Source organism: Zalophus californianus, chromosome 9 (assembly GCF_009762305.2).
Source record: "Zalophus californianus isolate mZalCal1 chromosome 9, mZalCal1.pri.v2, whole genome shotgun sequence".
NCBI lineage: Eukaryota > Metazoa > Chordata > Mammalia > Carnivora > Otariidae > Zalophus > Zalophus californianus.
The window spans coordinates 96,372,148-96,516,326 of record NC_045603.1 but is presented as its reverse complement, the minus strand read 5'-3'; the positions used below and the strand labels follow the sequence as shown (position 1 = coordinate 96,516,326).

At 39.8% G+C, this 144,179-nt stretch overlaps 2 protein-coding genes across 6 annotated transcripts; one reads left to right on the top strand and one right to left on the bottom strand.

The window, feature by feature from the left end:
- Positions 1–381: 381 nt before the first annotated feature.
- MFAP5 (microfibril associated protein 5) lies at positions 382–23,226 on the bottom strand. Of its 5 annotated transcripts, XM_027593084.1 has the most exons (11): positions 23,137–23,226; positions 11,221–11,361; positions 10,609–10,675; positions 9,613–9,648; positions 6,546–6,590; positions 6,192–6,224; positions 5,550–5,585; positions 3,631–3,660; positions 2,851–2,938; positions 2,211–2,284; positions 382–807 (listed from the first exon to the last, which is right to left on the bottom strand). In XM_027593084.1, exons 3-11 carry the CDS (start codon positions 10,664–10,666, stop codon positions 695–697), a joined length of 513 nt encoding a protein of 170 aa, XP_027448885.1. In that variant the 5' UTR covers positions 10,667–10,675; positions 11,221–11,361; positions 23,137–23,226; the 3' UTR covers positions 382–694. The 5 variants fall into 5 exon arrangements, with proteins under 5 accessions (XP_027448885.1, XP_027448887.1, XP_027448888.1 ...); XM_027593086.1 differs by lacking the exons at positions 5,550–5,585; positions 23,137–23,226 and having other exon boundaries at positions 11,221–11,416; XM_027593087.1 differs by lacking the exons at positions 9,613–9,648; positions 23,137–23,226 and having other exon boundaries at positions 11,221–11,416.
- An 18,069-nt stretch (positions 23,227–41,295) lies between these two features.
- RIMKLB (ribosomal modification protein rimK like family member B) lies at positions 41,296–116,193 on the top strand. The gene is made up of 8 exons (XM_027593100.1): positions 41,296–41,608; positions 59,279–59,510; positions 91,486–91,716; positions 94,714–94,800; positions 96,488–96,691; positions 104,680–109,255; positions 111,942–112,102; positions 115,417–116,193. The coding sequence occupies exons 2-6, from the start codon at positions 59,336–59,338 to the stop codon at positions 105,141–105,143; spliced, it is 1,161 nt and encodes a 386-aa protein (XP_027448901.1). The 5' UTR covers positions 41,296–41,608; positions 59,279–59,335; the 3' UTR covers positions 105,144–109,255; positions 111,942–112,102; positions 115,417–116,193.
- The last annotated feature ends 27,986 nt before the right edge of the window (positions 116,194–144,179 follow it).

Genomic DNA, 144,179 nt, shown 5'->3' with positions numbered 1-144,179 from the left:
CTACTTGCCAATTGGACAACTGCATGAAAAAGTGAATAGGGAACCAGTGAGCCCCAGTTCCATACGTAGCCTACTCCTCTCTCTTTATCCTCAGCCTCTGAACTTAACAGACCTCGTCTTGGGTCTTTGTATGTTGCCAGTAGGATTGTGTAACTCTTGGTTCTGGAGAATTGTCTAGGACTACAAAAATTACCATGACTCTTCTCAAGGAAGATCTGAGCAGGCAAATCCAGCAAAATAGTTAAAATAAGAGTAAAGAGTGCTATGTAAATGAATGAGGCATTAATCTAGGAAACCCCTGAAAATCAAAAAAAATCGCTAGCCAAAATGGACAGCAACAACTTCTTCCACCCTAAGATTTATTTCAGACAGATTTGATGGTAAATATTAACCTAAGGTTTATTTTCCTTTGAAATTGTATGTAGAGTGCTTATATATAAGCCACATGGTTATCATTAATCTATGTCTATGATATTGAGAAGCAGCAAAACCATGCAATAATACAGACTTTATGTTATCAGTCTGGGTGAAAAATCAGGGAGTGGAAGCAAAAGCTAGACACTGCAAAGGGACTGTTTTAAGAAATACTACTGTCTGTGGGTTAGCGGACATTGGTTGCACAAGAAGGAGTTCCCTCTTGTTAGAGCATTCTCTTCCACCCACCCACACATTCTTCTTTCCTCTTCCTTGATGATCACAGACCACTGGGTCTCTGCAAATTCACATTTTCACATGGAGGAAGTCGGAAGTAGTTGGAGCGACGGAGTCGCCTTGGGGGTAAACCAGCCATCTGACGGCAAAGTTCATCTAGAAGAGAAGCAGAGCATAATGGGATGGGATTGCAAAAAAATAACAAGGGCTCCTGTTTAAAGAGAAAGAGAAGACCCCAGGGTGCTGTAGTGAAAGACTGAAGAGAAATAGATCTAGGCTAGAACCCCAGATGTGCAGCTTGCTGGTTATTTCTTACTTACTAGAAAGTTTCTTAACTTTGCTGAGCCTCACTGTCCCTTCCAGTATAATCATGAAATACCTGCCTCAACAGTGTAGTTGTGAGTATTAAAATGAAATAATGTATGCAAAGTACCTAGCACAGGTGGCCAGTAAATTTTAGGTTCCTCTGTATACCTAGCTCCCAATTCTTATAATCATGGATTTATTAATAGCAAAAAAAAAAAAATGAGATTCAATAATTCACGATATATTTAAGTGTTTACTGTGTGCAAATGGCTAATTTTAGTAAGTCCCCTGAGACATTTGAAAGTGCCTAGAGTCCCAAATACTCATCCTCAGTCTCAAGGTGCTTCCCTTGCAGGTGGCTTGCACAAGGCCAATGGGGGGCAAGTAGCAAGTTTCCTTCTGCGAAGTTAACTACAGCTCTTACTCAGGAGCTCAGTGCAAGATGGGCTGCTGAGTCAGAAGGCGCCGTGTCTGTGGTGCCTTCGCCAACCACACTTATCGTTTGGGGCTGGCCATAGGGAAGGTGAGAAGTATCTTTGTTCCCACAATGCACAGTTTATAACCACACACTTTGGACCCTTGTAATCATTTTTATAAAGTTTTTCTACCCTTGTTTACTTCTAAATTTTCACAATAAGTAATTTAAATGGTTCCTGGCATTGGTAGACTGTTTAAAATGTTGCCAACTGCTAAATATCCAGTCTGCTTTTTTTTATTTACTTATAGGCTCTATACAAACATCAGTGTCTCTAAATTAGTGGATTTTTTTTTTTTTTAACAAAGTTTTTCCTTTATGAACATGGCTTCCAACTATGGCTGTCTTGGCTTTTTTTTAAGTTTTCATTTTTTTTCAGTAATCTCTATAACCAACGAGTGGCTCAAACTCATGACCCCAAGATCAAGAGTTGCTTGCTCCCCAGACGGAGCCAGCCAGGTGCCCCTGACTTGCCCTTTTCACATAGAACCCCAGTGAACTTCAAAGCAGCCAGAGCTTCAGAAAGTTCTATGTATAGGAGAGGTTGGGGGTTACAACCTAGCTGGAAAGAGACCCAAGCATACTTTTCTTACGTATTAAGCATGCTTCTTTCCTTGGATTGCTTATTTAGCAGAACTTGGTAGAGCAGGGATTGATGAGGTTTAAGGAGGTGGCCTAAAGCCCTCCTCAGAAGCCAGACCTCGGACCCATTGGGACCATGTCTGTACTCACTGCTCTCATAACTGCTTCCCCCACGAAAACCCAGACATCATCTTACCTTTCATAACTTCGTGTTCTTTACAGACAAGACGAGAGCAGATCTCATTGTTGATGATGTACATACGTCGTAAACTGCCATAGTCCCAGTGACATGGTTAAGGAAGGAGATAGAACAAAGCATTGTGGGGGAGAACTAGCCTAGGCTAAGGGTGCCTGCTCAACTGCTGTATCCCCCACTCTCCCTATCTGTTCTCCTCCTCTCTGGATTTCCTCAATTATTTTGGACCGCTTTTTTCCCTCCCAGAGGAGTGCAGAAAATGGAATGGTGAGCACTCCACCTAGAGTCAAGTTTAATACTCCTCCCCACTATTTTCTACCTTTAGAGTTGGGTCTTTTGCTTCAGCCTTTTTCTATGAGGTAATAGGTTCACTGTGCCAGTATTTCTCTCATGACTGTCCCTTCCCCAGCCCTGATCTCACTTGCCTTCTGGCATCTAGTCTTATTGGCCAGTCTGTTCTCCATATACCTCAATTCAGACTCCAGGTTCTATCTGGCACCAGCAGGAATAGCTAGGAGGATCATGTTAAGAACTTCTGTGCCACAAAAACTGAAATCCCCTGGTGGGTGCTCATTAAACAGTTACTGGCATGAAAATACGACCATGGATGATGCTTTCTGCATATCCTGGGATCCCTTACCTTGTGAAACATAACTGATGAATGCATTGCTTGACTGGTCGATGCACAGAGTAGAGTCTCGTGCAAGCGAATTTTTCATCCCGGCAATCTGAAGAAGTCCAACACAGAAAACAGGGATAAACAAAGGATTCAAGAGGTGGAAGAAGGTAGATAAAATGGGGAAAAAAATACAAAGTAGTCTCTACACAGGATCATTGCAGTTTGGGGAATGCCCCTCCCTGTTTACCAAAAGAGAACGGTAGGAAATTGGCTGAAATAAAATTTTGGTGCTTTCCTACCTGGAAGCAGAAGTAGATAAAATAATCTTTGAGGGTTCTTCTAGGAAAGTCTTTCTAGGGTTCTCCAGGTGGCCGTATGAAATATAAAATTGAGATGCTTTTAACCCCATTCTAAAGAATCAGAATTCTTAAGTGGGTCACAGTTTCTATTTTAGTAGTTTCCAGTCCTAGATCATCAGTACAATAGAGAGAGCAGCGCTGGCCATGACAACTCAAGTAATACTGGGTCCTTCCAGTTACTTCCCAACTCACTAACCACCACAGAAAGTCCAAATCTAGTTTAGGAAGAGGATTCTTTCAGGATCATCCAACAGTGGTCCCATCTTTTCCCCCATGAGATTGAAGATAGGAGCTCATAAAAAAAGAGTAGGAATGAAGAGCACTAAAAATATTCTTTGAGAAAGAACTGGAAGCAAACTCGAAGGTCTACCAAGTATCCTTCAAAAATAAGGAAGTGTGAATCCCCAAGAAGAAGGCTGAGGAAAAAGACGTGCAATCATACCTGTTGTGGTATTTTTATCAGTAGGAGAAGCTGGAAGGCAGAAATTTTATTCAGTTATTACCAGTTCCAGTAGTCACTAGCTCCACAACCCATGTCGCCTCACTTATAAATAAAAAACAAATGAGTTGCTAAGCTTTAGCAACTTCTAACAGAAAACCCACGATGGGCTGTTTTGTTCCACAAAATTGGAGAGGTTTAGAAGTTAGGATAGGAAATCTGATTTTGCCTTTCTCCTCTTCTAAAATTGAAAAATTGATTTTCATTTTGTCTTTGTTTTGTTGACAAGAAGCAAATTTAGTAGGGACACAAAGCAAGGAGCCATATGCCCAGAAGAGCTTCATCCTACAGCTAAGGGAGAAAAGATTGTAGAAGCTCTTACTCATAAAAGAAAATTTCTTCTCCGTAAATCAAATAAGTCATCATGAGTTCTTGGATAAAAGTTAACTCAGCAAAGAGTAGCAAAGGTCACAGCCATAGCCAAACTTAATCTGAGGTCAAGTTAAATATGGGCCTAACTGGTAGAATGAGTAAGTCAGGGAGTAAGATGAGTCTTGGGAAGACACTAACCGTGGGAGTTATGTGTCAAAATGCCATTGGAAGAGTTGGCGATAGATAGAATACTATGGGAAGTATGCTAGGTGATCTCATCTATCCCCTGGTTTCAACTGCAGGCTTAAATCCTGAGAATTTTCAAACTTCTACTTCCAACCCAGATCTCTGCTAAGCTCCAGACTTAACGAAAAGCCCCCTGACATTTTATGGAAGAGTTTGTAGATTTTTCCAAGATCCTTCAAATCTAACATCTTAAACTGGCCTATCTTTCCCTTCACCGATTCAAACTGTTCTTCAGTGAATGGTCCCACCATCTACCCAACAGGACACTGGACCTCATCTCAACAGCTCAACAGTTCTCTCTCACAGCTCACACTTAATTCTCCCTACCTCCACCTCAGTGAGTGCAGGCCATCATCTTTTAATGGGACTAGTGCAATAGCATCCTGGCTGGATTTCCAATTCACAAATCTGATGGGAACCTTTCTTTGTCTAAGCTATTCTGATGGGTTTTTATTTCCGTCCTAAGCCTTCTCGCATAGTGTTTTCTTTACCCACAATCTCTTCTCCGTCATTACTCGATTCACTTCTACTTGTTGTTCAAGAAGCAACTTAGTATGTATGCCCTCCACAGAAGCCTTTCCTAAGCCCCAGCACTGAATATACTCCAGGACTCTTTGTAGTCGTCTGTCGCTTCTTTTACTTATCCTGATTATGGCATTTTGTAAAACTGAGTAAAGTTACCCATTTGTTTATCTTGTGGATTAGACAAAAAATATCGAGTAAAAGGAAGTCAGTTTTGTTCGTCTTTATATTCCTGGTACTCAGTAGTAGGTTTTCAGTAACTATTTCTTCAAAATCTAGTTTATGTCTCATTTTCTCACATCCTACCACTCGTTTCTTGTAGATTTTGCCCTATTCATTAGAAAAAAAAAAAAGTTTCCTCAGTGTGCCAAGCTCCGTTTTGTGTTCAAATCTTTGAACATACTGTTCCCTCCTTGACTGCCTGACTGGGTCCAATTCTTTTTTCAAGAATTGGTTCAACCATTACTTCTAGGAAGTTTCCCTTTAGCTTTTCAAATGTTGATCTGTTTATATATTTGTCTTGCCTTTACCCACCCAGGCTTGGAAACTTTGAGGAAAAGATCACACGTTGGTATTTTGTACGTCAGACACCCAGCACAGCCCCTGCTTATTAGGGGATCAAAAATGTCATTAATTTAAATTGAACTGTTGGAAGAATGTGCTACATAAACTGTAGTCCTGTCTATGTCGGATCCTTCATCAGCTGTACTGCCTTCCATAATGGGCTCTGGGGAAAGCCCAGAATGGCCCCAGTGGCCCTGGGATCGCAGATTTGAACTCACCCAGGTCATCTGTGGAAGGCTCGATATCAGCCAGAACTGAAAAGGCACAAAACATCAGGTATGAGGAGGGCTTTGAACTGGCAAGGGGGAAGGCGCAGGAGAAAAAGGAAGACTGGAGGGGCGCCTGGGCGGCTCAGTCGGTTAAGTGGTTAGGCATCTGACTCTTGGTTTTGGCTCAGGTCGTGATCGCAGGGTCTTGAGATCAAACCCTGGGTCGGGCTCTGCACTGGGCCTGGAGCCTGCTTCGGATTCTCTCTCTGCTCCTCCCCCACTATAAAAAATAAAGACTGAAAAAAAGGGAGAATGGCGGTATGGGGCAAAGTCAAGGCTATGGCTGGGTTTGTGTATTATATCCAAGGGAATAGAGTTAATTGTTAAGTAATGGTGAAATTTCCTTTTGAAGAATATTTGGCCTACTGACATTATACTTTATTATACATGCCTTATTTTAGCTATTCATCCACTTTGTTTCATCTTTTTAGAGGAATGGGGACTCTCTTTTTGTCCCACTGTCACTGGACAAAACACCCCCAATCCCTCTATCCCTTTCTTAGATAAAAATACAGGATTAACTCAAAAGCTGGGAAAAATAATTGTGGATATTAACAATCATGCCATTTTAAAGGCGGTAGTAAAACTTACCTGTTTCATCTGTAGAGGGCTCGTTCACCAGATCTGCAAAGATACAACACAAAGAATAATAAAAAAAAAAAAAACCACAGGAAAAGTGGGAAAGGGAAGCAGGATAAAGGGATGATCTAAAAGGAAGCAAGAAAGATTGAAGTGAAAGGATATGGCCTCTTGGTCCCATGTCAGGGGCTCTCAGGAAGGAAGTGGGAGAGAAAACATGTTCACAGCATCAGTGGTATCTGAGACGCTAGGGTCTGCCTGAGCTCAGGGGGTCCACTAACGTCTTTCTACTCCACATTTATCTTTGTACAGACATCTCAATCTTATTCCCAGTATGAAAACGAAGAAATAAAAAGGGTAGCTTACTAGGATCTTCTGTGAATGGTTCTGGAGTCACTGGAGTCACATCATCTGAATAAAAAAAAGCAGAAAACATTTTAAATAATTTTTAAAAGATTTTCTTTATTCATTTATGAGAGAGAAAACGAGAGGAGGGGGAGGGGCAGAGGGCGATGGAGAAGCAGACTCCTCGCCAAGCAGGGACCTTTTTACCTGGGGCTCGATCCCAGGATCCCCGGACCATGCCCTGAGCTGAAGGCAGATAGATGCTTAACCAACTGAGCTGCCCAGGCGCCCCAGGAAACATATTTTTTGAGCATTCTCTGTCCCCCTCCCATTCTTGTACTCCCAGTGAGTGAAACCTGTCTATCACAGTTGCCAACACGCAGCAAGGATCCCACAATTGGTTTTCATCGTTTGCTTCCCAACCCGAGTCCTTTCCCCCGCAGCCCAAACAAATGTCAGTTTCCCACCTCCACGAAGATACCCGTACTGTCCTGGCCTAGAATATCTTTTTCCCTTCGTCTCCTTTACCTACGTGCCCATCAGATAATCCTCCACAGGCATCCCCTTCCTCAGTTTAGGAATAGAAGAATAACATATTTCATTGTCCTACCAGATAAGACTATAATAGCTAATTTGGGTTTACTATATGCCAGGCACTATTTTAAAAATCTGTTTTTTACGAATGATACAATTGAGCACCGGACAAGTAAATAATTTACCCAAGGTCGTACAGCTTGTTGGAAGTACAATGGATTGATGACCTCTTTGCAATACTTACTTTAAGTGAAAACTGTCTTTACCGAAGACACTGATTTCGATAATGCCAGGTTTGAAATAATTGGATATCAGTTTGCTGATAGGCTTACATAAAAGTATGTTCACCAAAGGTGATGTTGATGATTTTCTGATGCTCAGAAGTGAGGTGAGGAGAGGGGAGGGGATGTTTGTAGAGAATACCTTGCAGTTGATCATTGGAAAGTAAAGGCAGGAGGAGAAATAAAAATAAGTGGTCCAGCTCTTAAGGTGGAATCTATTAAGATACACCAAGAAAACTGTATCTGAAACTATAAATAACAGCACTACCTGAAACAAATTGTCTCAGCTTTAAAAAGTGAAATAACAATGCAGTGTTCACATCTAAATATTTAATAAATATCCCATCTATAATTATCCTTTGTTGTAGATGACTTATCGTCATAATCTGGTTTGCCCACCAGGGGTCAGCAAATTCAGTTTGCTTTGAATTTTTCCTTAAACTTCAGCGTCTAAATGCCATGTTTAGTCTGGAGAAAATAGCATTTTGATACAGCATGCCAGAGCTATTGATCATTGTGGCAGAAGGCAAAACGCAAATAATATATTCTGAAGCAATTTCCCCTGCTAACTGCTTACATCATCCTCTTTTAAAAAAAAATTCCAGGTAGAAAGTCATCAGATTTAGCTTTCACGTTTCAGAAGAAATTTTGGTAAAAGAAATCCAAGTCTGTTCCCATCCCCCAGGACGTTTGAAAAACCACTAGCCCGAGTCGTTCCAAAAACCGTTAAGAGGGGCGTGGAACCTCTCCAGGGTGTAGCCCAATGCCGCCAGTTCCCTTCCTCTCTAGCTGCATTCCAGTCCAGCCACTCAAAGAAATGCAAGTGAACCAGTGGCAGAGCAGAGGGGTTGAGAGTGAGTCCTTGCTGTCACCTCAGAATTTCTGGGTAGAGTACTGGTTTTTGGTGTATTCCTCAGATTATCCACCTTTTCCATGAGCTAACACTGTATAAATGCTTATCTAGGATTCATCTTCTCCGAAAAGAAATCTTAAGTAGGCAATTTCTTTTTAAGATATTTACTAGAGAGAGGGCACGCCAGAGCGTGTGCACAAGTGGGGGTGGGGGGTAGAGGGAGAAGCAGGCTTCCCTGCTGAGCAGAGAGCCCCATGTGGGGCTCTATCCCAGGACCCCAAGATCATGACCTGAGTCAAAGGCGGACGCTGAACCGACTGAGCCACCCAGACAACCCTTAAGTAGGCATTTTCATATCCTATCTCTGCTAGGAAAGCCTCCCAAACTTGTAGACAAGGACTAGACTTTAACCATCCTAGAGAAACGAATGCAAAAATTTTTTTTGCTAATGCTGAACTCTGATGTAGATTCAGAAAGTTTGGGATTCAGACCACTTTGCCCACAGCAGATTAAAAAAAAAAAAAATTTTGTTTCTGTTTTTTTGTCTTCTGTACCAGGATGCACAGGAAGAAATTATATTGTGCCCCAATGCACACATACAAAACTGAAACAAGTTTGAAAGATAATGCTTTACTCTTGCAATGTATTTGCAGTGTACTCCATTTTTATTTTAGTCTGTACTAATTCATTAAAAATTAACCATTGTGATCTGCTAATTTGATTTTATGGTCCATTAATGGGTTACATACTGCTGTGCTCTCAAGGGTTGGGAAAAGTAAGAGATAAATGTAATAATGTTGAATGTCTGGAGGCAGAGTGGAGATGTTTGATTGGAGTTTCCATCATTGAGCTGGAGGAAGTGGCTGCTTGGAAGCCAAAACTTTTGGGTTCTGTCCATTTAGTGCCAGAATTTCGCTGCAGTACTGAGATGACTTTTTATTCTGTCTGCATGTTAGCTTCTCCATTGTTACATGGATAGGAAAAAGCTGTTAGGATTAGTGGCATTTTCTGAGTGAGATAAGAGCTGTATACAGGAGAGTGGAAATTAGAGATGGCCGTAGAGGAGGTTTGGGGCAAGGTATTTCAGTTGTTGAAAAGTAAGAAGATTTTATGAACAGGATAATAGGATTGTGGAAACTGGTGAGTTAGAGCCTATTTTCCACACTTTGGCAATGTGTCTCTCTGTTATATTACAGATTCTTTAACTCTGACCATTCATCAATATTCTTTAACTCTGACCATTCATCTACATTATCCTGATAACCCCAGCAGATAGGGTGCCTGGTTGTCTCAGTTGGAAGAGCATATGACTCTTGAATCATGGGGTCTTGAGTTTGAGCCCCACATTGGGGGTAGAGATTACTTAAGTATATATTTTTTAAAAAACCACAGAAGTGCCCAGCTCCAAAGGTTTACCTACCTCCTCGTTGACCACCAACTCCTAGTGGTGTCCAGTCTGTACCAAAGGACAGAAAAGAGGGATAAATGACTCCAGCTCTACACCCCATAAAGCTTTTATAAGATGAGCCAGAACATGATGGGAAAATGGTTGTACTTTATTTATTTTTCTGCATTTTATTTCTATATAGTCCAATACAAAATTACTCAGACCATTAGTGGTGACATGGAGACACTCAAGAAAAATAAGTTCCTAAGAATAAAGCCCTGCTTTGCCAAGTCCTGACTCGGGATGCCCTTTCCCCCTCATTCCCTAGCAGAAGGAGTGGGGTCTTGTTCGGCAGTAGGGCCCAGCAACCTTCTAATGTGTCCCGTCCCAGCCCCACAGCCATCGTACTAGCTACACTCCGAACAAGGCACAACATGATTTTCTCACAGTGTATATCTGGCAGAATGAGAAAATAGAGCAGGATTTCTTCGATGTCCCGAGATTCACTTTCTGTGGCCAAGCTTTCAGCTCCGTTCTGTCATCTGTGATGCCTTTTCTTTAGCGTATAGCTTGGCACAGGTTTGTGTGCGTGTGAATACATTTGTGTGTATGCTGGAGCTAGTGTGGGGTAGGCGTGAGTGTAGAGTCCCACTCTTCCCCGTCATGCATTGCATTTGGTCCAGTTTCCTACTAGCTGTCTCCATATGGTTGTGAATGCATTTGTGTATCAGCTTCTCTTTCCTGTTTGCGCATACATTTATGTGTGTGTGACCCTCGTTTTGGGTTAATAGGCATTTATTTGCGTGGATCTTATATGCATAACTCTACGGTTACTTCCCGAGTCTGATGGTCTCATCCCAGCCCTTGCTTTTCAGACACAAATCTGTCCTTTAATAGCGATTCTAGAACTCAGTAGCAAGCACCTCTGCTCCCGGTCCCCTTCCGCATCCCGCCCTCCAGTAACGTCCACCTCCATGCGCACCCAGGAGCAGGCACTGTAGGGAGAAAAGATTAAAGGTCGGGACTCACCGGAGGGGATGATGAGTGCGGTCAGGAACAGCAGCACCCTGGGTCCCAAGAGCAGCATATCTAACGGCTGTTGGGAGAGTAGAGGCTGTAATGCTCGGGACACATCAGCATTGAAGTCCAGGCAAGCGTACCTGTAGGGCTCCTGTCTCTTCGTCTGCCCAGGGCTTTTCCTGGTCCCCTGTGTGACGGCAGCCCTTTTCTCTTTTCACCCAACATTTATTTCTCCTTCAGATTCACTTCTTTGATCCCTTACCGTTATTCTCATTCGCATTCCTATTTTCTGCCAAGTCAGAGGAAACTATATAGTTTAAATTGGAGGTGTTTGCCCCTATTCTGTGGCCACTTTCACCCCCAGTGTCTGATCTTCCGTTTTGATATATGGCCTTTTAATTTCCTCTGCTTATCTTGGTGGTGTCTTGTCTGTCTAATTTCATGGATAAATGGGATATTCGCTCAATTCCAAGTCAGTGACATTCCCCATTGCCCCCCGCTGGCTTTCAGTTTCAACACACACACACACACACACACACACACACACACACACACACACACACACACACACACACACACCCCCTCTGTCTGTTCGGGGTTTTGTACAATCAGAGAACTCACTGTGTATTTTTCCTCTGCTCGTTCCACCGAGTCCTTTGGCTGCCGAATGTGCCTCTTTCCTTCTCACGCTGTTTCTACTTTGGCTGGAGAATAGGATGAACAGGGCCACTCCCTGGGAAGGACTTCAAATTTGGCCGTACTCTGAAACAACGAGATGAGGGAGAGCGAGGGAGAGTGAGAGAGAGCGAGAGAGAAAGCCAGGCTAGAGGCGGGAATGAGAAAGGGCTGGGGATTTGCAGTCACTCACACCCTCATTCCAAAGGTTATGACCACACCAGTGAGTGATACTGCTTTCCCTAGGAGGCCTGGCTCCTGCTCACAAATGTCTTTCTTCCATGAGCTTCTTTTCCCTCTTGGAACATGGTCCCAGCCCCCAGCCCACCTCTGCCTTGGGTTCCTTCTTACCTAAAGAGCTCCATCTCGTCTTTGGACAGTCTGCCCCTTCTGTGGCCATCTTCCAAGTTTGAATCATTCTTCCATCTTCTCTCACGTTTTTGACATTTGTCTCTTCGACACCAACAAATTCCTTTATATCCCTGTATTTGTCTCTCTTTTTTCCTCTTTCTTGACCCACACATTTAAGAATGTGGTCCCCCTCCCCCCGAATCCTATTTATTCCATATTCAGAGACACACAGACACCACATGAGTTTTGTCCAAGAGGAGGCTTGGCTGTTAGAAAAAGTTGAAAAATATAGTACCCTCTGAATCCTTTTGAAATGTGGAGGAGCTCTGTGAGAAGACATGTCAGCCTTCTTCTGTCTTTTGGTTTTGTTTAGGTTTATGCTCAGTATCTTGGTTTCTGGAATGTTCAGGACAAAATGCCATTAGAAGTCTAAAGAAAATTGAGAGCCAAACTCACCTTGCTTGCCTTATTTTCCAGCAGTACTTTCCCCCACATCATGTAATATGTAGATAACACTTTCTCTGATCCAGGAGTTTTAAAGTCTTTGTATTTGCTCTTACTCACTGAAACCTAGGGGTTAGATTGGTAAAAATATTTCTACTTTGGGAATAAATTTAAGTTACAGAAACGCAAATCTGAGGAATCATTGACCTGGTGTGCATTTACTAGTGTGTAAGTTTCACATTCTCTATTAGCTCCTTGAGTCTACATTGTATATCTCCCTGAGGAGCTAAATCAGAGGAGAATACAGGTAACAGAGCAGATCATGTTTAATAGAGTACAGACTAGAAAAGGAAAAAGTAAGAAAAAGAAGGGAGGGAGGGAAAGAGAGGAAGGAAGGAAGCTAGTTAGCTGGGAGGAAGGGAGAGCAATGGACATAATCAGAAATAAGGAAACAGCACCTTTGGCTCTGCCCAAGGAGCGATCGATACATGTTCCATCTCTAAGATACATGGGTTCTGGTCAGTCTCCAGAACAAAGCTGAGTACCAGACCCAGCTCTTTCTTATCTGCCTGGCCAAGAACTTGCTCTTTGCCCATCTGCTCTGCAGCTAGAGTGCAGAGGTGGAAAACAGATGTGATTCTAGTCTGGTGAGAGTCAGGGAAAGGAAAGGCAGGGAGGTGGGGGTGGGGAGAGAAACAAAAGCCAGATGCAAAGCAGAGCTAAGGCAGGACATAGAATAGAGAGCTTAGAACAACAGTCATGTTTTCCATGAAGCTCAGACAGATGGACAAACTGAAGTCAGGCCAATCATTTGGCAGGGAGAGCAATGACCTCAACGTGCTGGCCCAGCTCGAGACCATAGCGCAGGAAAGTCTCCCCAGGCGGTAGGAGGGGGTGCTCTCCTGGGGTCCTAGGAGGGAGTCTGAAGCTGGGGCAGTGAAAATGGAACAGAATGTTCAGAGTAAGGCAGAGGGAGAAGGCAGGCAGGCAGCAGCAGCTTAGAAGGAAAGGAGAGGAAATCCAGCAAGCACTGGTGAGAGCAGAAACCGTCATCCGTTCATGCTGTGCTTATAGGCATTCAAGAATGCAGTTGGTTTTAAAGTAGTCTGAATTTTTTTTCTTCCTTGCAGCGACGGTGCCCCTTTATTCTAGCATTGTTCCCCACTTGTTTTCAGAGCCTAGGTTTGGAACCTCAGGTTCGGAGAATCTCAGATTTCCTTTTCTCAAGGTGATTTGGTCAGCCTCTGTTCTATTCCGACATGAGTTTATCATTGAAGTACATGGCGTCACGATCAGCACCAATGGTCAGATATGAGCAATGGCCATCCAGAGAGCCCTGAGACTGTAATTTTCTGAGGTTCTCACTGACAGTGGGGAAGGTACTCTCGGGGCAGCAGTGCGTGCCCCCATCCAACACAGGCTGATCTCCTGTGGGTAGGTCGAGAGCAGGTTCTCCGGGAACAGGAAGATCCTCCATGAAACCGACTGGCAAGTGCAGAAGCCACTTAATGCAAGCAAGGAAATGTTTGAGTTACCTAGGAAAATTTTTAGTTTTCCAAAAGGTCTCCAGTCAATGGAAGATGGGTATAAAGTGCAAGGAAACAGAAGGGAGGCAGACATGCAAGACAGCACTGGCTCACAGGCTCTATTCGTCTGTTTATTGGCCTGTAAAGAATACACCCATTAGCTGAAGGCCTCTGGGCAAATGTACAGAAACGTTATTACTCCAGTCCAATCTAACTAAATTAAATCCAGGGTCTAAACACGAAAAAAAAAAATCCCATAAAAGGAAAGCGAGAAGGGAGGAGGATTATACGAGGTGGGGAAGGAGAAAAGGCAGAGAGCTGTGTGTGTAGAGGAATGAAGCAATAAACTAGTAACAGCCCAAGTTAAAAGATGGACTCAGTGTAGGAGTTAGAAGCTAGCAAACATATGTCGTCGGACAACTTCCCACTTCTTAGTAGCCCAGACTTGCTGTAACTCCCTTCATGCCTCTGTAGTTTGTACTTTGTGTTCCTTCCTTTCTGACACATCGTTTCCCAATTCCAGTAAATAAATGCTCATAGGTACATCAAAACCCAGGTGAGATGCTGTCTCTTCCCACAAATCTTTCCTAGTCTCCTCTGCTTCTAAGAGTTTTTTTCTTTTTCTTTCTTTTTTTTTTTATTTCAGAGAGAGAGGGAGAGCACGAGCGGGGGCGTTGGTGGGGGGAGCCACAGAAGGAGAGGGGGAAGCAGGCTCCCCACTGAGCAGGGAGCCCAAAGCGGGACTCAATCCCAGGACCCTGGGATCACAACCTGAGCCCAAGGCATATGCTTAACCAACTGAGTCATTCAGGTGCCCCCGTTTTTGTTTTGTTTTAAAGTATGCTCTGCACCCAAAGTGGGGCTTGAACTCACCACCCCGAGATCAAGCCACATGCTCTACTGATTGAGCCAGCCAGGTGCCCCCTGCTTCTAAAGAGCTTATCATTCTCTCCACTGAGCTACCTTTTTATTTTCATAAACATGTCATCAACTCTATTGTACTCATTTGCATGAGTAGGGTGTGGGTGTACACATCTCTATTCCTGATTAGACCGAGTTCCTTGATTGCAGAGGTGAGGTCTTACTCATCTCTGGCTAATACTATGATTAGCACTAAAAAGTTGAAATTTGGTCATTTGAATTGAGTTGAGATAACGACTTAAAATTGTGACTTGCAATTTCCACGTAGAAACTTTCAAAAACTGGGGGGCCTGGGTGGCTCAGTCGGTTAGTCATCTGCCTTTGGCTCAGGTCAAGATCCCAGGGTCCTGGGATCAAGCCCTGCATCGAGCCCGCATTGGGCTCCCTGCTCCCCCAAGAGTCTGCTTCTCGCTCTCCTTCTGCCCCTCCCCCTGTTCGTGTGCACATGCTCTCTCTCAAATAAAATCTTTTAAAAAAGTTTCAAAAACTGAGTCAGGTATAAAGAAGTAGAGGCTAGAATTCTAGAGAAGAAAGTAGTTTGAGCATATACAAGGAGTGTAGTAAGTGGAACAGAAAGCCAATGTATTGAAGTGATCTGAGGGGAATTAGAGCAAAAGGAAAAAGGCCCAGAAATTGGGCAACAGTTATTCTAGAAACAAAGGAATCTTGGCAGGAAGGCTGTAAAGTCAGTGCATGTAATACATGTAATTGATACCTTCAGTAATTAGTGCTTCTGTCCCATTATTTTGGTTTGGGTAAATCTGATTGCATTGGTGGTCTTGCATTGTACACCCACACCCTACTGACCACGCAAATGTAAAATGATGAAAAATGCTTCATCCCAGTTCAGGATTCTGTTAAGTTTCCTGAAACCCACAACAACAACGAAATTTAACAAACTGATGATACTGGGTATAAACAAACAAAATAGGATAAATACTAGATATTCGTTAATGGGCAGGAAATCTCCATCTCCCTGTTCTACCCAGCAGAAAATAAACAAAACAGAAAGTCTGTACTTTGCAGATACAGGGGGGAAAAACGGGAAAGTATAATAACAATAGCTAGTAAGTTCAGTAGATTTATATGATACATATTTATATTTTTATAGATTGTATGTGCTAGGCAGCCTGCAGGATCCCCTCCCTCCCCGTATCCCCACTTCCTATTCTTTACACCCTTGAGTGTGGGCTGGATTTAGGGACCACTAACAAATAGAATGCAGCAAAGGCATGGCATGTATCTTCCCAGATGAGATTACAAAGACTGGCTTCTAGCATTAGTGCGCTCTTTTGATCTCTTGCTTGCTGTTTGCTCTGAACAAAGCCAGCTGCCATGCTCTGAGCTACTCTGTAGTAATGCTCATGCAAAAGAAGGCATGTCCTAGCCAACAGTCAGCAACCCCAGGACTGCAAAAAGCCATGTGAATGAACTTGGAAGTAGATCTTCCCTCAATTGGGCCTTGAGAAGCCTGCAGCTCCAGCCAACATCTTGACAATAGCCTCGTGAGACCCTGAGCCAGAGGTACGCGGCTAAGCTGTACTTGTATTCCTAATCAACATAAACGTGGAAAATAAATTTTTGCTGCTTTAAGCTGCTAAATAGATAAGTAATATGTGCTATCCTATAATACATAACTATTTCATTTATTATATAAATAAAATAACATTTTTATATATGTATTTTTAAAGATTTTATGTATTTATTTGACAGAGAGAGAGAGAGAGAGACAGAATGAGAGGGAACACAAGCAGGGGGAGTGGGAGAGGGAGAAGCAGGCTGCAGGCTTCTGGCCGAGCAGGGAGCCAGATGCGGGGCTCAATCCCAGGACCCTGGGATCATGACCTGAGCCGAAGGCAGTCGCTTAACCGACTGAGCCACCCAGGTGCCCCAACATTTATATATTTCTAACTGTATATAGTATATAATAATGTCTTATAATATTGCTACAATTATATGAAAGACTAGGTTAGCTATTATTATGCGTTAGCTATTAATATTTACTAGTTAATAGTAATGACTAATGTTTATGGAACATTGACCATATGCTAGACACTGTGTTAAGAAGTATGATTATGGGGCAGGGTCCTGGGATTGAGCCCCGCATCGGGCTCTCCGCTCAGTGGGAAGCCTGCTTCTCCCTCTCCCACTCCTCCTGCTTGTGTTCCCTCTCTCGCTGTGTCTCTCTGTCAAATAAATAAATAAAATCTTTAAAAATAAAGTATGATTATGCTCCCTTAGAAATTAGCGCATTCGTAGGAAAGCGTAGAGAAAAGAGAGAAGAAAGGAAACAGATACAGAGAGGGGACAGAAGAGAAGAAAGACACAGATAGTAAGAAGGGAAAAAAGGAGAGAGAAACAGAGGATGCGAGAGAGAGAACTCATGTGGAAATCACAGAATTATCCTTTAATATTCACTATGAATTTATATAATTTAGCAGTACAATTTACTTGAAATGGAGACCATAAAAAAAATCAAACAATTTGAGGCACCTGCCTGGCTCAGTCTGATGCTTGATCTCAGGGGTGTGAGTTGGAGCCCTACGCTGAGTGTGGAGATTATTTTAAAATGTTAGGGGCGCCTGGGTGGCTCAGTCATTAAGCATCTGCCTTCGGCTCAGGTCATGATCCCAGGGTCCTGGGATCGAGCCCCGCATCCCCGCTTCTCCCTCTCCCACTCCCCCTGCTTGTGTTCCCTCTCTCGCTGTGTCTCTCTCTGTCAAATAAATAAATAAATAAAATCTTTAAAAATAAAATAAAATAAAATGTTCGGGGCACCTGGGTGGCTCAGTCAGTTAAGCCTCTGCATTTGGATCAGGTCATGATCCTGTGATCATGGGATAGAGCCCTGTGTCAGGCTCCCTGATCAGTGGGGAGTCTGCCTCTCCCTCTTGTCTTTGAAATAAATAAAATCTTAAGAAAAAACTGAACAATTAGAAAATCTAATCTGACTTGCAAGAAAGAACTAAAGGAATTTAAGTAATTTTGCCTGAAAAGAAACGTAAAAATTTTTAAATGTGCTATTAAAGATTTTGGTAAATTTATATGTACCACCTCCACAAATACTAGGACACGGTAAAAATGAATTTATTTTGGCATTTAGCTTATATATTGGAGTGACTTCCTGCATAAACGACCACGAGTAATTACAATGAACTTATTCACTTTGCCTGGGTGGTTCAGTTGGTGGGTTTGTATGACTTTTTTTTAAAGATTCATTTATTTACTTGAGAGAGAGGGCTCGAGCCCGAGCAGGTGTGGGTGGGGGGAGGAGCAGAGGGAGAGAGAATCCCAAGCGGACTCTGCCTTGAGCCCCACATGGGGCTCCATCTCACTGCCCTGAGATCATGACCTGAGCCCAACCAAGAGTTGGTGGCATAACCAACTGAGCCACCCAGGTGCCCCAAGTGTGAGACTCTTGATGTTGGGGTTTCAAGTTCAAGCCCCACTTTAGGTGTAGAGATTACTCTAAAACATCTTCAATAAATAAATAAATTATTTATTCAACAAACATGGAGAAATTCCTACACTCCTGCCTTTCTTTTATAGACATTTGAAATACAGTAGAAATAATGGGCAATATTTTGCCATTAGTTTCCTTTCTTAAGGAAAGCTACGGAAATTTTTTCTTTGCAGACAGACTTCTTTAGTGACTGAACGTTGATATATTTCTGGAAACAATGATGGATTGGATGGTCATTAAAGTTGGAACTCCTCATAAGTAGGCTCCACACCCAATGTGGGGCTTAAACTCACAACCCTGAGATCTAGAGCTGCATGCAGGCTCTATGACTGAGCCAGCCAGGTGGCCTGTAAATTTTCTGGTAGAAGAGTGAAGGGGGCTCTTAGAGCTTTCTGGAAGATGGTGATGGGTGGGAGTGCAATGCCACGCATTCCAACACCGCATACCAGTTGATTATCATGAACCATTGATATCTTTCCACTTGAAGATCTTCTCCCCAGGTCCCTTAGTAGTGCTGTTTAACAAACCATGCCAAAATTTAGTGATTGAAAACAATTTATTATTTTCCCTGATGTGGTGTGTCGATCAGGCAGTAATTCTGCTTTACGTGGTGTTGGCCACAAGATCCAGAATGGCCTCACTCCAACAGCTAGCTGGTACTAGCTGCCCACAGGAATCTGTGATGCGGTTGCCGGCAACAGTTCTCCACGTAGTGTTGACTCATTTGGGTTTCGACAGCATAGCCATGGTTTGAGATGGAGCATTCCAAGAAAAAAAGGAGGAAGCAGATCTCTCTCAAGGCTCAGCCTCAGGTTACCAGCATCCCTCCCCCACATTCTATTGGTCAAAACAAGTCTCCAGCATCAGTTCCAGTTTGGGGGGAGGAGCAGTAGACTCCCTCTTCATGGGAGGAGTGGCAGAAAATGCGTAGCCATCTTTAATCTACCACGGTGCCTCTGAGGTTACAGTGAATCTTTTCAACAGCCTAGGTAAGTGACTTCTGGGCGACATTTGTATTTTGCTCTTTCCTGGAAACCTCATTCCCTTCTCTTCACAGTGCTAAAGACAGCTGTCCCGCAAGGCCCTCTTTCGAAGCTCGGTATTATAGAGAAAATCACTCTCATTTTCTTGTTTTCTGCAGCATTAGGCACTGTTGACCAGTCCTCCTTGTTGAAATATTCTCTTCCCTTGGCGTCTCTGACATCTCATCCCTTTGTCCCTCTTTGCCTCATTCAGTGTCCTTTCACATTTCTTTTTCTTCTGTTCATGCTTGAACGCTGGTAGTTGTCAAGGTACTTGCCCCGGTCCTCTCTCTTTATTACACTCTATCCCTCAGTAGTCACATTTCACGCCTGTGTCTGTATTTTCCATCTATAGACTTATGCTCCCAGATCCACTCCTCACTCTCATCTATTTCTCTCTCCTGAGCTCTACAGCGGAATGTCCAGCAGCATATCTCTATTTGGATGACATCCCACAGGCACCCTGAGTCAGTCAGACTTACCTGAGCAAGAGATAAAGCTGAAGAGCAGACTCTGGCTAAGCTTTCAGGAGGGACCACCAAGAGACTCTACTGCTGCTCCCACCATCACAAGGATACCTTCTAAACTGCGATGTCACCACTCAGGGTCTAGAACCACCCTGGCTCTGCCTCACTTAGTTTGGTTTTGACTCAAGTTTTCTACTAGGGCACGTGGTTGCTGGAACCTAAGTAACATCCCAGCATCAGCTGTAGGAGAGTCTAGGGTATGTAGTTTTTAGTTGTCCACGCCGGAATGCAGGAAGGTTGGAATAAATGTTGAGCAAGCTACATTATGATGTGTTAGTGTCTGAAGTGGAGTCACCTTCTTCCCTGCACAGTCTTAACTCTATCCCACCCTAGGACTGTGCTGCCAGTATCTGCCCAGCTACTAAATTGAAATATGGCCAGTCATGCTCAGGCTCCCTTGCTCTTTTCCCTCAACCCTGAGTCCTCCCCACACACCCTTGGTCATCAAAATTCTACGGATCTTATTCCTTCATCTTTCAAATCCTTCCATTCTGTCCATTATTTCCATCACCACTTGAGTCCAGCCCAGACATTGCTCCCAGTTTCAGTGTTTCTCCACCCTTGTTCCTAACATGAAGTCCCAAGAGTCCTGTTTCTAGCACTGTTCAGATGAAGTCACTTTCTGGCTTAAAGACCTTAAAGGTTCCTCATCCTTAGGGTATGGATGGAATTCTTAGTATGCATACATATGGCTATTTATATTTTTATCACTCAGGGCGCCTGGGTGGCTCAGTCTGTTAAGCATCTGCTTTCGGCTCAGGTCCTGATCTCCCGGTCCTGGAACTGAGCCCCGGGTTGGGCTCCTTGCTCAGCGAGGACTCTGATACTCCCTCTGCCTCTGCCCCTCTGCCCCCCCCACCCCCGCTTGTGCGCTCTCTCTCTCTCTCTCTCTCTCCCTCTGCTCTCTCAAATAAATAAATAAATAATATTTTTATCTCTCATCACCAGTGCTCCAACCAACCCACTGTATCTAGGACATTTGCACCTTCCTTACCACCTATACTGAATTACTTGCACTTCTGAAAAACTGCAAGCGCTCTCTTGCATCTAAGTCATTGTACGTGCTACATTCTATTTGCCATACCTCCAACCATAATCCTTAGTTTCCCACAATCTTTATGTTCAGCTGGCTCATTGCTACTCATCCTTTTTAACTCAGGTTGTGTAATACCTCCTATGGATTGCTTTCCAGAGTGTCTCCACGACAACGAGTGGCTCAATGTGGACAGATTGTTTACTGTTGTATGCCCAAAACCGGCCTAGAGACTCAACATTCTGTGCCAGAAGGAAGTGTTGAGTGCGAAGGGGAGAGGCTATACTTCCTAAAACTGATCACAAGAGGGCAGCAAATAACTTCTTTAGGCCAGCTAGGCAGTTGGTTTTTCTTGCGTCCCATTTTACTACTCCCAACCGTCTGTTGATATTCGTGTAGGATGACTCTAGAGGTATGCCTAATGAGATGGAAGATTTTTTTTTAAGATTTTATTTATTTATTCATAAGAGACACAGAGAGGCAGAGGGAGAAGCAGGCTCCCCAGAGAGAGAGGCAGAGGGAGAAGCAGCCTCCCCGCTGAGCAGGGAGCCAGATGTGGGACTCGATCCCAGGACCCTGAGATCATGACCTGAGCCAAAGGCAGACGCTTAACCATCTGAGCCACCCAGGCGCCCCGAGATGGAAGATTCCTAATGACTCGGAAGTGTACTTCACTGATAACTCTGATTGGTTTCTCAATGCCAGCCACTTCACTAAGTACTGGTAATCACAAAAAGATGAATCAGGGACACCTGGCTGGCTCAGTCAGTAGAGTGTGTGACTCTTGATCTTGGGGTCATGAGTTGGAGCCCCACGTTGGGTGTAGAAATTACTTAAAAAAAAAAAAAGATGGATCAGTCACAGTTCCTGTATTCAAGGAATCAATTTAGTGGGAAAGAGAAGTGATCCTGAACTTTATTCCTTGATGTGGGAAGAAACAAGTGATTGGACCCATTTTTATCAGTAGCAATGACTGCTTTAGACGGTGGAGCAGTGAGGGCACTTGGCCAGCTCAGTCGGTAGAGCATGGGACGCCTAATCTCTAGGGTCGTGGGTTCAAGTCCCGTAGGGCCTAGAGCTCACTTAAAAAAAAGGGCTGGTGGAATGGTCAGTTATTGGGTGCAAATAAGGTCGAATCTCTTAAATGACTGACATGTTTGAAGAGCAAGATCACCATGAACCCAGCTACTTCTCCCCCAAGTAATTATCAAATGCCTGGAGAAGCATGATTCATCTTAAGCCCACTGCTTTTCTTTTTTTCTCTAACAGACTTAAGCATTATGTTCACAAAAATGAAGTGAAAAGTACAGAAAATTCCTATATACCCTTTGCTCCCCACACTCACATCCTCATCCACTATCAGAGCAGCGCATTTGTTACAACTGGTGAAGGGTGTACAGGGCTAGCTGAAGACAAAGCATAAGCTGACACCCTGCAAACCCCCCCAACACAGATACACACACGCAGTCCTGGGTAGGATTCTGTGTGACGTTCTTCCAGGACTCTCTCAGCTATTTTAATGTAAATACCTTGCTAGAGGAGAAAACAACCTGTCCTCTCTAGCGTTATCTTGTAGGTCCTCTTTAGCATATAAAAGTTGTTTTGGAACCACCTTTTTCCTTACCTCCCTCAACTCCCAAGTATATAATCTGTCCCCCCACTCCCTTACAGCCCTGGTGCAGTAGCTCTTTCTGCCCAGGTGTCCTTTCCCCGTGCTTTAATAAAACCACCATTTTTTAAAAAAGATTTTATTTATTTATTTGAGAGAGAGAATGAGAGACAGAGAGCACAAGAGGGAAGAGGGTCAGAGGGAGAAGCAGACTCCCCGCTGAACAGGGAGCCCGATATGTGACTCGATCCCGGAACTCCGGGATCATGACCCGAGCCGAAGGCAGTAGCTCAACCAACTGAGCCACCCAGGCGCCCAAAACCACCATTTTTCAGTAAAGATGTCTCAAGAATCCTTTCTTGGTCATCAGCTCCAGACCTCACCCCACCGAACCTCACCTATATTCTAAAACCGTATCACTGACTCTACATCGACCCATCGTTATCACCCAAAGCCCAGAGTTTACCTTAGGGTTCACTTTGGCTGTTTTAAGTTCTGTGGGTTATGACAAGTGTATCATGACATGTATCCACCATTAGAATATCATACCGGTTCACTGCCCTAAAAATGCTCTGCTTATTTTTTTAAATAAGCTTTATGCCCAACATGAGTACTTGAACTCATGACCCTGAGATCATGAGAAGGCTGTGAGTTCTTTATCTAGATTCCTAGAACTTTTTTTTTTTTTTTTGGCATGTGGAGGTCCAGTAGTTCAGCATGATTTGTTGAAGACTGTCTTTGATCCATTGTATTGCCTTTGATCCTTTGCCAAAGATCAGCTGACTATATGTGGGTCTATTTCTGAGCTCTCAATTCTGTTCCTTTGATGTATTTGTCTATTCTTTTGCCAGTGCTACACTGTCTTGATTCCTGTAGCTTTATAGTAAGTTTTCTCAGATTTATATATATAAGTATTTCATTTTGTTGGGTGCTGTGACATCGTAAGTAATATATATTTGGTCTTACCTCCTCACAGTTCCTAAGTGATTCATGTCTTTTTGTATGCTAATGAGATGACTTGGTGGTTGGGGGCTCCAGGATAGATGCCCTCAGGATGGGTGCTGGTTGCCAGGGAACAAGTCATGTGATCAGAGGGCTGGAACTTTGAGTCCTGCCTCCAGGGAAGCAGTAACTGCTAATGGCCAGTGATTTAATCAGCTACCCCCATGTAATGAAACCGCCATAAAAAGCCCTAACCAACTGGATTTGGAGAGCTGCTGTGTTGAACAAATTCAAGTGCTGAGAAGGCGTTGTAGCCTGGGATGACGTGGAAGCTCTTGATGTGGTTTTGGAATATAGGTGAGGTTCAGTGGGGTGAGGTCCGGAGTGGACGACCAAGAAAGAATTCTTCTTTTTTTTTTTTTAGATTTTATTTATTTATTTATCAGAGAGAGAGCACAAACAGGGGGAGCGGCAGGCTCCCCACTGAGTTGGGAACCCGATGCGGGACTCGATCCCAGGACTCTGGGATCATGACCTGAGCCAAAGGCAGACGCTTAACTGACTGAGCCACCCAGGTGTCCCACCAAGAAAGAATTCTTGAGACGTCTTTGGTGCAGAATGGTGGTTTATTAAAGCATGGGGAAAGGACCAGTGGGCAGAAAGAGTTGCTGCCGGGATCTTGAGTGGAGTTGGGAGAAGTAAGGAAAAGGGAGGTTTCAAAAGAACTTTCAGATGCTAAAGAGGACCCACCTATAAGATACCTACAAGATACTGGAGGCCTTGCCATCGTCAAATTAAGGATGTTTCCCCTCTAGCAAGAGGGGAAGATCGTTGGGAGGAGATTCCTGGAAAAAAGTCTCACATCCCACCCAGGAGTGGGTCGGGTGTCACCTTGTGCTTTGTCTTCAGCCAGCCTTCTGCTCCCTCATCACTCTGCACTCGTTCCTCATACCTTGCCTTACACATTCTCACCATTTAGCTGCTCCTGAGTTGTAGCCTTTATTAAGTGGGCAGTGATAAGGAAAGCACTTTCTTGAGTTCTGTGAGCCATTCTAGCAAATTATTGAACTCGAGGACGGACTCCTGATTTATAGTTGTTAGAAGTGCAGGAGAGGCAGGATGGCAGTTGATAGATAGGAGTTGTCCGTGGGATTGGTCCCCTAACTTGTGGGATCTGACCTTAACTCCAGGTAGATAGTGTCGAATTAAACTGTAGGATGCCCAGCTGGAGTTTCAGAATTGAGCTCAATAACCCTACACATTTGTCAGAAGTGTTGTGAATAGAGAAGAAACAGGAGCTTTTCCTTTCAGGCTATAATTAAATTTTTTTAGATTTGTTTATTTGAGAGCTTGTGAGCAGGGTGAGGGGCAGGGGGGGGAGAGAATCTCAAGCAGTCTCCACACTGAGTGCAGAGCCCAACCCAAGGCTCCATCTCACCACCCTGAGTTCATCACCTGCGCAAAACCACAAGTTGGATTCCCAACCTACTGGGCCATCCAGGCACCCTATAAATGGTATTTTTTAAATTTCAAATTCCAGTTGTTCATTGCTGGTATATGGAAAAATGAATTTTTCATAATTTTTATTCTGCAACCTTGCTATGATCCCTTTATTAGTTCCAGGAGGGTTTTTTTGTTCAATTGTTTAACATTTTCTACATAGATGATCAAGTCATCTGCAAAGAAAGAAAATTTTATTTCTTCATTCTCAATGCATACATGTCATGTTTGCTATTCTTATCTTATTGCAATAGCTAGACTTCCAGCATGTTGAAAAGCAGTGACGAGTTGAGATATCCTTGCCTTGTTATGATTATAGTGGGAAATAGTATCCCTTAGCTACAGGTTCTACAGATCTGGTTTGTAGTAGGACAATGAGATCCCTGTAGAGACTGAGTAGTTCCCCTTTATCTAGGGATGCAAAGTAACTTACTCATCCCATTGGGATGTCCCACTGCTAATTCCAGTAGATAATTCCTTTCTCAGGCATGATGAGACATGGTGTTCTCAGCAGCATAGCACATTAATCCATGGTGAGAGTCAGGACGATGGCTGTTTCTTGTACCTTCCATACCTTTACAGTATTGGGTGCCTTGACAGGGGTCCCCAGTCTGGCATTGAGTCAACAGGCCTTACAGGTTGTCATTCAAGCATATTAAAGTTTAGGACAGGGGTGCCTGGCTGGTTCAGTTGGTAAAGCATGATTTTGGGATTGGAGATCAAGCCCCATGTTGGGTGTAAGAGATTACTGTAAAAAATAAAAATTACATGGTTGTAAAAACCCTAGTTTTTCTAGGAGAGAAGACAACATTTTTTTAAGTAATCAAAGACCTGCTAAAGACAAAATTAGTTTTATGTATTAAAATAAAGAAAAACTTTTGTTCACAGTTTATTAAGAGCAGACCAAAAATCTAAGAAAATGTATTTTTAACAGAAAGGAAACAATTCTAATTTTGCAGCAGTGTACTTTTGATATTAAAACTGTCCTTTTCGGGGTGTCTGGGTGGCTCAGTCATTAAGAGTCTGCCTTCAGCGCAAGTCATGATTCTAGGGTCCTGGGATCAAGCCCCATATCGGGCTCCCTGCTCCCAGGGGAGCCTGCTTCTCCCTCTTCCACTCCCCCTGCTTGTGTTCCTGCTCTCGCTATCTCTGTCAAATAAATACAATCTTTAAAAAAAAAAAACCTGTCCTTTTCTTTTTTAACTTAAATAAATCCATTCTGATCTTGGCTTGACCACAGGTAAAAGTCCTTTCTTAATGTTCTTTTCCCACAGACTGTGCAATTTTCTGTATCCATTCAGCTTTATCCCATCTTATTTTTTTCATCTTGGAACAGTAATTTTATTTTAGGACAAAATTACTTTCCCCCTTTACCAAAACAGAACCAAACCCCCCATGTCCTTCACATCTTTCCTTACCCTCCCCCCACAAAACTCTATCACATTCTACTTTCCTTACCTTCTTTTCATGCAGTCATTTCCTTCCACCCTTATTTAGAGTAGTTTTGTAAAACAAAACAAAACAAAACAAAACAAAAAAACCTTGCCTGTTTTATAAATCAATTTTGGCAATACCCTGGAGGTTAAAAAGAAAATCATATACGGAACATACATCAATACAGATAGCTTTTATTTCACTCCCATGGCTAAAACTTTTTATTGATATTCGTGATCTTTTGGAGGCTACAGAGTAGATTTGGGGCAAGAGAACTTAAAAAGCACTGTATTTGAAAAATTCTCTTTCCACTTGTTTTTTTATCTTCAGTCTCTGTGTGCAAAGTTTTGGATAACTCCTAGGTATTTACATTTCAAAGACATGATAAGATTTACAATTTCAAGGCAACAGCAAAAGAATGTTAGGTTTTTGCCCTAGGCATTTTGGGATAATTGCTACTTAAAAATTGCTTTTGTTTTTGGGGTGGACAACATGGGGCATTTCATCCCTTTCCGCTTCAATCATCACAACACCATCTTCATGCCCATCCTTTTTCTAGGGAATTCCACCACTTAGTATCCCAATCAGGCTTTGTCAGGAGCAAGTCAGACCTTACTAATCTGTGCCCTCCTAGCTTTTGAAAATGACACACTAAGGTTTCCAGATTATTCTGCTTTCCTACCTTGTCAGCCCGCCCCAAAGCTAGCAGAATAGTGGAAACCTTCATGCTCTTCTCTTACCTTAGCTCTTCCACCAACTTTCTAACTCAAGATTCAGTGTCTCGTTGGGCACTGATGGCCAGCTAAACTGCCCCCAGGAAGAGCCAGCCCATTACAGCAGTCATGTGTCCCCATCTTTCTGCAGTACACTATGCAGTTCATCAGATAAGCACATCAAAGCAGCCAACGTTTTCAGGGTGTCCTCATTCTCATGTGGTGATCTACAAACATCTAATATAGAAGCCACCTCTCCCATTGACTTAGAAGTCAATGCCAATTTGCCAATGTGGGATCTCCCCCTGAGACACCTCTTTCCCAAGTCCCATTTCTTTGGTCTCCTGGGTGGCTCAGCAATTGTTGGCTTGCAATTTGGTCCTGTATTTAGTGGGCAAGGAGAAACTGAAAGGCAGACCTTCCTAGATTGGTAAATTGCAGGTTTCAGAAGCAAAAGAACTTACAAGGCTTGTCTTGGGTGGCCTCAGGATGAGTAGATCTGTGCACGTAACTGCCAAATCTTAAAAGTTTATATTAGAGGCCCTACCTCTAGGGTTTAGTCATATCTGTTGTTCAGATAGTCTCAACACCACATTTCTATCTGAAGGCTGAGTCCTTGGGGCAGCTTCTGGGAATAGGGAAGGCAAGCAAAATGCATATACCAAAGACAGGGTGAGGGAGAGGGGCCCTCCAATAGTCCAGGTACACCTTGCAGTCAGCTGGGGGGTCATGTTCTCTTGATGACCTCTGCCAACACTTCAGTTGGACCCACTTCAATTCTGGCTTATTCCTGAACCCAGTCTGGGAAAAGAAATGCTCAAATAAAGCTCATAACACAGGCTGCAGAGCTAGGATCGGAGAGGCACTAACCTATAACCTCCAGCACAGGGAAAAAGCAGTGAACTCATTGGGCTCACTGGGTATTTACCTGGCTCACTGGGTTGCTCAATGCCCCTGGGGGTTATCAGGTGTCTCCCCTGGTTCCCTCTGCTAACACCAAAACTATTAAAAAGATAAACTGAGGCATATTAAAATTTTTAAAGAGTTTATTTGAACAAAAATTGAATTGGGCAGTACCAAACTGGATGTGGTTAGGAGTGCTCTACCCACAGGAACTCTGAGAGACTTTTATATTTTTTTACTTTTTATAATTTTTATTTTTTAAAGATTTTATTTATTTGAGAGAGAGAGAGCACAAGCACAAGCTGGGGGAAGAGCAGAGGGAGAGGGAGAAGCAGACTCGCGGCTGAACCAGGAGCCCAACGCGGTACTCGATCCCAGGACCTTGAGACCATGACCACAGCCAAAGTCAGCTGCTCAACCAACTGAGCCACCCTGGTCCCCCTGGGAGAGACTTTTATAGAAAAAAGGCAAAAGCGAGGAGATTAATAGCTTAATCACTTAGTTGATTTGGCTGTTTGTGATTGGCTGTGCTTAGCTTTAAATTTTGTAATCTTGAGATAATTATAGGCTGATTTTGTTTTCTTACATAGAGACTCAGTTTAATGGTCCTCTTGTTTAGTTATTTTAACACATTTCATGTAGATTTAGGAAGGTATCCAGGGAAGAATTGAGAAAATCGGGGGTTATCCAACTTTAGTGTATCAAAATTATCCAATGCAGGGGCGCCTGGATGGCTCAGTTGGTTAAGCGACTGCCTTCGGCTCAGGTCATGATCCTGGAGTGTCGGGATCGAGTCCCGCATCGGGCTCCCTGCTCAGCGAGGAACCTGCTTCTCCCTCTGGCCCTCCCCCCTCTCATGTGCTCTCTCTCTCTCTCATTCTCACTCTCTCAAAATAAATAAATAAATCTTTAAAAAAAATTATCCAATGCATGTCAAATTCTTGAGCTCCTTTTTTGGCGATCTCAATTTGGTATGTTTGTGTTAGGGTTCGAATCTATACTTTGCAACCACTTCCTGGTGGTCTTACTAAATGCCTGCTTTCTTAACTTTGTCCCAGTATTTCTCAGACTTGAGCATGTGTCAGAATCCCCTGAGGATATGATTGGTAGATAAGATACAGGATGGCCAAATAAATTTGAATTTCAGATAAACAGCAGATAAAATTTTTCTATATCTCAAATACTGCAATATTTGTAACAAATACCTGTTTTAACTGAAATTTAAATGTACCTTCTCCCCAACCATCGCTAAATACTTGGTTGGGGAGAAGGTACATTTAAACCAAAAAATTGGTTGCTTGAATCTTCCTTTTGTCAGATGTATGTGATGGGTGTCTATTCTGTCCTTTTAGGAAATTTCAAAATACATAATCTCATCTATAGATTTTCTTTATCACTGATTCTTTTTTTAAAGAGTGGGAGAGCAGGGGAGGGTCAAGGGGAGAGGGTGAGAATCTTACACACGCCCTGTGCCCAGCGCAGAGTCTGACATAGGGTTCGATCAGAGGACCGTGAGATCGTGACCTGAGCCGAAATCAAGAGTCAGATGCTTAACTGACTGAGCCACCCAGGTGCCCCTCACTGATTCTCTTTTTAACTTTCTAATCTCTTCTACTTCTAGGGTTACCTCAGTAACTTTACTGGGTAACAAAAAGCTTGAGAAACTGTTATAACTAATCTGTCATAATTCCATCTCAGTTTTTTGTTTCTCCTTTTACTTTAACACCCGCTCCATTTTCTCTCTCCTCCTCTGGTCTTCCCTCTTTCCTTCTTGGAAGTCTGTTTCTTGGCTTTTGTTCCAGTTGTCTTTCTTGAAATTTCTACCAGGGCTTTCTCTTTTCCACTTCCTTCCCTCTTTTCTTTCTGTTTTCCTTCTTTTTCTTTCCTCCCTGCCTTCTCCCCGTGCCTTCCATGTCAAAATGAGGCTCCGCAGAAACAAGTGAGGGCACTAGGATCCAGCCTACAGCGCTGTGTTCCAGAAGGAGATTCTGTTCCGACAGCCCCTTCGGTGGAGCAAGTTCTCCGTCAGGAGAAAAGCGAGCTTCAAGAAACAATTCCTTGGCCTGAGGATCTGTTCGGAGGGTGATGGATGGCACCGCAGTTACGACTTTGAGAACTGCAGGAAAAGGAGGGGAGCCACTGCCAGGTGGGGGTGGGGAGAGCCAGTCAGGAAGAGCTTATGAAAGGGGAGGAGAATGTACTGGCGGAGTATGCTGCCTGCAAAAGACGTTTCTGCAGATACTGTGTCTTTGTGAGCTGACTGCAGAGGCCATGTGCATGCAGAATGCATGTGAATGCATGTGTTGCTGATTTCAGATCATGGGTCTGTGTGAACTGCTGAGTGCAGGAAATGGGAATGTATTGTTGAAAGGATTTTGCAGTCAGAGTGCTTGTTTGCGGTTGTGTGGTATGTGTGACTGACTTTTTGCCAAATGCACTGTTCTGATTCCAGCTCTGAAAGTTTAGTGGAAGTCTGGCTGACTAAGCCAAGACACAACAAAGTCCAAAGGAAATGTGGGGGCAACATGAGCTGGAAATAGAGAGAGCTGTTGCAACAAGAGAAAAAAAAAAGATTTGAAGAAAGAGGAATGAGAAAACAGAAGATTACACAATAGACATTCTCTCCATAGAAAGAAATTTGAGAGGAGGAGGGAGAGAAAAGTAACATTCTTCCTGATACAGGCATTATATTTCCCTAGTTCTTCCTGAACCCTGGTGAGATCGTTCCTAGTTTTCCTCTTTTTCCTTTTAGACAGGTCTATGTAAACGTGAATGTTAACAGGTATGTTTTGGTTACACCGGAGGATGTTTTAAAACTTAACAGTTACCCAAACAGGAGCATTAATGGTTTCTAAAGAGAAAAAAGCGGGTTCATTTTGTTGTTGCTGTTAAATAGGAAAGCAAATGGACGTAATGGAAGGACATTCAGTTTTGATCAGAGATAAATTGAACAGGATTAGAGAATGACCTTTGTGGTGATTAAAATAATAATGTGAGGTGGTATTGTTATTGTTATTACCACAATTATTAACAAAATTTAACAGGGACTACTTACGCCTGGAATGAAATATTTAATTTAGGCATAAGAACTAGTAGATCTAGACAGATAAACACAGGGGCATCCTAACTTTGAACTTGCATGCAGGCTGGGGAGGGAAGTTTTCATTTGGGAGAGTCCCAGTTTTGCTTTATTGCCAAAACACTAACTACATATTTTTGATTTCAAATCATAACCATTACAGTGTCTTTCTCAGCTCTTTACTCAAGTCGTTTTTTAAGCTAAGAGGTTACATTTTATTATAATTACATTTCCAATGCTACTTTTGCCCCATTCATTAATAGGTCTTTTGTTTCATTCAGCCATCTTTTCCTCCTTTCCTTCCTACTATTTTTTTTTAATCTGCCTCTGTCCTTTGTTATCTCCTCTCGATCATGGTTCCCTGGATTTGATTAAAATTCTCTTTCCCTTCTTTCCTCACCTGTCTCTCCTTTATCAAACTAATTACTTTTCAGGCTTGTCTTTCTCCTCATTCCTTTCTCGGCTGTCTTTGTCTCCAGCAAAGGGGGTGTCTCCAGCAGAGGGGGTCTGATGGTGATCAGAGGTAGGGGTGAGGCCTGGGCGAAGGCAGGCTGGGAGGCGGAGGAGGAGTGGTGCTTCAGCTGTTTCTGCCATCAGCCTAGGAAAGGCTGATTTCAGCTCGGCTCTAAATTCCTCGCCTCCCGCCTCCCGCTTCTCCCCTTCATAGAGTCTCTCTGCTTTAAATTCTACCTCCCCTTCTCCCCACCACATTTCTCAGATGACATCCCTTTCTCCCAGCTGTGACTGCCAGGGACACTGACCTACTTTTGCCCTCTATTAGGCACCAAACCCTGGTTTCTCTGTGAACCTCTGAATTTCTGGTAACTACTTTTTGCCCCAGTGTGTCAGTTGGTCCCTTTTAAACCTCAAAACATTTCCTGGTCTCCCATAAGGCAGTGGTTTTTTAGTCTTGGAGCATTGAAAAAAAAGCATAATGATAAGAAGCTTTCATGACTTCGGCAAATTCATTTATGACTTAAATGGATTAGTACTATGTTAATCAAAATGGAATCTCTGTCGTTAGACAATACAGGTATTAGTAATTTTTGTTCAGTCTTTTTTTTTTTTAAAGTCTTTTTTTTTTTTTTAAGATTTTATTTATTTATTCATGAGAGACGAGAGAGAGAGGGAGAGAGAGACAGAGAAGCAGAGGGAGAAGCAGGCTCCCAAGGAGCAGGGAGCCCGATGTGGGACTCGATCCCAGGACCCCGGGATCATGACCTGAGCCGAAGGCAGATGCTTAACCATCTGAGCCACCCAGGCGCCCTTTGTTCAGTCTTTATAGGTCTGTTTGGCTGATGGACTTTAGATCCTTTGTGACAAATTCTAATATGTATTTGCAAATATTCTCTATATGATATTGGAGACATAAGCCAAAACCGCAGGCATTGATACCTGAATAAAACTTCATATACAGTTGTCCCCCCTTATCCACCGGGGATATGTTCTAAGACCCGCAGTGGATGCCTGAAACCGCACATAGTAGAGTCTTAGTTTTTTCCTATACTTACACACCTATGATAAATTTAATATATAAATTATGCATAGTATGAGATTACTGATAAAATAATAAAAGAACAGTTATAATTTACTATAATAAAAGTTATATGAATGTGGTCTCTCCAATATCTCGTGCCATACTCCCCCTTCTTGTGATGATGAGAGAGGACACAATGCCTGTGTGATGAGATGAAGTGAGGTGAATGACATTGTGACATTGCATTAAGCTGCTATAGATGAGGATCATCTGCTTCCTGACCTTGGTTGACTGTGGGTAACTGAAACCACAGAACGCAAAACCATGGATAAGGGGGGCTACTATACTAAGAAGTGGGGGGAAAACTGCAGAGAAAACCAATTTTATAGCCTTTGGAGGGATTAGAAGAAATGGTTAAGTGTATGTAGTTTGATGCTTGAACTCTAGTTACTGTCATGCCACTTGCTAGCTGTGTAAGTTTGGAAAAGTTACTCAGCCTGTCTTGCCTCAGTTTGCTCATTTGTAAAAGAAGATACTGAAATCTAGTAGGGTTAGTACAAGGATTAAACTGATCTACCTAAAATCTCTGAGAATGTTCCATAATCTAAGACATTGTAGGTTTATGAGCCTGAGGACAGATAATTATACGTTTCAAGTATTTTTTCTGATAATTTTCTCATGCCTCTGTTTTCATTCATCATTTCTTTACTAAGCAAGCCGCTATTATAGATCCTCTTTCTTGGTCTAGGTTGTCTATTCTGGTTGTCCAGAAAAGTTCTGGGAAACAAGTAGGATTGGAACCTGTATATTAGAGATTTGTCTAGTAATTCCACTGTGTCACCCAACATGGACTTCTTTTTCCTTTTCTTTCTCTTTATTGTCTCTTCTAACTTTATATTGTGCTGTTAGGATAAAATTCCAGTTGCAAAGCACTGAGAGAGAGAAGAAAAATCAAGGAGTTTGGGAATTCAGGTGGAGTTGATGAAAGAAAGGCTATATAAAAGCAAGGAAGAGTTGAAAAAAAAAAAACAAAAACGAACTCAGGGCGCCTGGGTGGCTCAGTTGGTTAAGTGGCTGCCTTCAGCTCTGGTCATGATCTCAGGGTTCTGGGATCAAGTCCCGCATCGGGCTCCCTGCTGAGCAGGGAGCCTGCTTCTCCCTCTTCTCCCCATGTTTGTGCATGCTCTCTCTCTCTCTCTCTCTCTCTCTCTCTCTGTCAAATAAATAAATAAATAAATAAACCAATTCAACGATTACTATAGGGTTTGAAAGCCAAGAAAACAAAAGTGATTTAAAAACAAAATAAAAGGGGCGCCTGGGGTGACTCAGTTGGTTAGGTGTCTGTTCTGCTCAGGTTCTGATCTTAGGGTTGTGGGATCGAACCCTGCATAGGGGCTTCATGCTCAGCAGGGGGAGGGGGGAGTGTCTGCTTGGGATTCTCTCTGTCCCACTCCCTCTGCCCCTCCCCCCCAAATAAAATGAATAGGGCAGATAAGATTTTGGACAGAATAGATGTAAATTGCTGTTTCTTTTTATTTAAATTCAATTAACATACTGTATTATTGGTTTCAGAGGTAGAGGTCAGGGATTCATCTGTCTTATATAATACCCAGTGCTCATTACATCACTTGTCCTCCTTAATGTCCATCACTCAGTTACCCCATCCCTCCACCTCCTAACTTTTTCTGTTTCTTTGCACTGAGGAGAACTACATGAATTTATACTCATGAACAGGGCTTCATATTCTAACTTTTTCAATGTGCAAAAGAAGCAAAGTAGACCAGGACAGTTATGGTGGTGCTAGGTCATTAGAATGCTTCTAGAATTTTTATTCAATAGGTAAATATTTGTTAATAATTTGGGGCACTGATAGTAAGATAAATTGTGACAGGTCCATACAGCCCTTGTGTGGTTTAAATAACAGCATTTCTGGGGCACCTGCATGGCTCCGTTGGTTAGGTCTCTGACTCTTGATTTTGGCTCAGGTCCTGATCTCAGGGTTGTGAGATCGAGACCCACATCGGGCTCTGTGCTCAGCACTGAGTTGCCTTGAGGCTCTCTTCCTCTGCCCCTCTCTCTGCTCATACTCTCTAAAATTAATAAATTAAGTCTTTATGTTATTTATTTGAGAGAGAGTGCACAAGCAGGGGAGGGGCAGAGGAAGCCCCAGTTCCGGATTCCCTGCCGGACAGAGAGCTGGACCTGGGGCTTGATCCAAGGACTCTGGGATGATGACATGAGCTGAAGGCAGATACTTAACTGAATGAGCCACCCAGATGCCCCAAATGAAATCTTAAAAAAAAAAAAAAAAGCATTTCTGTGGTTGAAGGGTCTACTAATTCATTCATGTTTCTGTTATTCTTCCCAGATTGATAAAATTTTTTTAATTAAAAAAATTTATTTAAATTCAATGTAGTTAACATATACTGTGTTAGTTTCAGAGGTAGAATTTAGTGATTCATCAGTTGCACATAACACCCAGTGCTCATTACATCAAGTGCCCTCCTTAATGCCCATCACCCAGTTACCACATCCCCCCACATGCTGAATTAAAAAAAAAATTTTTAAGTAATGTCTACTCCCAACATGTGACTTAAGCTCAATCCTGAGATCAAGAGTTGCATGCTCTACGGAATGAGCCAGCCAGGTGCTCCCAGACTGATACACTTTTTAAGATACTCCAGGGAAGAGGGAACAGGAGACTGGGAAATTACCACCAATGATTTAATCTCCATGCCTCAGTTTCCTCTGTCAGAGGGGACTCACAATATTTGCTAAATCATACCAAGTTGCCTGAGGCTAAATGAGTTCTTAAATGTTGAAGGTTTTAAATAAAGAACATTTTACAAATGGTTATTTTTCTCTCTCTCTTTTTTTTTAAAGATTTTATTTATTTGACAGAGAGAGACACAGCGAGAGAGGGAACACAAGCAGGGGGAGTGGGAGAGGGAGAAGCAGGCTTTCTGCTGAGCAGGGAGCCAGATGCAGGGCTTGATCCCAGGACCCTGGGATCATGACCTGAGCTGAAGGCAGACGTTTAACGACTGAGCCACCCAGGCACCCTGGAATCTGCATTTTAAACAAGCATTCCAGGTTATTCCTATGTAGTAGAGAAAAAGGAAATATTCCTAACAACCAGTACAATTAAAGGACAGCGAAACCTACATTTAACTCCTCTTTTTAAGTCTTATTTTTCTTTACACCCTTTCCTTCTGATTCAGCAAATGTACAATCTTCACTGCCTCCCTCCCCCCCCCATCCTCCTTTGTGTCTGGCATCGACATTTTCTTAGCATAGTTAGAGAGACGCTCAGTTTAATGTGCAGAAATGGAGTGGCGGAAAAGGAGGAGGGATGTGGGTGGGGAAAGGCTAGATCAGTATTTAGCTATTCTAACTGTGAAGACTGTTGTTGTCGGGCTGGTTCTAGCCGGCTGGTTCAGGGAGAGGAAGCAGTGGGGAGAGCTAGATCTACTGCAGCTGCTGCCACCATTCCTTATTTTTGAATGTAGGTTCTAATGCGACACCCACTACCTTTTCTCCACCAACATGAATTTTACAGTAATCAGATATGCCATCAAGAAGACTATTTTATGTCCTGATAACAATCCTGGGTTCGTTCCTGTTTTCTATTCTCCTCTTTACTACTTTGAGGACTTTAATTTTGATCAAATCCCAGCTTCTTTTCTTGTCTAAACCCGGGAGGAAAAAATTTGCATCAGATGGTGTCTATGGGGTAAAGATTTTTGTTTGATGTGCATTCTAGATAACAATATATGAATTACGTTTTTCTGCCTGATGTACAGATTCACCAATGCAACACAAGTTAGATAAGAGACATGGAGTGAGTTGGACCCAGACAACTTTGTTAGGGGAGATTTTATTTTCCATCAACTCATTGCATTTTCTGTGCCTTCCACCTAGCATCTCAAGAACTGTCTACCAAGAACTTTTAAAAGTGTTTCTTGGGGCACCTGGGTGGCTTAGTCAGTTAAGCATCTACCTTCTGTTGAGGTCATGATCATGATCTCAGGGTCCTGGGATCAAGCCCTGAGGAGGGCTTCTTGCTCAGCGGGGAGTCTGCCTCTCCTTCTCCTGCTCCTCCCCCTACTTATGCGCTCTCTTTCAAATAGTCTTTATTTTATCTATTTTATTTTTAAAGGTTTTATTTATTTGAGACAGAGCGTGCATGCACGCATGAGAGAGAGAGAGAGAGTGTCAGGGAGAGGGGCATGAGGGGCAGAGGGAGAGGGAGAACCAGACCCCCTGATGAGCAGGGAGCCTGATGCGGGACTTGATCCTAGGACCCTGAAATCATACCTGAGCCAAGGCAGCCACTTAACCGACTGAGCCACCCGGGTGCCCCTGATAAAATCTTCAAAAATAAATAAATAAAAGTTCTTTTTGCTGCAAATCTAGCCATCATATTCTGAATCAGCTAATCTGGTTGATTAAATGAAATGTATCTAGATAATGTGCACATTTCAATATAGTCATATGTATAGTTAATTTAACGTGTGTTGTCCAAACCTTGCTTCAGCTTGGCTGCATATTAAAATTCCCTGGAGAACATTAAAAAATATTTGTGCCTGGATCGAAATCCCAGGAATTCTGATTAAATCAGTTTCAAAAGCTCTCCATTGATTCTAATGTGTCTAGGAAGGAGAGCACAAATATAGAAATGTTTTGGCTTAGGTAAAAGATGCTTTTCAGTTCAGTCTTATATTACTCATGCATCGGGCGTGCAGTAAATATGTAACTATTTGTACTATTACACATATTTAAACATTGTTTAACTTCTCTTTGATATTTGACTTTTGTTATTGGTCTTGTATAATAGCCTATATTTATATCTATATATTTACATATCTATCTAGATAGATATTCATTTTTTAAAAAATTTTATTATGTTAGTCACCATAGAATACATCATTAGTTTTTGATGTGGTGATCCACGATCCATTGTTTTCATATAACACCCTATATTCATTTTTTTAAAAGATTCATTTATTCGAGAGAGAGAGAGAGAGCAAGAGATAGCATGAGGACTCTGGGATCAGGACATGAGCCAAAGGTAGACGTTTAACCAACTGAGCCACCTAGGTGCCCCTAATCAGTTTTTTTAAAGTAGGCTCCAGGCCCAGCATGGAGCCCAACACAGGGCTTGAACTCAGAACTCAACCGACTGCTCTCGCAGGTACCCGCAATATATATATATATATATATATATATATATGGCCTGTTTCTCCCTCTCCTCCCCATGCCTGCTCTCTCAGTATCTCTCTATCTTTCAAATAGATAAAATCTTAAAAAAAAAAAGATTTTATCTATTTGAGAGAGAGCACCAATGGGGGGAGGGGCAGAGGGAGAGGAAGAAGTGGCCTCCCAGCTGAGTAAGGAGCCTGACGTGGGGCTGGACGACGTGGGGCTTGATCCCAGGACCTTGAGATCATGACCTGAGCAGAATGCAGAGGCTTAACCAACTGAGCCACCCAGGTGCCCCTAAGATTTTATTTTTAAATCTCTACACCCAATGTGGGGCTCAAACTTACAACCCCAAGTCGAGTCATCTGTTGTACCTGCTGAGCCAGCGAGCTGCTCCAATAGCTAATATTTTGGGGGCACTTACTATGTAGTACATTATGTTTGAGTTACCTCATCTTTATTTTGTTGATAACTGAGGCTTATAGAACTTAAGCAACAATCACATGCCACTAATAAAGCTGGGATTTCAAGTCAAATTTATCTGACTCCAAAGGTGCTAGGCTAGTTATGTCTTCTCAAGGGATTCAACTGGCTGAAGAATATTAACTTAGTGGTTAAAAATGAGTGATGCACAATTAAACCAAGACAAGCTATTTAAAATACTTCTTTTGTTTTAAAAGGAAACTCTACCGCCAACATGGGGCTCGAACTCAGAACCCCAAGATCAAGAGTTTCATGCTCTACCCACTGAGCTAGCCAGGTGCCCCAAAATACTTTGGAGCATACATTGCTACCCAAAGGAGATGTGAGTCCATACCTGTCTAAACATATCAGCCATGAAAGTACAAAGGTTATGACTGAGTCTAGGAAACCAAGCCTTCTGGACCTTGCTTTCCATTATGGAAATGCCAAAAATAATTGCTTCTCTCTCATTACTTCATACAAAAATATAAGGTAGGAATTTGATCATCATTGATGTAAATATTATATAATAGTTGGTTTAAAATGAGCCATATCCTTGGCTTTGTTTTTTTTTTTAAGATGTTATTTTAGAAAGAGAGAGCACATACCCACAAGTGCGGGAGGGGCAGAGGGCGAGGGGGAGAGAGAATCTCAAGCCGACTCCATGGTGAGCAGGAACCTGATGAAGTCAGATCCTTGACCTCAAGATCATGACCTGAGCCAAAATGAAGTCAGATGCTCAACTGACTGAGCCACCCAGGCGCTCCTACTTGTTTCTGTTTTTTTTTTTTTAAGAACATAGTTCTTTAAGGGGCACCTGGGTGGCTCTATAGATTAGGTGTCAGACTCTTAATTTTGGCTGGGGTCATGATCTCAGGGTCGTGAAATTGAGCCTACATTGCTCTCCGTGCTCAGCCGGGAGTCAGCTTGAGGATTCTCTCTCTCCTGTTCCCTCTGCCCCTCCCCCCACCCGCATGCCAGTACATACACTCTCTAAAATAGATAACATCAAAAAAAAAAAAACACAGCAACATAGTTCTGTGTTTTGTTTCTTTCTGACTACTTTAAGTGGAAAGCAATGTTGTATATATCATGAATTTCTTTGGATGTGTCTGGTGCATAATGACAGTACGTGAATAGATAGCATTTTTTTTAAAGGCAGGTGGCCAGTGAATTAATAGTCTAATACTCCCTACCCACAGTTTCACCCTTTTTTTTTCTGGGTGATGCATTGTTACCCTGAATTGGATTTCTTAACAGTAGGACTGAAGGTTAGGTATTATCGATAATCTGTTTGCCCAGTCATGCAACCTTTTCCCTGTGTCAATTTCTCCCTTTATCTTTTGCCCGATTGTCATTGTGTTAATATCTCTGTGATCAAATGCTTCTCTTTTGTCTTTAGGTTGAATATACTTTGTTTCAGGAGACTGAATATCAGGGTGGAAAGAAATTGCAACATTTTAGCTCTGTAAACTTTCCCCCCTTTCTTCTTCTTTTTTTTTTTTTTAAGATTTTATTTATTTATTTGAGAGAGAGAGAATGAGAGATAGAGAGCACAAGAGGGAAGAGGGTCAGAGGGAGAAGCAGACTCCCTGCCGAGCAGGGAGTCCGATGCGGGACTCGATCCTGGGACTCCAGGATCATGACCTGAGCCGAAGGCAGTCGCTTAACCAACTGAGCCACCCAGGTGCCTCCCCCCTTTCTTCTGAAGGTAGTGTGTCATATAGCACATTTGTTCCTCTAAATGTGTTCTTTGTGAAAACTGTTCACTATCCTAGGTTACTTTAAGGGGGCAAACATTAACAGCAGTAAACACAATAGCACTCAGTTTGTGCCAGGTCTTAAGTCTTACACACTTTATTAGCTCATTTACTCTTTATACCAATTCAATGAAGTAACTACTTTTATAGTTTCTATAAAATATTTTTATAGACAGCTTGTGTAATCAAGTAGATTAAGATGCAGAGAAGTCAGGGTACTTTAGAAGATCACATAAGTAAGTCTGATCCAGTCCAGAAGTTACCACCCTGGGTTATGCTGTATCTCTTAAAGGACTAAGTACTGAGTGAAATCAGCCAAAAAAAAAAAAAAAAAAAAAAGGGCAGACCAAAAAGATTGGGAACTGAGTGCTGAAAAGAATTTGTTGGCTGAGGCCATTCAGAATGGAATGTGACTTGCAAGAAGGCAAACTGGTTAGGACATTATGGTAGCTCATATCTGGGATCTCTGGTGGTAATAAATGACCAAGGTTATTTAGAAATGAATTTGTCATGTAGGTGGCACGGTCGTCTGTTGCCTTTGTTTTCATTCTTCATGATCTAGAAAAATTAACAGTAGTATCGTAGCTGAACATACTCATTCTTAGCTTTCTTTGGACTATAATTTTATTTTTTTAGACAGCTTGAGGATTTTCAAAATGCTCCTAAATATATTTCATTCCCCCACAGCAACCTTGGAATATACTCTTAGCTTTTCATAACAAAGGCTCGGAGGAAGTTAAGGAACTGATTTGCCGGAGGTTTATACTGGTTTCCAAGCAGCAAAGCTGGCTGCACCACACTACCCTGTCTTTATCTTTAAAAACCTGCTTAAAGCCCTGAGAATATATGATGTACTGTAGTTTAAAAATTTGCCTCACAATGTACAGAGGCAATGTCTTTATTCCGTACGCGGATAAGGACCTTATAGGTATTGATCTTTGTTCCCAATCTTTGCCTCTGGGGGGGGGCGGGGACCACGGCTTGAGGGGACTGTAGGCGAGGTCGCCGGAAAGGCTGCGCGGGAGGTGGGCTGGGCTGGGCAGGGCAGGAGACAGAGAGGCGTGGACACGCAGACAGCACACTGTCCCCAAGAGGCCTGGTGGGTTGGCGTCAGGGTTCACATTGTGTATGAATGGGGCCCGATGAGGGAATGTGAGGGCGGGGAGGGTGTACAACGGAAGGAATCAATCTCGCGGTTTCGAGCTGGGAACAAACCTCGCCCCCCCCCCACCCGTTTCCCTTCCTTAGTGAGGATGATTTGGGGGCGGGTGGGGAAAGCGCGTCCTCGAAGCGCCCTCGCGCTCCCATTTCCCCCCTAGCGCGCGCTCTCCATCGCCCCTTCACCACCCGAGAGGCCGGCGATGGCTGCGAGTGGGGACGCGGAGTCCGGAGGGCGGGTCCCGACGCAGGTGTTGGATCCGCTAGGCCCGGCTCCGCGGGCTGGCCCGTCCCCTCACGCCGGTGGCCAACCCCGCTGCCCGCCGCGTCGCCGCGCCTGGAGGGCGGGGCCGGGGCGCGCGAGGGTCCTCTGCACGCGGGCGGGCGGCGCGCGGCGCCTCGGTCTGGGGGAGCTCGGGGCGGTCTCCGCCGGCGGCGCGCGCGCTGTGTGTGAGCGGGGTCGCGCGCGCGCGCGCGCACTACAGGAGAGTGAGGGAGCGAGGGAGCGAGGGAGCGAGGAGCGGCCGGGTGTGAGTGTGTGTGGGGGTGGGGGCGAGTGTGTGTGGGAGTGGGGGTGAGGGAGATCCAGACAGACCGCGAGGCTGTGAGAAAGTGGGCGAGTGTGCGAGGGCGCCCGGCCTGGCTGCGGGAGCCGCGGCGGTGGAGGAGAAAGGAGGCGGCTCCCGGCATCCCTCCCCCCTCCCCCCCTCCTTCTCGGACTTCCAGCCCGCCCCGCAGCCCGCGGTTCCCTCGGAGGCCCCAGTCCGGCTCCGCTGGCAGAGAGCGAGGGAGGAGCCGCCCGAGCCAGGTGAGCGGTGCGATCGCTTCTCTCCCCCGGTGTAGTGGCGTGAGGCGGAGGCGCGCCCGCCCCCGCGCCGCTGCCCCCAGTGGGCGACTGTGGCCGAAGGGACTCGGCGACGAGCCGGGGCTCGGCCGGGGCAGGGAGCGGGGCCGGGCGCGCCGGAGATTGTGAAGGCCGGGGTGGGGGTGGGGGGTCCGTCCGCCCCTCAGCGGGAGGCGGTGGGGAGCCCGGGCCGGTCGTTGTGCTGGGAGGGGGCTGATGAAGCCGCGTGCGTGCGACGGGAGAACTGTTGGGAGAGGCGGCGACCTCGGGCGTGAAGTGTGCTTCCCCCTGTTTGTGAGGGGGTGTGGTAACCCTGGGAATGCTTGTTGGAGTAGAACACGCGTTGTGCCAACCTGTCCTCGAGAGGGTGGTAATCTCTTCTGCCCCTGCTTCCATCAGACGACATTCCTGTGGTGTGACCGAGGGAGGAGGATGTGTTCGTCCTGTACTTGAGTATGGCTTAAATTCCCTGTTTTCCTCCGGACGCGTTGAGATTTTAGAAAGTCTGACGGTCATTCCTTTTTCTCTTTTGACAAGCCTCTGGATAAGAATGGGGTGACAAATCATTGCTTAAATTTTTTTTTGGTCAGCATTTGACCATGATGCAAATCTTGCCTCCCCACCCCTTCCCTTTAAAAAACCCCCAAATAGGAGATTGTAACTTCAGATTTGCCTTACTAATGTATCCTTATCTGTGATTGCAGATTTGTAATCCCAGTATCTTATCCCATTTGTGGGTATGAATAGAGATAGGGCGTTAATTGTATTCAATGAGTGAGGTTATTACGTTAACCGTGTTGAATGTAACTTCGATGTAAATTCTTTCAGCATGCTGTTATTTTCCCATTAATTACATAAATCGTTCTCACATTTTTGGGGAGTTGGATTCAATTCTCAATCTGTATGGAAAGTACATGGGCAGCCTAATACGGAAGGTACTCCTTTTCTGTGGGCTTGATGTTTTATTTAATGAAGTTCATAATTATTAACTAACCATTAGAATTTAAATGCCATCTAGATCTCATTTCTTTCACAGCATTGGGCAGTTTAAAGGTCTTTGTTTCTGTTTCTTAAAAAATTCATTGTAAGAATACTTTAAGATATTCATTTGGAATAAAACACTCTAAAATTCCAGTGACGGAGATTGAGTATTTATTTTCTAACTTTTAGAATGACAACCTCTCATTTTAGAAATTAACAGGCATAGTTAAATTTCTTTTCTAATGTTTACTGTGTGATATTTGGTTAGTGTGTCAGAGGGGGAGGAGGCCTATTTTGTTTAGAGGTAACTTTTGTTTATATTACTTTCTATTTTGGTTAGTGCAATTAATTTCCTTCTTTCCTGTAATAGATTCAGTTGTTAGTTTGGCAAGATGGCTGTTGATGTTTTTATCTTTCTCTGTCTCCTTTTTTTCTCTCTTGTTTTCTCTTACCCCCCCCCCCCCCCCCCCCCCCCCCCCCCCCCCAGGTGCTGCAGTCCACTTGTCAGGGAGGGGGCACTCTGTGATTCTGAGAACAGAGAGTCAAGAAGGGGAACAGCAAATTCAGTCACATAGAATCCTCCACTCAGTGAAGATCCTTTTTTTGGTTCCTGCCTTTCCCCCTGCAGGGGGTAAGGAATTGTATATATCTACCGTTTAGACTTGGGGCTACCAGCTAACATTCCTCTACCTTAGTTTCTGGTACATATCTTCAAAAATTTTTTTTCATTCTTAGATTCCCTGTTGAATACATTAGCATCTGACTGTGGAGGGAGAGTGACAACAACAAATTTCCCTTTTTTTCTTTCCCTTCTCATTCAGTCCCCTTTTCCTCTCCAGAGGGAAATTATTAGCAATGTTTTATAAATCCTCTACCCCTTCTTGATCATATGAAGAAACACACTAAAGAGAACATTTTTTTTTTTTTTTTACCTCAGACCAATGAATGCCAGCCAAGCTTCAGGCATTAGTGTTTTGGGGCACAGGATGAAACATGGCTTTAAAAAAAAAATCTCTCCCAGTTCTGCTTTGGGAGAGTTTGTATTCACCTGGGATTTGCTACTGGGGTAAGTCACTAGACTGATCTCTCAACTTCTCCCTTCCCTATGAGCTGAAAGAACATCATGAACATTGGAACAGGTTGGGGCGGGGGAGAGAACAGAGCTGGTTGTTCTACAGTTTGAGAAGTAGCTTTTGTCCTCTTTCTCTGGGAAGCAGGCATAGAGTCCTAAACTGAGTGAAAGAGGATGGAGGAAAATCTTCTGTACCCAGGAACAACATGTGAAGAGTGAGAGAAAACTAAACATAAAGTAAAGGAAGGAATTTTGTTATGTTCTTACTGACAACTGGGGGTGTATTTTAGTGATGTGGATGTGTAGAGAGTGACAGGTTAGTTTACAAAGAGTATTCTCTGCAAGTGGGATTAAGTCATAAGCATATGGGAAAAGAGCCTTGAGAAATTACAATCTAATATTATTTTAAAATCTGGAAGTAGATTGTGATAGGAATGTTTAATGTTAACTGTACTGGCATGTGCAGTTGTTTCAAGAGGTTGAATAGGAGAGATTAGGTACAGATGTTGAGGAAATTGTCTTTCATTACTTGGGAATTTTCCTGCTTGTCATATTAAGGATTGTTAAATAATAATATACTACCTCAAAATACCTGTACATAATGTATTTTAGATTCATGTAGCATATGTATCTGTGTACATCATAGGTTTGCAGAAACAACTGACTTTCTGGCTTCATGGTAACTCATGCCATGGTATTTTTTCAATGTTTTCTTTTCCAATGATCTTTTCCTTTCATATTTGGCTTATAGGACAAAAGCCACAGAGCTAGCCAGCTTTACTCCCTTAGAGTCTGGTCTGCACGGAATCCATCTGCTTATATCTTTTTTACTCCTTTTACTAAAATTACAGGTTTTTTTTTCCGCCTTTGACTCTAATTGTTAACAAAGCTAATTATTTAAGGATGAGTTGTATAATGGCACTGGAAAGTAGCATTAGGCTTGGTTGTTTGTTTTTTATGAGAAACTGAAAAGATAAATTATGAATTTTTTTTTAAAAAAGACGTATTTATTTGAGAGAGAGAAAGGGGAGGAGTAGAAGGAGAGAATCTTCAAGCAGACTCCCTGCTGAGCACAGAGCCCAACTCAGGGCCCTATCCCATGGCCCATGAAATCATGACCTGAGCGGAAACCAAGAGTCACCAACCAAGCCACCCAGGCATCCTGATAAATTATGAATTTTTGACGGCTGTGTTTAGATTTTATGGGTACATATTTGCCTGGTATTAAATATTGAAAATAGCTATGGTTTGTTTGTTTTTTGATACTGCCTTACAATTCAATATAACAAAGGACTTTAAAATGATTCCTAACCCCCTAACCCTTAACATTTGTCTGTCATATATGAGGTTCTATGTTACCTGCTGGGGATAATAGAGAATAAAACAGGGATGCTGTCTTCATGGAGATCACAATGTAATTTCATTGATCCTTGTTCTTTCATCTGGCAGTCTATTCTCCCAGCAGTATCTGGAGGAGTCTACTAGATCCTTGTAAAATGTGTACCAATTTGTCAATTGATAAAGTAACAAATTTGTATAAACATTGATATGCCCAAATAATTTTTACTACGTACATCACCAAGTTGTGACCAATAAAAAAATTCTGCAGTTGTTGAATCACTGTATTGTACACCTGAAACTAATATAACACTGTATGTTAACTAACTGGAATTAAAATAAAAACTTAAAAAAATTCCAAATCTGCCCTTTAATGATTTTACTCTATTCAGCTCCTTATTTTCCCTTCCTCCCCCACCCCTTGTTTTAACACTCTTTGATACTAGCTCTTGGCTTCATGTTCTTAGGAATATAGAAATAAAGTCTCCAAAATAGAACAAGGATTTGCTATATTAGATCACACCAGTTCTGCTCCACTGTCCCACATTTGGCAGGATTTCAAACTTTGATAATTTATCAGAAAACTACATCTTGGAAATCCATGCAGATTTGTCTAAATAGCAAACATCAAATATTTCCTGAGTTCTTAGTTGTTAGCTCATTATTTTGACATGTGATTTAGTTAGCCATATCTATAAATCTTTCAGCTTGACTATATTAATAGTTTCCTAACTCATTTTTTTTTTAAGATTTTATTTAAGGGAGAGAATGAGAGAGCACACATGAGAGTGGGGAGGGTCAGAGGGAGAAGCCGACTTCCTGCGGAGCAGGGAGCTGATGCGGGACTCATCTAGGGACTCCAGGATCATGACCCAAGCCGAAGGCAGTCGCTTAACAAACTGAGCCACCCAGGCGCACCTCTTAACTCATTTTTCAATGTAATGTCCAGAAAGGAAATTTGGAAGGCCCAACATTTAACATGTTAAGCATGATGAACTTTTTTTTTTTTAAGATTTCATTTTTTAAAGTAGTCTCTACTCCCAATTTGGGGCTCTAACTCACAACCCTGAGATCAGGAGTTGCATGCTCCACTGACTGAGCCAGTCACGTGCCCCTAAACATGATGAACTTTGAGGGAGCCACACCGTTCACTGTGCCATGTTGCAGAGAGAGATACTTTGATTCCTGTATTAAGTGAAATCATTAGAAATTTTATTTGGATTCCAGAGAAGACTTTTTTTAAAGAAGATTTTAAGTAATCTTTACACCCAATGTGGGGCTCGAACCCACAATCCAGAGATGAAGAGTGGCATGCTCCACCAACTGAGCCGGCCAGGAGCCCCATGCAGAGAAAACTTCCCTAAAAAGTTTAATTAGGGGGGCCTTGTGGCTTAGCTGGTTGAGTGTCTGCTTTCGGCTCAGGTCATGATCCCAGCCAGGGTCCTGGGATCGAGTCCTGCGCTGGGCTCACTGCTCTGCAGGGCCCTGCTTCTCCCTCTGCCCCTCTATCTCTCTCTCTCTCTCTCTCATGAATGAATAAAATCTTAAAAAAAAAAAAAGTTTAGTTTTATACACCACAGACTACTTTGGGAAATTTAGTAACAAAGCTACAGGCAATTTAAGTAAAGGAACATATTTTTTGATCCTTCAGGTGAATTTGTATAAAAATTTGCATGTTAATTTGCTTATGACAGTTTTTTCCTTCTCCAGTTTTCTTTTTATTGTGGCAAAATAAACAGCACAAAATTTACCATCTTAATCATGTTTTAAGAACGCAGGTTGGTTGGGCACTTGGGGGGCTCAGTCGTTGAGTGTCTGCCTTCCGCACAGGTCATGGTCCCAGGGTCCTGGGATGGAGTCCCGCTTCAGGCTCCCTGCTCAGCGGGGAGTCTGCTTCTCCCTCTACCACTGCTCCTGCTTGTGTTCCCTCTCTTGCTGTGTCTCTCTCTGTCAAATAAATAAAAAAATCTTAAAAAAAAAAGAACGCAGGTTGGTGATATTAACTATATTCATATTTTTGTGCAACTATCCGCCATATTCATCTCTAGAATTCTTCATTAGAGTAAAACTAAGTCTTGATTCCCCCAACACCCCAGCCTCTGGCAACCACCATTCTGCTTCTGTGAATTTGGCAGTTGCATACTGGTACATAATGTCCTTCAGGTTCATCCATTTGGTAGCATGTATTGGAATTTAATTATTTTTTTAAGGCAGTGTATGTATATTCTGTGTTTTACTCATTTATTCATCTTTTGATGAACACTTGGGTTGCTCCCACCGTTTAGTTATTTTTTTTTTTTAAGATTTTTTATTTATTATCTGAGAGAACGAGAATGAGAGAGAGAGAGAACACATGAGAGGCAGAAAGGTCAGAGGGAGAAGCAGACTCCCCGCTGAGCAGGGAGCCCGATGCGGGACTCGATCCCAGGACTCCAGGATCATGACCTGAGCCGAAGGCAGTCGCTTAACCAACTGAGCCACCCAGGCGCCCCCACCGTTTAGTTATTGTAACGCTGCTGTGAACCTGTGTACAGATACCTCTTTGAAAACTTTGCTTTCATTTCTTTTGGTTATATACCTAAAAGAATCACTGGATCATATGGGAATTCTTTTTTTAATTTTTTGAGGAACTGCCATACTGTTTTCCATAGCTGCTGCACCATTTTACATTCTGACTTAACAGTTTTCAAGGCTTCCAGTGTCTCCACATGCTCCCCAACATTTGTTTTCTGTTTTTTGATAGTAGCCATCCAATGTGTGTGATTGACTTACGTCGTTTTGATTTGCATTTTCCTAATGATTATTGATGTTGAGCATCTTTTCTTGTGACATTTTAATATCAGATATTTTTAACTCTGTGGGGGCTGGGATTATGTCTGTTTTGTTTACCAGAATATTTTTAGAGTGCATAGTAGGCAAATATTAATTGAATATATTATTGTATCAAATAGTTTGTGTATTTAGTACTTAAATTCTTACTTGATCTGAGATTAAAACTAATTTTTGACTTTGAACAGTTTGCCTTTCCTGGAGGGAGGGATATAGAAATAGTTTTCCAGGGGTGTTGTGAAAATAAAGGTAAAAGTGAAATGGATCAAATGTAAGTTGATCTTGTTACTGTAAAAAGAATATTCCTCTTACAAACAATACCACTACATGCTGACATATGCAGACTTAGCTGTTAAGGTAGTAATTTCCTATGACTTTTGAGCAAGGTATGACAAACCATACTTAAGGTAAAGTTCTGTGACCTGTAATAAAGAATTCCCAAGTATCATTGACATGAGCAAAAGAGGTAGAAAGTAGTCCAAGGTCATGGCACCAGATAGTTGTCAGGGATTCAATTCTAACAGGTAGCTGTGCTTTTCCTAGGGTTCACTCCTGTCCTTCAGAGTCCAGGTGGTTGTTAGAGCTGTAACTATAACATTTACATTCCAGGTAGCAAGATGGAAGAAGGGCCAAGGAATAGTATACCTCTCATCAAATACGCATTCTGAAAGTTGCAGTGCAGTGCTTTCAGCTCTCATTACTTACATGACCACATCAAGTTGCAAGGAGGCCTAGGGAGTTCAGTCTTTTACTTACTTACATGGCATTATGTTTATTTATTTTTTATTTTTTAATTTTTTTTATTTGACAGAGAGAGACACAGTGAGAGAGGGAACACAAGCAGGGGGAGTGGGAGAGGGAGAAGCAGGCTTCCCGTGGAGCAGGGAGCCCGATGCGGGGCTCGATCCCAGGACCCTGGGATCATGACCTGAACTGAAGGCAGACGCTTAACAACTGAGCCACCCAGGTGCCCCTAAATGGCATTATGTTTAACTAGTAACAGATATCTTATTACTAAGGAGTCAGCAGAAAATGAATATTGGGGAGCAAGTGATAATCTCTACCATGGAGTGTGTGGAATTTCAATTCACCCTGGGCTCTATCACTTTCTAATTTTGCAAAATTAGACAAGGTTAACTAACCTCTTTCCTATAACAACTTCACCTGCCAAATGAAGACAATAATATATCAAAGGGCTGGTTGTGAGGATTAAATGAAAAGATACAAACAAGTCACCTAACACAGGATTTGGTATATATAATCACTCTAAATGTGGACTTATATTTTTATCCAAATTCTTTTCACTGTCTTTAGGTATGATAGAAAAAAGAAAGAAATCAGAAAACCTGAATCCTACCTACTGTTGGCTTTATTATTGTGATAACTTGGGCAGGCCATTTCTTAAAAATGGGAAAATAGGGGCACCTGGGTGGCTCAGTTGGTTAAGCGACTGACTTTTGGTTTCGGCTCAGGTCATGATTTCAGGGTCTTGAGATTAGCCCCGTGTTGGGCTCTGTGCCGGTGAGATTGCTCAACATGAGCAGGCTTGGGATTCTCTGCCTCTCCTGCTTCTGCCCCTCCTCCTCCCCTTGCACACACTCTCTGAATAAAATCTTTAAAAAAATAAAATGGGAAAAGTCTGTATTCCTTACATAATTATATGTAGTTGAAATGAGAAAATACATGTGGAATGTGTTTCATGAGCTGTAAATGGAGAATTTTTTAAAAAGATTTTATTTATATATTTGAGAGAGAGAGGAGCAGGGGAGGCGCAGAGGGAGCGGGAGGAGCAGACTCCCAGCTAAGCAGGGAGCCAGCTGTGGAGCTATATCCCAGTATTCCAGGATTATGACCTGAGCTGATGCTTACGACAGATGCTTAACCGACTGAGCCACCTAGGTGCTGCAATGGAGAATTTTTAACCTTCTCTGTATGCATTGTTTTGCCTTTTCCTACATATGTTTCTTTGTATGAAGAAAAGGGAATCTATAGGTAATTGTCTATATATTTCATAGTGTTGCCCTTCCTTAATTTTTCTGTTTTAACACTGATGTTCTACCATTATTTTTTTCAGTCTTTTGATAAAGGGATCATATTATTGTGTTTGGATAGGAAATCATTGTCCTCTTTGACCCGTAATTGTGCATGTAGCTTTTTAAAAAAGGTCTCATAGGTAAAAGAGCTATAAAAAGGGGAGAGTAATGAGTGAGTGTGTGATGTAACCTTTGGGACCTTACTTGTTTGCTCTGTTTTTGAGGTATGTTCTTTTGAGTATAAAGAGGGAACTATGAGGACTGTCATACAGTTTTTTCTGTCACAGCTCTAAAGACAACTTTAATATCTAGCCTCCTCCTATTTTCACAGCATTCCAGTCTACCTTAAAGTTAATGTGGCAAACACCTGAACAGTGATATTTTAAGTGGCATCTTAGCCAAAGGATGAGATTGTATAGGTTTCAGAGGGACATTTTTTTGGTGGTCATTTATTGATGAACATTATTAGTGTGTAAAGGGGTAATTGGACTAAGACAGTTATTTGGTTGTTTTTGAGACTCTTCTTTGGAGGTTTTCAACTTACCATTCATTCATTTTCTGTACCTTTGATAAGAGCTACAGGGGCACTTGTGTGGTTCAGTCAGTTAAGTGTCTGCCTTCAGCTCAGATCATGATCCTAGGATCCTTGGCACAAGCCCCATGTTGGGCGCCCTCCTCGGTGGGGAGCCTGCTTCTCCCTCTCCTTCTGCAGGTCCCCCTGCTTGTGCTTGCACTCTCTCTCTCTGTCAAATCTTAAAAAATATATATATATGTATATATATATATTTACACACACACACACACACACACACATATATGTTCTTATTTTTACAAGATTTATTTAATTTTTTAAATAGAGCAGTTTTATTTTTTGGACTTAATTTTTTTTTTTTTTTTTAAGAAATAGACTTTTTAAAAGGTTTTATTTATTGAGAGAGAGTGAACACAGAGGGAGAGGGAGAAGCAGACTCCTTGCTGAGCAGAGAGCCTGTTGCAGGGCTCAATCCCAGGACCCTCAGATCATGACCTGAGCTGAAGGCAGATGCTTAACTGACTGAGCCACCCAGGCTCCCCCTAAATTTTTTATTTATGTTATCTCTACACTCAACATAAGAGTTTGAACCCACAACCCTGAGATCTTACCGATTGAACCAGCCAGGTGCCCCCTCACCTATCCTTCTTAATACTTTTATTCCTTTATCCCTTATTCACATTCTTTCTCATTTTAACAGTAATTCAGATCCACTTGTAATAGACTTTTGGATAGTGCAAGGGAAAGGAAAGAGGAAAAATTTATATATATCCCAAAATGTGAGGTCTTTTTTGTGGAGTGGGAATGAAAAGAATTGGAGGCATTGGAAGTCACTGAGAGAAAAAGCCTTGATAAAGAGATCCTCGGTTAATATCTGGAACATCACAAAGTTAGTGTTAAAAGGTACATTTTTCTATTAAGTCAAGTAATAGGCACATAGTATGATTTGAAGGGAAACTGTTAGGATTTAGAATCAGAAATGCTCTTGAAATTCAATCTGTGCTATTTATTTTTTGTTGAAAAAAATTTTATGTATGTCTCTTAACCTCAGTTTTATTTTTTCTTTTTAAGATTTTATTTATTTGGCAGAGACACAGCGAGAGAGGGAACATAAGCAGGGGAGTGGGAGAGGGAGAAGCAGGCTCCTTGCTGAGCAGGGAGCCCAGTGCGGGACTTGATCCCAGAACCCTGGGATCATGACCTGAGCCGAAGGCAGAACCAATTGAGCCACCCAGGCACCCCACCTTAGGTGTTTTTTTTTTTTTTTTAATTTTAATTTTAATTTGGATTCCTTTATTTGTGAGGCCAAGCATAGTTTTATATGTGTTTTGATCATTTGTTTCTTTAACTGTAAAATGGTTACTGTAATACCTGAGGTTTAGTTGAAATAGCACGTATGAAAATGTTTAATATTTGAACTTTGATAAGGCATGTAATCATTCAGCATCTTCACACATGTTTCTGTTATGGCATACAGTGTTTTAGAAATGCTAGGTTCTGAGGATAGACAAGAAGACTTAACTCCTGGGTGCCTTGGGTGGCTTAGTTGGTTATGCGTCTAACATTGGCTCAGGTCGTGATTGCAGGGTCCTGGGATTGAGTCCCACGTAGGGCTCCCTGCTCAATGAGGAGTCTATGTCTCCCTCTGCCCCTCCTCCCTGCTTGTGTTCTCTCCCTCTCAGATACATAAAATCTTAAAAAGAAAAAATGACTTCTATGTTCAGTCAGATTAAGGTTAATTTTTTTTTTAGATGCTCATAGGTCTTTTTTTTTTTAAAGATTTTATTTATTTATTTGAGAGAGAGAGAATGAGAGATGGAGAGCACGAGATGGAGGAGGGTCAGAGGGAGAAGCAGACTCCCCGCCGAGCAGGGAGCCCGATGCGGGACTCGATCCCGGGACTCCAGGATCACGACCTGAGTCTAAGGCAGTTGCCCAACCAACTGAGCCACCCAGGCGCCCCAAGGTTAATTTTTTTTTTTTTTTTTTTTTTTAAAGATTTTATTTATTTATTTGACATAGAGAGAGAGAGAGACAGAGTGAGCACAAGCGGGGGGAGTGGCAGGCAGAGGCAGAGGGAGAAGCAGGCTCCCCACAGAGAAGGGGAAGCCCGATGTGGGACTCGATCCCAGGACGCCGGGATCATGACCTGAGCCGAAGGCAGTCGCTTAACCAACTGAGCCACCCAGGCGCCCCAATTTTTTTTTTTTTTAAAGATTTTATTTATTTGACAGAGACACAGTGAGAGAGAGAACACAAGCAGGGATGGGAGAGGGAGAAGCAGGCTTCCCTCGGAGCAGGGAGCACAATTCAGGGCTCGATCCCAGGACTCTGGGATTGTGACCCGAGCAGAAGGCAGATGCCTAAACGACTCAGCCACCCAGGCACCCCAAAGTTAAATTTTTATGTGGAAATAGGCCCATGAACTTTTTCAAGTTTGTCATATAGGGAAAAAATGCGCAACGCCCCCAAATATGTTTCAGGACCCTAGTTTGAGAAACACCACTTATTCTTTGAAAATACCTTTGAATTATGATTTAGGCCTATAAAAGAGAAATTGTCTTTTTAATCAATAGAATCATTTAAAATGCGCATCTACATGAAGACATACTTTCAAGAATTTATCTTACAGCACTGGCAGAGTTATTAAAAATAAAACTAAACATACTGTATAATTTCTAGAATATACATATAACAAGATAATGTAGATTCACAGAGTTAGGATAATTTTTAGGAGTTGGAAGAACTTAACAGGTGCATTAAGGATTTACTTATTTTTATTTTATAGAGAGAATGCAAGTGGCGGGAGGGGCAGAGGGAGAGAGAATCCTCAATCAAGCAGGCTCCCCGCTGAGCACAGAGCCTGACTTGGGGTTCAGTCCCAGGACCCTGAGATCATGATGTGAGCTGAAATGAAGAGTCAGATGCTTAACTGACTGAGCCACCCTGGCACCTCAGACTTAACAGATGGATTAACACCTGAGCTCAAAAGTTCAGTAAGGTAGGTCTAGGATATATATTCTAAGCAGAAGGAAGCATGAGAGAATGCAGTGTGTTCAGAAAATTGGTAAATGGGAGAGAGTAGATTGCAGAAGATTAGTTTGCGGGGAGGGGGGTGTTTTTAGGTGTTCAGTGATGATTATACTGGGGATGAACAGTAAAATTCAAGTGATATTTAGGAGGTGGAATTACTGTGGTGTGTGTATATTGAAGTAGTGAATGAAAGATAGAAGTAAATGATGCCCAAGTTTCTGAATTAAGTCCTTAAATTAGTATGGGTATATCAGTCAGTATTCTTCTGAGAAACAGAACCAGTAGGAAATTGTATATACGTGAAGACAGACTGAAGGTAGGGAAAGAAAGAAAGAAATAGAAATTAATTTTAAGGAATTGGTTAGTGTGATTGCGGCTAGTCTGAAATTCATAGGGCAGGCCAGTAGGTTGGAAATTCAGGGAGGGACTTAATACAGTCTTGATGCTTAGTTAACTTCTTTGTGAAACCTATTTTTGCTCTGTAGACCTTTAACTGATTGGGTGAGGCCCACCCACATCATAGAGGGTAATCTTCACTGTGTCAACTTAATTACAGATTTTAATCATACTTACAAAATACCTTCATAGCAACTGAAGCATTGTCTAGCCACGTTGACACAAAATTGAACTGTCACAATGAGAAATCCAGGTGTTGAAGCAGGTATGTGAATAAATCAACTTTTTACTTCCTCAACTGAGGCAATAGTCAGGTGGCATTTAGTTAGGGATGCTCACTAGGCAGATTGAAATAGGATCTCAAATTCAGTTGAGAACTGTTTGGAAAGAGATTTAGTAGGTCAGTATTCAAATTTTAACAATAATAGCTGAGGATGGTAGTTCTAGAGAAAGGAGAGAAGGGTTCAAGAAGGAAGCCCTGGGGGTTATGTATAGAGAAAGAACTGTCAGGAGAAAAGAGTCACAGAAAAGAAGACTGAAGGAGTGCCCAACTCAAGGTACAGAAATTTGTTATTTTTCTCTACAAGCCTGATATAACTCCCATATTCCCCATCCAAGACAGAAATGATGTCATCAAAAGCACATCTGGAGCCAAATGGAGTCAGTTCTTGTTTGTACATTAGTATGTATATTTTCCTTATCTAACCTTTATTCTTTTTCAGTGTTTTGATTCTAAGTTCACATGCTGTGTCTTATCTGGAATAAGTAATGTTCCTAGAAGTAAGAGGTGCCTTAATATCTTCATGGTAGATTTTAATTGTGCTTTTGTCCTAGCAGAATAAGCACCATTGGGAAGGGGTCTCATGAGAAAAATGAATGAAGCACTTTATGATTAATTAGCCCTGCCTAGACTATTGACAGATGAGAGGGACTTTTTTTTTATTGGTGTGTGTATCCAGAAGTTTGCATGGGAAAACTGTATCTAATATAAATGAAAATTTTCTTTGTCAAATGTCTCTTTGTTAAAAAAAAAAAACTGCTTTAGTAGTTTATCAGTAGTATTTATGTGGTATCTGATATTTGTACATTGTTTTCCTTGATACCTTGCAGGGGGGGAAAGGAACCATTTTACTTTTACAAAGGACTCTTTACTGTCTTTTAAAATAGTGAATATAATCTGATGTTTTATTTTTAAGACTCAGGACTATCATTTTATTGGTGTACTTTGGTCTCTCGGACTGTAGGTTTACTGTTATGTTTTTGACTTAACAGCAGTTTTTTTTTCCCGTGGATGTTCATGAATGGGAGAAATAGAAAAGTAGATATGTTGGAGGAGGTGCTGGCCCGCTGTTCACCTGGCCCACAGGAGGGTGGCCTCCCAGGTCCAGGAGGGCCATAGAGGTGGGCTAGGGTAGGGAGGGGGAGGGAATGCAGAGCCTCTGCCTTTGTGGTTGGAGAGTCTTTACCTCTTGTTTCCTGGGTATTCTTAGATGTGAATCCCAGTGGAGCAGCCTGATAGACAAGCCACCCTGGGTACCTGAGGAGGGTCAGCTGCTCCTCTACCTGTAGAAATAGGAGTGGACCATTGGTTGAAGGAGAGAGTTGTGCTCTTTGTTTCTCTGGCAATAAACTGGTCTTTGGAGATCACTGTAAAATTATAATGGATAAAAAATTGGACAGGTGTCACTTGAAGATACCAGCACAAATGGAACAGCAATTAACAAGCTGGAGGTTGTTAAGCTTACTTGCCCTTTTCCTGGAAATGTCTACTTTGGTGTACATTGGAATACAGTGGGGCATACCTCTGTGATTCTTTACATGAAAAGGAAGACATAACATAAGAATCTTTTGAAGCTGATAAAGAAAATGTATTCCATAAGAACAAAGATAATCTCGGGGCTGGGCAAGGTCATGATCCCCAGATCCTGCCATATTGACTTCCACTAGGTGGGTTTGAGGAACCACAATCATTGACATTGATGTTGGACCTCTTCAAGACAGTGTCTACCTCTTTCATAGAGTCTTCTGCAGAGCATTTCTCCAGTTTTAGATCTTGGGGTGCGAGTATCCCCTATGAAAGCCTTGCAGAGATTGGGCTGCTCCATTGGGAGGAAATGAAAGGAGGGGCGGGCACCTGGGTGGCTCAGTCAGTTAAGCATCTACCTTTTGCTTAGTTCGTGATCCCCGCGTCCTGGGATTGAACCCTACATCAGGCTCCCTGCTCAGTGGGGAGTCTTATTTCTCCATCTCTCTCTGCCCCCTCCCCGCTCTGTCTCTCACTCTCTCTAATAAGTAAATAGTGGTTTTTTTTTTTTTTTTTTTTTTAAATGAAAGGAGATGGGGAGGCTAATCTGAACTTGCAGTTGATTCATACCAGTGTGGAAACACCCAAAGATTAAGCATGGGTATCAGAGCTGCAGCCATGATGCTCTTGTGCATCATCTGTCAGGAGTTGCTGCACAGCTACATGAGATTGCAGCCCAGGAGTGTTTTTTTTTTTTTAAATCAATTTGTGGTTATGTTTTATTTTTTTTTTTAAGATTTTATTTATTTATTTGAGAGAGAGAGAGAATGAGAGATAGAGAGCACGAGAGGGAAGAGGGTCAGAGGGAGAAGCAGACTCCCCGCCGAGCAGGGAGCCCGATGTGGGACTCGATCCCGGGACTCCAGGATCATGACCCGAGCCGAAGGCAGTCGCTCAACCCACTGAGCCACCCAGGCGCCCCCAGGAGTGTTTTTATTGTCTGATTATAGAATCATTGAAAACACCATGTGTTAATGTGGCCTGGGCATTTTCCCCAAGTTGACATACCAGTATTGGCGAACATTCCTACTTCCCAGTTGCCAGTAGCTTTAACATCCTATCCTGATTTGTGTTGGGGCCACAACTGCTGTGGCCCCAACACAAATCTCAATGAGATTCAGTCATATTGAACAGATGTTTAAGACCTAAGTGTGAGGGAAGGCACCAAGATGGCTTCAGAGTATTGGAGGTCATTGACAGGGTGTTTCAAGAACTACTTGGTCTAAACATCTTAAGGTCATTTTTATAGTGCCCCTCTCAAGGGAAACTGGGGAGACATTAGGTACTCTGGTGTGACTTTTCTTATGTGGAGCTTTTCCTTTGAGTGAGACTTTTCAGTGACCACATCTTCAATTCATATCTAGCCTAAGGCTTAAGAGGGTATGTTCTTTTTTTAAGAGGTCATGTTCTTGACCACAGCTCTGGAACAAGAACACAAGGGGTCAGGAAGCTCTGGGCACCAAGCCATCCCTTTGCTGATTACTTTGGGTCTTGGCCTGATGCATCACCACATCTGAGAGCTCTTCCCTTGCTTTTCTACAGCTACAGGTCACACTCGTGTGTATCTCCCATGTTATTTTATTCCTTCCCTGCTTTCCTGTGATTGATGCCTTGAGACCCTGGGTTGTGGGGCAGGTGGGTGAGTGTGGCAGGCATGGCAGCCTAAGGTTTGGGGTGGGGGCTGTGTGTATGTGTGTGGTAGTGCATCTGGTTCATGATGTTCTAGTCTTACCGTGTGCATCTATGGAGCAGACCCTTCTGACTGAGACCCTGGAGAGTGTGTGAATGGTGCATGAGGGACCATTTCCAGCTGTGATGCTGGAAGCCGCCCATCTGTATGGCCATTGCTTCCTCTAGTTCTTACCCTTGTCCTTTTTTCTGTGTTAGGTTTGCTAGGTCATCTGGGGGGATATTAGGAACTTTTTTTAAAGTAGGCTCCATGCCCAACATGAGGCTAGAACTCAGGATCCGGAGATAAGAGTTAAAATGCTGTACCGACTGAGCCAGCCAGGGGCCTCAGGAATTTTAATTTTGTAAAGTTTTTTGTTTTTGTTTTTGTTTTTTTTTGCTTGAAATCACCTGTTACCATTTGTTAGTAAAAACTTGTAACTTTTTGCTCCTTAGGAAAATTTTCAACTGTTGTCTTGCTCATGATGCAAACTCTGAGAAGCAGCACTCTATTTGTGGAAGAAAGTGCTTTTTTGTATTCTAGTAAACAATCTGTTCGTTTAAAAACATTCTATTTAAAGTAAGCATAAAAACCTTGAGTAAGAGCATGCTATCAGCTGACTCAAATAAATTTTAGTGAATGGACCCCAGCATTTATTGTTTTTTTTAAGGTTGTTTTTCCCATATTCTTGAACTATTTATTTTGATTGAAGTAGGTGTATAAATGATTTCAGTGTTGATACTCCTAGTAATACAGCTGTTACTGTCTCATTATTTAAAATATTTCTATAAATGGGGGCGCTTGGGTGGCTCAGTCGTTGGGCGTCTGCGTTCGGCTCGGATCATGATCCCAGGGTGCTGGGATTGGGCCCCGTGTTGGGCTCCCTGCTCCGCGGAAAGCCTGCTTCTCTTTCTCCCACTCCCCTGCTTGTGTTCCCTCGCTCGCTGTGTCTCTCTCTGTCAAATAAATAAATAAATAAAATCTTTAAAAAAAATTTTCTATAAATGTATTTGTAATAAAATACACAAATATAACAAGGGAAGAAAATTGAATAAAAAACTAAGTACAGATACACTGAAGATTACAGCCTCATCTATTTTATATCAAGGGATTTGCATTTTGGGGGAAGGAGTAAATCAGCCAAAAGTAGATGATGAGATTAAAGTATATTCCTAGATAGTATATAAGAATACAGGGAATGACTTTGAATATGATATAGAAAATGGGACTTTTACCGAGTGATCTACTTTAATTATAAAACTGCAGTGGTAGCTTCTCCAGTGGAAGATGGAGAAATTTTGTTTCATGGGAAGTTGTGAGTTTCTATATTTCTAGTGGTATAAAAATTTTTGATTTGAATGAAATGGAAAAGGCATCATATTACCTTATTCATTTGTTTGTATAGTTAATATATAATCACAGCATTTGTGTGAAAGCCAAGAATTAGATTTCTTTTTTAAACATTTATATATATATATATAAATACTATAACATTTATATATGTATATATATATAAATTTTTTAAAAAAAGATTTTATTTATTTGGCAGAGAGAGAGAGAGAAAGAGAGAGCACAAGCAGGGGCAGAGGGAGAGGGAGAAGCAGGTTTTCTGCTAAGCAGGGAGCCTGATGCAGGGCTCAATCCCAGGACCCTGGGATCATGACCTGAGCCGAAGGCAGACGCTTAACCGACTGAGCCACCTAGGCTCCCCATTAATATATTTTTTCAAGTAATCTCTATGCCTAATGTGGGGCTCTAACTCTACGACCCCCAAATCAAGAGTTGCACACTCTACCAACTGAGCCAGCCAGTAGCCCCAAATAGATGTATTTTTTAACAAGAGGAAATGAAATTTAATTTCATATGTATGGGGAGCCCCACAGACATAAAATTCCGTAAGTAGAATTCTTTATTTACCCTGTATGTGAATTTTGTCTTTCTGTGTAGAAAGAATCTGCATTCAGGAGGAAATAATCCAGGAGAAGGAAGACCAAGCAGATCAAGATGTGTAGCTCTGTGGCAGCCAAGTTGTGGTTTTTGACAGATCGTCGAATCAGGGAAGACTATCCCCAAAAAGAGATTTTACGAGCATTAAAGACCAAATGTTGTGAGGAGGAATTGGACTTTAGAGCCGTGGTGATGGATGAGGTGGTACTGACAATCGAGCAAGGAAACCTGGGTAAGTCTATACTAAGTAATTTAATGGATTTTTTTCTTAGAGTATCTTGAATCCACATTTTTTAGGAATAGTTTGGAGGAAGGAATTATTAGCTTTATTGTTACGAAGTATCATCTAATCTTAAAGTCTAGCATATGTTTTGGTTTTTTTTTAAGATTTTGAGAGAGAGCACAAGCCACTTAACCGACTGAGCCACCCAATATTTTGGGCCCCCCAAATCTGTGTGTTATGGAAGAAATGGAAACGTCAGTATTTATTGAACTTCTTATTATGTAGAAAATAGTTGGGAGAGAAATTAAAGATCTATTTTTCCCCCTGTTATTGCTGTCTAATTTTAAAAGACCTTGTTTATAGAGTGCTCATAAGAGAATTTGTACCTTATGGGGGTCCTTTTTATAAATGCATCAAATTCCACATGTGATTCTTAATTTTCTTTATAAAATATTTTATGCGTATAGTATAAAATGCCAATACAGTTTTATTCTTTTTACTGGATAGAAGTGTTCTAATGATTTGACTCAGTTGGTGATAAGTCTGGTATTTTTAATATTTCATGTTTGTTTTAAGGTTATAAGGGGAAGATATCTTAGAAATATAGAAATTCTTGGGGTGCCTGGGTGGCTCAGGCGCTAAGCGTTTGCCTTCAGCTCAGGTCATGGTCCCAGGGTTCTGGGATTGAGCCCCGCGTCGGGCTCCCTCTCCCACTCCGCCTGCTTGTGTTCTCTCTCTCTCTGTCAAATAAATAAATAAAAAATCTTAAAAAAAAAAAGATAAGAAAATCTTTTGATCTGACTTAGGAGTCTTTACGTCTTTGGAAAATTATGACTTGTAGCTAAATTGGTCATTTCTGTTAAGGAGCATCATATGGTGGCATATACATGAAATTTTTAATTAACTTTCAGAAAATACTTCATAGTTTACTGATAGTATTGTATTAAAGTATAAGACAAACACTTAAAATAGATTCTACATAACTTGTTTTGTGTCTAGAATCATAATGAGACCATGTGTTTTAATTTTCTCATCAATAAAATGGAGAGAGATAGTTATTGTGGGAATTAATATTATTGAGCATGTGAATCTGCTTTTAGGGTAATTTCATTCATACAGCAGTTAATGGATCTAGAATCTTACCTGTAACATGATCCTGTAGTTTAAGTAGGTAGAATCTCTTAGCAGTTACTCTTTTTTTTTTTTTTTAAAGATTTTATTTATTTATTTGACAGAGAGAGACACAGCGAGAGAGGGAACACAAGCAGGGGGAGTGGGAGAGGGAGAAGCAGGCTTCCCGTGGAGCAGGGAGCCCGATGTGGGGCTCGATCCCAGGACCCTGGGATCATGACCTGAGCCAAAGGCAGACGCTTAACGACTGAGCCACCCAGGTGCCCCTTAGCAGTTGCTCTTTACTCTGCCCTCTTGACATTTAATTCATTCTCATTACCTTTCAACAGTTACTGTTTTGTCAGCAGATCTTTAATGTGTAAATTAATGTACCTCAAAGACTTAATAGAAAAACAGAATGATCCCCATTGTAGTATAAATGATCCTCATTGCTAATTTAGGATCAAAAGTTATTATTACTGTAGAAATAACTTCTTTAGAACTGAACTGTTTCTAGATTGTTTCATTTGAGTGTATAAATAGTAACTACCTTTACAGGAAAGATGCACAGTATTTTATTTTAGTCAAGCTTTCTTTTTTTAATATATACACCTAGATCTAGCACTTAGTTACTCAGATTCTGTTTTTTTTTTTTTTTTTTTTTAAAGATTTTATTTATTTATTTGAGAGAGAATGAGAGATAGAGAGCACAAGAGGGAAGAGGGTCAGAGGGAGAAGCAGACTCCCTGCTGAGCAGGGAGCCCGATGCGGGACTCGATCCCGGGACTCCAGGATCATGACCTGAGCCGAAGGCAGTCGCTTAACCAACTGAGCCACCCAGGCGCCCAGTTACTCAGATTCTGAAGATATGGTCTATAGAGCCTGTTCCATTCTTTGATACGTATAATTTAAGTATTTACTGTGTGCTAGTTAATTGGTAGGGTGTGCAGAATGAGACAGGCTGAGATTAACATTAATCAAGTCATCACACAAATAAGTGTAAAATTGTTATAACTTTGGTAAATTATAAAAGGTATGGATGTCACTTTGCACCCCCCGCCCTGCACCTATGACAGATACTCTGATCAAACCAATTAAAATCCCGAATCTAGGGCGCCTGGGTGGCTCAGTTGGTTAAGCTGTCTGAGTCTTAATTTCAGCTCAGGTCCTGATGCTCAGGGTCCTGGGATCCAGCCCCTTTGGACTCTGCTTCGGGGGGAGTCTGCTTGAGATTCTCTCCCTCTGCCCCTCCCTCTGCTTGTGTGCACGTGCCCCCCCCAATATAAACACACATTTTCTCTCTAAAATAAATAAAATCCAGAATCTATCACATTCTTTTACAATTCACAGTTTTTCAGCATAAGTGCATGTACAAACTGTTGAGATTGGAGTCAGAAATTTGGACACTGTATTGTGTTAGGAGCCATGCTCTTGAAGTATGTGAGAAGAGGCTTAAAGGCCAGTGTGGTACATAGCTCACTAAGCACCAGTTTCACAGGCTTATGGTGTATGCTTCTGCGTTTTATTTATTTTTTAAAAAGATGTTATTTATTCATTTGACAGCACAAGTAAGGGGAGCAGCAGTCAGAGGGAGAGGTGTTACTATGTTTTAAAAGTTGGAAAACCAAAGGCTGCATAAACATGTATTGGCAAGGATATAGAGAAATTGGAACCTGCCTACATTGATAAAGGGAATGTACAATGTGGCAGTCTCTTTGGGAAAAAGTTTGGCAGTTCCTCTGAAGGTTGGACGTAGAATTACCACAGGATCCATCCCACTCCTGCATACATACCTAAGAAGAGTGACAACATATGTTTGGGAGTCTGTAAGATGGGCTGGTGATAATTGTTCTTTAAATGTTTTGTAGACTTCACCAGTGAAAACACCTGGTGCTGTGCTTTTCCTTGGAGATTTTGGATTACTGGTTCAATATGTCTGTTCTGATTTTTTTGTTTCTTATTCAGTCTTACTAGGTTGTATGTTGTTAGGAATTTATCCATTTTTCCTTGGTTATCCGATTTGTTGTCATATAATTTTTCATAGTCATCTCTTACAATCTCGTTTATTTCTGTGATGTCCATTGTAATATCTCCTTTCATTTTGAATTTTTGTTATTTCAGACCTCTCTTTTTTTCCTTAGTCTAACTAAAGGTTTGTCAATTTGTTGATATTTCCAAAAGATAGTGTTTGTTTTTTTCTGTTTTTCTCTTTTTAGGTTATTTGTGTAAATTCTCATCTTTTTCTTTTTCTGTTAACTGGGTTTAGTTTGTTCTTCCGCTTGTTTATGGTGTAAGGTTGTTGATTTGAGATTTTTCTTTTTAACGAGCTTTTTTTTTTATGTGCATGCTTATAGCTGTACACTTTCCTTTTAACACTGCTTTCACCACATCCCATAAGTTTTGGTATGTTGTATTTTGCTTTTGTCTGAAGGTATGTCTCATTTCCCTTGTGACATCTTTTGTCTTATTTAAGTTTGTGTTATTTAGGGGTGTCTGGGTGGCTTAGTCCGTTAAGCATCTGACTCTTGGTTTCACCTCAGGTCCTGATATTAGGGTTGTGAGATCGAGTCCTGTATCGGACTCAGTGCTGGACATGGAGCCTGCTTGAGATTCTCTCTCTTTGGCTCTCCCCACCCCCCTCCAAAAAAAAGTGTTATTTAATTTCCAGATATTTGTGAATTCTGTTTCCTTTTGTTATTAATTTCTAGTTTCGTTTCTAGAAAAGATACTTAGTATGATATCAGTATTCTTAAATTTGTTGAGATTTGCTTTGTGGCTTAAGATGTAATGGATCCTGGAGAAAATTCCATTTGCCCTTGAAGAATGAGGATTGTGTTGTTAGTAGTGTTTTTTATATTTTAGGTCCAGTTGATCTGTAGTGTTTTCCAGTTATTTTGTTTCCTCATTAGATTTTCTGTTTGCTCCATCCATTATTAAAAGTAGGGTGTTTGAATTTTTCATTTATTGTTAGTGTCCGTTTCTCTCTTTGGTCTCTTACTGTTCCATACATGTGGGTGCTGTATTGGGTGCCTGCATATTTATAATTGTTATAATTTCCTGGTGAATTGACTCTTTTATCATAATAATTATCTCTTGTGCCAGTTTTTCTCTTATAGCCTATTTTGTCTTATAAGTAGGGCCACTTCAACTCTCTTTTGGTAACCATTTGCATGAAGTATCTTTTTTTTTTTTTAAAGATTTTATTTATTTGAAAAAGAGAATGAGAGAGAGCACGAGAGGGAAGAGGGTCAGAGGGAGAAGCAGACTCCCCGCTGAGCAGGGAGCCCGATGCGGGGCTCGATCCCGGGACTCCAGGATCATGACCTCAGCCGAAGACAGTCGCTTAACCAACTGAGCCATCCAGGCACCCCTGCATGAAGTATCTTTTCTTAGCCTTTCACTTTCAGCCTTTGAGTGTCCTTACATCTAGAGTGAGTCTCTTGTTGATAGCATATAGTTGGGCATTGGTTTTTGGTCCATTTTGTCCCTCTGTGTCTTTTTTTTTTTTTGTAAAGATTTTATTTGACAGAGAGAGAGAGACAGCCAGAGAGGGAACCACAAGCAGGGGGAGCGGAGAGGGAGAGGCAGGCTTCCCGCTGAGCAGGTAGCCCAGTGTGGGGCAAGATCCCAGGACTCTGGGATCATGACCTGAGCCAAAGGCAGATGCTTAACAACTGAGCCACCCAGGCGCCCTAGAATTTTTTTTTAGAGACAGATGTGGGGAGGGGCAGAGGAAGAGACTCTAGCAGACTCCCCACTGAGTGCAGAGAGGGACACAGGGCTCAATTTCAACGACCTATGAGACTACAACCTGAGCAAGACATTTTATCGTTTTCTGTATGTCTTACACCTATTTTGTCTCTTTTCCTCTCTTGTTAACCTTCCTTTCTGTTGTGTTAATTTGTTGTAGTGGCATGCTTTAGTTCCTTACTGTATGTATCTTCTGTAGGTATTTTATTCATCATTACTGTGAAGATTACGTAATACATTGTATACTTTTAATCTCTTTTAGGTGATAAATTTATTCATACATCAACTCTACCCTTATAAATTTCCCCTTATTTTGTGTTAATAATATCACAAATTACATCTTATATTTTGTATCCACTGACAGTTTTATAGGCATAGTTATTTTGTATGCTTTTAACTTTTTTATTTTTTTAAAGTAAGCTCTAGGCCCAATATGGGGCTTGAACTCAGGACCCTAAGATCAAGAGTTGCATGCTATTCCAACTGAGCCAGCCAGGTGACCCTCTATGCTTTTAACTTTTAAATGCTATATCAGCAATAACACTGATTTATGTACTACCATTAGAGTATTTTAGGATTCTGTATGTATTTCTATATTACCTGTACCCAAGAGCTTTATTTTTTTATGCTTTTGTGTTACCTTCTAGCATTCTTTTTTTTTTTTAAGATTTTATTTATTTATTTGACAGAGACACAGTGAGAGAGGGAACACAAGCAGGGGGAGTGGGAGAGGGAGAAGCAGGCTTCCCGTAGAGCAGGGGGCCCGATCCCAGGACCCTGGGATCGTGACCTGAGCCAAAGGCAGACGCTTAACAACCGAGCCACTCAGGCGCCCCACATTCTTTTTTAAGTAATCTCTACACCCAATGTGGCCTTGAATTTACAACCCTCAGATAAAAAAGAGTCACTTGCTCTAATGATGGAGCCAGCCAGGAGCCCCGCCAGGAGCCCCTGCCTTGTAGCACTTTTATTTCAACTTGGACTCTTTAGCATTTCTTGTAAGGCCAGACTATTGGTGATTTAACTCCTCAGCTTTTCTTTATTTGGGAAAAACCTTTATTTCTCCTTAATTTTTGAAGGACAATTTTGCTGGATATATTGTCTTGTTACTTTTTTTATTTCAGCACTTTGAATATGTCATCCCACTATTGTGTGATTTCTGCTGAGATATTTTGATAAATGTTATGAGAACTCCTTCGTTTATGATAAATTGCTTTCCTCTTTCTTCGTTTATGATAAATTGCTTTCCTCTTTCTAGATTTTTTTTTCTGTTTGCCTTTTTTTTTTTTAAAGATTTGTTTGTTAGAGAGCGTGTGCACACGCGCACGGGGGAGGGAGAGATAATCTTAAGCAGATTCTGTACTGAGTGTGGAGCCCAATGTGAGGTTCGATCTGACGACTCTGAAATCGGGACCTGAGGCGAAACCAAGAGTTGGACACTTAACTGACTGCACCAGGCAGGTGCCCCTGTCTTTGACTTTTTAGTTTGATTTTGTGTCTCAGTGTGAGTCTCTTTAAGTTCATCCTACTTAGAATTTTTTGAGCTGTTTGAATATGGATATCCATTTCTTTTCTCAGATTGGGAAAATTGTCAGTCGTTTTGTCAGACTCTCTGCTTCTTTGTCTCTCTTTCTTCTGGGACTTTCATAATATCAATATTGGTCTGCTTGAGGGGTGCCTGGGTGGCTCAGTCAGTTAAGTGTCATACTCTTGATTTTGGCTAAGGTCATGATCTCAGGGTTGTGAGATCAAGTCCCGTGTCTGGGTCCACGTGCTGGACATGGAGCCTGATTAAGATTCTCTCTGCCATCTCAGCCTCCACCCCCCCATAAGAGATTGGTGGAAGTTGTCTATAAAGATGGAGAATGGTGGCTTTTTTTTTTCAAATGCCCAAATACCAACAAAAAATAACAAAGCATAGAGAGAGACAAGGAAGCGTGGTCCAATCAGAGAACCAAAATAAATCTCCAGAAATCACCTTAAGGAAACAAAGATCTAGTACACTTGAAACTAATGGAACATTGTGTGTTAACTATACTTAACTGAAAAAAATTTTTTTAAGGACGCCTAGGTGGCTCCGTCGGTTCAGCATCAAGACTCTTGAATTTGGCTCAGGGTCATGAGATCGAGCCTTGTGTCAAGCTCCATGCACAGCAGGGAGTCTGCTTAAGATTCACTCTTTCTGCCTCTCTCTCTCCCCTCGTTCTATTGATTGCTCTCTCTATAAAATAATCTAAAAAAAAAAACCCTCTCCTCCTTTAGCTTTGTTCTTCTTTTATATGTTGATGTCACAAAATTACATCTTTATACGTTTTATGTCAAAAAACAATCTTTGTAAAATGCATTAGTCTCAGGGCGCCCGGGTGGCTCAGTTGGTTAAGCGACTGCCTTCAGCTCAGGTCATGATCTCAGGGTCCTGGGATTGAGCCCCACATCGGGCTCCCTGCTCCGCGGGAAGCCTGCTTCTCCCTCTGACCCTCCCCCTGCTTATGTTCCCTCTCTCGCTGTCTCTCTCTCTCTGTCAAATAAATAAAATCTTTAAAAAAAATAATAAAATGCATTAGTCTCCTAGGTTATATAGAAAACAAGAATTGGAGTTACAAACCAGTTACAGTAATACTTGCTGTTAAACTAATGACTTTAATTTTTTCTTTAAATGTATTAGTCTCCGTTGTCATAGAAAACAAAAACTACGGTTACAGACCATTGTTAAAATAATACTAGCCTTTCTAATTGCTCATGTGTGTACCTTTATTGAGATCTTTATTTCTCTGTATGATTTTGAGTTACTGTCTAGTGTCCTTTCATTTCACCTTGGCAGCACTCCTTTGAACATTTTTTGCACGACAGGTCTAGTGGTCATTTATTCCTTCAACTTCTGTTTTTCTGGCAATGTCTTAGTTTCCACCTCATATTTTAAGGACAGTTTGTTGGATATAAGATTTTTGGTTGATAGTTTATTTTTAGCATTTTGAATATATTGGCTCCCGATCTTCTGGCCTCCAATGTTTCTGATGACAAGTCTGCTGATAATTTGATTGAAGATCCCTAGTATGTGATGATATGTCTCGCTCATGCTTCATTCAATATTCTTTGTCTTGGGTTTTAAAAGTTTGATTAGCCTGAGCCTGAGTTCATCTTACTTGGAGATCATTGAGCTACTTGTTTGTTTATATTCATGTCTTTCATCAAATGCTTGAAGTTTTCAGCCATTATTTCCTCTTTCCCCTTTCTTTCCCACCCACCTCCCATCCCATGCACTCTCTGGTTCTCTCCCTCACTTCCAGACTCCCAACAATACAAATGTCTCTTCAAGTTTAGTCATTTTTTTTTGTCTGCTCAGATCTGCCTTTGAATCCATCTAGTGAATTTTTCATTTCTGTTATTGGACTTTTTTTTTTTTTTAAGATTTTATTTATTTGACAGAGAGCACAAGCTGGGGAGCTGCAGGCAGAGGGAGAGAGAAGCAGGCTCCCTAAGGAACAGGGAGCCTGATGTGGGGCTCAATCCCAGGATTCTGGGATCATGAGCTGAGCCGAAGGTAGTCGCTTAACCAACTGAGCCACGCAGGCGCCCTGTTATTGGACTTTTCATTTTCAGTCTACAGTTACTCCTCGGTGTCTATGTTTTTTTTCCTATTGATTTTTCCTTTTTTTTTTCACCCATGGTTTTCTTGATTTTCTTCTCATGTTTCTTTAGTTCTGTTACCATCTTTGAGACAGTTATTTTAACTTCCTTGTCTTCTGTTGATTTATTTTATTCCTTTGAATGGCTGTACTTTCCTGTTTCTTTGTGAGTTTTTGTTTTGTTTTGTTGAATATTGCACATTTGAATCTAATAATGTGGTAACTCTGGAAATCAGACTCTCCTTCTTCCCCAGGGTTTGTATTTTTTGTTTACTGTTTTTGTTTTTTGATTGTTGTAGGCTGTCCAGGTCCTGAAGATTAGCCTGGGCTGTAAATTGAATGTCTTCTCAGGACTTCCCTAAACCTTTCCTTAGTTATGCACAGTCACTTTGTAATTTTTCCCGTATATGCAGTTGTTTTTTTTAATGTACTGGTCTTTCATGTCTGGGTCCTGAAAGGGGAAAATGACAAGACATAGGGGAGCAGAGAGGATATTTGAAGGAAGAAATCCCCTGGAAGTCACTTCACCTGGAAGGGGAGGGGCTTATTATAATGGGTAGGGTAGTTAAACAATGATGGCTACTGGCCTCGTTGTTTGCAGCTCTGTGATTAGAAGCTGCAACCAGGCATCAGAGGAGAGGTCTGTGTATTTGAAGGACAGGGACCTTTTAGTGAACCCTGTTCCTGCAAGGTATGTCAGTTGCCCCAGAACAGGTGCATAGTGTGCCTTAGGGGTGGGGGATGGATAGTGCTACTGTGCTTAAGAGCTGAAATTGACCAAAATTCACTGCATTTTACCATTCTAGTTATTTCCTGAAAGTTGCAATCCCTCAGCAGACTTGGGAGCTCCAAAACAGTTATATATGACAAATTTTGCCACTGCAGTAAAAGTCTAGGGGCGGCAGACCGATTCCTCATGCACCCTACTCCACTCTTCCCAGAATCATCTGTGTTGTCTTTTTTTTTTTTCCCCAAAGATTTTATTTATTTGACAGAGAGACAGTGAGAGAGCTAACACAAGCAGGGGGAGTGGGAGAGGGAGAAGCAGGTTCCCTGCTGAGCAGAGAGCTCGACACGGGGCTCTATTCAGGACCATGGGATCATGATCTGAGCTGAAGGCGGCCGCTTAACCGACTGAGCCACCCAGGCACCCCCTCTGTTGTCATTTTTTAAAAAAGAATTTATTTGAGAGAGTGAGAGAGAGCATGCACGCATGTGTGCATGCATGAGTGGGGGGGAGAGGGAGAAGCTGACTCCCTGCTGAAGTGAGCCCAATGTGGGGCTCCATCTGGGGCTCAATTTCAGGAGCCTTGGATCATAACCTGAGGCAAAGGCAGGCGCTTAAGTGACTGAGCCACCCAGGCACCCCCTCTATTGTCATTTTTTTATTGCGGTTCTCTTTTTGTTTTTGTTTTGTATTTTATTTGGGGAGTAAATCTCTTATTGGATATATGTATTGTGAATATTTTTTTTCACTCCGTGGCTTGTCTTTTCATTCTGTTAATGGAATCTTTTGGTGGGTGGAAGTTCCTAATTTTAATTAGGTACAGTTTATATTTTTTTATTTTTAAATATTTTATTTATTTGAGAGAGAGAGAGAACATGAGTGGGGAGGGGCAGAGGGAAAAAAGCAGACTCCCTGCAGAGCAGGGAGCCCGACATGGGACTTGATCCAGGACCCTGGAACACTGTGACCTAAGCTGAAGGCAGGTGCTTAACCGACTGAGCCACCCAGGTGCCCAATATTCATTTTTGTTTTGGTTAGTGCTTTTTGTGGCCTAGTTATGAAATACTTATGCACCCCAGAATTCCTTTGAGATACATACTGAAATACCTACTCGATAAAATTTGACATAAAGGACATATGGTATGGCACCATTTTCTAAAGGGAGAGCTATATGTAATTATATAACCTTTGCTGTGACCCTGTGATTTTATACTTTACCCATGAAGACCTTTGTTGTCTTCTTTAGGAAGAGATGGTAACAACTCGATTTATATTCTCCAGAACTCATTTCATACCTGAAACAATCTGTAATCTTTTCACATGTTGTCTCTAGAAGATGTTGAGTCTGGAAATTTGAGTCTATAGTTTTTTTCTCTTTTTTTTTTTTTTTAAAGATTTTATTTATTTGGCAGAGACAGACACAGCGAGAGAGGGAACACAAGCAGGGGGAGTGGGAGAGGGAGAGGCAGGCTTCCCACGGAGCAGGGAGCCCAATGCAGGGCTCCATCCCAGGACCCTGGGACCATGACTTGAGCCGAAGGCAGCTGCTTAACGACTGAACCACCCAGGCGCTCCTAGTTTTTTCTCATTTTTAAAAATGGTTTTGTAAGAAGAAATCAGTTTGCTTTTAGATATATTGTGTTACTTTGTTTGGTTTTAATTTCTAGATTTATAAATTATCTCATTTTAATATAGACATAAACCTATCACCCACGTCCCCCATCCCCCCACCCATGTTATAGTGCTCTCATGAAGTTGATTCGGTTATTTGAAGCAGGTACTGTACTGTCAGTGACACCTCAGCTGGTCCTAATTTATTGGGCTAATACCCACTCTTTGGCATTTTCCCCCCATTGTTGCATTAGTAAATAAAGCTATCCTCAAATAACACTTAGTTATTTCATATATTTGAAACATTTTAATTTATTCTCAAGATTTTCCCCTGGAAGTTTCCTCTTACTTAATTGCTAAAGAAAGAGAAAGGAATAGTTTGAGAGTAGTACTATATATGAAGCATAGCACTAGACACATATATCTTGTTTTTTCTCTTTTTAAAAATACTAATAGCTTTATATTTTTACTAATTATAAAGTGACATAAACAGTACTGAAATATAAAATTAAAGCAAATATCATTTGATATTTTTACCATCCGTAGATCACTGCTAACCACATACACATAAATGAATTATAACATACCTGCTGTTCTCTAAATTTTTTTTTACTTATCAGTGAGTGTCACCTGTGTGCCAAGATATTAGGTATTGGAGATACAGAGTTAGCAAAATAGCCCTGTTCTAAGTGCTTCATGGCCTCTTTAAGGTAAGTGGGAGACATGGACATTATACAAAAGCCAAAGAAATAATTACACACTAAGTGGTAGAAAAGTAAAGTGTGATATGGGAATCAAATGGAATCAGTAGAATCAGATGGAACCAATGGAATCTACTTTTATTTATTTTTAAGATTAAAAAAATTTTTTTTTAAGATTTTATTTATTTATTCAACAGAGAGAGAGAGAGAACACAAGCAGGGGGAGTGGGAGAGGGAGAAGCAAGCTTCCCGCCAAGCAGGGAGCCTGATGCGGGGCTCGATCCCAGGACCCTGAGATCATGACCTGAGCCGAAAGCAGTCACTTAACCAACTGAGCCACCCAGCTGCCCCTAAAAAAATTTTTAAATAATCTCTACACCCATCATGGGGCTTGAATCCACAACCCTGAGATCAAGAGTTGCATGCTCTACCAACTAAGCCAGCCAGGTTCCCCCAATGGAATCTAATTAAGATTGAAAGGTTAGAAAAGGCCTCTTTAAGGAAGTGACACTAAAATCTGAAGGATGAGTAGGTATTATCCAGGGGTCAGGGGTACAGTGAAAGGAAGAATATATGATTTGCTCTTATGTAGTTCTAGGAGAGAATCACTGTTTGTTGCCAGACTGTCCTCCAGAAAGTTTGTACTAGTGTGTCCTTTTCCAGTATCCTCTCCAGTGTGATTGTTTGCATTTTAATATTAGACCACAAATGGCCCTGGTTGAGTCACTTTTCTGCTTAATCTTTTAGGAATTTGGACTGTGATTCCAAACCCAGCTGGACAGTGAGATTTACAGTTGAGTATTTCCTTAAGTCAGAAAATAAGTTGAGTATTCAAAGGAAAAACCTTTAATGTCTTTAGTCATCAGGAAGAAAATATCTTTTCTTGTTTGAGCTCAGGCCCCCTATTCCTGTTATCAAAATAGTTGGGAGCGTTGATTATGTTTAGTCTCCATGCTAAATTGGTCTGGATGTTTATTAATTCTCCAGTGAGATACTTGTATCAAATTTTATCTTCTCTGTCTTCTTAGCACCAAGTACCTACAGCAGTCGGAAATCAGAGCAATTGCCTATCCCTTTTCCAAAGTAGTTCAGGAAAGTGAAACAATTGGATTAGTTGTACCTTTAATGCTTTAAACTCTTTCTGATTTAGGGATCAACTAGACCTAGGGATCTAGGTCTAGTTTTTATATGTGATGTTGAATATTATAAATTAAGGTATGAGTGTATAATGTATGTTCATATGAATAAAAGTTAACAGTGATAATTTACAGAGAAGTGAGATAAATTAAGAGATATCATATTCTTGCAAGTAAAAAAGCAGGTTCTTAATTATAGAGATGCCATGTCAAAATAATTCCCTTGGTTATGATGTAGGATGAGATAGTGATGAAGACGTTGAATATCCCTGGTCAGTGCCCCTGAACTATATTTATTAAAGATAACCAAAACTGTCTTACCAAATATTAAATAATGACTACATAAAATGTAGATAAAGTTGCTAGTTCAGTTCTTGGCCTATGGTGCATTCTTGTTTCTTGGCCTTCAGTATGTATCCTTCCCGCCCCCCCCCACCCCGCCCTTTTGTACAAACAGCACATGGATTTCCTTTTGAGAAATTCCCTCACAGTCTTGGTGAGACTGTAAGTTAGTGGTGCATTGCCCCTTGTTAGTCAAGCTAGTCTTCTCCCCTGCCCCATCTTGATTGTTTGTTTGTTTTAAGATTTTATTTATTTGTCAGAGAGCGAGCGAGAGAGAGAGAGTGAGAGTACAGACAGGGAGAGTGGCAGACAGAGGGAGAAGCAGGCTCCCCGCTGAGCAAGGAGCCCAATACGGGACTTGATCCCAGGACCCTGGGATCATAACTTGAGCCAAAGGCAGGCGCTTAACTGACTGAGCCACCTAGGTGTCCCTCCCCACCCCCGTTAAAGGTTTTTTTTATTTTAGAGAAAGAGAGCACAAGTCGGGGTGGGGCAGTGGGAGAGGGAGAGAATCTCAAGCAGACTCCACAACGAGCTCAGAACCCCATGTGGGGTTTGATCTCCCAACCCAGAGATCATGAACTGAGCCAAAATCAAGAGTTGGGTGTTCAACCGACTGAGCCACCCAGGCATCCTCTCTTCCCTTTGAATTTGAGCACTTTGACTCAAGGATAGAAGGAGAATATTTGAAATTTAACAATGGCACTTAGGATTCTAGGTCCTATCTTGGTCCTAGATTCCCAGAATGGCCCTTCTCTTTTTTCTGTGCCTGTTTTGTCATCATTCTTTTTAGTTCTACGCACAATCCTATATCCATCCATTTTTTTTTCGTGCTCAACTTAACTAGAGATAGTTTCTTACAAATCAGATAACCTTAACCAATGCAGAAATTAATTCCCGAGAAAGTATTGCAGGTGGTAGACCTTCCGAGAATTGATTACTTGGCATAGATAGGATAGAAATCAAATTAGTACGATTCCAGAATGGTAATCTAATAACCCATGATACATAGTGTTCAAAATGGTGATTAAGTAGTTACCTTTATTTACTTTGAACCATGGTCTTATTGAGGATAAAGCTCAGGGGAATGATAGGTGTTGCCACAGAAAACCTTTTTAAGAAAGTATGAGGAATTTGGAATGGAAGACTAGAATGGCCTTTTGAAGGAATTGGAGGAACTTAAAGGAATAAATGAGTTCAAATATCCCAATTCTTTTTTCAAGGCAAATAATAAAATTCAGGCGCTTTCTAGTATCTGGGACTATAGGTCTAACTTAACCATATATTGCTGCTGAAAAGTCTTCCAGCTATCATGCTGCTTAGTAAATTAGCACAGCCAGAGATTTGGAGGGAATTCATGTGACATAAAAAAAGAGGTTGTGCTTTAGAACTACCTAGATTTAATTTTCCTGGCTGATCTAGTTATTAAACCTTTTGCAGTTGGTCAGATTGGTTGTCTGGTTTCATTTACTTGCTGGGAATTAAATCTCTTGGTAAGTTCTCTTTCTAACAAGGAGGAATAAAAAATTAAAAGGCCTACTCTGTAACGTGCTCAGGATTACTTTAGATGTGTATAAAATTCCCTGGTATGGTATCTCACAGATAGTAAGTATTCAGTAAATGATACTGTTATTAATTGGCAACAGGAAAACACGATAATCTTCTGTTTATGCAAAGTATTTTTAAAAAATTATTTTTGTATTTATTTTTTAAGTATGCTCGTACCCTTGTGCGACTTTTAACTCACAGCCCTGAGATCAAGAATCACATGTTCTACTGACTGAGCCAGCCAGGTGCCCCTTACACAGAGTACACACGGTACTTTTGGTATTTGTGAAATTGGATGTTCTGATCCCCCCCCCCAAGATTTTTTAATTTATTTAGTTGACAGAGATTGAGAAAGAGCACACAAGCAGGGTGAGCAGCAGAGGGAGAGGGAGAAGCAGGCTCTCTGCTGAGCAGGGAGCCTGATATGGGGCTCGTTCCCAGGACCCTGGGATCATGATCTGAGCAGATGCTTAACTGACTGAGCCACCCAGGCACCCTGGATGTTCTGATTCTTGAAGACTTCTGTGAGGGGTACCCAAGTGACAAGTCACCATGGAACTTAGAGTAGTAGTGAGTGTAGTTACTAAACTTCGGTAAAGAATACTAGTCCGAGGTCTTAGAGTTGAAATTATAAAATTATATATATTTTTTACAAACACTTATATAGCAATATACAAAGCTTATTATAAATATCAACGCATTTGATCCTGGCAGTAATCCCACGAGGTTGGTACTGATTGTTTCTGTTTTACAAATAAGAAAATGGAATCCTAGATTGGTTAAATGTTTTTTTACCCTAGATCATAAAGCTGTAAGTGGTGGAGTCAAGATTTAGAATCAGGCAATCTGTCTTCTGATCTTGGAATGTAGTCATATTCTCTTTTCCTACATATAAAGTGGTATACTATAAATACTCTCTCCTGGTTTTTTCCTTCATTTGATTCTTTAGATTATTTTTTTTCAAGATTTTATGTATTTATTTGACAGAGGGAGGAAAAGCAGAGGGAGCAGTAGACTCTCCGCTGAGCAGAGAGCCCAGCATGGGGCTCGATCTCAGGTCCCTGGGATCATGACCTGAGCTGAAGGCAGATGATTAACCCACTGAACCACCCAGGTGCCCCTGATGCTTGAGAGTATCTTATGCAAATAATGTCTGCAAATGATGACAGTTTTCTTCTGCTTGATCTTAAAGGGAGTACTGTGAATTTATTCCAGTAAATAAACCTGACATTTACTATAGATTTTTTTGGCAAATAACCTTTACCAAGTTAAGGAAATTCCCTTTTTTCCTAGTGACCAAAGAAGTGGTTAAAGCTTTTTATTTTTTAAATTATTAAAGATTTTATTGATTTGAGAGAGAGAGAGATCGTGAGCAGGGGGGAGGGGTAGAGGGAGCAGCAAGTACCCCGCTGAGCAGTGAGCCCGATGCTGGGATCATGACTTGAGCCAGCTGCCCGAAATGTTTCTCTTATAACCACATACTTATCAAAAGTTGTTAATGGTCAGTTTGGTTCTAGCTATTCTAGTGGGTATGAAATAGTATCTAGTTGTGGTTTTATATCCTGGCTTACTAATAAGGTTGAGTACCTTTTTTTTTTTTTAAGACTTATTTATTTGATACAGAGAGAGGGAAGGGGGTGCGCAGAAGAGAGAATCTTAAGGACACTGTGCAGAGTCTGAGCCCAATGTCAGGCTCGATCTCATGACCCTAAGATCATGGCCTGAGCTGAAACTAAGAGACCCTTTAACAGACTGTGCCACCCAGGCACTCCAAGGTTGAGTATCTTTTTATATATTCATTTGGGTATCCTCACTTGTAAAGTGCTTGTTCAAGTGTCTTCTCCATTTTGCTGTTGGGTTGGTTGTCTGATTATTTTACTTCTAAATGCATCATTTGTAGCTTGCTTTTTAACTTCTTAATGGCGTTTTGATATAAAAGAATTTACCTTTAGTGTACTCTGACTTGTCTTGTTTATGGTTGATTTCTTTCTGTACCCTGCATAAAAAATTTCCTGTGTTGAGGTCATGAAGATAACCTCTTATGTTAGCTTTTAGAGAGTTAACTTTAAGGAGTTTTGTCATTCACATGTAGATTTATAATCCACCTAGAATTGAGATTTGTGTGTGGTGATGATAGGTAATGGTAAAGTTTCATTTTCTTTCCATTTGTACCCTTTACTAAGGGAGAGTGACCTTTCCCTACTGCTCTCCAGTGCTACCTTTATAATCAAGTTGTCTGTACATGGGTGATTTATTCTGCTCCTTTGCTTAATTTTAATTCTTTTCACCAGCATGACAGTGGCTTAATCACTACAGTGTTAAGTACCCAGTAAAGTAGTTCTCTTTTTTTCGATTGTCTAGTTATTCATGTTCTTTTGCATTTATTCATAAATTTTATTTTATTTTATTTTAGAGAGAGAGCAAGCATGAGCAGGAGGGGCAGAGAGAGAGGGAGAGAGAATCTCAGGCAGACTCCACACTGGGTGTGGACTCTGAGATCATGACCTGAGCAGAAACCAAGAGGCGGACACTTAAGCGACTGTACCACCCAGGCACCCCTATTCATAAATTTTATAGTCAGCTTGTCAAGTTCCACAGAAATACTGCTTGGAATTTTGATTAGGTTTTTATTGAATTTATAGATCAATTTGGGAAGAAATGACACATACTATTGAAAATATTTGCATGCGCTCTTGGGCTTGTTCTCTCTCAATTGTCTTTAATGTTTCTAATGATAGTTTGTAATTTTATCCCCAGAGGTCTTGCACATCTTTATTAGATATACTTTATTCCTATGAATTTATTACTATTATAAATTATAACAATAAAATTTTTTTCATTTCTACTTCATTGCTGGTTAAGTTTAATAATATGTTGACAGTCAGATAACTCACTTATTTCAGTAATTTATGATAGATTGTTTTGGATTACCTGCTTTTAAAATTGTATCATCTATAAGGAATATCAGTTTTATATTTCATTTTTTTTAAGATAATTTTATTTATTTGACAGACAGAGAGGGAATACAAGCAGGGGGAGTGGGAGAGGGAGAAACAGGCTTCCCGCTGAGCAGGGAGCCTGATGCGGGGCTCGATCCCAGGACCCTGGGATCATGACCTGAGCCAAAGGCAGATGCCCAACGACTGAGCCACCACCCAGGTGCCCCTCTTATTTCATTTCTAATCCTTATATCTCACTTCCTTTTCTTAACAGCATAGGGCAGGACCTTTGGGACAATATTGGATTAAATAGTTATAGTGAACATTCTAGTGTTACTTATGATCTCGGGAAAGCTTACAACATTAAACCATGAAAAATGTTGTTGGCTGTAGGATTTTTTTTTTTTTGTAATGTTTTATTTTTTATTCATGAGAGTCAGAGAGAGAGAGAGAGAGAGAGAGGCAGAGGGAGAAGCAGGCTCCCTGCCCAGCAGGGAGCCCGATGTGGGACTCGATCCCAGGACCCCGGGATCATGACCTGAGCCGAAGCCAGACGCTTAACCACCTGAGCCACCCAGGCGCCCGGCTGTAGGATTTTTAAGATACCCATTATCAGAATAAGGAAGTTTTTTTCTATAAGTATGATAAAAGATTTTTTAAAATCCTGAATGAATTTTATCAGTGTTCATTCATCTATTGAACGGTTATACATATTTTTACACTTGGAAATTGAGTGGTTTTTGTAAGTTAAACAAAAAAATTTTAATAAACCCAACTTGCTTATGATTGTTATTATTATGGTAGGTTTAATTTGTTAATATTTGTTGAAGATTTTTACATTTATGTTCATGAATGAGATTGCATTATAACTTTGCTTCTGTGAACTTGTCATTGTCAATTTCTGCTAAGTGTGTTTGGCCTCACAAAAAGGGCTGGGGAGTGTTTTTTGTTCTGGAAGACAAAAGTATAGTAACATTGTTTTATTTTTTCCTTATATGATGTAATTCACCTTTGAAAGCTATTTGTTCTGGGGTGCCTGGGTGGTTCAGTCGGTTAAGCGCCTGCCTTCGGCTCGGGTCATGATTCCAGGGTCCTGGGATCAAGCCCCATGTCGGGCTCCCTGCTCAGTGGAGAGCCTGCTTCTCCCTCTGCCTCTGCCTCTCGCCCTGCTTGTGCTCTCTCTCTGTCAAATAAAGAAATAAAATCTTAAGAAGAAAAAGAAAAAGAAAGCTATTTGTTCCGGAGATTTCTTTTGGAACAGTTTTAGTTAATGGTTAATTTGTTTTAGTGATTTATTTCTTCTTGCAGTTTTGGTAAATTGTATTTTTCTAGGAATTTATGTACATTTTATCTTAAGTTTTCATATGTGTTATTCAGAAAATCATTTCATTATCTTTTTAATATCTATAGGATATACGGTGAAGCTCCCTTTTCATTCTCAACTTTATTTGTGCCTTTTTATTTTAAACTCTGTATCAGTCTCAGTAGGGACTTAAATTTATTAGTTTTGAGGGGACAAACTTTGGTTTAGTTTGGTTGTCTTTTCTGTTGATGTTGGCTTTCCATTCCATTCCATTAATTTCTGCTCTTAAATTTTTTTTCCTTCTACTTACTTTGGGTTTTTTAGATGTTAATATGGTTTGATTTCTCTTTGAGTTTGCTAGTTTTTCTAAAGCAATTTATAGAGACAATTTTGTTTTAGGCAGAAGAGCTTCAGACTCAGACCTGGGTTTCAGTCCCTTTTCTGCTTCTTGAAACAACCATGAGATAAATTCAAATTTCAATAAATAATAATTGAGCATTTACAGCACATAGCTGTTAAGAAGATAGATTCCTACTCTCACAGAATTTACTTATTTTCTCTAGCTATCATTTTCCCGGCTATAAGAGGGAATGGGGGATGACAGTGATGATTAAGTGCCTGTTATGTGCCAGGTACTTTTTCACTAATGTTAACCACCTTAATCCTCACAGCAACTCTATAAAGGAACTGTTTTTACTGTTCCCATTTTACAGATGAGGAACTTGAGACACAGAGAAGTTAAGTAACTTGTCTGAGGTTACACAGTGGATAAGTGGTGGAACTAGGTTTGAATCAGATGTGGGGTTATTGTTACAGGCATGCCAGAGAAGACCTTGCAATAAGTGTCACTTTCTTTTTTTGCCTTTGCTATCCCCTCATCATTATCCCTTGCAATTTTGGGTCTAAATGAAACATTTGTTGGGAAAAACCTTAATCTCCTACATTCCCAGTAGTTTTCTTTGGAACATTCAGTATTCAGAGAGTTTGATATAGTTCCCTTCCTTTGTTATTAATTCCATAACTAATTTATATTTATTTAAAATAATATAGATATACTTATATTTATAGCTGCATTCAGAAAGTTCTTTTTATAATTAGTTGTGTAAGCTGGTATTGATTGCCAAAAGTTGGTAGAACAGATTGATATAAATATTTGTCTTCAGCCAGGAGCCGCGTTAGAAGCTTGCCCTTTTTAAAGTGGACAGAAGGGACTTTGCCTACACCACAAGGAAGCTTTGCTTCCCCTCTCCTTTCTTCTACAGCAGTCTGTTGCTGGAAGACTGCACTAAATTTTTACGGCTGGCTTCATTAACAGTGACTTGAATTATACATTTACCCACTTCTTATCTTCTATATAGGGCTTTCTTTACCATTTCAGGAAAGATTGCTATTTTATGGGGGAACAAAATACATTAGGTTTAATACAGTATTTCAACTTTTAATTTTTAAATCATATTAGAATAATAGCATATAGAATAAGTTAGCATATAGAATTAAGTTAGCAAAAAATAAGTATATCTTGTTTCTAATAGTGAGTTCTTGTGTGTCAAATAATTAAAAAATTAGATCAGTTTAATTGGGATTGGGGACAAAAAGGGATAAAGAAACAAGTTTCCAGGTTGTATTGCTATTAACTTTACCATCTGTGCCATCAGCCTACCCTCCCCAGCAATGTAAACTCAGTAATTTATAGCCACTAACAATTATTAAGCACTTACTATATGCCAATCATTTATTAAGTACTTTACATGGATTTTTCCTCTCTGTCATCCTCTTTAAAAACTCTCAGGTGGGGCTAGGATTTTATCCCAAGGCTCAGAGTATGTTAAATTGGGTCTTCAGCAAATCTTTTTTTTTTTTTTTTTTTTAAAGGATGTTGCAGTCTTTTTTTTTTTTTTAATGATTTTATTTATTTATTCATGAGCGACAGAGGTGGGGAGAGAGAGAGAGAGAGAGAGAGAGAAGCAGAGGGAGAAGCAGGCTCCCAAGGAGCAGGGAGCCCGATGCGGGACTCGATCCCAGGACCCTGGGATCACGACCTGAGCCGAAGGCAGACGCCCAACCATCTGAGCCACCCAGGCGCCCTTCAGCAAATCTTTTTGAACAAATAAAAGAAGGAATGTATAAATGGAATAGTCCCTTAAAGGTATTTTGTCTTTTTGTTTATCAATTTCAGGAAGTATTTCTCCTAAGATAATTTTCTTAAAACTGTGTGGAAATGCTGAAGAGAATGTACTCAAACCTGCAGAGCTTGAATGTCGGCATTTATAAAATTTAAGGAGATGAATACTTTTATTTTTTTAAGAGATTTTAGCTGGTAACATCACATTTCTGTATAATTGGTGTCTTAGCTTTTCCGCCAATATTTGGTATAGAGTTGGTTATCTTAACCTTAGATTCTCTATTTGTTAAAGATACTTGGAAAAGAAGCTAACTAGTCACTACCTTCAGTAACGATGCTTTTATAATATGGACAGTGATAATCTGCTTGTTACCTGCTTTTGGTTTCCCTCTTCTTTTTCTCTTCTTTAAAACTTTTTTTTTTTAAAGACACATTTATTCAGCGTCATGATCAGACTATTACATTTAGCAATCAACAGCATGGATGCAAAAAAAAGAAAACTACATTAAAACCCTTTGTTGGAATGCTTTACACTTTCCACAGAACAGAAACTAAAATAACCTGTTACACAATTAGTCACAAATACAGTCCTCGAGTTTTTTGCCCATACACATGAGTATTGTCTAAAACATGTCTTTGTAGCAGCTAGGCCCTGCCACCACTGTGCTTGGCTGAGTTCACAAATCTGTTGTAACCTGTAGCTTCCCTGTCACTTCTCTGGCTCTCCTCTCCTGCTAAGCTTTGTTTCCTGGCAGTAATTAAAACCTTCTGCCACTGCCATAGCTACTGCTGCTGCTGGAACCACCATAGCCACCTTGGTTTCATGGTTTGGCAAAGTATTGGCCTCCACCACCGTAGGGGCCAGAGCTTCTGCCTCCAAAATTTCCTCCTTTCATGGGTCCAAAATTTGAGGATTGATTGTTGTAATTGCCAAAATCATTATAGCTTCCGCCACCTCCAGGGTTGCTTCCATCATTACCAAATCCGTTATAGCCATCCCCACTGCCACCATATCCACCACCACCTCGACTGCCACCAGAGCCACCTCGACCACCGAAGTTCCCTCCACGACCAAAGTTGTCATTCCCACCAAAACCACCTCCATGACCACCACCAAAGTTTCCAGAACCACTTCGACCTCTTTGGCTGGATGAAGCACTAGCCATCTCTTGCTTAGATAGGGCTTTCCTTACTTCACAGTTGTGACCATTCACAGTATGGTATTTTTGAATGACAATCTTGTTTACAGAGTCATGGTCATCAAATGTTACAAAAGCAAAACTTCTCTTTTTGCCACTGCCTCGGTCAGTCATGATCTCGATCACTTCACTTTTCCCATACTGTTCAAAATAATCTCTTAGATGATGTTCTTCAGTGTCTTCTTTAATGCCACCAACAAAAATCTTTTTCACAGTTAAGTGCGCACCAGGTCTTTGAGAATCTTCTCTTGAGACAGCCCTCTTTGGTTCCACAACTCTTCCATCCACCTTGTGTAGCCTTGCGTTCATGGCTGCATCCACCTCCTCCACAGTAGCATATGTGACAAACCCAAAACCTCTGGAGCGCTTGGTGTTTGGATCTCTCATTACCACACAGTCCGTAAGCGTTCCCCATTGCTCATAATGGCTCCTCAGACTCTCATCGGTTGTTTCAAAGCTCAAACCTCCGATGAAAAGCTTCCGCAGCTGTTCAGGCTCTTTGGGAGACTCTGACTTAGACATGACAGCGGTGGGAGGGGAGACTTTAACAATGCTTACTCTGTGGCATCCACGGGCAGAAAGCTCTTCTTTAAAACTTTTATTCAGTTTATCTAAGCCAAAAACAAAAAACAAAAAACAAAAACAAAAACCAAACCCACCAAACAGTTCACCCATTTTCTCTTTTTCTCTTTTTTTAAAACACATGACTGTCAGCTGCAGTGTGCAGTGCACAGTGATAATGAGGTAGACTGTTACAGTAGTCTTCCTTTTGTTTCTTTCTGTGCCACTGACGAGGGATCTGGAAAGGAATTTTATTGGTTCCTCATTTCCAAAAGGGCTTACGTTTGAAAAAAATAATTTTGTCTCTACCTGGATTACCAGCTAAGACTTGGAAACAAATTGTAGGGCAAAAGGATTGCTGAGGAGGGTTAAAGAAGGATATTTTGATAGGAAACACAAAATTCATCTTGTTAGGAAGCAACTAAGCAAATAGGAAAGGCATCATATATATTCTTAGTAGAATGGATTCTTAATATTATTTTTGTTTTTGGTGTTTGATAATTAGTAGCTGTTTGAATTCTTACCCAGCTTTAATAAAGACTTTTTTAGTGTTTTGTATAACTCTTGAGAATTATCTGTCCTTTGGTACTATAAATATCCATTATCCAGTGTCATCTTCAAAATTTAGGTACTTTTACTGCTTCATTTTGATTAGTTTGGAACCTGATGATCAGGAAAACAAACCAGTGATTTAAAAAAAAAAGTTTAAGAGGACATTTCTGATGTGTTAGAGATACGGGAAGACAGATTTGCAATTTGCATTTAATGGTAGGCATTAATTCTTTGTGACCAATTGGAAAATAGGTTTTAATGACTTGAGTATCATAAAATGTTCATAATTATTTGGTCTTTTTTTTGGTGATATGACTTTGAGATTTTAAAATGTGGAAAATACAACTTTTTGGTGGTACATTTTCAGTAGTTTTGTCAGTTAAGTAATGGATCACTTTCCTGGGCTAGTGACCCAAACAACTAAATTTTGTTAGGAGAATTTAGCTGGGAATATGGAGCGCAAAGTTGTTCATCTCTTATACTGCCAACTTGCTTTTTCTAACTAGAACTCACAGACTGAGAAACATTTCAGGTCCTAGGATTGGTTCTGATTAGCAAGCTATTCTCGCTCTTAGTTACTTTTCCATCTCACTCCTTCCAGGATGAACTAATAAGTAATTTTACTGCACTAATAACGCTTTGAACATAAATGGCAAGGGAAGTAGGACAGTGGTGGAACAGTAAATGGACTTTCAGTATTGGTGAAAGGATGAGAAACTATTAAAAAATAAGAGAGGAAAGCTGAGCAACAAACTCTGGAGATTTTTTTTTTTTTAGATATTATTTATTTGAGAGAGAGAGAAAGCACATGGGGGGGGAGGGTCAGAGGGAGAAGCAGACTCCCTGCCGAGCAGGGAGCCCGGTGCGGGACTCGATCCCGGGACTCCAGGATCATGACCTGAGCCGAGGGCAGTCGTTTAACCAACTGAGCCACCCAAGCGCCCAAACCCTGGAGATTTTGAAATAGGAATGACCAACATCAGTTTTCCTTAGATGAATTTGATATGATGTCTTGGTTTCTGCCCCCATCCCAGCCCCACCCCCACTTTGTATTTAAAGTTTTAAGTGAATAGGGAAGTTGAAAGAATAGAATTATGGACAGCTATATTCTTGATGCCTAGATGGAGTGTTCAGTAGCAACATTTTGTTCTATGTCTCTTTCTCCTAATATATATAAATATTATGTACATTACACATAGCTTTTTGAGAGAGTTGTTAGCCTTTTACAACAAGTAGCTGTCTTCATGTTACCCCTAAATGCTTCAATATCTGTAGCCAAAAAACAAAGGACACTGTCCTATATACTTTAATACCATTAGCACACCTTAAGACATGAATAACTCTTTAATGGCATCTAATACTTTAGAGTCAGATATTTTTAGTTGAATCTAAAATATCTTTCAGTTATTCTTTTCAGATCAGGTTCATGCAAGGATATTTGGATGTAATGTCTTAGTCTTTCTAACTCTAGAACAGTCTTCCCATCTTTTTCTTCAGTGACATAACTTTTTTGAAGTAATCAGAAAAATTATCTTTAATGTCTCATATTCTGGGTTTGTCTGATAGTTTCCTTGTGGTGTCTGCCTTCTGAAGTTTCCTGTGAATTGGCATGATTACATACAGGTTATGCATTTTGAGCAAAAAATTACTGACTGTGTGATGTAGATACTTCATAGTGCATTCAGCCAGGAGGCACAAAATGACAGTCTGTGCCACTGGTAGTGATGCTAAGTTTGGTCCCTGGGTAAGTAATGTCTGTATGGTCTATTACAAAAACCTGTTTTTACTTTTTGCCTAGCAAATTGCTGATATTTTGGCGCTATACAAATATCCCATCAACCTTTTCTTAATGTTTTTAACATCTTTGATGATCTTTGCCTGATTGACTTACTGCATTGGGTTTTACAAAATGGTTATTTTTCAGATTTTGTTATTCTTTGTTAATTGGCATTCATGTCCAAAGAAGAGCTTTTCCTACCTTTTCCTAGTAAACTGTAGTTCCTGCAGAAATGGTGGGATAAATGTAATTTTTCCTTATCTACTGGTTTTTAGAATGAGGAATTGTGTAGTAGTAGTCCCTTCAGTGATAGCAAATGAGGCTTTTTTTTTTTGGTTGTCCTTTCTCTATAATTATTATGAATCCATAAACTTTTTTTGCTGTCAAAATATTTTCAGTTAATTGACCTTTTTGATGGTCAAATCACCTGAAATTTGGCTAATTTTGAATCCCTCCAGACTGTCACCTGTGTTTTAGGGACACATCTCCCTTAGTCTTTGAGTGCTTCCTTGATCTCTGACACAGAGATGTGTGGGTTTTTAATTGTGTTCATAATAGTACCTTCACTTGAATGAAACTTTCATTTAAAATTCTGACAGTTCTTTTTCTTTTTCTTTTTTTTGAAGATATGTTCAGAGCCACTTGGGGTGCCTGGGTGGCTCAGTCAGTTAAGCTACCGCCTCCAGCTCAGGTCATGATCTCAGGGCCCTGGGATCGAGCCCCACATTGGGCTCCCTGCTCAGCGGGAGGCCTGCTTCTCCCTCTTCCACTCCCCCTGCTTGTATTCCGTCTCTCGCTGTCTCTCTCTCTCTGTCAAATAAATAAAAAAAAATCTTAAAAAAAAATGTTCAGAGCCACAGTAAATAAATAAATAAATGAATAAAATTCTTACAATTCTATAAGCTCTAAATATCTCAGAAGTCCTGAAGAATCCTCTGGAACACTAGAAGATGGAAAAAAAAATGTCAGTTAGCAAATAACCTGTTTCTTGTTTCCTGAGGACAAAAACACTTAACCCCCCCCCCCAATTAAAAAAACACTAATACTTAATTCTTAATGGTGTAGCCAAATTCTACACTCAAAAAGCACAGGTTTACATTAGGGCTACGTAAGAGATTCTCCACTTAATTATTGGCAAGGAGATTGTTAATATCCCAAAGGAATCTTTCAACTTGGAGAATAATCAGCCCATAGCACCTTCTCACTCTGCCTTAACAGCAGTAGGCTTTTAATACATTGATACAAATGATTTCTTAATCATTTTTTCATCATAAGTGTATTTCTTAATGTCCATCACCTTTTTTCCACATCCCTCACCCCTCCCACTCCTCTGGTAACCATCAATTTGTTCTCCATAGTTGAGAGTCTCTTTCTTTGTCTCTTTTTTTCCTTTGCTCATTTGTTTTGTTTCTTAAATTCCACATATGGGTGAGATCATATGGTATTTCTTTCTCTGACTGATTTATTTCACTTAGCATAATACTCTCTAGCACCATCCATGTCGTTGCGAATGGCAAGATTTCATTCTTTTTTATGGCTGAATAATATCCCATTGTATATATATGCCACACCTTCTTTAGCCATTCATCTATCAGTGGACACTTGGGCTGCTTTCATAGTTCAGCTATTGTAAATCGTGCTGTAATAAACAGGGGTGCATGTATCCCTTTGAATTAGTGTTTTGTATTTTTTTGGTAAATACCCTATACAATTCTGGATCGTAGGGTGCTTCCATTTTTACCTTTAGAGGAACCCTCCATATTGTTTTCCATGATGGTTGCACCAGTTTGCATTCCCATCAACAGTGCAAGAGGGTTCTTTTTTCTAAACATCTTTGCCAACACTTGTTTCTGCCCAATACTTTTTTTTAAAAGTAGGCTCCATACCCTGCATGGAGCCCAGTGCAGGGCTTGATCTCACGACCCTGAGATCAAGACCAGAGCTGAGATCAGGAGTTGGATACTTAACTGACTGAGCCACCCAGATACCTCTACATAATAAATTTCTTATCTCGAAAATATAGGAATAACCCCCCATTGCTTTTCCAAGGTTCACTTGTTATTGGCTGTTAATGCTTGATCATGCACTTAATCTAAAATGTAAAATCTAAAATATTTGTATTGAAATCTTCATCCCAGTACAAAATAAAATTAGATGAATGGTTTCACAAGTTGAGGTTTAAGATAAGTAAAAAATATATTTCTGAGAAAATGGAGTCCAGCAAAGTGAGTGGTAATGCATTCAACTGCACTACCTGTTTTACAATGAGTGTAATGGAATTGTGGGGAAAATTCCATACACATCTTTGTGCACGTGTATATTGAATAACAGGGATCTTATATTTCAGTTTTATAAACTCGACATCAAAGGTAATGGTACAGCATTTGCTAACAGTGCCCAAAAGATGAGTAACACTTAAGGCAGAGTTCTGAGAGATGTTGTTTTGCCTTTTTGGGCTCACATTGATCTGTACCTGTCCTTTCTAGTCTTGGTTCACCTTCTGCTTGTCTAAAAAAAAGAAGTGTTTGTTTCTGATACAAGAGGTATTGAATTTCTTTTCATCAATAATACCCATATAGTGTAGTATGCAGATATGCACTTTGGGTAAAGTACTCCCATATTCCTGATTTCTGGTGGCAACAGATGGGTAGACTAAGGGTGGAACATTTCCATTGCTTTCTTTCTTAAGATTTATGTGTATTTTGAGAGAGAGAACGCACAAGGGGAAGGGAGAGAGAGTACTAAGCAGACTCTGTGCTAAGCGTGGAGCCTGACGTAGGGCTCGATCTTACGACCTGAGCCAAAACCCAAGAGTTGGCCGATTAACTAACTGTGCCACCCAGGTGCTCCAATTTTATCACATTTCTTAAAAGTGCAGTGTAGGGAAATGAGATGAAAATGTAATGATGGTTGAATGTTTCTCTTGGCAATTGACAGTATCCTTTTCTGATCACTCAAACTTCTTAACACTCATCCTTCCTATTTCTTCTGTTTTATTTAGTGAATTTGATCATTCTCTCCTGATTACACTGACCTTTCTCATTTTTCACAATACTACTTAAAAGTAGATTTTCCTAGTTTTTTGGCTGATTTTTTCCCTTCAGATTTTTAATTCCTTTCACTGTCTCTTATTGATACCATCAAATCTTGGTCTTAGGTTTCTCCATTTTTTCCATTTTTTTCAGCCTATATATCCCTGTTTCTTTAGCTATTATATCTTGGGCAAATTCCAGTAAACAGACAAATAAGTAAAAATATGCACTCATGTACACACACTTCACAATCCCAATATGAATTATGTACACATATATGTATAGTTTCAACCCATACTTCTATTACAGAATAGTTATACTTTGATGTCCTGTTATCACTGGAATCTTTTGTATCCAAATTCAGCATCTTCTGCCCTAAAATGGTTTTTCTTTTTTAACTTTCCCATTCTTCATGTCCTAGTTTAAAAACTTGTAGCTCCCAATCTGGTCAATAAGTTTCTTCTGTCTTAAAAAAAATGCTTTTTACATTTGCCTATTGAGGCAAGTCACTGAAAAGCCTAAGAAATGAGAAAGTGCGGGGGCTCCTGGGTGGCTCAGTGAGTTAAGCCTCTGACTTGATTTCGGCTCAGGTCATAATCTCAGGGTCATGAGATCAAGCCCCCTGTCAGGCTCCATGCTTAGCATGGTGTCTGCTTTGCTTGTCCCTCTCTGTGTGCTCCCCCCCGCTTTCTCTCTCAAATAAAATACATTTTTTAAAAAATGACAAAGTGCAGGATTGCAGAAAACTGTATGGTGCTGATCTCAAGATACCTGTAGCCGCACCATGAACGATTATGGGAATCCCTGAAGCCACTGGCAAAACCTCACATCTCCCAATGACTACATACCTATGTGCAGCTGCCCCTGAGAATAGTGACTTCTATTTCTCTTTGACCTTTAAATTTTTGTGTAATTCTCTCTTGGTGGTAGATTTTCAAAATCGAATCCTGCTGGTAAGGGAGTGTGGGAAATGCTTCTAGATCCTGCCATATAGAGAAGAATTAAAAGATGGGGATAGTGTAAAGTATCAGCAGGCAGTATGCAGCACACACCCTGAGTTCCCTTACCCAGAACAAATACAAACTCTTTAGCTTAGAATTTGTGGATCCAGCAATTCCAGGTCTAAGTATTTACCTGCATGAAACAAAACCACTATCTCAAAGATGTATCTTTATGCCCCATGTTCAGTGCTTTATTATTTATGATAGCTAAGACGTAGGAATAACCTAAGTGCCCATTGACAGATGAATGAATAAAGAAAATGTGATACATATGTACATATATTTAAATATTATTCAGCCATTGGAAAGAAGGAAATTCTGCCATTTGTGACATATGGAGGGACCTTGCAGGTATTATGCTAAGAGAAGTAAGTCAGACAGGAATGGCAAATGCTGTATGATCTTATATGTGGAATCAAAAAAAGCCGAACTCATAGGTACAGAAAACAGTTTGGTGGTTGTCAGAGGTGGGTAGTGGGGTGGAGGAAATGGGAAATGGTGGTCAAACGGTACAGACTTCCAAATTATAAGATAAATAAATCCTAGGGATGTAATGTTCAGCGTGGTGACTATGACTAACAATACTGTAGCGTATATTTCTTTTTTAAAAAGAGAAGGGGGTGGGGAGGGGGCCGAGGGAGAGAGGAAGAGAGAGAATATTAAGCAGGCTCTACACCCAATGCAGACCCTGACACGGCTCAGTCTCACAATCCTGGGATTATGACCTGAGCCGAAATTAAGAGTTGGTTGCTCAACCGACTAAGTCATGTAGGTACTCCTATATTGTATATTTGAATGTTGCTAAGAGAGTGATAGATGTTAAGTACATTTATTGCAGTGATCATCTCCCAGTGTATTTCATATATTAAATCATTATGTTGTACACCTAAAACTAATACAGTGTTATCTGGCAGTTATATCTTTTTTTTTTTTTAAGATTTTATTTATTTGACAGAGCACAAGCAGAGGGAGAGAGAGGGAGAAGCAGGCTCCCTGCTGAGCAAGGAGCCCAATGTGGGACTTGATCCCAGGACCCTGGGATCATGACCCGCGCTGAAAGCAGCCGCTTAACCGACTGAGCCACCCAGGTGTCCCTATGGCAGTTATATCTTAATAAAAACTTGTGGCTTTTCATGTTTGACACCTTAAATGACCAACCTTATCTTTTACATTCTGTTAGTAAATATTGTAGTTGAACCACCTATTGTTCTTACTGCTCTTTTGCTCTGTGACTTCAACTCCCTTAAATGTGAAGTTTCCTTCCTCTTTAAACACACAAATAACTAAGTCTTAAACCCTAACTCAGGTGTTAACCCACTTCTCTCTCCTATATTAGAACTTCCACGTTTAAAAGTGTCTCTCCCACTGGAATGGATTCTTCTAAGAATAAGGATCTGCCTTTTTTGCCAATCTATTTCTAATCTTTACAAAATAATCTGACACATAGTAATTGCTTAATATTAAGTAAATGAATGTCTATGAGTAAGGTACTGGTCATATGGTATATCTCATATAAGATGTAATTCCAGTTAACCCACTAAAAAGAGAAGGAAATGAAACGTTATATGTACCGACAGAAAGATGTCTCTGGTGTAATTTTAAGTGATGAAAGTAACGTAAAATATCTAATTTTTCTAAAAATAATCTAAATATTTTTCTATACTTAGCAGTGGGGAAAATACACTGTTAACACTGAGTACCTAGGATGTTGGATGGGAGCTGAATACATCATATATTTTTGTATTTGAATGTTTTAAAACAAGCATACTATTTTTTAATGCAAACAGGTTTTTTTTTTTTAAAGACTTTTAAAATTTTTAAGTAATCTCTACACCCAAGTTGGGGCTCAGACTTATAACCTTGAGATCAAGCGTTGCATGCGGTCCCCAATAAGCCTCCTGGGTGCCCCTGTTTTTGGATTTTTTTTTTTTTAAAGAATAAATCTTAGGTGTTGAAAAAATGCAGCACCTAGGCGTAAAATCATACAAGAAAAACCATAAAAGATGGCAACTTCCTTATTTCTTGCTTTATCTAAAATGAACATATAAAAAATAGAATTAATACAGAATTTAATTCCATTATAGTTAGCATACAGTTTTATATTAATTTCAGGTGTACAGTGTAGTGCTTCAACAATTCCATACATCGGCTTTGGTTTTGCTTTTTTTTTAAGAGTTTATTTTATTTTTTATTTATTCAATTCTATTTATTTATTTGACAGAGAGAGAGATAGCGAGAGCGGGAACACAAGCAGGGGGAGTGGGAGAGGGAGAAGCAGGCTTCCTGCTGAGCAGAGAGCCCAATGTGGGACTTGATCCCAGGACCCTGGGATCATGACTTGAGCCGAAGGCGGACGCTTAACAACTGAGCCACCCAGGCGCCCTTAAGATTTTATTTTTAAGTAATTTCTAGACCCAGCATGTGGCTGGGACCTACAACCCTGAGATCAAGAGTCACAGGCTCTACTGACTGAGCCAGCCAGGCGCCCCAAGATTTGCTTTTTTTTTTTTTTCTTAAACTCAGCATTACATAGCTGAACATTTTTTCTATCTCTGAACATAGAGATTATGACAGTCTTTTTAATTTTATTAAGTAATCTCTACACCCAGTGTGAGACTTGAACTCATTACCCTGAGATCAAAGAGTCCTGTGCTCTACCAACTGAGCCAGCCAGGTCCTCCATGACATTTTTTTTTTAAGGCTTTGTGGTATTTCATTTTATTGACATAACATAATTTAACCGCTGCAGAAATTTTTCTCATTAAATTTTCTTTTTTCTTGTAAAGGAATATAAGGAATGTCTCCTTCCAGTGAAATCTTAACAAAATTGTATTGTACTTTCAGTTTTGTGACCCAAACTCTCTCTCTCTATATATAAAGTGTGTATATATATGTATATATGTATATTCCCTTTTAATGGTTTTGGCTTCATTCCTATATATTTCAGGTCTACGGATCAATGGAGAACTAATTACTGCCTATCCCCAAGTGGTGGTAGTGAGAGTACCAACCCCTTGGGTGCAAAGTGATAGTGACATCACTGTTTTGCGCCATTTAGAGAAGATGGGATGCCGGTTGATGAACCGACCTCAAGCCATCCTGAACTGTGTTAATAAGTTTTGGACTTTTCAAGAGTTGGCTGGCCATGGTGTTCCTTTGCCGGATACTTTCTCTTATGGTAAGTTCACTAATAAGAATTTGTAGCCTAAGTTTTCCAGCACTTACAGTTTTGAAAGCCATACTAAATTAATAGGGTTATGTGATATGTGAAGGAACTTTTTATAGAAATAACTTTCAGTTTTGGGGCGCCTGGGTGGCTTAGTCATTAAGCATCTGCCTTTGGCTCAGGTCATGATCCCATGGTCCTGGGATCGAGCCCGACGTTGGGCTCCCTGCTCAGTGGGGAGTCTGCTTCTCCCTCTCCCACTCCCCCTGCTTGTGTCCCCTCTCTTGCTGTGTCTCTCTCTCTGTGTCAAATAAATAAATAAGTAAATATCTTAAAAAAAATAACTTTCAGTTTTAACAAACTGGGCATGAGAATTATAAATCTGTTTTAAGATTTTAGTTCCTTGATATTGGGAGAGTAGATTTAGCAAACTTTTTATAAAGGGCCAAATAGTAAATATTTTGCACTTTCTGGGTCGTCAGTCTTCTCTTGTGACCCTCAGTAATGCTGTTGTAGTGTGAAAGCTGCCATAGACCACACTTAAATGAGTATGGCAGTCCAATAAAACTTTTTTATAAAAAAAGACACTGGACCAAATCTGTCTTAAAAGCCTTAGTTTGCCAATGCCACGGTAAAGATAATACAATTTGGTGACATCTCTGTTTAATGTCTGATTATCCTTACCAGCATTTTTGTGGTAATTCTTCATAAATTTTTCATATTTTTTTAAGATTATTTATTTATTCATGAGAGACAGAGAGAGAGAGAGAGAGAGGCAGAGGGAGAAGCAGGCTCCCAAGGAGCAGGGAGCCTGATGCGGGACTCGATCCCAGCACCCTGGGATCATGACCTGAGCTGAAGGCAGACGCTTAACCATCTGAGCCACCCAGGCACCCCAAATTTTTCATATTTTTTAAGAAAATGACACTGTCCTAGGTATACTTGAAAACCAGTGCTTCCAAAACTATCTATGGTAAAGGTAAAGGATCATTTTTTTTAAAAGACCACCATGCTGTGGATCAGTACTCTTATAACATATGATAAAAATGTCTGAGTAATGCAAGATTGCTATAAAAGCTTCCAGTGCTTCTGTTTTTATATTTATCAGGTCACATATCAGTTTCAGAGAAGTTGCAAACAGGCGCAGGTTACCAGGCAACGCTTTTAAGTAGCACTGCCATAAGTAATATTATGTTAGTATATTTCCTACCTGTCCAGTTCTTTTGTTTGGAAAGAATCAAACTTGCTATAAATAATTACAATTTCCCATAAAGACAATTCCTCAAATAAATGTTCAGTAGTGTTTTTGGAGAGTTAATGAGGCTTTTTTTTTATATATACATAAACGATTTATTCATGAGAGAGACAGAACGCATGCACACACGCACGTGTGGGGAGGATTAGAGGGAAAGGGACAAGCAAACTCTGCACTGAGTGTGGAGCCCAACACAGGGCTTTAAGTCTCATGACCCTGAGATCATGACCTGAGCCGAAATTAAGAGTCAGACGTTCAACTGACTGAGTCACTCAGGTGCCCCAACCTAAATTTTTTTTTTTTTAAGATTTTATTTATTTATTTGACAGACATAGCGAGAGAGGGAACACAAGCAGGGGGAGTGGGAGAGGGAGAAGCAGCTTCCCGTGGAGCAGGGAGCCCGATGTGGGGCTGGATCCCAGGACCCTGGGATCATGACCTGAGCCGAAGGCAGACGCTTAACTACTGAGCCACCCAGGTGCCCCCCAGCTTAAATATTTTAAAGAAAGGGGCTCCCCAAGTCTGTATGGCATGTGTGGATACAGTTGCTGTTTTCAGCAATTGCATAAGAAGAGACAGTATGTTTGAGAATTCTGTCAGATGCTTTTGGGATATTCTAGCTTATATTATGAGTCTATGCTTCAGATTTCAAGAGAGTGGAAAGGAGAAAAGGATTAAACAAATTAACACATGTTACCTGTACTCTCATGTTGAAGGTTTAAAATTGGACTGAATCATCATAATTTCTCTAAGCTATAAATGTATGATACTGCATTTGATTAGTGAACTTTTTCCTGGTTTAATTTTTTTATATCACCATGCTGATTTTTTACAACTATAGTTCATTTTTTCTCTAATCTTATTACTGTATCATTTGTTCTTAGGCAATAAAAACAGGAAAGAATAAAACTTAACTCATGGATACTAGGTGGCTCAGTGTAGAAAGAACTCTGATGAAGAATGAAGATAAATTAATTTGTATGTTTCATGAGAGGGAGAGAACACACATAGCATCAACCTTGGATGAGTCTTCTAAACAGACTCATTCTTCTTTTTCTTATTCTAAACCAGGCAATAAGTACACGGAAGTAGATCTTGATGCTTCTGTTATTTTGTGTAGCAGAGGAATAAGGGATAAAAATATAAAATATCATGTAGAATTAGGAAACTGAGCTGAAAGATACTTAATTTCTTTAAGTTAGATACTAGAATATTTGTAGTTTAAGATAGCTTTCATCCATTTTAAAAGGGGTTGTTTCAAACTGGTATTTAACTGTTACTTAACAGCTTTTTAAAGTAGGCTCCATGCTACGCGTGGGGCTTGAACTCATGACCGTGAGATCATGAGATCAAGACTTGACCTGAGATCAAGAGTCGTATGCTTAACCGTCTGAGCCACCCGGGCACCCTTCAACCTTTTTTTTTTTTTAAGATTTTTTCATTTATTAGTGTGTGTGAGAGAGCATGAGCAGCAGGAAGAGGGAGAAGCAGACTCCCAACTGAGCAGGGAGCCCCATGTGGGGCTTGATCCCAGGGTCCCGGGATCATGTCCTGAGCTGAAGGCAGATGCTCAGCTGACTGAGCCACCCAGGCGCTCCAGGCACCCCTCGACTTTTAATTACTTCCTTTAAGAAAAAATTTAGCCATCAGGTTCTTAACTTTCTACCTCCTCTGTGTTGCTGACTTTAGTATAGATAAAACTTACCACATAACACCTATGTTACTGTTCTTAATTTCTTTTTTGCTCAAACCAGGCGGTCATGAAAATTTTGCTAAAATGATTGATGAAGCAGAAGTACTGGAGTTTCCAATGGTAGTGAAGAATACTCGAGGTCATAGAGGTGTGTATGAATTGTTGCTGTGGTACATCATTTTGAGATTACTCTTGAGAATTAATAAGGGTGATTATACAAAATAAATTTTTCTTAATCTGATCATTGCTATTATTTTCTTTGTAATTCCTCATGGTTATTGACTAGACAGTAGTCTTAACAATTGAAATGTATAGCTTTTGAAAGGACTTTGGGAGAATAGAAGGAAATTGTTGGTATATGGTACTTCAAACTTATGGAAGTCTACTGTGAGTTGTTCACTTTGGCTAGAAGCTTTTTCTTTTTTTTTTTTAAGATTTTTTATTTATTCATTTGTGACACAGAGATAGAGGGGCAGAGGGAGAGGGAGAAGCAGGCTCCCTGCTGACCCAGGAGCCCGAAGTGGGACTCTATCTGAGGACCCTGGGATCATGACCTGAGCCAAAGGCAGACGCTTAACCATCTGAGCTACCCAAGTGCCCCTAGAAGCTATTTCTGTTCATTTAGTGGTTGTCCTGGAGATTTTAAGATGCATATTTAATTTAGACCAACCTTCAAATTATATCTTTATCTTTCTCTTTAACAATGCAAGAACCTTGGATCACTAACTCCAGTGATCCCTGTCCCAATTTATATAGTTTGAAGACTTAAATATATAAAGCAAAGCTATGAAGCTATAGAATAGTAAGGATTTCATTTTCAAAATGTTCATGAATCCAGGTACTTCATAAAGCTTGATACCTTGACAGAGATAGTTGGATTGAGGTTCAGCTGGGACTGTTGAATGTATTGTTTATAATTAGGTCTCCAGTATGTCAGCCAAGAAGTCTTAGGGCTCCACAGAGAGGCTCCAGTGAACACAGAAGCAACATGATCTTTTATGAATTAGCCTCAGAAGTCATACAGAAAAGCTTCTGCTGTGTTCCATTGTCTGAAGCAATCACAGCCCCTCCTTGATTCAAACGGAAAGGACAAAGATTCCCCCTCTTCTTGGTGGGAAGAATGTCAAAGGATTTGTACCCGTTTTATTTTACTGTTTTTAAAGGATTTTATTTATTTATTTGAGAGAGAGACAGAGAGAGAGAGAGATTGATCACAAGCTGGCGTTGGGGCAGAGGGAGAGGGAGAAAGTCTCCCTTTGAGCAGGGAGCCTGATGCAGGCTGGATCCTAGGACTCCAGGATCTTGACCTGTGCTGAAGGTAGATGCTTAACCGACTTAGCCACCCAGGGGCCCCATACCCGTGTTTTAAAAACAGCCACTTGTTTTATCACAGAAATTGACAAATACAGTAATGGAATTGTCTAGTGAACTCAGAAATAAAACTAGGTATGTAGTAACATACTATTTTATTCTGTGCAAGTGTTATATATATTGTATAATAATATGTAAGACTTGTTTTTACTCAGAGGGAAATGTCTTGCTAATAAATGAGGCCAGCATTATTGTCTCACCTGGAAGAATACAAATCTTAGACCCCTACTTCATGACATAATACTGAAATAAATTCTAGAGTAGTGTAGGAATTAAGGGAGTGGTAGGAGAGTATTAACTTTATACACATTTTTGCATTGTTTACTCATTACCATAATTGTTACTTTGGTTAAAAAAGTAATAGATCCTGAAAGAGCAGGTTGAGACCCAAAAAGATGCAGGTGATACATATCAACTGCTCAGAGTTTGACTTACATATTTTTTGTATTCTTTTTCAACCACAGGCAAAGCGGTTTTCTTGGCTCGAGATAAGCACCATTTGGCTGATCTAAGCCATCTTATTCGCCATGAAGCTCCATACCTGTTCCAGAAGTATGTTAAGGAGTCTCATGGACGGGATGTGCGTGTCATTGTTGTGGGAGGCCGTGTGGTTGGCACCATGTTACGTTGTTCAACAGATGGAAGGATGCAGAGCAACTGCTCACTAGGTAAAAACAATGCAGGTGTCTTTCTAGTATATATAATATTATAGCTTGTCCAGTGAGTATTCATATATAACTACAGGTCTTTTTACTTAGTAAGTTGAAAACATTATCTTTCACTTATAACTATGATCAGTAGACTTATAATGAATATAATATACTTGTGAGTTGTTTTTCTAGTAATAAAATTGGATTTCTCTGAAACATAAATTTGCTTTTACCCATGCTCAATTTGTAACCCAATTCACACTTGTGTGAAATGTCTGACCAGAGTTAAAAATTCCATCTTTGGTGATAATACTTATTTTGTGTGTAATTGGAGTTCACTCAAGCTGGGTCCTAACCTCTTTTACCCATTGGTCCAAACAAGATTACTGCTTTTGATTTACTTTAATGTGTATTTTTTTGATCTCTTATTGTTGAAGTGCCTTAGAGCTTTTACTTTTCTGTGTATTTCATTTTCTTAGTCATCTGATCTGGTTGTGGCTCTAAATACTATCTATGTTGTTATTTTCAAATTTATATCTCTACCTTAGGCTTTCTTCTTGAACTCCAAGTACCTATAAATAACTGTCTACTCAGTATCTACCAGTAGTTGTCTAACAGACATTTTAATCCTGTCCAAAAGTGAACTCCCCATAAAACTCCCCGTCCCAGTGTATTTCACCCCCCGTTTTCTCCTTATCATTTAATGGCAACTCTCCAATTTAGACCAGATTCTTAGTCATCGAGTCTTATACCACATATAAAAACTGTCAGATTCTAATTTCTTTATTTCTACTCTCAAAATGTATCCAGATCTGACAGTTTCTCATTATCTCTGCCATTAATATTGTCTTACCTTATTTGGATTACTTGTAGTCACCCCTAATTGGTCCTCTTGCTTCCATCCTTATTCTCCTACAGTCTGTTTCTAACACAGCAGTGATGTGATAGATCTTTTTAAAATACAAGTCAAATCAAGTCAGGCTTTGTTTAAAATCCTCCAGTGGTTCCTTGCTTCATTCAAAGTACAGTAGTCTATAGTGGTCTTACAGTGGACTAACAGGCCCTGCATGATTTGACCCCTACTTACTCTGAGATTACAACCTCAGGGGCAAATCTCAGAAACATAATGTTGAGAGAAGAAATGAAAGTCACAGAAGAGAATAAATATAGTATGATTCCATTTATATAAAATTTAAATATATGCAAAAATCAATACTAGTTTGCTGGGAATATAAATTTATGTAGTAAACTGTAAAAAACAATATTGATAAATGTGAAATTCAGCATAGTGCATAGAATTAGGAGCACAGGGAATTTAAAAGCTAATAGTGATATAAAGCCTCTTTTGTACTCTTGAAAAATAATTTCTGCCTCCTGGCATTAGTTCTTCATATCCCATTTTACATTTTCCATCCCGTCATATTATGCTTATTGGCTGCTACAGAGCTGAATAGCATCTTCTCATTTCTGGAACACCTTTACCTTCTTACTTTTCTACCTTGAGATTTAATTAACAATTACTTTTTATACTAAAAAGGTAAGTTAATTTTATATTAAAAAGTGATACTTTTTTAAATTTTGAAGTAACTGAGGCTTACAGGAAAGTATGAAGGATAATATAAAGGATTCGTTTGAAACCTTTAGCCGACTTGAGAAATAAATTAATTTAATTATGTTCTCTGTTTACTCCCCTCCCTGGTCATTTCTCCCACTTCTCCCCAAGTTCTGAACTTGATGTTTCTTTTTACCTTAAAAGTACTTCCAGTTCTTCTGTCTTCCTAAACAAGGTATTGTTTTGTGTGTCATAAAACTTTATATAAATGATTTATAACTTTTTTTTCACAGCATCATTTTTGAGATTCATCGATGTCAACATTGTAGCAGTAGTTGATTAATTTTCCCTCCTGCATAATTTTACCTGTTGACTGCTTCCAATTTGGGCCGTTTATAAGCGGTGTTGATATAAAAATTTTTTTGTATCCTTAGATACAGGGCCAATTGGGTTTGTAGGTTAGCCCATTCACTCAGAAGTGGATTTCTGTATCCTAGTGAATTATACAACTTCACCTTTACTAGATATTACCAAATGAGTGTCCAAAGTTATTATATAATGTTTCTTTCTTGTAGTACCACCTCTTTACCTACTTGTGGTATTGATAGACTTTAAACATTTTGTCAGACTGGTGTGACGTTATATCATGTTACTTTAATTTGTACCTCAGACCCTCTTCATCCATATTCTGTGAATTGCCTGTTGAGGTCTTTTGCCTCCTTTTCTTTGGATTTTTTTTCTTTTTTTAACATGACTTGAAAAAGAGTCCTGTATATAATCTGATTTCAAATCCTTCATCATTTACATGAATTGTAAATGCAGTTTTCATCCCAGCTTATGATATCTCATCTTTTTTTTTTCTCCAAAGATTTTATTTATTTGAGAGAGAGAGAGGAGAGGCAGAGGGAAAGGGAGATGCATACTCTCCCTGCTGAGCAGGGAGCCAGAAGTGGGGCTCCATCCCAGGACCCTGAGATCATGACCTGAGCCGAAAGCAGCTGCTTAACCGACTGAGCCACTGAGGCTCTCCTCATCTTTTTGGTTTATATATTTTAGTGAACAGAAGTTTTCAGTTTTAGTGTCAAGCATATTCATGGTTTTCCTTACATTCTTTATTTTTTATTGAAGAAATTCTTTTTCACCCTGTGAAAAAGAAAGTCTTTTTCACCCAATTCTATTCTTATATATAGTCCTCTAAAAGTTTTTCAAGTTTCGCTTACCATGTTTAGGTTGTTAAGCTACCTGAAATTGATTTTGTTGTTCAGTGTAAGATAGGGATTCCATTTTCTTTTTTCCAAATGAGTAACAACTGGTTTTCCCAGCACTATTTATTGAATAGCCTGTTCATTACTGATTTGTAATGCTATTTTCCTTCTGTTTTAGGGTCCTTTGGTCTGTTTTATATACTCTTTATTCCCTATATGATTATCAATCTTAAGTCCTCTAGTATTATGCCTAAATATCTGATAGAGCAAGAGCACCTCTACCTTATTCTTCAAAATTGAATGCCGTCATTATTCTATCCCCAGGGAGGCCCCCCTTTTTTTGATAATCCAGATATTTATTTTTCTCTTTATCGGTATATAATTGGCATATAACATTGTATAGTTTGAAATGTACAACATAGTGATTTTACATATGTATATATTGCAAAATGATTACCACAATAAGATTAGTTAACACATCCATTGCTTCATTTATTACTGGAGTGTGTGTGTGGTGAGAACTTCAAAACAATCTACTCTTGGGACATGTGGATGGCTTAGTCAGTTAAGTGTCTGATTCTTGATTTTGGCTCAGGTCAGGATCTCAGGGTTGTGAGATCAAGCCCAGTGTTGTGGGGCTCTGTGCTCAGCAGGGAGTCTGCTTCTCTCACTCTCTTTGAAATAAAAATAAATCTTAAAAAAAAAAACTGCTCTCAGCAACTTTCAAATATATAATACAGTACTGTTAACAATAGTCATCAGTCTATACATTATACTTCAGAAGTTAGTCATCTTATAACTGGCAGCGCGCGTACCCATTGACCACCTTCACCCATTTCCCCTGCCTCTCCCCTACCTGCCTCTGACAACCACCAATCTGTTCTCTGTGAGCTCTTTTTTTTTAATTCCACATATAATCATACAGTATTTGCCTTTCTGTGACTTACTTCACTTAGTATCCATGCTGCAAATGGTAGGATTCCTTTTTTTTTTTTTTTATGGCTAAAAAATATTCCTTTGTGTGTGTGTATCTCACATTTTAAAAATACTTATCATTGCAGTGTAGTGGACATACTAGTTTCAGGTGTACAACCCGGTGACTTGATAATTCTGTAAATTACTCGATGTTCACTACAACAAGCATAGTAGCCACCGTATATTGCAATGTTACTGACTATATTCATTCCCTTCATCTATACCTTTCATCTCCATGACCTATTTATTTATTCGTTTATTTTTTAAAAAGATTTACACATGCTTAGAGGGGAGGCCGAGTGGGGAAGAGGAAGGGAGGAAGGGAGAGCCCTGAGGCAGGGCTCAATCTCATGAACCCGAGATCACCACCTGAGCCGAAACCAGTCAGGTGCTTCAGGACTTCACCACCCAGGCACCCCCATGACTTCTTTATTTTATAACTGGAAGTTTGTACCTCTTAATCCCTCTCACCTATTTTACCCATCCTCCCTGCCCCCTCCCCTCTGGCAGCAAGTTGTTCAGAGGCCTTTTTTATATGAATATTCTCTTATATTCAGTATTTACAGTAAAGGTAACTATATCTCTTCAGTTCTGGTACTGTAGTAAGTGCTTAATGACTATTAATGTCTTTAGATATTGCTAGGTATTGTTAGTATTCCCATTTTAGAGATGAGGAAGGCCCAGAACAGTTAAGTAACTTGTTCAAGATACAGATCTAATAATCGTGCAGCCAGAATGCAAATGTACTATTTGGCTCCAGAGTTGTTCTCTTAACCACTCTTTGAATATGTTGATGTCCAAAATTGGCAAAATTACATGGAAGCTATGCAGATACCATTTAGATTTTCAAGGAAATGACATAATAGCCTTTTTAAAAAACTATTAAGCTATGTGCCTCTGTACTCTTCTTAATGTTTATTAACTATATTATAATCTCAGTTATGTGAAATTACCTAGACACATCTGATGATAGTTAACTAAAGGTTAGATAATTATGGTTAGTATTGGAAATCAGCTTTCAAGCTATTTTTGCGGAGACTTTTGGTTTTTCCATAATGAATAGGTTTTGGTCGACTTTAAAATATTTTAAATAATTTTATACACAAATAATTTTATAAAATCATTTAAATGTCATCCTTTTCATCCCCCCATTTTCCTTACCTCTTCTACTCTCCTTTCACCTATTTATACATCTGTCCCTTTATTGATTTGCACTTTTCAGTTTTTTGCCACTGTGAGCATGTTACTTTAAATACGTATCTTTGTGAATAATGCTTTTACAAACTGGTACTTTTGTGTTGAGGAGTCTCCAGATTGGTATTGCTGGGTCAAAATATTTTTAATTTTTATAGATGTGGCCAGAGTAATTTACCAGAAGGCTATCAGTGTAGTTTTACTTCTGACATATTAAAATACCCTTTTTTCGTCTCCGCCTCACAAGCACTGTTACTTTTTTTGTCTTAAGTTTTTGCCCATCTAATGGGAGTCAAAATGCTATCTCACTGTTAACTTTAATTATATTTCCCTGTTAATGATGGGAGTATCTTTTCATAGCTTATTGGTAATTTACATGTACTTGTATATGAATTGCTTTTTATTATATTTGTCATCTTTTTGGTTTAACATTTCTGACCAATAACCACTAAATGTCGGCTATAGAGCCCTCCTCCTCTAGTCTCAGTTGAACAGCCCAAAATGCCACCATTCAGTTTCTCAATTCTCCCCTGTTGAGAACCACTGCTTTAGAACCTCTGGTACAGTGTTAAGTAATGATTTTAAGTATCTAAGTTTCTGATTTTCTTTCCTTTTAAGATTTTATTTATTTATTTGACAGAGAGACACAGCAAGAGAGGGAACACGAACAAGGGGGAGTGGGAGAGGGGGAAGCAGGCTTCCCACGGAGCAGGGAGCCCAATGGTGGGGCTCGATCCCAGAATCCTGGGATCGTGACCTGAGCCGAAGGCAGCCGCTTAACGACTGAGCCACCCAGGTGCCCCTAAGTTTCTGATTTTCATTGAAATAGATTTAATTTGCTATTTAGAATACTTAAGTAATTTTATTCTACTAGAGTTTTAAAGTAGGAATGATTGTCTAATTTTATTCAGTGCCTTTTGGAATCCTTGTATTGATAAGATCATTTAGTGTGTTTTCCACCTTTAATTTCTTTATGTGTAATGGATTATGTTGATAAATTTTAGATTTAAAATAGTTTTTGAACTACCCTTGCATTTCTAGAATAAACCTTCTTTAAATAATAGATATTAGCATATTTTTAAATTGGGATTCCTTTAATATTTCATGTAAAATAGTCACATCTATTTTAATAATTAAAGATTGGTCTATAATACTTTTTAAAATGACTTGATCAAGGTTATATAACATTGGTTTTCATTCGGTGTATTGGGAAATTTTCAGTCTTTTCCTAGGGCATTCTACAGGTAAAGTTAACATCGGAATAAAGGTTAGCTAAAGAAAACTCCACTTTGAAACCATCTGGTCCTGATTGTTTTTGTAGAAGTAGCTCTTTTATCACCTTTCCAGTCTCTTCTCTAATAATAGTTGGCCTGTTTAATAAAGTTTGCTTCTTCTTGGATGAATGTTGATTTCTTGTTTGTTTAGAAATCAGCCATTTGTGGGGTGCATGGGTGGCTCAGTTGTTAAGTACCTGCCTTCAGCTCAGGTCATGATCCTGGGGTCCTGGGATCCAGTCCCACATCGGTCTCCCTGCTCGGCAGGAAGCCTGCTTCTCTCTCTCCCACTCCCTCTGCTTGTGTTCCTGCTCTCGCGGTCTCTCTCTCTGTCAAATAAGTAAAATCTTAAAAGAAAAAAAAATCAGCCATTTGTTTTAGGTTTCAGGCAGGCCTCAGTCTCAGTTTCATGAGATGATTGTTTATGTTTATTTGAATCTCTTTTGTTTGCAATTCTTTCTTTGATATCATTCATAATTTTGTCAAAGTAGCATTCGGATTTTTTTCTCTATTTTTTCTATTCTAATCATTCAACTTGTTTTCTTAAGTCTCTCTTAGTTTCTTCTAGTTTCTTCTTAGTTTCTTTTTCTTAGAGTACTTAATTTCTAATTTCAAAATAAGTTTTGGTATGAAGTGTTTTTACAGATGGTATTCATTTTCCTTCAATTTAGGGGATCAGTTCCAATTTCTAAGTCCTTAATAACCTTTTGGTTACTTAAATCATTAACTCCTAATTTCTAATTTCTAATCTTCTTGCATTATTGTCAGGGAATGTTGCCTGTAAAAAGTGTTTTATAATTTGTTGGGACACCTCCGCTCCGTCAGCTGAGCATCTGACTCTTGATTTTGGCTCAGGTCATGATCTCAGGGTTTTGAGATCCCACGCTGAGCTGAGCTTGAAGCCTACTTGGGATTCATTCTCTCCCTCCATCTATCCCAACCCCCAACTTACATGGTCTCTCTTTCTCTTAAAAAAAAAAATTGTTAAGGTTTTGTTTGTTTTGGGCAAACACATGATTGTTTATTGTCAGTAAAGGAAAAATGGGTATGTGGGTATATACCATATTCAAGAGGTATAAAGCTATGAAGTGAAGTTTGTTTTTGCCTTTGTCCCTCATCTCTTTGCCCATCCCTTTAGTTTTCAGAAATTTTTTTGTTTGGTACAGTATATAGATAAACTTTGTCTTTCATACCAATCTGACCAGTTTCCACCTTTTCCATGGGAAATTTCAGTTTGTTTTTAGCATAATTGCCAATACAATTCATGTTCTTCCTTTATTCCAGTTTTATTTTACGTTTGCTGCTTTGTAAGGTACCATTAATTCCATTTCCATCCCGGTTCCCAAACTCAGTCAACCTGGATGCTCATCCACAGTTTTACATTCCATTAGGGGTTAATTTTTCTTTCCCTTTGCTTAAATCAGACACTTATTTCCTCTATTATTTGAGAAAGTAACAGTTTTCCCTGATACTCTCCGTTTTCTACTCTTCTCTGCCTTCATAGAAATATGAAGTCTTTAGAATATCACCTCAATCCATATTATTGCAAGTAAAATAAGTTTCTGTGAAAGTTTAATGCCGTCTTCAGAAAAAAATAGCATATTGAAAAAATACTAAGTTATTTCTTTGAATTGAACAGGGATTCTCTAATGAAGGAAACTTAGATTTCGGAAGTCACAATTTTACACTAGAATGGCACATTTGTTATCACTGCTAATTTAAAAGACAATCAGCATTAGAGGAAAGCTTTAGTTTTACTCTAAAAATTTATCATTTTGGTAACTTATGTTGTTTCTTTTTTGCCAGGTGGTGTGGGGATGATGTGCTCCTTGAGTGAACAAGGGAAGCAGCTAGCTATCCAGGTGTCTAATATCCTGGGGATGGATGTGTGTGGCATTGACCTATTGATGAAAGATGACGGCTCCTTCTGTGTCTGCGAGGCCAATGCAAATGTAGGTTTCATCGCCTTTGATAAGGCTTGTAATCTAGATGTAGCTGGTATCATAGCGGACTATGCCGCCTCCCTCCTGCCCTCTGGCCGGCTCACCCGGCGTATGTCCCTGCTCTCCGTGGTGTCCACGGCCAGTGAGACTAGTGAGCCGGAGCTGGGTCCCCCAGCCAGCACTGCTGTCGACAACATGAGCGCAAGTTCCAGCTCTGTTGACAGCGACCCTGAAAGCACGGAGCGAGAGCTACTGACCAAGCTCCCGGGGGGCCTATTCAACATGAACCAGCTGATAGCCAATGAAATCAAACTCCTGGTGGAGTGACTCCACCAGTAAATAATTAACCAACAAAACCCTTGTAAAACTCACTTTCTTTTTCTTCTTTTTTTTCTTTCTTTCTCTTTTTTTTTAAACCAACTTGCAATGCTGTTCATGGAAGGGTACTCAGGAAGATGAGAGAAAATTGAGTAGAATTAGGAGAGAAGAAAGGGAGATAGACTAGACCTCTGCTATTAAGATGTTACTGACTAATTTACAGATAGAATGGCAGAAGAGGTGAAATACAGAAAAATGTCAGGCTCTTATGTTACCCTTTAAAATTACTCAATGTGTATGCTCTCAGGTCATGAAGAACACACAACTTTTTTTCATGGCCCCTTGCTTTTGCTTTTGTACAGTTGCTACAGATTTTGTCGTAGCGTTACTTCACATTTCATTGCAAAGATTTGTAATGAGAGGAAAACATCTACCTAAATTATAGGAATTTTTACATACAACTCTGAAAATTCTGCCTTTACCATATTAACTAGCAACTTTATGTTCATAGTTTATGAAGTCTTGAGGAGCTCTTTTACTGGGATTTATTATTTCTCTTTTTTGGTTTTCCTTTAATTTGGGTGGGAGGGCAATATTAATATGACCCAATAAAGGTTTCTTAATGACAGAATTGGCATTTTCGTATGATGAAAGGGAAATGAACAGTATTGCAATGTCTGGTACACAAAATGACATTTACTCCAATGTAGATAAAATTACACTAGTTTAAAATATGTGCATTGACTTGTATATGTTAGTGTTTTAATCTTTTTTGAAAGATACATGCTCTGTTAATGTTGCAGTTTTTTTTTAATACATGCTAGTCTAACATTCCCTGATCTATGCCTGCATCTTTAACAATGGCCAAAGTGAAGAAAGTGCTACCTTTTTGTTAACAAGACACTGACTTGAAACATGTGCATTTAAAGCCTTTTTCTTTTTCCTTTTTTCTTTTGGTGGTTGGGCATTTAAAGTATAAGGACAAGGGAAAATATTTTTGGGGGGCAAATCAAGGGCCTATAAGTTCTTAAGTATAAAGCTGAGGTGATTTTATAATACCAGCATTATATATTTGCATTTTTCACATTTTAGGAGGGAGTATATATATGTGTGTGTGTGCACGCATGCATGTGTATGTGTTTTGCTTTTTGTTTACACCAACTAATCAAAAAGGATAGATTCTAGAAAATGGAGCATGATGGGGAAACACAGTTTTTACTTTAAATAACAGATAACTTGTTTTAATAACTACACTGGGGTAGAGGTACTCACTAAAGACATAAAGAGAATAGATGCTTCTAAGGCCTTTTAATGTATATGTATGTTGTTTGGTTTTTTTCTTTGGTTCTAGACTGTTCAGTGTATGATTTATTTAAGGCTACATGCTTTTCTATGCTTCTGGCTGTGCATTTTCTCCTATTACACACAGGTTTTAGGGTGGGGTGGACTGGACGTTTTTGTTTGGAGACTTATTTTGCAGTATTAAGTCTCTTATAGCCCAACTCCGAAGCCTTCAATACTGCCCACTCTTCATATATTCCTTTAATTTCTGAATTTATAAAAGCCCCAAAATGGCATATAACACGAGCCTTTAAAACATGGGTAAATCTATTTGAATAATGGGTTTGGAAGGTGTGTTAAGAAATGGAGATTCTCCAGAACTCAACGTAATTTTTTTTAAACAGCAAGTTCCATCTCACTACAATCCTCTGAAGCTTTTACCTGAGTCCTTTCTTGCCTCTTCAGTGCTTTTTTCCTTCAGATGGACCTTAAACATAATTTCTCGGACACTACTAGAGAGACTTCGAGGCAATAATAAAAGATCAGTATTAACCAGCTCTAACAGAGGTTTGATCATGCTTGTACAGTTTTTCCCCCGTTTTAAAAAGGAATGTAATAAAATTTGTTCTTTTCCATAGAATTAAATAATATTGAAATTGAGTGAAAGGTTGATTGTTGGCAAATAGAATAGTACCTCTAATCTGTGCAGTGTCTCATTTCACCTCAGAAAAAGATGATAATAAGAGGATTTTCTAATTTATTTTAAGATATTCTAATCTCATATAAAAGAATTTGCATAGGGTTATTGTGGACCTTACATATGTCTATAAGTACCTCTGACTCATTAACAGAAAGAAATACTTGGTACTTCTTTCACTGAATGACCATAGGAGGATGCATATTTGGGATAGAGAAGTAAATGAGGGAGAAAGAAGTGCTTAATTAAGTTATTCGTACGATTGTGTAGAGAGCATCTGGTTGTCACGTAAATTATGATACATTAAATACTTACATATCACATGTATATAGATTTATGAATTTTAAAACATAAATAGAACACCCTCTCTACTTGATGAAAAACTCAGGGTTTGTTGTTGGGTGGGATAAGGTGTCAGGAAAAATGTAGATAGCCTTTAAAACTATTTTACCAAACTAACCAAATATCAGAATTATGTGAGATTATTTCACCTTTAGTTTTATTCACTACTGATCGATCTTTTGTGCATTCACACTATATTAAAACATAGCTTTACCAACCTATTTCTGGACTTATACACTCACATGTTAGAATAAAGAGGTTAGGAATGATCATCTTAGCGTTTAAAAACATGAATATCTTCTTGAACTCCCTCGAAAATTAAGGTAAAGAATATGATCAAATCATTCTGGAAGAACCCAGATGAAACACCCCAGATATATAAGTGAAACTTAAATATATTTTCATATTGTTTAATAACTTTTGTATAATCTTCATTGCTATTATGAGAGCTAAAAATGTATTTATCAAATATGTATAATTCTTATCATGCCCAAATCTGAATTATTGTAAAATTGTGTATTGTTAAAATTGTAATTCTTAATTGTATTTTAAAAGTAATTCTTTCTGATATTGTTTTTATGTTACCTATGATGAAAACTGGACTACACATACACACACACACACACACACACCCACCCACACATCCCCATGAACTATTCCATTTAAAATTTTTAATAGTTTTTTCTTTTTTTTGGTGCCTAAAATTGATTGGTCATTTCTGCTGGCTTTTCCTTCACTGAACTTTGAAATCTTTCTGTATATGCTATCAATAAGAAAATATGCTGGAACGTTAGAAAAATCCACCAAGAGACTTGTTTTCATCAAGCACTTTATCAGACTTTTGAGAAGGTATCGAAGGCATTGGAAAGAATTGACTTTAAAAATCATCTTTTTCTCAAGAAGAAAACAATGGAAAAACAAATTCTCTTCATTCAGTGAATCCCCAGTTTGGGGTCTGGGGAGCGTAGAGACATTGTGAAATCAAATCTTGTGTTACATTTTTCTCCTGGCTCACTCTTTTTGAGAAGGTTTATGGGCTATATGGCTGGTGAGACACGATCCCCTCCTAAGAAAATGTAGGTGCTCAGACAGGTAACCTCTGCTGCTACTGTTTTTATTTGTTTGTTTGTTTGTTTAATTTCATTTAAAATTTGTTTTTGTTGTACTAGGATATTTTTAAATGTAATATATTGCAGGATTTATAACCAGGTTCACTGCTTTCTTTCTTTCTTTTTTTTTTTTCTTAAAAAAAAAAACAAAGTTTCATTTAAGATACATTTAGGCGCCTTTGAAGCTTGGATTTTGGAATGTTTCAGTAGTGGACAGAAATCTGCTGTTGGAATCTTCTAGTCTTCCAGGTTTAATTTGAAATGTTTTTAGTTTTGTTTTGGAGTTTTGTGTGGTATTTTATTTCCTTTATATCAGTGCCCTTTTGCCATGCTGTTTTGGGGTGGCTGCCTAACTCTAGTGAAAATTCTTTCTATATTAACGGAAGTTTGGTGTTTTAAATTCCTTAATGTTTTGCATTTTTTTAAATTGTTTTTAAAGAAATATTCTAACTGCTTGCACTGTTACTGTTCTTTGCCAGCCTTTTCAGGAGCCAAAAAAACAAAAACAAACAAACAAAAAAATACCCAGAGAAAAAACTTTCCTTCTTCCCCCTTCCTGATGATGAGTGAGAAGTATTGAGAACTTTCGGGGTCAGTGCCCTTCTAAACTCCCCTTCCCCCAATAATGCAGCTGTATAATGAATGGTAAATGCAGCGGTTTGGATTCAGGCACAGCCCCAGCCTGCTTGCAGGTAATTTGACTCTCCTTTCTTTCCATCGCAAGGCTAACTTTACTTTCTTTTTAAAAATTTTTCTTTCTTTATGTACTTTAAAGGCAACCATGGGTTTGTAAAAACTCTTATTTAGAAAATAACGCTTAAGTATTTCTAACAAATAATTTGATTAAAGAACTTTTGGGGGTAAAGTTTGAATTGGTTGGGATGAACTCAGGACTTTCTTTGGGGATTTACTTTAGCCATTTAGATAACTCCATTCCTTGCATATATGTCTATAATTAAGTATTTCAGAGTGTGACTTTTTTGGCTTTGTTTTTGTTTTGGGTTTGTTTGTTTCTTCCATTGTGCTACTCTGGCTTAAGCTTTTTCAGGGGTTGGTGTTCCGAATACACAGTGAGCTCACAGTATAAAGACATCAATTAGGAGTTGACAGGTATGGAAAACTAGAGTTTGAAAAGGTAAACTTAGGTTCTAGGTTATATATATGGTAAAAACTCACCATAGTGTTGAGTTGATCTTAGTGCTTCTCTTTCTGTGACATCATTGTAAAGGTGAAAAGGAATGATGAGACAAAGAAAATAGAAAGCATTTCAGTTATTTTAGGAACAGTGTGATTTCAGAACTAATCATTTTAGCATTTCTAAGACACTAGTTCTAACAAAGAGATAGATGTGAACAGTTTCAGGTTATCATAATGGTTCAAATATTTAAAAAATTACAGGTTTGAGCAGTTTGGAGGGCATTTCTGAAGCACAAATCATTAAGCCCATTAACCAAGGGCTTAGTGGCAGGAATAGGAATGCAACTTGTCCATTTTAATATAGCCTTTCTGTTAATGTAGTATACCTTTCTCTGTATACCCCAGGCCCTTGCCCTTTCCTCCTTTCTCCTGTCATTCCTAGAGTTTCAGTTCTGATATGAGTTGTTACCATTGCGAGGATAATCCTCTTAGAGTTTTAGTGACAGTGGTCAGGACCTTTTCAACATAGACTTCTGCACAATTTTATTCTGTGACTTTAGATGTTCTATCTGAAGAGGTTTTAAATTCACTAGTTAGCTTATAGGATATTGTGGCTTATAATGCATTCTACAGCTGAAAGCATAAAATAAATCATTAACCTGTTTTGTGCTTCAATTCACTTAATATAAGATAGGGCCATTTCTCCCCTAAACATCTTAAGACAAAATTATGTATGTGTTGAAGTAAAATTTACTAACAGAGGAATCCCAGCTGCCTCCTGAAGGAATTTATGATAGATACTAAAAAAGGGCTTGTACCAGAGAACGTTGTTCTCTTGCTAAGAATGGCCGGCATTAGAATGTACGGACTGTGTGATTGCATGGGACGTGGAGAATTTAACAGTCCCCCTTCTGATATCCCCATGAAGATCACGGACTTGTTAAGAATGATCTTGCTTTCAGATTTCACCATATTCAAACTTATTAGCTGGGCCTTATATAGCATATATACCTGGCTGCTATTGTGGGGTTTGGGAACATGAGGGGTGGGGTGAATTGTTGTTGTTTTAGGTTTCAGTCAGACAGACATCACTGTGCCCCAGTTCCCAGAAGCACAGCAGGCCTCTAGGAGCATCCGTGGGAACGGCGCAGTCCTGACATCACCAACTCTCCTGCTCAGGCTCATCCCATATACAGAGGTCAAAGGGGGTGGGGTTTGAGATCGGGGGAAGGAATGAGAAAGTAGAAACAATGTCACTGCAGTGCCACTGTTGACTAGCCTTTGGTGCTTAATGTCAGTGTTTGTTTTATGTTGGCAAAACTACCTGTTTTGGGGTAAAGGTAGTGGGAGGGTGGAACAAAACAAGCCATTACAATTATTACTAGTTCATTAGTGGATACTGTTCTTTAGTAGCTAATACAGAATAAACTTGAAACCTAGACCTTCAGTGACAAAGAATGGGAACAGAAATGAATCTCAGGACACAAAACATTTATGTTGTATTAGTTTCCAGTTTTACAACTGCTATTACGTTTGTCCCTCTGTCTCCCTTTTCAACCCTAGTTTTTTTGTGTATGTATACAGTTTGAGGAAATGTGCATTTGTGACCAGTCCTTTTAAAAGGACTCAGTGACTTTATTACTCTTGCACAAAGATATACCCAATGCTTATATGGGCATACAAATGCTACCCTATTTTAAATATAGGTGGCGTATGTGTTCGTGTTTTAATGTATTCAGAGCCATTGGGCAATAAGCAGTCCAGAAAATTGAAAACTCATGCAGGTAAAGCACCTAACACCTTTAGTTTCTAGAATTACTATTAAAAACTCCTTTATTGCTACATCTTCCACAATTCTTTAATAGTCTCGGAACTTAAAATTTACAGGAGTTGTGGACTACCTCATTAAAATTTTAAATGGCACACTTATTCATAAGATTGTAGGGATAGGTTAAAAAGGAAAATAGAAAAAAAGGAATGGTTCCTTGAGATGGCAACTGCTGAGTGTCTGAATCTTTCCAGTTAAAAAAAAATTCCCAGCTTAGCATGAATATTGATCATACATTACATTATTTGATTCTCTATGTGATTGGGATTTTTGTTGTTTTGACTTTGGCGGGGAGGTCTTGGGGAATCAGTGAGGAAGCTCATACACATGTGAAAGTATGAAATGTTAAAGGAATTTTTCCATTTAATCTGAATAGTAAGCAAGAACTTTTTCTATATACCCTTCTGCTGCAGCAGAGAGATAAACTGGTAGGTGGCAGCAGAAGAAGGAATTCTTCAGATTGATGGCTACTGAAAGAATCTACATAGAAGAGATAGAGCATAACATATCAAGTGAAGCAAAGGGGGCAGAAAATGGCAACAGGACTAAAATGTTTGGATTTTGACTCTAAATGGTAAGTTATTTTCAACTAAGAATGTGTTATCAGTCTAGTGGTATTATATGCCATTGTGGTATGAAATCATAAATGGCTCTATAGGTCCTTGCCTTAGGATGAATTTGGCCTAACTAGGGTACTATCATTTTTTACTTTGGAAAAAAAAAATTAGCGTTATGTAAAATTCGGGATCTTTTCCCAGTATATTGATACATATGAACCTTTTTCCAGCTTTATAAAGGTATAATTGACAATTGTAAGATATTTAAAGTGTACAACATGATGATTTGATAGGTGTATATATTATAAAAGAAACCTCCCCCATCAAGTTATTTCACATACAATATGTGAACCTAAATGATGGCAAAAATTATGCCTCTTACAATAAATAAGATTTTTAAAAATCTGTAAGATAAATGAAATACACATTGTTTAACCATTTTGTAAAAAATAAAAGTGTCTTTTTCAGTGGCAGCATTGGGGAGATAGCAACAAAAGTAGGTAATTTGGAAAACTTACGGGGTGAAAATGATTTTTTCTTCCACTAGTTATGTCTTACCTGTCTGGTCCCATTTCCTTGTCACTGTGTCTGCTCCTCAGTTCCACTCTGTTCACCTTTCTTTGTTGCTTTTCTGTCTCTGCTCTTACTTTCTTCCATTTTCTTTAGTTGTGTTTTTTCCTTCCTGTCTTTGTATCTCTTCCTCCCTTTAGTCGCCCTGTATGCCTCTCTGTCTCATTCATTCCCCCAGAATTTTACTTTTCCAGTGTTGCCATTTTTCATCTCCGCTCCCTTTTTTTCTGTATGTGTGTATCTTCCCCTTTTCATTTGCATTCTCTGTGTCTATATCTTTCAGGGTAAACAGCTTTATTTCCTTTGCATCAGCAACTGCCTTGAGACGTTTTTATCAGAGTATCAACATTGTGATTACTTTTTTAGAATTTAGAGAGGCTGAATAGAAGAAATGGGGATTTTTAAGTCCCTGGTAAGATTAAATTTCAGAATTGAAATCTATAGTAAGATGCAGATCCTTTTATTCATTCAGCCACAAGTTTAACTGTAGTGTTTTTATTGTTGCTGGAAACAAGCTGTTTTAAGATCACTTGGACAGAAAGAGAAGTCCTGTGATTCTTAATTTCATCTAGACTTCAAATTGATTCGGATTTTTTCAAGTTTCTAATGAAATCAGAAAATCAAAGCAGTTACTATTTTATAGACATTTACTAGAGAATAAATTTTTTATTGAGATATAATTGACATATACTCTAAGCTTTAGATATACAACACAATGATTTAATATTTATATACATTGGGAAATGATCACCATAGTAAGTCTAGGTAACATGCATCCCTATACATAATTACAGAATTTTTTTTTTTAAGATTTCATTTATTCATTTGAGACACAGAGATACATATATATAGAGAGAGAGCATGAGCAGGGAGAGAGGCAGAGGGAGAGGGAGAAGCAGGCTCCCCGCTGAGCCAGGAGCCCGATGTGGGACTCGATCCCAGGACCCTGGGATCATGACCTGAGCCAAAGGTAGACAGACGCTTAACCATCTGAGCCACCCAGGCACCCCAGAATTTTTTTTTCTTGTGATGGGGACTTTAAAGATCTACTCTCAGCAACGTTTAAATATGCAATACAGCATTATGACTTAGGTATTTTATAACTGGAGAGAAAATAAATCTTTAGTCTTTCAGATAAAAGTTAAAAGATATGTCTTTTTTTTTCTAGGATATACATGTAAACATTTTAGAAGTGTTAATTAGCTTCATTAAAGTAGCACACAAATAATTGTTTTCAAATTTTATAGATGGTGAAAACAGGATATCCAGAGGAGAAATTATTTAAAGAAAAGGAGTCCTGTTTCCTATTAATAGTTGTAGTAGCAGATTGAACTACCTCATAAAAGTGCCTGCCATAGAAGTTTAGAATTTTTAAGCTGGAAAGCTTAAAGCCTGTATTATTATAATCTTGAGTATGCTAGTAAGGAAACTAAGGTTCACAGAAGTTAGTAACTTTCCTAAGATAACAGAGCCAGAGCAAGGGCCCAAGTCTCCTATCTGCTTTTAATAAAGTGTTCATTGCATTATATATCATATATCTTTCTAAATCTGTTGTAGTAACTGAAGAAATGAAATGCTCTGTAATGAGAGCTATGGTATACCAATAAAAAGTTGTCACTGTTTGTGCTTGTGGTTATCTCATATGGTGGGAAGTCTGTTCAAATAAAGGATATTAAGGCAAGCAGTGGGTGACTATTTTAGATGGCTTATATGTAAAATGAATGAGTATATCATTTACAGGGTTTGGTAATGAAAAGGTGTCCCCTGTTAAGACACAAAGAAGCCTGTGGTTCTTTGTAATTTCTGGTTAATGGAGAAGAGGAATGGATTCCTTAGATCTAGTATAGCATGGGTGAATAGTAACATGAAGCTAGAATAACTGATACCTTTGACTAAATATGCAGTATTTTTTTTTTAAGTGTAAAAGGAACTTACCTTCTATTAAAAAATATTTATCCTAATGCCAAATGACATTATGTATCCCAGTATGGAACACAAGACTACACAGCCTAAGTTAATATGGTTAGAATTTCTAAATCTTTTTGAACAGTTTTGTCTTTATCACGAAAATTTTCATATAGTTCATATAGAGATGACAGTGCTTTAGAACTGAAAGAAGATGACCAACTTGAATTTTAATCTGAACAAAAATTTATTGTTTATTGTATAACTTACTAGAAATGTAACCTAGGGATGGCCTGGCTGGCTCGGTTGGTAGAGCGTGTGATTCTTGATCTCAGGGTTGTGAGTTCAAGCCGCACATTGGGCATGGAGCCTACTTAAAATAAAAATTAAAAAAAAAAAAAAGTAACCTAGGGTAATAGGGTAAGAATATAACATTTACATTTAATTTTGTTTGTTCAGGTATTTTGGTATAATTTTATGTTTTATTTTGTGTGATGTACAAGAATTATTTTTGCCTCAAGGTTTTCCTCTTGGTATAGTTTTTCTGACTAAAATCAACACTTGTCTATATATTAATAGGATTGTTAAGGGATAATATTACTGATACATCTTTATATGTCAGAATAACAGACCATACCTTAGTATACTTAGTATACCTTTTTCAGATGAGTTCACAAAGGTAAAGTGTGGTAATCACAAAAAAACCAATTGTAAATTTCTTTGGTAATCTAGACAGTTTATAATATTTTATTGTCACAACTTAATTTTCAATATTTTCTTTTTCTTTTTTCTCATCTTAATTACAAAGACTGTTTAAATCTGATTTAAGTGAGCTGTATGTGTTTTTCCCCTCTAGGTTCTATTGAAGTAACCAGTGATCCTTTTTGCTTATTACTTCATTCACAGAATGGACGAAGATAGATTTGACTGTATGTTTTTTGAAATGGAGGATAGAAATACCCAGAACAAGGAAGCAGTAGCTCTAACCTGTTTGATTCAATGTGTTTTCTAAAATAAAAATACCAGAACTGGGAATAAAATAGTATGGAGTGTGATTTGTTCTTTTGGCAGTTATTCCTGCCCACTCCATCTTATATGAATTCACTTCAGTCCTTATGGCTAGACTTGAAGTCTAGCTCCACATGTGTCATTCTCTTTATTCTTTCCTTTTCTTCATTTTGCAAACTCCTTTGGTTCTTGAGATACTGATTTTTCTATAATATATTCTGAAATGATTACTTCTCCTCTTAGTACATAGGCACTAAAATATGTATCATTTTACATGTAAATATGTATTACATGGATTTAGCCCTGCCCTTTTCCATCCCACTTTATCTGTCCATGCTAAATAATGGTTTCTGTGTTTTCTTAATCTCTGAAGAAATGCAGCTTTTTTTCTATTTCCCTCTGACAACGCCCTGGCATACACTCATCACAGTATCACTCACTGTTTTAATCTTCTTGTAGCTAGAGACCATGTCTGACCCAATATATTTGAATTATAGAAGATCTGATACCTCTATGTGTATACAGAGGCAGCCCTAGTACTTAGGACAAAAAATATTGATATTCTTTGTAGTCAGATATTGATATAAATTCTAATTCCATTATTTACTGGTTACATGGACTTTGGACATACCACCCTCTTCAAGCCATAGGAGAGTATTTGTAAAATTTGGAAATAATTGTACCTACTTTACTAGATTAAAGTGTAAGTATAACTTTGCTATAATACATGTGTAGTGCTTAACACATAGTTGAATAATAAATACTGATCTTTATGTAAATCTTGGTTATTGATATCTTATTCAAGAGCTGCTTAATCTTTTCATCTCAGAATTGAAGTACATTAGATTTTCTTTCCTGATTACTTTTTGGTGTTCCTACTTAAGCCCCTTTCATAAGATTTTGTGGTTGGAACACAGTGTGTACGCATTTATGTGCATGTGCACATTTGAGGCATTTCTCCTAGACTATTCCTTGTCTCCACACTTCATTGACTAAGGAATTTTATATAAGAAACCTTTTATTTCATATTTTCTCCAGTTTTTCTCTATCAGCTCATAACAAAAATACTTTTTCTTATAAATCAGGAGAATTAAACAAGTGAGGAATATGCATACCATGCACCATAAGGAATAATTTAGGATGGTGTGACTTGTTTCCTAAAAATGATTTAATGTGACTTAACAGAGATGTATTAAATGGTAGAGAAGCCAAAATAAAGGGCAAAAATAGGATGAAACAAGGGTTAAAATCATGCAAATACATACTATCAGGTCTTACACATTTGCTTAGAGGTGGAACAAAATTGGCAAAGAGTGGAATAAGAAAATTACAGGGGGACCTGCATGGCTTAGTCAGTTGGGCGGCCGATTCTTGATTTTGGCTCAGGGTCGTGAGATTGAGGTCTACTTGCATGCTTGCTCTCTCTTGCTCACTAAAATCTTTAAAAAAGATAATTAGAAGATTCTTAGTAACCTTAAGATAGAAGCAAATTTATTGCACAGGAGAGGCAATATGTTCTGAACTTGAGATATCCCACAATGTAGATCAGTACTGTGACACTAAAATATCCATTAAAGCCAGCACAGTAAGAAACCCTCCTGATGGTCTAACCTCATTCAGTCATAAAATTTTAAATTTTCTCAGTGACCTACAACCACCTATAAAATAACTCTTTAAAAATATTTTTTAAAAATCTTAGCTCAGGGGAGCCTGGGTGGCTCAGTCAGTTATACATCTTCCTTCAGCTCAGGGTTGTGGGATCCAGCCCCCTGTTGGGCTCTGTGCTTGAGTCTGCTTGAGATATTCTCCCTCTCCCTTTGCTCCTCCCCCTACTCTCACTTGCTCTCCCACTGTCTCTCTGAAATAAATAAATGCAATCTTTTTTATTTTTTTAAAGATTTTATTTGTCAGAGCACACAAGCAGGGAGAGCTGCAGGCAGAGGGAGAAGCAGACTCCTGGCTGAGCCGAGAGCCCAATGTGGGACTCGATCCCAGGACCCCAGGATCATAACCTGAGCCGAAGGCAGACACTTAACCGACTGAGCCACCCAGGTGTCCCCCAAAAATACAATCTTTAAAAAAGTTTATTGGTTAAAGCATCCATGCTAGTGTTACTTTGGATCCTCCAACAGGCAGACATTAAGATGGAGTGAGCTAGAGGTGTTTGAAGAAGATGGCAGTGAAGGGTACAAGGGAGAGGGAACAGTAGCCAGGGAAAAGCATATGACACCTCTGACAGAGAAAATTGAACGGAAAGAGCATCAGACCTAAGCTGTCCTGAGAAAGTCTCTGCCAACCTGATAGAGGAATGTTAGAGCAGATTACCCATTATGGCAGTGCAGTGTTGGACAGAAGTGGCCTGGCTAGTATGCTAGGAGCAGCTTGAGGAGAAATGGGCCTCTACACAAATGCTGTGACAGATAAGGAGTTGGAACTGGAGGCTGCTTGCCTCACACCCCTGCCCCCCAGCTTTATTGAGATATAATTGAAATGTAACACTGTATCAATTTAAGGTATTTAACAATGATTTGCAATGTGTATATACTGCAGAATTATACAATGGGTTTAGTTAACATCCATCACTACATAGTTATAAATGTTTTTCTTGAGAGATTTATGTTAAAGGTCTACTTTCTTAGAAACTTTAAAAATCTACAATACAGCATTTTTTTTTAAAGATTTTATTTATTTATTTGACAGCGAGAGAGGGAACACAAGCAGGGGGAGTGGGAGAGGGAGAAGCAGGCTTCCCGCGGAGCAGAGAGCCCAACGTGGGGCTCGATCCCAGGACCCTGAGATCATGACCTGAGCCGAAAGCAGACGCTCAACAACTGAGCCACCCAGGCGCCCCAGGATTTTTTTTTTTTTAATATTTTATTCATTTATTTGACCAAGAGAGACACAGCGAGAGAGGGAACACAAGCAGGGAGAGTGGGAGAGGGAGAAGCAGACTTCTGGCTGAGCAGGGAGCCCAATGCGGGGCTTGATCCCAGGATTCTGGGATCATGACTTGAGCTGAAGGCAGACGCTTGACGACTGAGCCACCCAGGCGCCCCAATACAGCATTATTAACTGTAGTCAACATGCTGTACATGACATCCCCAGAACTCATTTATCTTATCACTGGAGGTTTGTACTTTTTGGCCACCTTCACCTATCCTCCCCCCCCCCCCCCCCCCCCGCAAATCCACCTCTGACCAACCACAAATCTGATCTTCTTTCCTATGAGTTTATGTGGTTTACATTTCACATAGATCACTAGAGATTTCTTTGTCAGACCTTATTTCATTTAGCATAATGCCCCCAAATTCCATCCATGTTGTCACAGATGGCAAGATTTCCTATAGCTGGATAATATCCCATTGCATCTAGATACCACATTATTTTTATCCATGCATTTATTGATGGACACTTTTTAAAAAGATTTTACTTATTTGACAGAGACACAGCGAGAGAGGGAACACAAGCAGGGGGAGTGGGAGAAGGAGGCCTCCCGCCGAGCAGGGAGCCTGATGTGGGGCTCGATCCCAGGACTCTGGGATCATGACCTGAGCTGAAGGCAGACGCTTAACGACTGAGCCACCCAGGCGCCCCGATAGACACTTTAAGTTGTTCCCATACCATGGCTCTTAAAAGCTGTAGTGAACATGTAGTTGCAGATACTGGATCATAAAGTAGTTTTATTTAATTTTTGGAGGTGCCTCCGTAATATTTTTCATGGTGGCTGTACCAATTTACATTCCCACCAGCAGTGTACAAGCTTTTCCTTTTCTCCACGTCCTTGCCAGCATTTCTGCCTTGTCTTTTTGATAATAGCCATTCTAATAGGTGTGAAGTGATAGCTCATTTTGGTTTTGATTTGCATTTCGCTGATTAGCGATGTTGCCCTTTTTCACGTGCCTGTTGGCCACTTGTAGCTTGTGTTTGGAAAAATTTCTATTCAGGTCCTCTCCATTTTTATTAACCACTTATCAAATATATAATTTGTACATATTTTCTACCATTCCATAGGCTGCCTCTTCGTGGTTTCCTTCAGTCTGTAAGAGCTTTTTCTTTTTTTATTTTTAAAGATTTTATTTATTTATTTGACAGAAAGAACGAGAGCAGGAACACAAGCAGGGGGAGTGGGAAAGGGAGAAGCAGGCTTCCCACTGAGCAAGGAGCCCGATGCAGGGCTCGGTCCCAGGACCCTGGGATCATGACCTGAGCCAGAGGCAGACGCCCAACGACTGAGCCTGGAGCCACCCAGTGCCCCTGTAGAAGCTTTTGTTTGATGTAGTCCCTTTGGTTTTGTTTGCCTTTGCTTTTGGTGTCAAATCCAAAAAAATTATTGCCAAGACCACTGTCAAGGAACTTACCCTCTGTTTTCTCCTAGGAGTTTTATGGTTTCAACTCTTATGTTCCAGTCTTTCATTTTTTTCCCTTTCATTTATTTTGAGTTAATTCTTTTATATGCTTTACAGTAAGGGTTCAGTTTCTTTTTGCATGTGGCTGTCCAGTTTTCTAACACCATTTATTATAGTATCCTTTCCCCATTGTATATTGTTGGCTGCATTTTAAATTAATTGAGCATATATGTTTGGGTTTATTTCTAGGCTCTATATTCTGTTCCATTGATTATGTGTCTGTTTTTTTGCCAATGTCATACTGTTTTGATTACTTTAGCTTTATAATATAGTTTGAAATCAGGAAGTATGATGTCTCTAGGTTCTTTGCATCAGGTTTTCTTGAAGAGATCTGAGTGGCACACCTCTATGGCAGCCACATTCCACCCCTTAGGCTGCACAGATCTGCTCCACATACTTTTGATGAAGCAACTCCTTTACAGTTCCATGGGTCTCTTACGTAAAAGCTATATTGTATATTTTCCCACCACCAACACATATAATACCATAGATCTGGCAGATCATATGGCCCAGTTTGCAGGGTTACTTGGATCACATCCTGAATCTTCTACAGATCCCTTTACTGATCCAGGCCCTACTCAAACTTACTAGCCTTTTATATCATCCAGCATGTGGGTTGGAATACTGTTTCTAGGTGGAATGTGTTGCCTCCAGAATCCAGAGAGAACCACCAGGTATTGTGCTTGCTTCGTTGTAGCAGGTGATGCAAATGTAGCAAGCTTTTACTTTTAGGGGATGTTCCAGCATGCCCTTTACCACTGGGTCTCCTAAAAACTTCATAAGAATGGCAGACCCTCAAATTTTTTATAGAGTTTATCTCCCACCCTCTGAAACACGTATCTCCACAAGTCCTTCAGTGTGGTAAGCTAACTTTTGCTTATCTTGTCCAGTTGGCATAATGTCATTGTGATGTTCTGTGGAATGTCCATATGATGTATAATTTAAATTGTATCATCAAAAGCTCAATGATTAACATATCCCTGGAGCAAAACCAAGTGACTATTTTCCATTCCATGTAAATGCAAACTTTCTGGTCCTCTTCTGTTCAAGATAGAAAAAAAACTTTTTTTTCTGTTCAAGATAGAAAAAAAACTTTTTTTAATTTACCAGATCAATGGCTGTATATTAGGTACCTGAGATCTAATACCACTGCTGTGTGCAGTCATTGGCTAGGAGTAAGCCAGGAAGACTGTGGCCTTGAATGCTGAGGTGGATCCAAAAGAGGAGCAGCCAGCAACATTTTTCACAGCAAGTTTTAGGAGAGGTCTGACTGGCAAACCTCAATACTTCAATGGCTGTCACAGTGCTCATGGTTAACAAATGGGTCTCAAGAAGATCCACCAGGATTCCTCCCCCTCTTCCTGACCTTACTCCCTGGAGGGAATTACTGTTAACATTTTCTTGCATATCCTTCCAGAATTTCTAAATCATTAAAAACATGTCTTTTTTCTTTTTCTTTTTTTAAGATTTTATTTATTTGACAGAATAAAAGCAGGGGGAGTGGCAGGGAGAGGGAGATGGAGGCTTCCCACTGAGCAGGGAGCCTGATGTGGGGCTCAATCCCAGGACCCCGAGATGATGACCTGAGCCAAAGGCAGACGCCTAACCAACTGAGCCAGTCAGGCGCCCTGCATGTCTTTTTTCTCTTAAATCCAATGGGATCATGACATAAACTGTACCATAACTTCACAACATGTCTTTGAATACCTTGCCATACAAATAGGTATACTGCTACCTCAAGTTTTTTAAACAGCTACATAAAATTCTATTTGCTTCTGTCATAATTTATTTCCTTGGCTTAGTTACATGAAATATTCCAGTATTCTTTAAATGAAGTTTCCCTTTTTAAATTTTTTTTCTGTTATATGCCACAAAAGAATTCTAATACAAGAAAAGAAAATGAGAGAAAGAAAATAAACTTTGACAAATTTTCTTAGGATAACCAATTGAAAATTATTTGAACAGAAATTGAGCTTTGCTGGAGAGGTAAAAACAAAACAAAAACTGGCTTACTTCCATAATTCAGAAGGCTTATATTGACCTGAGTGGTACTAGGTCTAATGGAGGATAACTTGATCGTAATAGGGAGGTGGTAGGATTAAAGAATTGCAAAGTCTCATTGACATCTAGGAACTATACAGTGCCAGCAGGAATAGTAAAGTCATTTCTACCAGTTCAATAAAATCAGTGGAGTATTTAAACACACACTCAGGGAATATATTCAAAATCCATATTTGGCCTAAATAGGGTAGGGGATCATGAACGCAAAAAGAAAAAGGCTGGCAACCAATTCAGTATTTCCAAAACAGTTTTTATAGTCCTCAGTTTTATTTCCATATACACTCCATCTCTAAATCTACAGGAAAATCCATTCGAGCAAAAACATGCCGTTAGAAACGTTTAATATATATTTGTTAGTGCAAGTCATAAACATTTTATAAATTCATTTTATAAGCAGAGTAATTAGCATAATTCTCAACCACTTCATGCAAGGCATCTGTGCCACAGAGCCTGAGGTAGTATAGAGTGGGCCTAGTCTGGGTTGAACAGACTTGACTTTTGATTACATAAATACATTATCCCTATTGGCAGATTTATATGGATTTCCCAGTTAATGGAGTTTTTTATTTTTTGTTTTTTAAGATTTTATTTATGAGAGAGTGCAAGGGGGAGCATGAGCCGGGTGAAGGGTAGAGGGAGAAGCAGACTCCCGACTGAGCAAGGAGCCTGACGTGGGACTCAATTCTGTGGCTCCGGGATCATGACCCAAGCCAAAGGCAGACCACCCAGGCACTCCCAGTTCTTGGAGTTTGCAATTAAGTCAACTAATAAGAACAAGTATGTTATTTGCCCAATAGTGTCTAGTAACCCTAGCCTAATCATTTGACACGTATCATCATGCATACTGAGCAAATTAAGTTAAACTCTAAATCTCAGCTGCTCCATGTACTAGTTCTGAGATTGTGGGCAAGTTAAATTTCTTTGCACCACTTTTTATCTGCAAAAGATGATCAGTGACAAGTTTTTCCTTTATTTGGGAGTAATCCTAGTAGCATTTGGTACATAATTGCTATTTAATGGCTCTCCTAGAATTTCTCCCCTTTGCACTGAACAATCATAACATAACAGAAATATGGGATAATCTGTCTTCCACTAGCCAAAATTCTGCTGGGATATGGAGAAAAAAAAATACTTGTGAACAGGTAAAAACATAGCATAATATCAACATTGAAAAAGCAACCCACAAAATGTAAGAATGTTTGCAAATCATTTCTGCTAAGAGAATAATAACCAGAATATGTAGGGACAATAGAGAAAAATCAACAATAGGGAAAACAACCAAATTTAAAAACGGACAAAGGATTTGAATAGACATTTCTCCAAAGAAGATGTACAAATGGCCAATAAACATATGAAAAAGATGCTCAACATCACTAATCAACGAAGTCTAAATCAAACCACAATGCATTATCACCTTACACTTATTAGGATAACTAATAAGTGTTGGCAAGATAGGTCAGCCCCTCCTGATACACAGAGTTTCCCACAACAATAAAAGGGAGGGAGCAGTTTTCTTTCTCAGAAGACAGAAGAGATGAAGGAAATGAAAATGGTTGAGGAATATTAATATAAAGACAATACTGTCTTGTGGCTCCTGAGTGGCTCAGTTGATTGAGCATCTGACTCCTGATTTCAGCTCAGGTCATGATGTCAGGGTTGTGACATCATCTCCACACTCAGTGGGGAGTCTGCTTAAAATTCTCTCCCTCTCCCCCTTCCCCCCCATGCACTCTGTCTCTAAATAAATCTTAAAAAAAAAAAAAGAGAGGGGCGCCTGGGTGGCTCAGTTGGTTAAGCGACTGCCTTCGGCTCAGGTCATGATCCTGGAGTCCCGGGATCGAGTCCCGCGTCGGGCTCCCTGCTCGGCAGGGAGTCTGCTTCTCCCTCTGACCCTCTTCCCTCTCGTGCTCTCTATCTCTCATTCTCTCTCTCTCAAATAAATAAATAAAATCTTTAAAAAAAAAGAGAGAGAGAACATTGTCTTAATGGAGACAAATAATATTTGAAAGGTTAAGGCATAGATTTGGAGAAATTAACCTTCCACAAGATAGAGAAAAGATAGAGAAAAACACTGGCCTTTTGTTAACTCTTAGTCACTGCTATCAGAGTAGGGATTTCAAGCATTTTGGTCTATTTTATGATCTGGTAAAGGGAAATTATTTGGAATAGCTCTGGAGGCTCAGGAAGTAAGAAGAATGAAATACCTTCCACTAAGTATTGCAGTAGGCAAAATTCTAAAACAGCCTCCAAGTTTCCTGTCTCTCAGTGTAAATGCCCTATATAGTTCCTCCTCCTTGAATGGAACTTTTGACTATGATGGGATATTATTCCTGTGGTTAGGCTATGTTACATGATACAGGTAACGGGATTTTGCTGTTATAATTTAGGCCTCTAATCAGTTGACTTTAAGTTATTAAAAGGATGGTCCTTGGTGGGCCCTACCTAATCAGGTGAGCCAATTAAAAGATCTGGAGGGACAGGAGCAATCAGATTTGAAGCAGCAGAGAGTCTCATTGGCTTTGAAGAGACAAACTGCCATATAGACAAACTGCCATATAGAAAGGTCCATATGGCAAGGAACAGTGACCTCTAAGAGTCAAGTCTAAACTATCACCAACAACTAGTGAACTTGGAAAAGGAATCTGAGCCTCAGATGAGATTGCAGCTCAGGTAAGATCTGAGTAGACTTGTGTCCAGATTCCTGACCCATGAAAACTGTAAGATTAATATGTGTTCTTTCAAACCACAAAAACTTGTGGTAGTTTGTTATACAGCAATGGAAACTTAACACAAGTATCTTTATAGTAAAAATATTGATATAAAATAATATATTTAATATTATGTGTGTATTATATATTATAAATATGTTTTATACTATAAAATATGGTATATAGACTGGCAGATTTATGCTAACTTGTCTAATGGTGGGGTAACATAGCTTATAGGTTCAGAGGCATAGGAGTCTAGTATATTGAATGATCTAGGGCAATAGTGTTATGTAATGGAGAGAATAATGGATTGAGAGACAGGAAATAGTATTGTGTCCTGGTTCAGCCACTCACTGAGTAACCCTAGATAAATCACTTAATTTGAGAGAGCTTCAGTTCCCTCATCTGGAAAGGAAGGAGTTAGACTGGGTGGTGGTGATGGTTGTACAACAATGTGAATGTACTTAATGCCACCCAACTGTACACTTAAAAATGGTTCAAAGGGGGGCACCTGGGTGGCTCAGTTGTTAAGCGTCCACCTTCGGTTCAGGTCATGATCCCAGGGTCCTGGGATCGCACCCCGCATTGGGCTCTCTGCTCCGTGGGAAGCCTGCTTCTCCCTCTCCCACTCCCCCTGCTTGTGTTCCCTCTCTCACTGTGTCTCTGTCAAATAAATAAAATCTTAAAAAAAAAAAATGGTTCAAAGGGTAAATTTTATGTATATTTTACCACAATTTTTTAAAAATTAAATGTTTGGAACACAATTCTGTCATTATAAAGTGCTCATTTTACCACATCACTATCAGCATTAAAAATCCTGACAAATTGTTTTTTAAAAAGGATGATGGTATTACATAGTCAGTCTGCAATTCTAATAGGAATATTAGACATTTTTACCCTTTGAAATTATGTTTTTGAGGCATTTCCAGCTGAGCTTAAGATCAGATCCTCTTTCCACAGTTTGAGTCACTTTATTCCCATCTCAGCCGAATCTCTAGATTGAATTGTTTATTAAATTTTTTAATATTATTAAAATTCTATTTAATGTGTAAAACACATTAAATATCTCTTGTTTAACAATAACACTTGGCATCAAATAACCTTTGTTATTGGCAAGACTCAAAATTGTATTTGTTTTGTTTCCTATGGCTGACTGCCTATTTTTGTAACCTTCCTAATATCCTAAATGCTCTATGACTTTGACTCAACAAATATTTAGTGTCTACTATGTACTGTGCACTATTTTAGCTGCTTAGATTAAAATAGGGAAAAACAAAAATGTCTTGCCATTATTTACTTTTTAGTACAGCAGGGGAAACAGTAAGTCATAAATGTGATTAAGCTGAAAGTGTTCCTGGAATGTATGAGGAACAGCAATGAGTATGGATGGACAGAGCAGTAGTAGGTCAGAGAGGTAATGAAGGGCCCAGTTAAACATGGATTTAGGATAACTGTGGAGGCATTGTTTTTTTTTTTTTAAAGATTTTATTTATTTATTTGAGAGAGAGAATGAGATAGAGAGAGAGCATGAGACAGGGGAAGGTCAGAGGGAGAAGCAGACTCCCCGCCGAGCAGGGAGACCGATGTGGGACTCGATCCCAGGACTCCGGGATCATGACCTGAGCCGAAGGCAGTCGCCAAACCAACTGAGCCACCCAGGCGCCCGGAGCCATTGTTTTAATTTGAGGGAAATTACAAGGCATTGTGCACTCTTTTTGTTTTAAAATTTTATTTACTTATTTGAGAGAGAAGAGAGCGTGAGACGGGGGAGGATCAGAGGGAGAAGCAGACTCCCTGCTGAGCAGGGAGCCCAATGCAGGGCTCCATCCCGGGACTCCGGGATCATGACCTAAGCCAAAGGCAGACGCTTATCCAACTGAGCCACCCAGGCACCCCTGCACTGCACACTTTTTTTTTTTTTTAACATAATGTATTATTTGTTTCAGGGGTACAGGTCTGTGATTCATCAGTCTTACACAATTCACAGAGCTCACTATAGCACATACCCTCCCCAATGCCCATCACCCAGCCACCCCATCCCTCCCACCCGCCTCCACTCCAGCAACCTTCAGTTTATTTCCTGAGATGAAGAGTCTCTTATGGTTTGTCTCCCTGTCTGGTTTCATCTTGTCATTTTTCCCTCTCTTCCCCTATGATCCTCTGCCTTGTTTCTCAAATTCCACGTATCAATGAGATCATATGATAATTGTCTTTCTCTGACTTATTTCGCTTAGCATAATACCGTTTAGTTCCAACCACATTGTTGCAAATGGCAAGATTTCATTTTTTTGATGGCTACATAATACTCCATTGTGTATATTTGTGTATGTGTGTGTGTGTGTGTGTGTATACACACACACACCACATCTTCTCTAGCCACTCATCTGTCGATGGACATCTAGAATCTTTCCATAGTTTGACTATTGTGGACACTGCTGCTATAAACATTGGGGTGCAGGTGCCCCTTCAGATGACTACATTTGTATCTTTGCGGTAAATACCCCGTATGCACTACTTTTAACACAAAAGTAACATGATCTAATTTGTATTTTAAAAGACTAAAAAAACAAAGACCTATTTTAGCTACACTGTTGATAATAGACTCTGGACAGTCATAGGTAGAAACAGGGAGACTATAGAAGTAATATAGGCAAGAGGACTTCTTGCCAAGATGGAATAACAGAGACTAAATTACCTTGCCATCTGCAACAATGAATAAAAAAGACATAATATATAAAATAAATATTGAACATCAAAAGATGATTCCTTAGAGAGGGACAACAACTAAGGTGAGCCCTGTGATTGCCAGCATACTACATGGGGAGTTTCTTCATCACGGTGCAGGGGAAGGCAGTCTAACAGGGGCCTCGTGGTTTTACTGAGTTGAAGCAATGGAGTTGATAATTAACCAGCACAGCTAGAATTCCCAGAGCAGAGTCCCAGAGAGGAAGGAGCTGCACAGAGTACAGAGGCTGCAGAGGATCTCCCTGAGTTTTTGGATGAGTACTGTTTGGCACATGTGTACAAAGAAACTACCCAAGGACAGGAAAAGAACCACCTGGAATCATGAGGGAACAGCTCCTGGGGCTCACGAGAGGTTTGAAATAATTAGTATTCCCACCAGCCAGAGTGGAAAAACTAAGTAGATTATGGGAGAAAAAGTAGAGAACTCAGAAAGGTATTGCTTCAGGAGTGGGAAAAAAATTGCCCTAGACTAAAGGCTGCTCCATCACACTTAACAAACTTGAAAGAAAGCCTCAATCACAGTTGGGGCAAACAATAGATTAGCCAAAAGTCATTAAAGGGAAAAGGTGAGGAATGAGATGACCAGATGGGCTTTGAAAACTCCAACATATTCCTGGGATCTAAGAGGCCACATGCATGAGTAGGGCTGTGCACAAGCTCAGGAAAGACCTGAGAAGGTCCTAAGCTCTCACTTCTGACTGGCCTTGTGAGTATACACAAGCAGGAAATAAAGGCTGAGATAAAGTTGTAAACCGCACGGGTAAATGTAGATGTGCTCCAATATGCACAAAGACCCCTCAGCAAAGACAGAGATTTACTTTTTAGGCATATAAGGAAATTTCTCTCCATTACCAGCTGACCATTGAGCTAACTGAGTAGGGGCGTCAGTGGCTGTACACACACACACACACACACACACACACACACACACACACACACAGACTAAACAGAATCAGTCCAGAAAGAGTCACTGAACAAACAACAACTACAACACGTAGCAACAACAGCAAACCCTGGGAAGGTGAAAGAATCTGATTTCCAGAGTTGCCTAATTATATTGTTTGAAATGCCCCATTTTCTTTTTTTTTTTAAAGATTGATTGATTGATTTATCAGAGGTTGAGAGAGTGCGTGAGTAAACAAGCAGGGGAAGCAGCAGGCAGAGGGAGAAGCAGGCACCCTGCTGAGCAAGGAATCCGATGCTGGGCTCTATCCCAGGACCCTGGGCTCATGACCTCAGCTGAAGGCAGATACTTAAGCGACTGAGCCACCCAGGCCTCCCAGAAATGCCCCATTTTCAACCAAAAATTAGGGCATATGCAAAGAAAGTATGGTCCATATATAAAAGGAAAGAAAGCATTCAATGGAAACTGTACCTGAGGAAGAGCAAATGATTACTAGACGAAGACTTTAAACCAGCTATTTAAAATATGTTCAAGAGGGCGCCTGGGTGGCTCAGCCGTTAAGCATCTGCCTTCGGCTCAGGTCATGATCCCAGGGTCCTGGGATCGAGTCCCACATCAGGCTCCTTGGTCAGCGGGAAGCCTGCTTCTCCCTCTCCCACTCCCCCTGCTTGTGTTCCTGCTCTCCCTATCTCTCTCTGTCAAATAAATAAAATCTTTAAAAATAAATAAATAAAATATGTTCAAGAATTGAGAAAACTATGAAGAACTAAAATAATGTTTGAGAACAATGTCTTATCAAATTGAGAATATCGATAAAAAGTATTTTTTAGAAGATTTCATTTATTTATTTGAGAGAGAGAGAGAGAGAGCGCACGCATGTGTGCTCGAGCATGAGCTGGGGGGAGGGGCAGAGGGAGAGGGAGAAGCAAACTCCTCCCTGAGCAGGAAGCCCTAGGCGGTGCTCGATTCGGGTACCCTGATATCACGACCTGAGCCAAAGGCAGATGCTTAACCAACTGAGCCACGCAGGTGCCCCAAAAGATAAAAGGTATTAAAAGGATCCAGATAAAATTTCTGGAGTTGAAATATACTATATCTGAAATGAGATAAGCACTAAAGGAGCTTTGTGGAGGAATAATAATCATCAAACTCGAGGATAAGTCAGTTAAGATTATATAACATAAAATGGGGATAGTGTGGAGCCATATATATATATAGAAATTAAATTTATATTAATCCAAGTTAGATTGCTAGCAATTAAAATGTTAATCCACAGAGCAACCACTAAGAAAATAATTTAAAAATATATAGTAAAGGGGCGCCTGGGTGGCTCAGTCATTAAGCATCTGCCTTTGGCTCAGGTCATAATCTCAGGGTCCTGGGATCGAGTCCCACATCAGGCTCCATGCTTGGTGGGAAGCCTGCTTCTCCCTCTCCCACTCCCCCTGCTTGTGTTCCTGCTCTCATTATCTCTTTCTGTGTCAAATAAATAAATAAAATCTTAAAAAATATATATATATATATAGTAAAACAATAAGGAAATTAAAACAATACCATAGAAACATCTACCCAACAGAAAAGAATGCAGTAATGGAAGAACTGAGGAATGAAAAAAAATATAGTAAATGGCAAAATGGCAGACATATATTTTCCTTTATGCTTTATTACATTAAATGTAAGCAGATTAAATTCTCAAACAGCAGAAATTGGCATAGGGCTATATAAAAGGAAAAAGAAATGTGATCCAATTTTGTTGTCATTTTAGATTCAAAGAAAAAGTAGGTTCACAGTAAAAGGATGGTAAGAGATATGCCATGAAATAGTAACCAAAAGAGAACTAGGGTACCGTACTAATATCAGATAATATGGATTTTAAGACAAAAATTGTTATGAGGAACAAAAAGGACATAATGATAAAGGTTAGTCTATCAAGAAGAAATAACAATTATATATGCACTTAATAAGAGAAACCCAAAAAGCATGAAGCAAAAAAATGGACAAAATCAAAGAGAGAAAAAAATACCCACTTTTGATAATGGATAGAACCAGGCAGAAGAGCAACAAGTAAATAGAAGACTTGAACAGCAGTATAAACCAGTTACACTTAATAGACATCTATGGAATACTTCAATACCCAACAGCAGCAAAATTTTCTCTAGCACATACAAAACATTTTCCAGGATAGAACATATGCTATGCCATAAAAAAACCTCAATAAATTTAAAAGGATTGAGATTATGCAAGTTATATTCTCTAACCACAGTGGAAGAAATTACAAGCCAATAAGAGAAAGAAATTAGGGGAATTCACAGCTATCTGGAAATTAAACAACATCTAAGTAATCAATGGGCCAAAGAAGAAATCACAAGGAAATTGGAAAATAAGTTGGGATGAATAAAAATAAAGACAATATACAGAAACTTATGAGATACAATGAAAGTAATGGTTAGAGGTAAATGTATACTGTAAACACTTACATTAAAAATGAAGAAAGAACGCAAATCATTTATCTGAACTTCCACCTTAGGAACTAAGTAGGGAAGAGCAAAATAAATCCCCAGCAAGTGAAAGGAAGAAATAATAAATACTAGAATTAGAAATTAATGAAATTGAGAATACAAAAACAATCAAGAAAATTAAAACAGAACAATGTTGGTTCTTTAAAATGAATAACAAAATTGATAGACCATTAGCTAAACTGACCAAGGTGGGGGTGGGAGTGGTGGAGAGAATACTCATTATTAAAATTATGAATGGAATAGGGAACATCACTATTGACTTTACTGAGATAAAAAAGTTTATTAGAGAATACTATGAACAACAACATGTCAACAAATTAGATAATCTGGAAAAAATAGACAAATTCCTAGAAAAATACAAACTACCAAAACTGACTCAAGGTAATATAGAAAATCTGAAATAGATATATAAAATATAAAGACATTGAGTTAGTAATAAAAACAATTTTTTAGAGATTTTTTTATTCATTTGAGAGAGAGAGAGAGAGAGAGAGAGAGCATGAGTGGGGGAGGGGCAGAGAAAAGTTTGAAGCAGACTCCCTGCTGTGCAGGGAGCCCCACTCGGGGCTCAGTCCTGGGACCCAGAAATCATGACATGAGCCAAAGGCAGCCTCTTAACTGACTGAGCCACTCAGACGCCCCCAGTAATAAAAATTTCTTACAAAGAAAAACCCTGCCCAGGGAGCTCACTGATAAATCCTACCAAATGTTTAAAGAATTAACACCAATTCTTCATAAACTCTTCTAAAAAATAGAAGAGTAAGGAATACTACTGAACTGAGTATGTGAAGTCAGTATTACTATGAAGTCAGTATTACCAAAACTTGACAAAAACATCACAAAGAAAACTACAGATCAATATCTCTTATGAATATAGATTAAAAAAATCCTCACCAAATACTAGCAAAGTGAATGTAACTTTATATAAAAAGGATTATACGCCATGGCCAAGTGAGATTTACCTTAGGAATGCAAAGTTAGGGGCACCTGGGTGGTTCAGTTGGTTAAGCATCTGCCTTCAGCTCAGGTCATGGTCCCAGGGTCCTGGGATTGAGCCCCACATCGGGCTCCCTGCTCCACGGGAAGCCTGCTTCTCCCTCTCCTACTCCCCCTGCTTGTGTTCCCTCTCTCACTGTGTCTCTCTCTGTCAAATAAATAAATAAAATCTTAAAAAAAAAAGAGTGCAAAGTTAATTTACCATCCAGAAATCAGTGTAAGAATGTAGTATATTAATAGAATACAAGTCAAAACCACATGAATATCTCAACATGAGCTGCAGAAAAAGTATTTGACAAAATCCAATATCCTTACATGACAAATAAATTAAGAATAGAAGGAAACTCCTTTGACTGGATAAAGGACACCTGGCAAGGTTGAGTCAATTCAAAAATCAATTAGTATAATCCATCACATCCATTATATCAAGATACAATATCAATAGTTGCAGAAAAGGCATTTGGCAAAATCCACCCCCCATTCTTGATTAAAATTTTTAAAAGCAAAAAAAAAGGAAAAAGAAAAATCCTCTAAACAAACTACAGAGGGAAACTTCCTCAACCTAACAAAGAACATCTACCCAAAAAACTTATAGCGAGCATTACACTTAACAGTGAGACATTATATGCTTTCCTCCTAAGCCCAGGAACAGGGCAAGGATGTACTCTCTCACCTTGCATGTAACAATAGTTCATTTATTTTTATTGCTGAGTAGCATTCCATGTATACTGTCAAAGTTTCCCTCTTCTATTTTCTGGAAAAGCTGGGGTAGAATTGCTATCACCCTTCTCTAAATATTTGTAGAATTCACCAGGGAATCCATACGAGCTTAGAGTTTTCTTTGTGGGAGGGTTCTTAAATACAAATTTGATTACTTTAATGTATATTGGACTAGTTACACTATTTTTTTAAACCAAAAAAATTTATTTTTATGAATTCAGATATATTTGTTCTAGTATACTAATTTTACTGAACAAATAGTCTCTCCAAATATGTAATGAAATTCACACAATGAAATTACGGTCTCGCTCCAAAATGGTTATCCCTGGTTAGTAAGCAACATTATCTATTTTTTTTTAAAGAGCTTTGTAGTTTGTATCTTCAAAAAATCTCTTCATTTAGCTAAGTTGTCAAATGTGTTGTCATAACATTGTTTATAATATTTCCTCTTTGTCTTGTTTTTTTTAAAGATTTTATTTATTTATTAGAGAGAGAGAGAGAGTCAGAGAGAGCATGAGAGGAGGGAGGGTCAGAAGGAGAAGCAGACTTCCAGCTGAGCAGGGAGCCCGATGCGGGACTTGATCCTGGGACTCCAGGATCATGACCTGAGCTGAACAGACGCTTAACCAACTGAGCCACTGAGGCACCCTCCTCATTTTTTTGATGTCACTAGAATTTTCATAGTATTTTGTACTTGCCTCATTAGTTAACTTGGCCCCATCTTAAAGCTCCCCAGCTGGCAGGGAAGCAAGATAATCAAAATCTCTACTTAGAAAGTTTTCTCTGAAGACATTTAAAGATTTTTAATTGTCCTTCAACTACTTCTTAGGAGGCTGGGTGCATTTGAAAGACTGGTCAACCATTGGGGATGTTAGAGATGTAGGACGTATATAAAAAGATTGAATAAAATCAGTGAAATGAGGGGCGCCTGGCTGGCTCTGTCAGTGGAGCGTGCAACTTTTCATCTCAGGATTGTGAATTCAAGCCCCATACGGGGTGTAGAGATTACTTTTTTTTTTTTAAATCAGTGAAATGAAAAGAATCTGAGTAAGTCACTTAGGTCAACCTTCTGCCATGAGTTAAGTTCATGTTTGAACAACCTGGGCAAATGACATTTTAGCTTAGTTTCTTAAAACTTCTTTCACAAAGATTTTGTTACCTCCCTTTAGACTTCTAGCCCAAAGATAACAAACTTTCTGAAAGGATGCTTCCTAATGTCTGTGCGCATGTGACTCTCCATTTCTGTTCATGCCTTTTAAAATAATTGCTTTGTCCTAGTCTAACGCCCTTTTTCGCTTGGATGGATCCCTTGTACTCTGATTCCACCTACTGGTTGGAGCCTGAAATAACAATGGATTTCACCATCAATCCACTTCCTTTTACTGCTGTGAAGATGGAATTTGTTATTGATGGAAATAAGCATCTCTTCGAGGAATATGGTGACATTCTTTGGATTTTAAAAATCTTAATCTTAATCTTTAATCTTACCCCTCAAATTCCCACCAAATCTGTCCAAAGACCTTAACAAAGCCAGACTATATAGAAGGCATTTTTAGAAGGATGCTCTTGGAATTTTTTTTTTTAAGATTTTATTTATTTATTTGAGAGAGAGAGAACGAGAGATAGAGAGCATGAGAGGGAAGAGGGTCAGAGGGAGAAGCAGACTCCCCGCTGAGCAGGGAGCCCGATGTGGGACTCTATCCCGGGACTCCAGGATCATGACCTGAGCCGAAGGCAGTCGCTTAACCAACTGAGCCATCCAGGAGCCCCTGCTCTTGGAATTTTTATAGAATCCTATCATGCCTAGTTAGACAAGTTTCTGAAGATAAGCCTCTACTGTTGGCTTTTCAGTTATTGGGGAAGTAGAATAAATTCCTTGCAAACGTCTAAGTGATATTTGACAATAGGTCAATGCTAAATTTATAATTAGAGCTTTTTTTCTTAGTGGTTGCCCTAGGGATTACCATTAATATCTAAAGTTATAACAATCTAGTTTGGATTAATGCCAATTTAATTTCAAGAGTATATAAAATTCTGTTTTCATGTAGTTCTGCCCCCTCTCATGCTGTTACTGTCAGAAATTGCATCTTAATACATATATGCCCAACAACTTACATTTGTGATTATTGCGTTATGTGGTTGTCTTTTAAATTAGGGGGAAAAAACATTACAAACAAGTAGTACATTTATACTCTATTTTTATCTTTTTCTACGTAGTTACTTTTACTGGTGCTCTTTATTTTATTCGTGAGGCTTTAAGGATGCCTGACTGGCTCAGTTGGTAGAGCATGTGACTCTTTTTTTTTTAAATTATGTTATGTTAGTCACCATAGAGTACATCATTAGTTTTTGATATAGTGTTCCATGATTCATTGTTTGCATATAACACCCAGTGCTCCATGCAATATGTGCCCTCCTTGATACCCAGCACCGGGCTAACCCACCCTCCCACCCCCCTCCCTTCTAAAACCCTCAGTTTGTTTCTCGGAGTCCATAGTCTCTCATGGTTTGTCTCCCCCTCCGGTTTCCCCCCCTTCATTTTTCCCTTCCTTCTCTTAATATCCTCCAGAGCATGTGACTCTTGATCTTGGGGTTGTAAGTTCAAGTCCCACGTTGGGTGTAGAGCTTATTAAAAAAAAAAAAAAAACAGGGCACCGGGGTGGCTCAGTCGTTAAGCGGCTGCCTTCGGCTCAGGTCATGATCCCAGGGTCCTGGGATCGAGTCCCACATCGGGCTCCCTGCTCAGCAGGAAGCCTGCTTCTCCCTCTCCCACGCCCCCTGTTTGTGTTCCTGCTCTCGCTATCTCTCTCTCTGTCAAATAAATAAATAAAAATCTTTAAAAAAAATAAAAATAAATAAATAAAACAAAAACATGAGGGATGCCTGGGTGATTCAGTCAGTTAAGCACCTGCCTTCAGCTCAGGTCATGATCCCAGGGTCCTGAGATGGAGCCCCACATCTGGCTCCTTGCTTGGCAGGGAGCCTGCTTCTCCCTCTGCCTGCTGCGCCCCCTGCTTTGCTCTCTCTGACAAATAAATTAAAAAAAACAAAACAAAAAACCATGAGGATTCAAGTTCTCTTACTGAGGAAATCTTGAAGTTTTTGTTTATCTGGGAATGTCTTAATTTCTCCATTTTGGAAGATATTTTTGCTGGATATAGAATTCTGGAATGACAGTTGTTTTTTCTTTCAGTGCTTTAAATATATTATCCCCTTTGATATCCATGGTTTCTTTTTTGCTTTTAAAGATTTTATTTTTTTAAGTAATTTCAACACCCAATGAGGGGCTCAAACTTATAACCCTGAGATCAGGAGTTGCTCATTCTAGGGACTGAGCCCGCCAGGCACCTCTGATCTCCATGGTTTCTGAGCAATCAGCTGTTAATCTTATGGAAGATTTCTTGTTCGTGATGAGTTTTTCTCTCTTGCTACTTTCAAGATTCTCTCCATCTCCTTTCATAGTTTGTAATGCATCTGGGTGTGGATCTCTTTCAGTTTATTAACTTGGAGTTCATTGCACTTAGTTGTGTAGATTAATGTTTTTTTAATCAAATATGGGGAATTTTTGGCAATTATTTCTTCAAATATTTTTTCCTGCCCCTTTACCTCTCACCACGTCCATTATGAGTATGTTGGCATGCTTGATGGTATCACAGGTCTCTAAGGCTTGGTTTATTTTCCTTCATTCTTTTTCTGTTCCTAATGCTGGATAATCTCAATTGAAATATCATTAAATTCACTGATTTATTTATTTATTTATTTATTACTGCCTGCTCAAATTTGGTGTTGAGCCCCTCTAGTGAATTTTTCATTTCAGTTATTTTACTTTTCAACCTCAGAATTTCTATTTGGTTCCATTTTATTTTATTTATTTTTTAAATAAAGATTGTATTTATTTATTTATTTGTGGGCATGAGCGAGAGAAAGAGAGATAACACAAGCAAGGCAGGGGGCAGAGGGAGAGGGAGATGCAGACCCCCCTCCGCCCCCTGCTGAGCAGGGAGCCTGATGCAGGGCTCAATCCCATGACCCCAAGATCATGACCTGAGCTGAGGGCAGACACTTAACTGACTGAGCCACCCAGGCACCCCTCTATTTGGTTCCATTTTAAAATTGCTATCTCTTGGGGCACCTTTGTGGCTCAGTCAGTTAAGTGTCTGCCTTCAGCTCAGGTCATGGTCCTGGGGTCCTGGGATCAAGCCCTGTGTGGGGCTCCTTGCTCAGCAGGGAGCCTGCTTCTCCCTCTGGCTCTGCCCCCTGCTTGTGCTCTCTCTCTTTTTCTCTCTTAAATAAATAAATAAATAAATAAATAAATAAATAAATAAATCTTTTAAAATAAATAATAAAGTAAAATTGCTATCTCTTTATTGATAGTCTCTATTTAGTAAAACATTGTTCTCATACTTTTTTATTTCTTTAGACATTATTTTCTTTAGTTATTTAAATCTAATTAAAATAGTTGATTTAAAGTCTTTGTCTAGTAAGTTCAGGGACTTTAGGGACTATTTCTATTGAATTTTTTTCCTGTGTATAGGTGAAACTTTTTTGCTTCTCATATTTTTTTTGTTGAAAACTGAACATTTCAAATAATATAATGTGGCATCTCTAGGAATCAGATTCTTCTGCCTCCTCAAGATTTATTATTGTTACTGGTTTTTTATAGTTGTATTATTGTTTGTCTAGTGACTCCTGAACTAATTCCATAAAATTTTTCAATGGCCCCATGGATGTCGCATTCCTCAGCATTTCTTTTTAAGCATTTTGGTTAGCCTATTATTTATGCCATCATTTTAGGCAGCTATAATGTTAAAACATTCAACAAAAGCTCTTCGTCCATTTCCCTGAGGTATTTAGCAGTGGGAAAGTTTGTGTGATGTTGCATAAGGAAAAGACTTTCCAGGGATGCCTGGGTGGCTCAGTCGTTAAGTGTCTGCTTTTGGCTCAGGTCATGATCCCACGGTCCTGGGATCAGGCCCCATGTTGGGCTCCTTGCTCAGCGGGAAACCTGCTTCTCCCTCTCCCACTACCCCTGCTTGTGTTCCTGCTCTCGCTGTGTCTCTCTCTGTCAAATAAATAAATAAAATCTTAAGAAAAAGAAAAAGAATAAAAAGATAAGACTTTCTAGTAGTCTTCCAGGGAACCATTAGCAGACAGGTCAAATAATGACATTTCTTTGGGAATGAGATTCTTTCCACATCCCTCTCCCCCATTATTAGAAATGCAGGCTGTTATTTTTCAAGGTTACTATGGAACTGGGAAGTGGGGGGTTGGGACTAAGGAAAGGAAATGCCACAAACCTCACTGCTCTTACCAAGATTCGGCTGTTTTTCTTAAATAAATGTTCTCTGGATTGCTGCAAACCTTTGGTTGATTTCCAGAGTCCTAAACCTGATCCTGACAATTTTGCTAGGATTTTTTGTTGTTGGTTTTAGAGATCCTTACTGCGTGAGTTTTGCTGAAATCACCCCAATTAGACCTTTCTTGCTCTCATTTTAAAAATTCATTAAGGGCCCCTGGGTGGCTCAGTCGGTTAAGCATTTGACTCTTGATTGCGGCTTAGGTCATGATCTCAGGGTCATGAGATCTATGCCCAGCATGGAGCCTGCTTAAGATTCTGTCTCTCGCTCTCCCCTTGCCCCTTCCCCCTCTCTAAAAAAATGAGTTAACAATAATTTTTAAAATAAATATTCATTCATATTTATTAAATGCCTACCACAGACAAACACTGTTCTAAGTGGACTGAGGATATAGCATCATGGTTCAGTTGCTGTCTGAGTTTGGGTGTGGTTGGGTGGCAACTTCTTTTGCCCTGATGCATTCATATTTGAACTTTGATACACCATATAGTTTACTCAAATGGATTTGAAGGAGAAATAGTGAAACCTATAATTAGTAGAGAAGGGTGGAGAAGACACAGAGACAAGCGAGGAGTGGCCCTAACTTCAGCAGGTTCATCCCTTTCTTTTCCCCAAATTATCACTTGATTTGCTTAGCTCCTGACTCTCCAGTAGTAGAGTCTCAAATCAGCAGTCCTGGAGTGGGATGGAAACAGGCCCCTCTCTTCTGGCCTCCTCTGGAATGAGAACAGAAAGCTGGCTTGCTGAGAAAAAATCCCCTGTGGGATAGTATTCCAGGTATCTTGTAAGAGATTACTGAATAAGGTGTGCTGGTAGCTTTTTGGAGAACAAAGTATTCAAAGAAAATGTTAGCAGGTGAAAGACCAAAGACTATTTGTGAAAAAGTAGAAATAATCTGGACTCGAAAAAAATAACATCATTGAATAGAATGGTATGGGACAAAATATAAGATATATATATAAATATTTTTTAAAGATGTTATTTATTTATTTGAGAGAGAGCAAGAGAGATAACAGAGGATGAGGGAGAAGCAGACTTGCCACTGAGCAGAGAGCCCGATTTGGGGCTCAATCTGATGACTGCAAGATTATAACCTGAGCCAAAAGCAGAGGCTTAACAGGTGGCCCTATAAAATATATTTTTAAAAAGGATCAAGAAACTTGGGATAATATAAATAAAGAAGAATTCCAAGCACACCAGAACATTGTTTTTTCCTTAGCTGTATTGATGAGTGCTTATCACCAGTACGTTTTTGGTGTGGATGAAGTGGAAATTTATGAGTATCCCTGAATAACTATTATATACATTATATAACTATAATATTGTTAACTTAGTTATGCCTAAGATAATATATAGCATAAGATAATAACCTATTAGGACAAGATGAAAACAATAGGATAATATATAATTTATATAATTTATATAATTGTTATTTCAGAAATACTTTTATTATTTACAATAAAGGTCCACATGCAAAAACCCTTCCAGGTGATATATTATGATGTTTATTCAAGCTAAAACCCTCAAGTCAGGATTCTGATATCCAGAACAAAACTAAATAGGCTAAATCTTTACAGAATAACCATTAAAAAAAAAAAAAAGAATAACCATTAACATGGCTGTTTCCTCTATATGTGTCATGTGATGTGCCAGCAATAAGATTTTATGCAGTTTTGGAAATTATTAAACCCTAGACATTTTCCCCCACCAAATTCCAGGCAGATTATCAGACTGATAACTGCATTAAATATATTTTTAAAAAAGATTTGTTTAAGGGGCGCCTGGGTGGCTCAGTTGGTTGAGCAACTGCCTTCGGCTCGGGTCATGATCCTGGAGTCCCGGGATCGGGTCCCACATCGGGCTCCCTGCTCGGCAGGGAGTCTGCTTCTCCCTCTGACCCTCTTCCCTCTCGTGCTCTCTATCTCTCATTCTCTCTCTCTCAAATAAATAAATAAAATTGTTAAAAATAAATAAATAAAAATAAAAAATAAAAAATATTTGTTTATTTGTTTGTTTGTTTATTTGAGAGAGCACAAGCAGTGGGGAGGGAGAAAGGGAGAGGAAGCCAATGTGGAGCTTGATCCCACGACCCCAGGATCATGACCTGAGCCGAAGGCAGACAACATCAACTGAGCCACCCAGGTGCCCCCATTAAATAGATTTTATTTATTTATTTTTAAAAAGATTTTATTTATTTATTTGACAGAGACACAGGGAGAGAGGGAACACAAGCAGGGGGAGTGGGAGAGGGAGAAGCAGGCTTCCCGCCCAGCAGGGAGCCCGATGTGAGGCTCGATCCGAGGACCCTGGGATCATGACCTGAGCCGAAGGCAGACGCTTAACGACTGAGCCACCCAGGCACCCCCCCCCCATTAAATAGATTTTAAAATGGATCAGAAGAGACAAAAATATTTGACTGAAAGGGTAGTTAAAGAGAAGTAAATAACTAACGGAAGGTCAGCTAGCCTCCCACAGAGCGGTTGGTATTACTGGAGCTGGGTGATTCTCCTTATACAGAAAGCAGGAACAGGGTGATGGGACAAAGGAGACAAGACTGGCCAAAATCAAGCTTTTATCATGTTCTTATCACATGCCAGTGTTATGGGCAAACCACATTCTTGGGGGCCTCAGGGAGTTCATGCTCTGGAGTTTATTTCAAAAGCAGTTTGATTCAAATTTAGAGCAGACACTGAAAGGTTTCCTGATTCTAACTCAAAACAGCTATTAGTTAGATCAGTAAATATAATTGATAGGAAAGTATTTGGAGTAAATTAGTGTAAATATAATACTTAACTAGTGAAGCATGTTGGAAATTTCTTCCTTGCTGCCAGCTTTACTGAGATATAATCCACAAATAACATTGTGTTAGTTTAAGGCATACAACATGATGATTTGGTATATGTGTATGTTGTGTAATGATTCCCACATTAAGGTTAGTTATTACATCTACCTCTTCATAGAGTTATAGTTTTGTGTGTGTGTGTGTGTGTGTAGAATATTTAAGATCTACTATCTTTGCACATTTCAAGTGTACAATATGGGATTGTTAACTGCAGTCATCATGCTGTACATTTGAATCCCTGAACTCACTATAACTGAAAGTTTGTACACGTTGACCACATCTCCCCATATCTCTCTCTCTCAGCCCCTGGCAACCACCATCCTACTATGTTTCTGAGTTCAAGGTTTTTAGATTCCACATAAAAGTGAGATCATACAGTATTTGTCTTTCTCCATCTGACTTATTTCACTTAACATAATGCTCTCAAGTTTCATCCATGATGTGGCCAATGGCAGGATTTCCTTTTTTATTATGGTTGAATAGTATTCCAGTGTGTGTGTGTGTGTGTGTGTGTGTGTACATATCACATTGCTTTATTTATCCACTGACAAACATTTAGATCGCTTCCATGTCTTGGCAATTGTGAATAATGCTGCAATGAACATGGGGATGCAGATATATCTTCAATATAGCAATTCCATTTCCTTTGGATATATGCCCAAAATTGGAATTGCTGGATCATATATGGTTGTTCTATTTTAATTCTTGAGGAACCTCTATACTATTTTTCATAGTGGCTGCCCCAGTTTACACCCCACTAACAATGCACAACACCTGCTGTTTCTCTTCATCTGCAACAACATTTATTATCTTTTTTTCTTTTTAATAATAGCCATTCTAACAGGTGTGAGGTGCTATCTCACTGTGGTTTGATTTTTGTTTTTTAATACAGTTGACATACAGTGTTGTTAATTTCAGATGTATACATAGTGATTCAACATCTCTATATACTATGTATGTATAGCTACCATCTGTTACCACACAAGGATGTTACAATATCATTGACTATATTGCCTATGCTGTGTCTTTTATTCCCATGACTAATTCATTCCATAACCGGAAGACCGTACCTCCCACTCCCCTTCATCCATTTTGTTCATCCCCTACCCTTCTTCCCTCTGGCAACCATGAGTTTGTTCTCTGTATTTACAGGTCTGATTTTGCTTTTTGTTGTTTATCCATTTGTTTTCTTTTTTAGATTTATATATGAGTGAAATCATGTGGTATTTGTCTTTCTCTGTCTGACTTAGCATAGTACCCTTTAAGTCCATCCATGTTGTTGCAAATGGCAAGATCTCATCCTTTCTTTATGGCTGTGTAATACTGAAGTGCACACGTGCATGTGTGTGTTTATGTGTATGTACACACACCACATCTTTTAATCCACTCATTTGTCTACCAATGGATTCTTAGGTTGCTTCCATATCTTAGTTACTATAAATAATGCTGCAATAAACATACGGGTGCATATATTTTCTTGAATTAGTGTTTTTGTTTCTTTGGGTAAATACCCAATAATAGGATTATTGGATCATATGGTACTTCTATTTTTAACTTTTTGAGAAACTTCCATACTGCTTTCCTCCGTGGCTCTACCAATTTACATTCCTATCAACAGTGTGTGAGGATTCCTTTTTCTCTACATCCTTACCAACACTTACTATTTCTTGTGTTTTTGATTGTAGCCATTCGGACAGGTGTGAGATGATATCTCCTTGTGGTTTTGACTTGCATTTCCCTGATGACTAGTGATGTTGAGTAACTTTTCAGGTACCTGTTGGTCATTTGTTGGTCTTCTTTGGAAAAATGTCCATTCAGATCCTCTGCCCATCTTAAAACTGGATTATTTGCCTTTTTTTTTTTTTAACAATTGAGTTGTACAAGTTCCTTCTGTATTTTGGATGTTAACCCTTTATCAGGTAGATGGTTTGCAAATATTTTCTCTCATTCCATAGATTGCTTTTTCATTTTGTTGATGATTTCTTTTGCCGTGCAAAAGCCTTTCATGTAATGTACTTATTTATTTTTGTTTTTGTTGCTTGTGCTTTGGGTGTCATATCCAAAAAATCATTGCTGGGGTGCCTGGGTGGCTCAGTCAGTTAAGCGACCAACTCTTGATTTCGGCTCAGGTCATGATCTCAGGATCATGAGATTGAGCCCTGTGCCGGGCTCTGAGTTCAGTGGGGAATCTGCTTGAGATTTTCTTCCTCTCCCTCTGCCTTCCCCCCACCTTGTTCTCTCTCTCTCTCTCTCAAATAAATAAAATCTTAAAAAAAAAGATTTATTTATTTTAGAGAGGGAGAGGGAGAAGCAGACTCCCTGCTGAGCAGGGAGCCCAATGCGGCCAGGACCCTGAGATCATGACCTGAGCCGAAGGCAGATGCTTAATGGACTGAGCCACCCAGGTGCCCCTAAAGTAAATAAATCTTAAAAAAAAAAATCATTGCCAAGACCAATGTCAAGGGGCTTTTTTCCTATGTTTTCTTCTAAGAGTTTTGTCATTTCAGGTCTTACATTTAAGTCCTTAATCCATTTTAGGTTAATTTTTTGAGATAGGGATCTCTGGCTACAGCCTTGTACTCTTCTTTCATTTGGGACAAATTCCTCTGTCTTCTCATTTTGTCTAAGTCTCTGTGTCTGTTTCTGTATGCTCAGAAAGTCAGCTATGTTTCCTGTTCTTGAGGGTAATGGCGTTATGAAGAAGAGGTCCTGTAATGCCTGCAGCATAGTGTCCTCTGTTCCCCAGGGCCTGGCGCTTCTAGGAGTGTCTCCAGGGTGTGCTGTGTGTGCTCTGCTGTTGTGTCCTGGTCACTTTAACCTTTAGGCCAGTTGTCTGCAGAGGCTCTCTTTACCTGTTTTGGTCAGTGTTTGGTCCCTGGCCTGACCGTGGCTTGTTTTAACTAGGTGTGCTCTGGTCTGCTTGTGAAGTGAGACCTGTTGCTACTGCCATGAGAACGGAGGCCTTGCAAAACTCTTGGGTCTGGAGATGTGGTGCTGGCAGGGGCCAGTTTGGGCCAGTCTTCTGGGGGAGGGGAGCCATCATGCTGGGACTGAAACAGGTGTGACTGGGAAGGGCAGTTCCTCAGAGTTCAGGGGACAGGGCTTGGTGTAAGCCAGTTAGGGAGGTAGTGAGTGTTAGTGATGCACTAGTTCCCACAGGTGGCTCTATGTTTATGCTGAAGTGCAGGGGAGGGAGATAGCACCTGAAGCTCCTTTTTTCCGGGAGGGGTCTCCTTGTGAATGTTGTCTCTCTGGAATGTGCTCCAAGATGAGCAAATAACCTTCCCACTGTGTGCTCTAGGCACTCTTCAGATCGCTGTTTCCACACTGCATGTCCACAGGCTGCCTGCCTG

Excerpts from the sequence above, each read along its gene's own strand:
- RIMKLB (XM_027593100.1), top strand. The coding sequence starts at position 59,336 with ATGTGTAGCTCTGTGGCAGCCAAGTTGTGGTTTTTGACAGATCGTCGA. Across the intron at positions 59,511-91,485 it reads AATCGAGCAAGGAAACCTGG|GTCTACGGATCAATGGAGAA; the intron begins GTAAGTCTATAC and ends TATATATTTCAG. Across the intron at positions 94,801-96,487 it reads GAATACTCGAGGTCATAGAG|GCAAAGCGGTTTTCTTGGCT; the intron begins GTGTGTATGAAT and ends TTTCAACCACAG.
- MFAP5 (XM_027593084.1), bottom strand. The coding sequence starts at position 10,666 with ATGCTGCTCTTGGGACCCAGGGTGCTGCTGTTCCTGACCGCACTCATC. Across the intron at positions 9,649-10,608 it reads CGCACTCATCATCCCCTCCG|ACTGGACACCACTAGGAGTT; the intron begins GTGAGTCCCGAC and ends CCTTTGGTACAG. Across the intron at positions 5,586-6,191 it reads GCCCTCTACAGATGAAACAG|TTCTGGCTGATATCGAGCCT; the intron begins GTAAGTTTTACT and ends GTGCCTTTTCAG.